Genomic DNA, 144,179 nt, shown 5'->3' with positions numbered 1-144,179 from the left:
AGTAATAAAAAGCATAAAGTCTCATTCTTGGATTAATTCATTGATGAGGTTTATATTACTGCATATCATGTTTTGACTTTTATTCCTTTTTTTAAATACTTGCTTAAAGTTATTTTTATATATTTTATATAAAATTTTATATATTACTAGCACCAAACCTTGTACTTTCATATGAGGAAACTATAAGTTGTAGACATTAACAGCCAGCCGAGTTATATATGTATAACTATTACTAACATTGGTATAACTATGAATGGTGTTAGCATTGGTTATTATTAGGTATAGATATTACCATTAAATAAAATGTACATAATGAAGGTTATGTTTGCAATCAATGGTTTGCTTAATTGATAGTCTACAGAGCACTATACTGTAAGTTTCAGGAAATTCAATTCAATTGAATAGGTGTTTAAGTCAAAATGAAGTCTACTTTTGTTACTGGAGGCTCAAATCTGTGGGAATTTCACTAACTGAGTGATCAATGTGAGTGGGTGGGGAAAGACCAGCCTCAGATATGTATACTAGTTCACCATAATTCTGCTATGTCCATTAGTCCCCCATATTTGTACCTTTACCTAAGACAAAACCATTCACAAAAGGCTTGGCTAAATACTGTAAATAGGTTTTCAGTCTAGACTTAAACACTAAAACTGTGTCTGAGTTCCTAACATTAATTAAAAGGCTATTTCATCACCCTTGTTTTAGATTTTATAATAGGTGGTACTGACAAGCAGCCTGCATCTTTTGATGAAGTATAAGTGTGGTAGATCATAAAACACTAGCAGTTCACTCATATAGGTCAACAGTAATATTTTAAAATCAATATGAAAATGGGAGTCAGTGGGAGTCAATGTAGCGTGGATACGATAGGAGCAATGTGCTCATATCTTCTGGTTCTAGTGAGGACTCTGGCTGCTACATCTTGGACTAACAGTAGTTTGTTAATGCACCTAGACGAATATCGACAGTAAGACAATAATCCAACCTAGAGATGAAAAGAGCATGAGCTAGTTATTCCTTATCTTGGCAATATTAATAAGATGAAAGAATGCTATCTTTAGCTTAGTCCAAGTACCAGTACTTCTGTCTTGTCAGAATTAAGCAAAAGGAAGTTAATAAGCATTTAGTGTCTAATGTCCTTCCCATTCCTCAACTTTATTAAGCTGTCATATAACTATTTGTAATGAGCATAATGGTGAAAACTGATTACATGCTTACAAATTATGCTTACAAGGAAGCATGTAGAGAGAAAATAGCAATAGGCCTAAAACAGAACCCTAGGGAACAACAAACTTCACTTTAGTACACATTGAATAATCACAATTTACAAATTTACAAACTGATAGCGATCAGTTTTAGAAGAGGGTCGTTCCCTTAACTCCTACAAGATTTTCTAATCTATCAAGGAGAGTAGTATGATCAATGATGTCAAAAGCTAGACAAAGGTCAAGTTACACAAGCAAGGAGAAACAATCCTGATAGGAGGCCAGTAGGAGGTCATTTAAAAGTAGATCGCTTATACAAATACAAAAATACAATACAATACAATACAATACAATACAATACAAATGCAAAAATATATATACAAACCTTTGTGTGTGTGTGTGTGTGTGTGTGTGTGTGTATACAGTATGTATGTGTATGTCATGGTACAGAAGTTTTAGTCACTTATGTCTCACTGAAGAATTACTTAATCAGGATCATGGTGGAACTGGAGCTTGTGAGGTTGTGAGCTTGTGAGTAAATTAGAAATATGGTATAACAGGCCAACAATCGATTGTCATCACCAATCCACCAATCTTGGGAGGAAACCGGAAAACCTGGGGGAATCCCATTAGAATACAAAAAAAAAACATGTACAAAGGCAAGACTGAAGATAGGGCATCTGGAGCTGTAAACTGACAACTCAGTTAACTTTTAAAGCATATACGTATTATTTGTTTATGCACTTCGGCTTAGGACATGGATTATGTTATTATGAAATAATTAATTAAATATTAATATATGTTTTTGTTTTAACATTATAGTAACATTTTCTTTTACTTTTAAAATTTCTTATGAAGTGTTGGGTTTACAATAAAACTTTAACCTTTCTGACATTTTTATATGTACAGCACATAAAAAAAATAACAGAGTGATTATAAATAGAGATTATGATTGTTAGTGCTAGTGTGCCTATTTATGACTGCATAAGGCTTGTTGTCAAGTACCTTCTTTTGTTCAGCTGATTTGAGCACTTTTTATTCCTTCTTTCTCTTAAGGCAATGCTCAGATCTGATTGATGTTAGTCTCATTGTTATAGATGAGGATTGCAATCTGAATAATAGTCTTTGATGAACAGAACATCACATAAGAGGAAATTTAGTGTGCTCCCAGGGATGTAATATTACACGGTACTGGATCAAAATGTATCGTCTACAATAAATTTTTGAAAAATCATAATAAGCCATTTAACTGCACTGCTATGTGTGAAAGCTCCATTTTGATTTTTATCACAAACCCTTACATCAGATTACCTGGGAATCTCTGTGCAAGCTCATAGCCATGGCAGTCATTGTTGTAGAAAATCTTTGGTAGCTGTGAAGATGCGCTATTACTGAGCTACATCATTATGTCATTATAAGCACTCTGTTTGAGTTACAGAAAGCCCTCTCTCTCCCTCTCTCTCCCTCTCTCTCTCCCTCTCTCTCTCTCTCTCTCTCTTTCCCCCTTCTGCCGAGTAAAACAGCTGTGCTGTCCTTACAATGCATTAAGTCTCCCGTTCCTTTTAGAGGGTTAAATTGTGCATGAAATGTCGTTGGTGCAGGCTGCTCTGAAGCTGCTCTGATTAGGCAACATCTGTTACATTGGGGAGAAATCCGTGTCTGCCCTAATTAGCTGTCAGGCAGGGATACGGTGTGCCTGATGGCGCCAGGGAGCTGCCACAGGTTCCTGTGCCCAAGCCGTCACCTGCCTGGCACGATCATGACCCCCCTCCCGACCTACACCCGCCTCCACAAAGATCCCTACCACCCAGTACCCCCACCTCACCCACTCATCAGCTGTAATTATGGAGAGCACTGACACAAAAGAGCAGGCTGTAGGGGAGTGAGGCATGCCCATCTGTACACGTACACACACACACACACACACACACACACATACACACACACACACACACACACATACATACACAAGAAGTTTTTCTGTTCTCTATATTATTTCTTAAATTTTTTTCTTTACCTTTACATTCTTTAGTATTCTAAGCTGAATGAATTGAAATGTTACCAGTAATCAGTTTCTGGAGGTTTTTCTAGTCTTTGATTATATTATGTCATGTCACGTCCCTCAGCACATGACTTAATTTCAGAAATCATTACTCTAAATATACCACCCACTTTGTTAATGCCCCCTGACTTTAGGTGTAAATCTATCTACTTCTACTAAGTTGGAGATAACCTTCTCTAGTTTGGAGATAACCATTACTGGGGAAAGCAACGAAATGAATTGCTAGTCTAAATCCAAAAGGCTTTTGATTTGTCATTTCATTTGTTGTTTTAATGAAATGCTTGTAAAACTGCTTTTCCATAATTGTAGCATAGCCTAAACTTTTTTTTTAACTTACTTTACCATAAATTAACTACGCGTCTTCTGCATAAACCATCAGACTCATTTACAACCTGTTGAAGCATAACTGTTGCTGTATGTAGAGCTGAGGAATTGCTGTGTGATCGAAGCTGAATATTTCTGGGCAAGTATGCATATGACAAATAAACAGATACATAACTAGATCGTACAGGGGCATAGCAGGTAGCATTGCAACCTCACACCTTTAGTCAGTCCTGAGTTTGGGTTACTAGCTGTTTGGAATTTTCCAATGTTCCAATTTTCCAATGTTCCAATTTTCCAATGTTCCATGTTCCACTTTAAAGTTTTGTTCCAGAAAATGACCTTGCTATGATAACTTGACCCGAAGTATAAATAAGTGTGTAAATGTGTGTGCGTGGAGCCATGGACTAGACTGGCACCCCATGAAAGATTTATTCCAACCACACCACTAGCGTTCCTGAGATTGGCCCTGAATCAATCACTGACCAGAACAAAGCACTTAATGAAGAAAAATTAAGTTCATTTCATGACTAGAAAAGCAAACACTTGACAACAATATCTATGATCTGTCTTGCCTATTTGCAATATTAATTTTTTAAAATCTAAAATGCTATGTTCATGAGACATCTTTCTCCATTCTCTTTCTTTCTGCAGTTGTGCTTGTGTTGCATGATTCACTGGAAGTTTTAACAGAATTTCCTAACTTTATTTTTTTTCCAGTTTATAGACAATCCAATTAAATTGATTAGGCAACAAAATCTGAAAAAGTCCACTAAGTTTCCCAAATTCAAACTTGCAGCAAACAAAAGTAATGGCTGTGGCAGCAATGGTGCTTGTGGGTGGAGTGTTGAGTGGAAGATGAGGTGGAAAAAAAAACAGTGGTGAAGACTGACAGGCAACAAGGAGAATGTCACAGCAATTGCAGGGCCATCAGAGCTGCGGCATGATGGCTGATTGCCTCATGTTTCTCTCAGAGAGTCCGTTGGCGAGGACGTGTTGCACTTTCGCCCATCTCAGGCTACAAACCTCCGCGACTGCCTCCACCGCTGACATTTAAAGTGTTGATTCCTGAGCACTTATGTTAATTGTTGTAATTTTCCTGATGAAGCGGTGGCCTGGTACCTAGATGCGACCAATATAGTTTTACATTTTCTCTGCGCGTGTCACTCGGCCATTCGGTCCATGCAATGTCAGCGTGGAGTGCTACTGAAAGCCGACAAAATTGCAAGCAAATTGCATCAGATTGCCAACATTGTGAAAAGGTAAATTGCTTGCAAATCTATTTAAACCACTGGCCTATTTTCATCAGCCACAGTACTTGGTATTCATGATTGCTTAATTGGCGACCTTTTCTATTGTGTAGTGCTTTATGGTGTAATGGAAAGCGATCTTTACCAAACCAATTACGGCTTTTTTTCTCGCTCCACGCCAGTACATTATGTGGTGATTGCGATGGCTAGTTCTTTGTAAATGAACTTTCTGATTCCAATTATTTCTTTATGTAACAGACGGAGGACAAAGAGTCATTTGTTTGCTATGATGTTGAATTTGAAAGCTCTTTGTGCCTAAGACTGTCAAAGCAAATGGAGGCTCAAAGTCATGCCCTGCTTTTGACTGACCTCTTATCTAATGCTGCTTTTTCATGGCAGGGACCAATTAAAGCCTCAACCAGTAAAATATTGTGTCAGGTATGTGAAAACACGTATATTAGCTCACCATTAAAACTGATATTTTAGCACAATGGTAAAATGTAGTGTGTGCTTGTAATGTTGCACCGTGCAAATGTATCCACTACGCATGCACAGTTCCTTATGTATCTGTGATGTTTTAAAAATTATAAGGCAAAAATCGAAAAATCTCCATAATGTTTTTTTTTAGTTGTGTCAATGATAATAATGTAATATAAATAATCAATAAACATAAAATACATATTATGGAATATACAATTAAAATGAAGGCCATTAAATGAACTTGTTAATACATTTTTATAGCAAGGAAAAGATTTTAACATTTTTAATAGATCTTGAAATCTTGAATATTGTAACAAAAATAAATAAATAAATAAATAAATAAATAAAAAATTCAGGCACCACAAAAGGTAGAAATTATGCATAAGACATTTCTGTTTTGTGTTCTAAAGCTGATCAGGTATTTAAGCTGTGTGAGTTACTTACTGTATACTTGATTTACAACAACAACAACTACTACTACTACTACTACTACAATAATAATTCTTGTATTTTTAATGTCTTGAGGACCAGTTCTCTTGAGGTATGTAGTCTTGAGGAAAAGTCTTGAGGAAAAGTCTGGACTTTTTGGCTTTTTGTTAAGCCACACAGTGACCTATGAATCATTAAATCATTAAAAAAACATCTAAAAAGCATGAACCAGTGAGAAACGGTGATGCTGAATGCTGCTTGGTTAGGGTTAGGGTTAGAACAGACAAGAGGGGAAATGAGGTTGCTGCTGAGGTTGTTACAAAAAGAACACATTTTAAAATTGCATTTTAGCCACTTTGCAGCCTGTCAAAGTAAAAAAACAAAAATGGATCCCATATCTTTAATTTTATTTACAGGATTTTATTTCTTTTAATATGGAGAAATGGGCGGTGGCTCTAGACCTTTGCACAGTACTGTACATATTTAAAATATCTATAAAAGTGCATTGCATTCAGATGAGCTTAAACAAAATATACTTATAAATGTGTATTTAATGAGAGGCATGAACCCCAACAATGGTTAAATTTTTTTTACAAATGGCCAGCCATTGGTTTGTTTACATTAATAATTAAAAAGATCACACACAAGATGTATATTCACTCTCTTTCACTTACTCATTCTCTATAACGCTTATCTTGTTCAAGGTCACAGGGGGGCTTGAGCCGATCCCAGGAGACTCAGCGCACAAGGCAGCAAACAACCAGTCCGTTTGCAGGGCACACACTCACACACTACAGGCAATTTGGAAATGACAGTTTGCCTATTCTCCATGTTTTTTAACTCTGGAAGAAAACTGGAGTACTTAGCAGTAACCAACAAAGCACGGAGAGAATAAACAAACTCCACGCACACAGCTCTGAGGTGAGACTCGAACCTCCAAGCCAGGCCACAGAGCTAACCACCACACCACCGTGCCACCTTATGGATATTCAGGTTCTTAATATTGTTGCATATTTCAGCTGTACTTCAAAGGATACATGTACTAGAGAAGGACAAGGGGCAAGAATGAGTTTGACCATTATAAAGTATAAATTAGCCTATTTTAACTTGTGGTCAGGCAGCACGTGTGCGTGAATGTGGCAGGGCAGGAGTCTGAGATTCAAGTGTCAAACTGTAAATTTGTTTGTGTCAGGCCAAAAGTTGATTGATCTTTCAGGGTAAGATCGATAAGCAGACGCTGTCATTTCTATAATGGATGAACTGGCTTGCGGAGATAAATTAAGACTCCACAGATCAAGTCGGCAGTGGCTGAGCATCATCCTCATCAATCCAGGCCAGCTGGCTTCAGCTAGCACTGTGTCTACAATGCGCCGATTTCAATCTCACAACCACTGTGTTAGTCTGGGCACTATACAGTTTACTTTTTTTTTTCAATGATATCTGTAGTAAGATAAAAAAGAAATTGTCCCTCTTTGTCGTCCCCATTTACACATTCCACAATTTCACTCCAATTCCAATTAATAGCATTTAACATTTACTGAATTCCATTAAACCGTTATTATGTTATTTATGTCACAAAAAATGGCAGCACATTGTCTTTCTCACACATCCTTTATCAGAACTAATGTACACACTGGGATCATTTGTCACTCTGTGTTGCAAGGCATAATGTCGACAAGAGTCTTCAGCATGAGTGAGATTAGAGGTACATTAATACAGTGGTATTTGTCTCCTGCTTGTTCTGCTCTCTCTTTGGCTTGTTGCCGGTTATATCTTTGTTGCTGAGACGTGCTGTTTTCACTCACAGGATTCGTTTAACCTTCATCTACTCATCTGTTACAGTATTGCTCATGCTGGGAGGCTGAATGTACTGTAGTCATCACAGCTTCATTGAATTGATGGTAGGAAAAAAACATTGCATAATCCGACAATGTCATGCACATTTTTCAACTTAATATAAAATAAAAAATTGAAAGAAAGAGAGAGAAAAAAAGTTTCTGTGTTTAGGTCCACGTAAAATTACTCAGGGTTCAGGGTCCTTAAGTTTGGTTAACACCTCTGGTTAAGGTGGATTAGTTACACAAAATTGCCCCTAGTCCAATTCAGGTATATTAATATGATCCAGAAAGGATAAAGCATTTACTGAAAATTAATTCATTATCTTATGATCAACATGGAATTATTTTCTAACTAATATAAAAAATACATCTTCAAACGTTTCCTTCTTCTATGTCTCCAGAATTCTCTCCCAGAAAACATCAATATCATAGACTCTCAAACCACATTTAAATATCTTAAAGCCAATTATATTGAAGCCTATTCTTTGAAAGTTGAATTTACTGTTTGCTATTTGTAATTTATTTCTTGTTATGCCTATATAAATTTGTGTTTTAAAAGTGTTATAAAATGTATGAGAAAAAAAGTGTTATTATTATTATTATTATTATTATTATTATTATTATTAAATTCTAATTAAAATTTTATTTGTCATATACACAGTCATACACAGTACGATATGTTTTTAAGTGACCCTAAAAAATAAAAGTTTTTTAATTTAAATATGAATAAAAAAGGAAATATAATAGAAAATACAATTTAGCTGGGTAAAATAAAAAATATATATTTTTGTACAAATAAAAAAATTATTATTATTATTATTATTATTATTATTACTTACTACTACTATTACTACGTACTGCAACAGTTGTATTAGTAGTAGTAGTAGTAGCTTATCCTGCACAAGGATGCAGGAAGCCTGGAGCTTATCCCTGGAGACTTCTGGTACACCCTGGATGGGGGGCCAAGCCACTGCAGGACACACATGCGCGCGCACTCATTCACAAAGTAAAGGCAATTTGAGAAGGCCAATTAGCCTACTCTGCATGTGTTCGGACTTTGGGAAGAACCCAGAGTACCTGGAGAAAACCCACCAATTACAGGGAGAATAAGCAAACTACATGTACTCAGACACAAATTGGGAATTGAACCATGGATCCTGGAGGTGCAAGGAAATAATGCTAATTAGTATTATCTTGATGAGTTTAATTTTTATTTAGACATTTTTCTTAGCATTTAATTAATTATTAGATATATGAATACTGCAGTAAATTTTATTATTATGGACTGCATATATCACTAAAAAGCTCTTCTGGGGTTCACAACAAGAATTCAGCTGGAGCACTTTCTTGCTGTTACTTAAATGTTTGTTTCTTTAAACTACATTTTAGCAAACTTCAGCTAAATTAATTAATATGCATCAACTCTCTTGAGAATATCAGCTAGTATCATACTATTTTTGCTATATTACCCTTAATTTAATTCTAACAACCCCCCCCCCCCCCCTGCCATGATGTCTCAGCATTCCTGGTGTTGACCATGACCATCATTGTGAGTAAATATCATTAACAGATTAAACCACAATAATGTTCCTGAATGGGTGAATGTGCATGTGTTTGGGTTATTGAGCGAGACGGATAGTGAGCTGTAATGTCCATTTAATTCCCACCATGTACACTACTTATTAAATTAAAGTTTTGGAGGCTCTGTCAGATTTGACATCCATGCCTTTAGGCTGGACAGAATGTGTAAAATTGGTCAACAAGAGATTTGAAGTGGTGGCTCTGGTGGGAGGGGGGATTGGCAGGTCAGCCATGAGCACCTCTTCCCCTTCCCTCACCGGGGTCAGCTGTCCCAGAGCGGCTGCTGTAAAGACTGGCACAGAGAGACTGGGGCGCACTACATCACCTCCAGCTGGGAGCCTTATTACTCTCACCCCTCCTTCACCTGGCCCAACCATTCATAACATCAGCACCTTATTAAATATACATGAGGTGGAGGGCAAGAGGGAGGGGGATTGGCTGGTGGGGTGAGGATGGGGGGATGAAAAGGGGGGTAGATAGTGCAGGTGGCTGTCAGGACTGTAATTGGTCGCTGCTTGCCTTCACAGCGTAAAATTGTTTTCATTATGTGCACACACACACACACACACACACACACACACACGACCCCCAGTGAAAGCTCCCCCACTCCTCTGAAGAGCTGAAAAGAGAAGGAGTGTGTGAGAGAGAAAAGGAAAGAGAGAGAGAGAGAGAGAGAGGTGATCTAGAATACAGTACTCCACCTCAACGAGTTTTTAGCATGGCAGGGCAGGAGTAGGGGGCAGCCAAGAAGGATAGAAGTAGCAAGAAAGTTCATCATTAACCAACTGCGCGTGGACGATAGTGTAGGACACAAGTCGTGCTAAGAGAGAGAAAGCGAGGACGGGAAAGCTAAAGGACAACTGAGTAAGATTAATTTAAATATCTTGCTTAGCAGAAGGAGGGGGATTTGTGGCTTTAGCCACCCTTGTGGTCCTTGAAAACCCCTCTGGTCAGAGAGGAAGCAGAGAGGGAGTGTGGAGAGCGAAAGAGAGAAAGCGCAAGGGAGAATGAAGGAGTAGTTTCCACCTGACTGGAGTTCCCATGGTTTTCCATGCAGGAGCGTAAGCTGGTTTCAGCAATAAACTCAGCTCATTGTCGTTCCCAGAAAGGCCAGTTAGGTCCCCCCATTTGGATTCAAGGGTGTCTCTTTCTCTGCTTCCTACACTGAACTAATCACCACAGTACTTTGTTTAATTGCAGCCAAAGGGAGAGATGTGTTCAAGAAGTCATCATGATCCCACCCACCCCTTCAAGCCCCTAGCATCTCTCTCTCTCTCTCTTTTGCTTTCTCTCTCTCTCCCTCTTATTTTAATGAATTGCACAACGAAGCAGGACCACAAACAGGGTTGTTGGACGAATGCTGCTCTGGATGAGAGGGCGGAAATATATATGCACGGTTGTGTGTTTGGATGCTTCTGCTGCTTTCTGGTGTGCAAACAGGACTTGTGAGATTGCAACACTTCAGACTGTGCTGAGCAAGCTGCTGAATATGTATCAGTGTTAATATGTTAAACTGACCCAGGGCAGAAAAATAAATATCTGCTAGAAACCCTGCTGAGACATAATAACTCTGGCTTTACTGAAATGCCTAAATGACCGTAATGATTCCAAATTTTACCCTGATCTTTTTAAACCAGGCTTTCAGAAAAAGAAGGTACAGGGCTGTGTGTGGGATGACTCAGGGGTCACTTGTTTAGCGGTTAGTATGTGTGCGTGGGACAGTGCAGGATTTATGGACCAACATCCCCCCCCCCCCCCCACACACACACACAGGCACACACAGGCACACACACCAATATCCTTACACTAAGAATCCCAGCCTATGATAGACAAACCCATAACTTTTTCCTTATTCATTGAATCATTCCACAAGCTTCAATTTCCCTCTTTAACTTTTTGTTTTGTAAGAAGATTCTTAAAGGAAGTGAACAATTTTTAACAATAAAAACAGCTAAGCATCTCTAGAGTAAATATAACGGTATTCAAAGCATTGATTTTGCTTTAACAGGCTCTTAGACAAACTGTAAGAAATGCTGTGCCAACAGAGATTTGGTTAAAGCTATGTATTATGTTTTATTATAGATGCACAAAATTGTTAGAATTATTTTGACATAATTATAAAAAAAAGGTTTTCAGGTTTGTGTGCATCATCAACTTATCGCTACTTCTTCTTTTTTTTAAAAAACATGGTAAGAACAAAAAATGTGAGAAATTTAATTTAATTGACTGTTAAACCAAGATGTCAAATGGGCAGAAAAAGAGGTGAGCTTCCAAAGGTTAGCTGGGATTATTTTTCTTGAGTAGTGCACTGATGCAATAATATCCATAATCAGTGATGCAGGAATTTTCAGTTTTATAACAGGTGTTTAAAAATGTAGAATTCTGGATCTTTGGCGGCTCCTCAGAGGAAGAAATCACTTCATCATTAACTTACTTTACCTAAGTTTACAGAGACTTCTCATGTGACCTGGGACACTCACTTAACCCCAAACCCTGTTTGTTGCCCTACTCTTTCGGGGTCCCATCTGGACTTTATCATTTACTCCCAATGAGTAAAAAGATTTTATTCTCTGTGACTGTTGCACAGAGCTTTTGTGATATTTTGATGTAGCAAACACATTACTTGGACTTTATGTGGTAATGTATAACATACTTTGAAAAAAAAAACTGCATTTTTTATTTCACTGGTTGAACTTAGCCACCATTAATATAGTTAGGGAAAATATTTGGCCATTCAAAGCACCCTTTTGGACACCCTCAATAAAAATATATGGAAATCGTTGGACTTTTAATCTCAGCATATGAATCACTTCCTTGATTTTTGGAGAGTCTCAAAAACAAGGGATTAATGTAATACAATTGCTATTCATGAAGCTCTCGCTCTCTGAAGAGCAGGGGGATTTAGTATTGTGTGGCCAATTGCACTGTCCCTCCCTCTCTCTACTCTTGACTTCTGGGAGGGCAGAGCAGAGGCAGAAACTGGCCAATGAGGGCACTCTGTGGCTCGTGAAACGCTGAATTTTAGCCTCATAACTCTCCCTCCCTCGTTGTCTGAAAGACTGTTTAAATGGTTTTGGTTTATTATTGCCCACCAAGGGCCAAATGAATCTTCTGTGAGGCTTCTGGATGGGATGGGGGGTGAGCAGGACCTGGCTTTTTTTGGCCAGACAGCTGTTCGGGACTTGACTGACTTTTCATATGGATATGTATGGTAATGGCAGGCAATAGAGTGGGTATGAAGAGCAGGCAGCGTTTGGGTCCTCGCTCTGTCGGCCGTGCCTGCAAAGGCCTCACAAAAGGAGCAGTAAAAGGGGGCAGCGCCGGTGAAGCTCCCACTTTTTGTGGGCCTGAATTAGTTGTGCAAAAGCAGTGAAAGTGATCTTTAGCAGTGCAAAAAGGGGAAGACTGCCCATGGGAGCTGGCAAGCTCATTAGCACAAACCGTGTAAGCACCGACAGATAATCAGCTGGGCCAGATTCGACCATCATGCTCGTGAAGACTGTCACAACAGTAACACCCCCTCCTTTTCCTCATGGAAATGATACAGACTCATCCCATTGCTTTCATAATACCTATTTCTTTTTCTTTATCTGAGGATTTTCTTTCTCACATTGGCTTATCACATCAGACTATAAGCAAATTTGCGTTGACATAAACATGTTGTGTCATAAGCCTGTCATAAGTTCCGACATATGACAAGAAGGTTTTATTAACAGGAACAAATGCTGATTTGTAAGAAATGAAAATATGCACATGGGAATGGTGAGTGGCAATGACTGAGTAGGACGCATGCTCAGACCCAGCAGGACCTTGTGTCTGCACCGAGTGTAATGGCTGCCTAACTACCCAAAGAGTAAATGGCCTGGAAAATGCCATTTTTATTTTCATGTTAATTGAAATGGACTAATTGTTAATATATTCCCGAGGCAAAAATGCCCCAACAAAAGACAACCTAGAGTAGTTTAGACATAATTCATGCTTATTTATTTGATCCTCAATAGTAAAACCATAATCTGTTCATGAAAAAGGCTGGGGGAAAATCTAATGAATTATACTTTTAGAATTTGTTTTTTATAATTTGTATTTGCAATTTGTTCCAGTTTACGTATATTACCTGGACACTATCCCTCCCTCATAGAGTAAATGCTTTTGTGGTGGTAAAAAAGAGAAAGATTCAAAATGACATTTTGGGATTTGGCTATTTGTTACAGCCTTTTAACAAAATTAAATTAAAATAACTTAAAAAATAAAAACAGCTTTTAATACATTTAGTATAATCCAATTTCCAAATTTCCCTAAAAAGGAATTACGAGATACGGACAGTGGGGGGTGAATCTGTGACCAACAATTGCCATTTTCTTAAAAAAGGAAGAAAGAAAAAAATTGTCAAGCAGCTAAGCAGGCCTATTCTCTGCAGTAGTCCCTTCCTTCACGGGCAACTATAGAAATTAGCCCTTGCCTTCTCTGTGCTCTCACACTTGGCTACACACAGTTGCATGGACAGAGGAGGAAAAAAAAACTCTTTTCTTTCTGTCAGCATTCCTGGCCAACAATGGCTAGATTAGGCAACGAGAGGGCCCCCTTTGGTGGGGGTACAGGGGGTGGTGATGGTTGGTGTATTGAGTGGGCCAATGGCCTCAGCTAGAACAGCTGGTGGGGGTTAATGGTGACTGAACCCCACGGTCGGGACCCTTTCTCTATTGTGTGGGCCACTCATGGGAAGGGAAGGGGACCAATGACAGACAGGTTTTGGGGTGTGAGGGACCCTCTGTGGAGCATGCGGGGGTCGCAAGCAAGTGCTGTGTGTCTGTGCACGTGTGTGTGTGTGGGTGTTGTTGCTAGTTGATAGAAAGTAAACTGAGGCCCAAAAGCTGATCTCACAGAGCCATTATTGTGAGTTTATTCAGCATGAGAAAAGAGAAGAGAGGTAAGACAGGCAGAATGATACATATTCCGGGGGGTAAAGATGACCCCAGAGAAAAAAAAAAAAAAAAAGGATGGAGCATCCTTTGAAAATGGAAGAGAACAAGAAAAATGAGAGAAGGCTTGTAGGGTGGTGAGCCTTTTTCTTTCTCTATCTATTTATCTATCTCTACCTCTCTCTAACTTTCATTTAACAAACAACAGGTCACCTTAGGAGTGTGCTTGATGAGACTTTAAATTGCTTTCACTGCATGCCTGGTGTGCTTCATCACGATACAGATATTCCCACAAATCGATCAAACCACTTTACCACATCCAGAACTCATATAGGAGCCAATCACTTGACTCTGTGATCACTTGGAGAGTGAGCACCACTATTTTTCACTGTCTGTATGGAAATGCACATAGTGCGCTGCATTCAGGAGATGAAAGAGAGCGCCCAGGATGCCAAACCTGTAGTTAAAGCTCTTTTTATCTAAATGCCACCTTGCTGTGTTTGTGACCCTGGTTGGGTAATGATGCTCCGTGTTCATGTTTGTGTGTGTGTGTGTGCGCGCGCGTTTGTACGTGTGTGTGATCAGGCAGCTCTGTGATCAGAACTCAGGCTCAGATTTAAAGAGCTGTGTTTGCTTAATGGCTACACACATTAATAGTCAGAACATGTGAGACACAGGAGAATAATGCGCTCTGTGATCTTAACTACAACACACTTGGTTGTGTGTATGTGGTACATGATGACTGAATGTTGATCTTTGTTCTGTGCAAAGCCTACTACACAAATCCTCTATTCCAGCAATACCACTCCCCAGTGTTTCCTCTCTCTCTCTCTCTCTCTCTCTCTCTCTCTCTCTCATTAGAATCCTGATTATGATAGTGCGCCACTGTAACAGTTAATAGGGGATGACACCTGATTCGTCCTGCAACAAATCCTCCCTAACCATGCAAATTGAGAGCTTGAGAGAACGAGTGAAAAGAAGTGTGTGTGTGTGTGTGTGTGTGTGTCAGAGAGTGTTTGATATAGTGTGTCAGTCTCTGAAATGAAAGATTAGTGTGGAGATGAGACGATAGCGCCGTGTGGCCTCTGCACTCTGTGCCGTGATTACAAGAAGGCTGACAAAATCCCCTGTGTCTCTGATCAGCAGCAGGACCAACTGAAATTAATAGCATTTAGCGTTTGGCCTCCAGGGTGTTCATTTTAAGCGTAAATTAGGGGTGTAACACAATAACACTACCTGTATCTGTATCTTTGGCTGTATCATGCCACAAGTATCCTTAATTGCATTTGTATCAGGAAACACACAAGTCAAAGTGTGGGTTTGTTTATCTAAATCCCAATTATGAATTAATTATTTGTATCTGCACCCTTCCATGATATTTCCCTAACAAAAAAATATAAAACTAGGAGCCTAATTTAAACCACTCTAACCATGACTCAACCAGTTACTACAGCTGAATGAATAAACCCATCATGCATCATGCAGATACTCATGTTCATGTTAATGAATCTGATCTTTTGTTGTCGCACAAACATTATATATTAAAGTAAGTACCTCCACCTTCAACCAAAATCTTTACATAAACCTTTTTTGTCAAGCTTTCTAAATAAAGGAGCACGTGGTCTGTTTATTGTAAATAATACATCAGTATTCAGTTACATTCCTACTGTAAATATTTCATCTCTATTTTCTGGCTTGTTCAGTTATTATATTTTTTTGTAAATGCCATGCTCAGCTATTTGGTTGCTAAATGTTACAGATACGTCCAAGTCGGTTTCTTTGCTAAACATGGAAATGAAGTCAATATGATGTTGCTTCTCTGACATTGTTTTCTTCCTCTACACTCCAGTTCCTGTCACACATCTTTCCTCAAACTATTCCCTGTGCTGGCTCGTTTAATCTACTGTCCCCCTATTTCAGCAGGCAGAGGAAGTTGTCCCTTCACATCCTCAAACACACACACATGTACGCACACAGTAAGAGTCAGGCTGTGTGTCGTCTTAACACCCCCTCCAGCCCCCTGTCAGCAAACATTTCATTTCCTCAAGCTGTCAGTGGAAGCTTTGTCCTGTGCTTGTTGGCAGGGCCTTAATCTGAAACACAAACTCACTCACTTAGATTAGCCACTTCATCTTCCCCCTGATCGCATTCGGCCGATTGTTCTCTCCACACGGCCTCCAGATCCCATCGAGTGATGCTGTCTGTCTTGTATACCCTGTTGCCTTATAATAGCTTAAAACAGTCATCTCACATCAGTCTCTCTTTTTGTTCTGTTTTGAAGTTGAACTGCAGACAAAGACCTCATATCATTATGTTACTGAAAAGCCCGAAGTTTTAATACACTGTGTTTAACAAGAACATGGATTAAACAAAACAAACATGCAGTCCTAAATGAAGCCAGTACTCCAGGATACAGTTATATACATACTGGTAGAGGGGGAGACCATCACACAAAGACATAGACACAGGATTTGCATAATAAATGTAGTTGATTCTGCTAATTATTACTTGCAGATGCCCGGGGCCATGCTCTGAATTTCATTGCGATTTTGTTGATTTCATCATAAATCTGGTCATTTCTTTAGAAAAAGGATTAATTGTTGGGGACATCAATATTTGTTTCAAGAATCAGTTTCAAGAATCAGTAGGGAAAAAAATTTTACATAATAGAGCCCACTTATAATTCTGGTCACACTCACTTAATGTAATACTAATGTAAAATGTATGTAATGTACCTTGCTCTGTGTCTGCTATTGCACAAACAAGTTTTATCAATAATAAAACTATGACTGAATCACCAACTGACCCCACAGGACTCGAACAGGCAACCAAATGCTTAGAGAACATAAATAAAAAGAAAAACAATTAAAGAGGAAAAAAGCCCCCTAGTTATAATAATCACACATGCATCTTAAAACAGACCACTTAAAAAGAAAATGATGTCAAACTAAATTGGTTGTATTTCAAACAGCCTGAAGGAGAGTGTCCTGAACTATAGAAAATCTCTTAGTTTTGGATTCGTATTTAATAATGTAGAAAAAGTAACTAAGAATGAGAATGCCACAGAAACATGCATATCAATACCATGTAGTGGTTTTGACTTCATGAGTTTTTTCACTGACAACACTTGAAATATGAGATGAAAAAAAATCAGACTTTAAATTTGATTTTTTTTACATTTGATTTACAGTTAATCAAAATAATGATGTAGGTGATAATCTAACTATATCAGATCAGCATTTACAAAGAGATCGACCTAATTTTACTTTTACCTTTAAAAAGTCAATAACTTACTAATTCCATACCCTCATGTACCCCCTAAATCAGCTGCCCAAATATAGACTCATGTCCAACATCCTCTGTATCTCCAAGGACCTAGAAAAGTTGTAGAACTGCAGTTATGATCATACCTACACAGGAATAACATTCATAAAATGTATCTGTCAAGATGTAAGTCTCATCATAGCACACAGTGACAGTGCTGGTCAAAGTGACCTACTATTGGCTTCTGATTAGAGCTGTGTCCATTTGCTTGTCTTGCATGATCTTAATTCAGTTTTTGACGCCATAGATTATGTTATTATTCTTGATAGATTGGAAAATGTTAAAGGAATGACCCTCTTCTGACTTAGGTCTTACTGATCTAACTGATGGTTATCAGTTTGTACAGTTGGGTAAAAAAGTATTTAGTCAGCCACCAATTGTACAAGTTCTCCTACTTAAAATGATGAGAGAGGCCTGTAATTTTTTTATCATAGGTATACCTCAACTATGAGATACAAAATAAAAATAAAAAATCCAGAAAATTACATTGTAGGATTTTTGAAGAATTTATTTGCAAAATATTGTGGAAAAAAAGTATTTGGTCATAACAAAATTTTATCTCAATACTTTGTTATATACTTTGTTGTCAATGACAGAGGTCAAACGTTTTCTGTAAGTCTTCACAAGGTTTTCACACACTGTTGCTGGTATTTTGGTCCATTCCTCCATGCAGATCTCCTCTGGAGCAGTGATGATTTGGGACTGTCGCTGGGCAACATGGACTTTCAACTTCCTTCAAAGATTTTCTATGTGGTTGAGATCTGGAGACAGGCTAGGCCACTCCAGGACCTTGAAATACAATACTTCTTACGAAGCCACTTTTTTCGTTGCCCAGGCGGTGTGTTTGGGATCATTGTCATGCTGAAAGATTCAGCCACATTTCATCTTCAATGCCCTTGCTGATGGAAGGAGGTTTTCACTCAAACTCTTACAATACATGGCCCTATTTATGCTTTCCTTTACATGGATCAGTCGTCCTGGTTCTTTTCTGGTTCAGAAATAGCCCCAAAGCATGATGTTTCCACCCCCATGCTTCACAGTAGGTATGGTGTTCTTTGGATGCAACTCAGCATTCTTTCTTCTCCAAACATGAAGTTCTATTTTGGTTTCATCTGACCATATGACATTCTCCCAATCCTCTTCTGGATTATCCAAACGGTCTCTAGCAAACTTCAGACGGGCCTGGACATTTACTGGCTTAAGCAAGGGGACACGTCTGGCACTGCAGGCGGCGCAGTGTGTTACTGATCATAGCCTTTGTTACTTTGGTCCCAGCTCTCTGCAGGTCATTCACTAGGTCCCCCCGTGTGGTTCTTATGGTCTTGTATGTTTTCCATTTTTTTAATAATTGCTCCCACAATTAATTTCTTCACACCAAGCTGCTTATCTATTGCAGATTCAGTCTTCCCAGCCTGCAGGTCTACAATTTAGTTTCTGGTGTCGTTTGACAGCTCTTTGGTCTTGGCCATAGAGGAGTTTGAAGTGTGACTGTTTGAGGCTGTATACAGGTGTATTTTATACTGATAACAAATGCCATTAATACTGGTAAGGAGTGGAGAACAGAGGAGCCACTTAAAGAAGACGTTACATGTCTGTGAGAGACAGAAATCTTGCTTGTTTGTAGGTGACCAAATACTTATTTTCCACCATAATTTGCAAATAAATTCTTAAAAAATCCTACAATGTGTTTTTCTGGATTTTTTTCCTTCTTATTCTGTCTCTCATAGTTGAGGTATACCTATGATGAAAATTACAGGCCTCTCTCATCTTTTTAAATGGGAGAACTTGCACAATTGGTGGCTGACTAAATACTTTTTTGCCCCACTTTATATGTAAATAGTGACTTTTCTATATATAATAATTTAAAATATGGTCTTTTGTTTAAGGTCCATTACTATTTTCTTTATTTCTGCTTTGTCTGGGTAATATCATTCATTTTGCTCTAGATTGGCCCATTGTAATGGCTTACTGTCTGTAAGTTCCACTTGGTGCAGCATATCCAGAATGCAACAGCAAGACTATTTCCTAGAACCAGACAATATGAGCACATCATATTCACATGATATCTACACTGCATTGGCTCCTGATGAAATTGTGCATGAATTAAAAAATACTACCCCTGACCTCTAAGACACTGAATTGTCTTTTATTTATTCCACAATTGAGTGAAATGTTGGTATTTTATGAACCACCATGCCTATGTAATTAAAAAGGTAAAGGCTATTTGTTGGTATCTCATATAATAAAAACTACAGCAGGGGCTCAGTGCTGCTCCATAACTGGAGTGGCCTTCTAACTGATGTTTGAAACTCACAGTCTAAGCAATTAAATCTAGGCTAAAAACCTATTTGTTTACCCAAGTAATTTGTAAATAATTTTCATTAAGTAGAGGAGCGAATCGAGGGACCTCATTGGATTGTTTACAGTAAAGTGGCTGGTTACCTGGACTTACTTCCCAGGGAGCCCTCATGTCAGTGTTTTCTTCTGGTTCTCTCTTTGAGTTATGCAGTCCCAGAGTCTCGGCATGCTCTCTGCACAAAATATGCATTGACCTTATCCATTATGTGACTGTGAGAATACCTAACTGCTCTCTCTCTCGCTCTCTCTCTCTCTCTTTCTCTCGAAGTGTGAGATTCTTTTTATCTTATGTTTTACCTGTATTTTATCTCTTTATGTGCTAATTTTATATACCATGTGTATTGCTGTACCTATTCATACCTTTTAAACATTGCTTTAATACACCAGTTTAAGTGTACATACTCGACTATTTTTAGACCCAACCTTTTCATTGATCATTTTTATTTTGAATTTTACCTCAAAGTCCCACTGCTAAGCATTTTTTCCCATAATTTGCTACTTGAATGTATTTTTTCCTAATTTTTCTTACTTTTTTTATTTACTAAACCTCGTCTTATTTTTTTATATGAAATATTTTTGTCTTTTTAAAAAATGAACCTTTTGTAAAAAAAAAAAAAAAAGTAACATTAAAAGTGTCTTTCTCTCTCTCTGTCTCATTGTCTCTCTCTTGCTTTTTCATAGACCCCTGTAAGTGAGTTGTTTTTGCACATTAATACACGTTTGTACAAATGCGTTAATACAAACCTGTGATTAAACTTATAGTCAAGAAGAACTTGGTGCGCTGATTCTTTACAGGGTCTATGTTGAACTGTCTAGACAAAGTTGTGCCCCTTACATGGTCAAGTTATAGTGCAGAAGAATGTGACATGACATTTATATATAAAACACAGAATATTATTAATCGGTATGTTTACTGATCACAAACAGTTTTTCTCAAATATCAAACTTCTTCTCATATTTGTGTCAAATCTCTGACTTGTTCCATTAAAGAATCCTTGTGAGAACTATAACTGTAACTGTTTTCCCAAAGTGTTGGAAATATTGTAAAGTTATGGATTAAATGTCATGTTTGTCAGCCGGTTATAGATGGCAGAAGAATGTGGACATAGGTGGTGACTTGGATGTAAAAGAGCGGGATTTATAGCCTGGAATCTCTTGAACAATTTTATCAAAGGCCCATTCCGGCATGGCATTTTTCTTTGGCCCATAAATCAGTGCTGCCGGGGCTGTGTGCCTGGACAGTAAGAGGAGATAGATGAGCCAGGGGAGAGGTCAGTGGCGATTTTTCACCCCAGAGTCCTGTCACAGCCTCTGGTGCCTGCTGCCCCTTTATGAATTGCTCTATTACTGACTTGTTGTGTTTTTAATTTCTTTTACCCTGTTTGGGTCAAAAAAAATAAATAAATAGGGACATTAGGATCCCACTCGATCCTGTCCAGATAGAGATAATGTATTGATTGTTAAATCACTTGTTTACTGTGTCTGGAAACTTTTTAAAAATGAGATTAGGATTTGTTCATGTCTGAATTACGACAAGTCTTTAGTCCATGCCTTGACATTTGAGGACTGCCTTTTATATATCGCATCTCAGGTATGTGAAAATAAATAGTACTGTGTAGTGTAATGTGTTGCCTCATATTTTTACATGCATCCTTGCATCATGTGCATCTATAGCAAAATGCATTCCATATCATTAAAAACATGCATTCCAAACTTTTGCATAATAGTGTATATATTTTTTTTCCAGAAAATTTCTCAGATTGTATATAATTCTATATTAATGTACAGTATAAGGCGAGTGTTGTGTCTGTGTGTATGACAGGGGAATGAGACGGAGTTCTCTCACTCTGAATCTCATCTCTGATTTATTCATGCATTTGTCATGGAGGCTTGTTGCTGGTCAGGTAGATGCTTTCATCCACTCCCCTCTGATTGAAAGGCCTTCATTTCCTATGCGTCCATGTAAAGTGGACGTCTCTCATCACCATGGCGACCTTGGATTTCCAGTCACTTTCATTTAAATCGGAGTCTCAGCATGATGTTCTGTCAGCAGTGTGTGCACAAATGGCTTTGGGGACTAATAAAGCCTGTGGCACCATCTGATTATTCACAACAAGGCTGAATCAAGACATACCAAGATCACAAGGAGTTGAGAAATGAGTTAATGGTGTAATACTTTCAAACGACAAATGCTAAGAGTGCTAAGATTCGGCAATGCAGTCCCTCTTTCCTGATCACATGTTCAAACATGTCATCAGAAACCGTGTGTATATGTGCACAAAAGTGTGTGCACACATTAACAGACACATACACATGCACATGGGGAGTTATCTTCATAAGACGGCTTCTGCAGAGAAGTTGGGTAGCATTGCAAGCATTCCAGTGTGGAAGGCCTGAGAGAGTGAACATCGCTTGAGGGATATGAGGGGTTGTCTCTAGCCTGCTTGATTTACTAAGGCGGTGTGATTGAAGCTTGGGTCAGAGGTCATAGGTGCACTGGCGGCCCCTGTGATCATTTTCATTAGACTACAACAAATAGGCAGAGAGACTTAGTTAAAGAGGCAGCACCTGTAGGAAGTGAGTGTTTGGAAATGGCTTAGAAGTAAGATCCTCCCTCTTTTCTTCGTCTTTGTGTGTGCGTGTGCGTGTGTGTATTTTAAGTAACTTCTGGGCATTATAATAAACGATGGAATGACATGTCAGTTGTTTTAACCTTTAATTCGGTTCATATAGAATGAGTGTGTCTTAGATAAAAGCATGAGATCTATCAAACCTCACTGCAGTTCGTTTACACTATATACTGAATGCTTTATCTAACAGAGGTCCAGTCCATATTTTGAAAAATGCCAGAAAGCAGTAACAATCGTAAGAGAAACGTGTTTCATTTAGGAATTTCCTTCAAAATACTCACTGACCTCTGTCATGCATACCACAAGCATGAGATAAAATATAAACGATCTGTCTTCGTCAAAAGCTTAGTACGTTTACTACACACCTCACACAAGCCCCAACATGTTCAACCATTTCTTTCTCTTTCTTTTATCAGCTGTAATTTTTCAGACCTGCTACCTAGCACTTAGAGCTCAATAAATTTCCTCTAGGAGAGGTTCACTGACTGAAAATAATGCTTTAGCAACTGTCTAAAAACACACAGACAAACTCCTCATCCATCACACAGTGGAGGATTCCCACACGTGAAGGCTCAGAAGATATGAATGTGGACAAATACTGTATAATATCATAGTGTTGTTGTTTTTTTTTGTTACAAGATGCATTTATTATGACACATGGTCTACTACTGCAGAAGTACTGCCACTGCCGGCACAATAACATTGATGTTTCCAAGATTAGCGCAAAGCAAAATGTGTAAAGCAGGTACAATGATAGTTATCAGTTGCACCGTTTTTCTAGGCCATCTCCGCTTTTTCTGAACGGTGTAATGTATTCTACAGCCAATCAAATCAATCAATACCACAATAGACCTTGTCTGATAGTCTGAAGGCTGTACAGACTTGATTAGAGTTAATCAACAACGACCAAGCATGATCTTTGCTCTATTTGACTCCTAACAATCTCCATACATCTCTCCAAGCTTGATGTAGCGACCAACTGAATGTTTAAAAGGGGGGAAAGGAAATGGGTGATGCTGTGATTATAGGCGATGTCTCTAGCCACTGCTCAGACTTCATCTTCTGTCATCAGACATATGATGGTGATAAATAACAAGTGCAATCATAAAACTGCTCTAAATCTGCAGAAAATAATCGCAATTGCATTTTGTTGGATTTGATTACAGATGCTCATGATTGTTCTTGCTGGCATTTAGGAAACTTTGATCTGCTGAAGTTTATATTAGTTAGCTATACGTGTAAGAATACATAAAAATTAAAGCTAGTCTTATTTTTCTTTACTTAATGATGAAGAAATGAACAAAGAGTGATGCATTGATCTAAATATCAAATAAAAAGACATGGGTTTAATCATGCAGTGATACAAACATTCTTTTAGTTCCTAGGTACACATGAATAACTTGCTATAAGAGACACAATTTGAGGCTGATTGTAGAAGAGTCTTTTTGAAAAGCCATTGCAGGTTGTGATTTTTAGTGAACCCACAATGCACTAAATTATAGACATCCTACATCCCATGCATTGGACCTTTTGATGGTTGCTGGGCAACAACTAATTAAGGTTGTGTGATACATTTCTTTTGTGTGTGTGTGTGTGTGTGTGTGTGTGTGCTTGTGTAGCTTATAATATTATGAAAGATCTCAGGGTGGGAATTGATTAAGACAGTTTTCTGTGTTATAACTTAAAGTGATATCAGACAGTCTGAAACCTAAACTTAAATCCTAAAATATGACTTGTCCAATAAAAGCATGTCATGTGAGAGAACATATTATTCTGCTTAGTAACAAGGAGAATGTTATCTTGACTGCAATGCACAAATTGCAACGCATTGGCATGAAATTGACTTTACAGACTAAATAAAAAACACATTAGGAATGAAAGCCTTAATAAAATTCCTTAAAACATTGAATCTTAAGCTGCTATGTGCTTTCTACATACTCATTAAGGTGAGAGATCTAAGCATTTGCTCTACACTCAATAAAAGAGAAAAAACGCTGTACAAGGTGGCTTAAAATGAAAATGTTCTCACCCAGCAGAGCTCGAGAGAGTGGCATTAATGCCAGTACTCTATTGAAATCTAAATGCACTGGAATCATTAGAGGCCTGGCCCTCCTTCTTCCTCTCTTGTCATTCATTGGGCAGGAAACCAGATGACTGCTGGGAAATAAACAGCACATCAGTGACTCTGCATTAATGTAAGACAGATAAGAGACTTTCAAGCGTTTTAGAACTATATAATTAGCCATTGCTTTCTTAGCATTTGAATGGGCACTTAAACTTTGAAAGCTCTCATTGTCTTGGGTTACTGCCCTATACTCTTAGCATCAGTTAAGCCTCCCATTCAAGAGGAAATCAAAGGTCCCAGCATTAAAATTAAGGAAAAGAGACCATGTCTTTGTAAATCAAAGACAATTGGATCTCAGCTTTTTTGGTTTTGTTTTGTTTTTACATCGCTTTATTGTTATTTTAATGGATTATCTTCAAAAGGAGCAAAGAGCAGGAACCTTGCATTGCAAGAAACACCTCACATAATGAAGTTCTGTCGTTGCGATCACAAAGTAGTATCAGAATTTCATTAATAAATTAATAAATAAGATAACTAATTCAGTGACTCTGTAAAAGTCTGAAAAGTGACATAAAACAAGAATTTGCCAAAGACTTAATTATGTGTTCACCATAAAATCGGCATGGTCAGTATAAAATATATAAATCACTATATTGCGCAGGAATGTGCTTGGTGTATTTTCTTGGGAGATATAAACACATTATACACAAACAGTTGTAATAGCAGAGCACTGTACACTATATCACACTTTCTGGCCAGCATACATGAGCAGGTGGTCATGAATGATGAGCAACAGGAGTAACATCCACACTCAGACTCTTGTCAGAGCTTCCCTTACAGTGAAAAGAACTGGCTGTGCCATCTGCATGCCTGGATCTTCAGCCTGGTGCATCAGCAGTGCCCACTAGGCACTAATGACAGAGGATGACTTGTCACCATGCTGCACAAACGACTCCAGCCACTATTTATCATAACCTCCCATTTTCCTGCTTGTTCCTGAGAATGACCGCTTGTTGAGAGTTTTTTTTTTTTCCTTTGCAGCGCGACTCATGTGGACATGGGCTGGGTGGATCTCAGCTGTGCCTGTGGCTGTTTAGGAGGGCAGCCTGATTAGGGCCTAATGAGGGGGTCAGCTACAGGACAAAATCTGCCTCTGCTGCACTCTTGGCCCTGTTGCTGATGGCAGGGCTAATCATGTGTGAAAAGCCGCCATGTTGTGGTGACATTGCTGTGATACCACATCGCTTTAGGGTCTGCAGAAATGAGGAGCACTAATGGTTCCTTCAGAGGTGGAACAGAGCATGAGCAAATAATGACAGTTCATGTCGTAAGGCTTGTTATGGGAAAAGAGAATCAGATTGACTGCCTGATAGGACTGTGATATACAAAAATGGAAAACACAATATCACAATCCTCTAACTGCCCATCAGCCCCGATTTGCACTACCATGGACAAGTGTCAGCATTACAGCATGTACATGTAGACCAAGTTGCACTTGATGCAAAATAGATAGCAAGTAAACTCTGTATATAGACAGGTGACAAAAAGGAAACAAACAACATAAAGTGACTTAGTCAGGTGTCGTGCCACCATGAGGTGCCAAAACAGCTTCAATGCACCTGCACAAATTGTACAAGTCTCTGGATCTTGTCACCTTTCTGCATGTGTATATATTAACCTGAAAATATTTTTTGAGTTTTTAAAGTTTCAATAAGGGTTTTAGTGACCTTTTCTCGGGAGTTCCGATTCAAGTAACATCATGTTTCTGTTTATAAAGGGCTGCGGTATTAAATAAAAGGAAGATTTCAGTACATCAACACATATGGAAACATTTTCACCCCTCAAGAAAAAAAGGAAAGGAAAGAAAAGAAAAGAAATCCCATCACCCTCTTGACAAGCATAGCTGTTTGCTAACATGGCACTCAGTGAATGCTCTAATTTGAGCAGTACTTAGAGTCACACTGAGCATGAGATTATAGCACATTGACAAACAGGCAGGGAAGATGCCTGAGAAGTGCTGCGGGCTTTCAACTGAATTACATGCACATTTCCACCTCTCAATAGGAGTCCATCAGGAATTAAAAGCAAGTGATTGATGACAATCCTTCTTCAAATCGGTGATGCAAAAAAAATAAATAAAAGAAATGCACCTCTGTTGTAATATTTGGACACTTATAACATGTGTGTCATATGATTATTCTTTTATTCTTATATATTTCATATAAATAGACTATTTTAGACATCATAAAATAACTTTTGTTCTGTGAGATTGTGAGTAACATTTAAACTAATAGCAAAGATCAGCTAGATGGTCACCTTTTTTACAAACACTCAGGCTTTAGTTGTTATGACCTGAGTAAAACTTTGACCTTGTTGAAAGGAAAAGCCGTCAAAGCACGCTTTTATGTACTTTCAGAGCAATGGTAATAACTGTCTAATGGCTTGTGAACTGACCAAATGACACAAGCTCTCATTCCCCTGTCTTAAAGTACTTAAAGTAACCTTTAAATAGAGAAAACCATTGCTCCATTTTACACTTTTAAATAATAAACCCTACATGTAAACCCAGCAAGTGAACTAATTTAATAGTAAGCCAGAGTATAGCATTTAAGTTCTGAAACTCTGTCTTGATCTTACGTGACCTTTAATGGTCATATATATGAAGAGAAAAGACATGGACCTTGTGAAAGAACCTTAATCAATTTCAAAGAGGCCAAAAGGCTCTGCTTTTGTTTCTTATGACAAAAGGAGCACAAACTTTTTTTTTCCCTTATTAATTCTGGATTTCTTGATCTCTACTCACTGTAAGTTTGAACAATCTTTACATAAGATTAAAAACTACAGATTTTGCTAAAAAAAAAAACACTCATAGAGATATGATTGTTGAAATAACCTGCAAGTTCTCTGCAATCAGAGTCTTGAAATAACTATAAAATCCTATTTTATTTGACTCTAATCCTAGTGGCCAAAGAAGACCAGTAGTGACCTAGGGAGTGAAATAATTTGCCCTTTTTAGCTGCCTGAAAATCACCTCCTGCCAGTGTCCAAGTTTTGTTCCTGAGGCCAATTAGTGAGCCCTACCTTAGCCTGCAGCTAAAAGGCTACTAATGGGACCATGGAGGGGGTATCCACCTGAGAGGTGTGGAGAGTTCCCCACAGAGCGTTCATTCGAGAGGAGGGAGGAGGTGGGGACAGGCAGGACGGAGGACTTCTGAAGCTTTTACCATCACACTAAAGCTTCATTGTGACTGCTGGCTGTTTGATCTTAAAATAATTTACTTAATGATCTCACGGCGGGAGCAATTGGTGCTGCTCGATTACTCTGCCAAGTCTAATGGACAGACGAGAAAGGGGAAAAGAGAGAGAAGGAGAAGAGGGACAGAGAGGGGGAAGGAAAGTGACAGAAAGAGGGGAGGACAGACAGGAAACGGTGAGGATTAAACACTTCAGGCTGGTTACCGGGGAGATCGAAATTTCCCAGGCTTATACAGCAGGGTGAGTTTAGGGTTTAAAATCCACATCAAAATCTACACCTCCTCCTCCCGCCCATGCAATCAGGAGACCAAAGCTGATACAAAAAAAAAAAAAGATAAAATATTTGGGTTGTCAACTGACAAAAAAGAGAAATTTTCTAAACCTAATAAAGTAAACTGTTGTCAACACCTTGAAGGTTCTTAACAACAGTGTTTTTATAGCTTCATTGTTGGAAGGTGCTGATGTGCTAAAGTCAGCTTCAATAAGACTGACTGACAGGAAAGTGGAGAAGATATTTAGTTGGTTGAGGCATTTTTTCTGCTCTGGCCTCAACAGTTTGTCAGATCCAAGCCGATTGATTTTGTGCTGCAACAAAAAACTAATCACCGTAACGACAGGGCATAACGTGGACACTGGCACCCCTTCATTTAATTCTGCAGCACAGATTCATAACCGCAAGCCCCTCTTCATAATTCACCGATTTGATTCCAGTGAATGAACCGCAATTACATTTAATGGGAGAGTTAAGAACTCATTTTGATTTCATGAGGTAAAAATCGAATTAAAAGCAGAACATAATTATTTGTCTCTTAGGGAGTGGGTTGTAACACCAATATGTAGAATATTGTCATGTTTGTAACAAATGTATTGTAGTTTACTTGTTTCCGCTGACCCACTATTTGCTTAAGGCCAGCAACATAAAACTTTGAAAAAGAAACCTGATTACTGGCTGAGTGTACTTTATAAACTTGTAGAGATGCAATAGTGTAGAATCGAAATCCAGATCAATTCAGCCAATACTAAAGAGGAAATAATAGCTTGGACAGGAAGTGACCTGAGGAACAGATGTGGTCTTCTAGGTCAAAGAATCTAAAAATGTATAGTTGTTTTTATTTCTGTTCAGCCTTCAGATGTGCAACTTATGACAGGCATCGATGGTGTCAATATGGAGGTACACCACAATACAACAGAATCTCACAGTCAGTAAGAAGCCAGATTAACAAACACTGTGGTAAATGCAGGTCCGTCTGCCTAAAGATGTCTAAAGCCTTAGTAGCTAAGCATGGTTTTTTAGAGTTTGGATCAAGACCTTATTTATTGACTTAAGATTTATAAGACTAATAATACTTATTTATAATTCTATATCTCCTAATCAGGACAGTGTCTCTGATGCATCTGAAACATCACCCATTTATTCACTCACATATCGTCTATATCACTTTATCCTGTATTCAGGGTTGCAGGGGTCTAGATTCTGTCCCAGTACACTTAGGGCAGAAGGCAGGGTACACTCTGAAGAATGGGGGGCAATCCATTGCAGGACACACACACACACGCACACGCACACGAACACACACACACACACACACACACACACACACACACACTCATTTACACACAATTGGCAATTTGGAAATGCCAATCAGCCTAATCTGTTTTTGGACTGTGGGCGAAAAACAAAATACCCAGAGAAAACTCACCAAGCCTGGGGAGAAAATGCAAGTTCCATTCACACAGATCTAAGCCAGGAATTGAACCCGGAACCTGGAGGTCCAAGACAACAGTGCTAACCAATAAGCCACCTTATAAGCCCACATTTACAACATCATATTGAAAACATAGATGATCTCTTGCTTACACACTCTTTAAAGATGACAAAAATGTTTGAAAAATGTTTGAATTACATGAAATTTAAAGAAGAGAGAATTAATTAGTGAACATTTCTCCAATGATGTTATCATGAGCAGCCATCGGTTGAGTGAAGATGAGATTCTTGTTTGGATCCCAAAAAGTGACTTATACCTCAGAATAAATTCACTTTCTATTATAAGTTTAGACTTTTAAAAAATGTTAGTAACATTCTTATGTTAGTAAATCAGGTTATAAATATAAAGCTAGCAAGGCAGACTAAATATTTTAAAACTTTTCCCCTGGATAAGATACACACTGTAGGCAAAAATACTGTACTTCGGTTAGGGAAACGTTCAGTTTGGTAAATTGTTTTTGTCAGTTTTTTGGGAGTTTTCCATTTGGCAAAATTCAACCTCAGATACACCCGACAATCATTCCCAGGCCGCCAATCTTATATAAATAAATTATTTAGTAATTACATGTTTTAAGATCCATATTTATGCATTGTGCTAACATGTTTTTTCTTACTTTGCTGCATTCCACCAATCCTGTGCCAAAAAAACCTCTAAAGGTTTTATGCTGAACAGCGATAGTTTATCAACAAGTGATTTATGGTATGTGTTTTCACAAGGTAACACGTCTCTGAAAGAATGTAGTCATAGCTGCCAAAGTGTCTGGAACAGTTTTATTCACAAGCTTGCTAGTAAAAGTCTTGTAACACTCTGCTACACAGACCCCCCCCCCCCAAATGCACACACACACACACACACACACACACACACACAATGACATCTTCTCTCCGCCATCCAAAGGCAGAAGTCAAAGTGCCAGGCTTTTAGGCTGACAATAGATGCACACTTGAAAATTCAGCTCGCTCTTGGAGCAAAGAGGAAAACAAACACTCAAACAGGATTGAGTCTCTATTCAGAAAGCCATAAGTATATACCCATGCTATAAGATTTCTACAGACCAACGGGAAATCATACTAAACAGATTTCATAACTTTCATAACTCTGTAAACAGCAGTGTGAAAGAAAGGGAGAAGTTATAATCAGTGAATATAACATAAGGAAATACTTGAGGTCACTTGATTTTTTGGAGATATATTGATAAATATTGTAAAATGACAGTTAATCAGTGACTCTGCACTCCCCTTTAACGAGAAACAATTTAAAAAATGTAATAATAATTGTACTTTGTATAAAAAATTTATAAACATGTAACTGCAAGAGAGAAACAATAATTGCTTGTTTTAATTGATCACTTGGCTCGTGGTTTATTATATAAATTACATTTTGTTCAGACAAAAATCATAAGAATCGCGAAAAAAAAAACATTTAAAACATTGTACATCTTCATACAGTACATGTCTCATCAACTCCTGGTCAAATCACCCAGCATTGTTTGTTGATACTTCATGCAATAGAAAGTTTAGACCACAATTGGTGTACTGATGAATTTTAAACATTTATTGACCCATTCTCTCTGAGCAGTTGTGTTGGATGAGACCATGGAGGGTGCATATTAAAACTTTTCCACTGAGGCTCAGTAGCACCTCTGATCTCCCTGCACCAAGCTAGGGAGCATTGGCTCATAATTCACACTGTGAGCTGTGAGCGGAATAGCTCATCAGTCCAGGATTAGGAGCTTGAAAGGCCACGTGTTCTCTGAGTAATGCCAAACAGAGCTTGGAGGAGGACACGAAAACCCAGAACCGGTGTCAGGGAGCTCTCGGCCCACACTCTGTCATCTCTAATAGGGGAGCAACATCAGTGGCATCTTTAACACCAACATAGCAGAAATGAAAGTTGCAAAGCATATATGCGTATGAGTAAATGCATGCATGTGTATTGTGCTAAAAGCTTATTATTGAAAAGCGTAAACAGTACTTTTACAATAGTAGGTGTTCTTATGGGAATTAGTTTCTTGTATTAAACACTAATACTCGCTGGTGTCAGGATGCAGTAATACTGTGGGAGCTTATTAAAAGGGATAAAGCTGCCTTTTGTGGGTTAAAGCATCCTCAGGGAGTTCTTAGCACAAGCAATTATGCATGCATGCATGCATGCACACACACACACACACACATTTGTCTTACTATCCTTGTGATGACCTTACCAGTGACATAATTATTAAAGCAGCTAAATGATGATATGCCTACTTAATCTTAACTTCAGGAACTAAATGTGGGGACATGTGGTTTCCAGAGATTTAAGACATGCCCAACCATACACACACACACACACACACACACACACAATTATGTTTACAAATAAAATAAATCAGATTTAATAAGACCATGGCCTGGTAACAATTAATTGTTTTTTGTAGCCGTTTTTTGTTGTTCTTGTTAACTGTGCCTTTGTGCACAACAACGTGGCTATTGCGCAATACACTCGTCTTCTGTGTACAGTATATAAAAATAGCAGGCAGGATATGGCAGGTCTCGAAAAAAGAATTGTGATGTTCTAACTTGTCCTATCGCATGTGTTAAGGAGGCTTTCATTAGCCTATCTAAGAGGAAGCGTTTAAATCTGTCATATCTTGAACCAAGTAGAGCAGGAGGCGTTGAATCAGCTTCCTCCCGGGAGGGCGCATCCATCAGCGCGAGCTCGAGGCTGCAGCGCCGCCACTAATTTGTCCTTTTTTTCTCTCGGGCTTGCCTACACGGCGGGGCGCGCGCGCACACTGCCGGGGGCCCGGATGTATCTGCGGCGCTCTGTCCGCTTCCAGTGTGTGTGTGTGTGTGTGTGTGTGCGGGCGCATCAAACATTTGTAAAAGTAATTTTTAACCCAGCCCTGTAAACCAAATGCTTTTAATCAGAGACCCCTTTAAAAAAGAAAAGTACAAAAAAGAAAGAAATTCAAGAATTAAAGATCTATTTCATGAGCTTAACACAATAATAACTGGCTATTTAATTGTGTCCAGTACATTTAGTCGGGATTTAAAAAAAAAATAAAAAAAAAAAAAAATATATATATATATATATATATATATATATAGTATTACTTAACTAATTTCTCCACAGATCCCGGTTTCAAATTCAATTTATTTATTAGTTTATAGATTATTAGTCATAGATTATTTCTAAACCGACTTGTTTTTTGAGGTACTGTAGGCTAGTTTGGATTGCTCCCTTTCAAATTAAAATGTCTGATCAACAGGCTAACAAAAACTCAAGAATAGGTACTGTTAATTGTTATTTCTACTACTATAAGTAGATAAAAAAGAATATAGTGGACCTAACCAAAGTTTTAATTAACCATCTGCATATTTTTATTTCCCACATAAAGTTGTTATTAGAATAAGTAATTTATTATAGTTTTATAACTCCCTAAAATTAAGATATAAGACTTTAGATAAAGGATAGATTTAACTTTATTGGACAACTATGATTTCACGTACAAGCAATGTGACCTATCAAAGTTTTATTATAATGCCAAAATCAGTGACTATACATAAGTGTGCAAATTAGAAATGCTTCCAAGTTTGCCAGCTATCACCTATATAAACTAGTTAACTACAGAAGCTAGCTGCCAGAATACTAGCCTGCATTTTCTCCAAAGGGTAACATCTAAGTCAAGAAATAGTTGATTAATTTTTTTACACTGCTAGAGTAAGGTAGCAGTAATAGGATAATTCATAGTGATTATTAAATAATACGCTTTAGGCAGGGGCTCCCCACCTCTGGTTTATGTGAATAATAACACATTAATTGAATGGTACTGTTTCCACAGTTGGCACTCATGAATGTAAAAAGACTTACCCTCCTCCCAAATACCATATTGTGGCTTTTAAGATTAATAACTGACCAATAAGCTAAACTTATATCTTAACAGCAGGTAAATCTGCAAAAATATGTAAAAACCTGTATAAATATAGCCTACATATTTTATACTATACTTATAAAATACTTACTGATTTCAATATCCATCAGACACAGTGTTTTACTAATATTTAGCAAGTGGTTTACTAATAATATCTAGATTTGCTGTCTAGTTACGCAGATTATAGTTCCTGGGTAGCAGCCAGTTCATCATCTGATCTTGGATGTGTCTAAATCTGAGGAGTTTTTTAAATAATGTGACAAACAAACTGTTTATATGCTACACACTGCTTTACAGAAGTATTGAGGAAGTCTCTCTTCTAAATGGAAAATGGAAATTGGCTATGTACATGTCTATAGATAATTTAGACCCCTGAAATTTTACTGAGTTAGTTTAATTATACCCTTACACTAAAATTTAATTTCTTTGTCATAAATCTTATTTTTCACTAGAACATCACATATTTCAAAAGGAAACTTGTGTATGTACCAGTTAAAATGTGAAATGCCATTACAAGGCATTGAGCACTGTAACACTGAAAACTGCAACTGGAAACTGCAACTGTAAATACTGGTATGTAGATTGGACATGAGTACAGATGGCACATCTTTGCCTTATCTCCACAGCTATTGTCAGGGTGACAACAATTCATGAGATTCAAAGAATGATCTGAAGAGAATTCATTCAATCAGATTTAAAGTAAGGCTATAACAAACTCAGTAAGAAGGTCCACACATTTTAAAATGGACTGAATATAATTGGAATTAGGTGTCTACAGAAATGTTTTAAATGGCCGATTTTTAACGATTTGGGAAATAATGAAGACAGAAAAACCAATTTGTCATGTCTGGGGTACCTCTGTTGCTCCAAGTATTAGTATAATTTACTTAAGCTGTTGGTCTTATTTATTATTATTATTATTATTATTATTATTATTATTATCATTATTAATAATAATAATAATAATAATAATAACAATTCACCACTTTTGGTAGTCAGTTTTATTCTCATAATAAATTATACATACCCCATATACATAAAACCTGTATACCACTGTACAATGTATACAATATATGCAACATATTTTATTTACCCTACTATGAAATTAAGTTTGTTAAAGATTGATTTCCTTTCTGCAGTGCTATGCAGTGAAACGCAGGAGGAAGGACTGCCCTCATGAGGACACTGCAGATACTTAGGGATTGTTGTAGATTAATAAATTGGGTATTTTTAAGCGCAGATAATGTACAACACAACTTTAATTTATTTATTTAACCTAATTCATAGCTAAAGATGAGAACTCTGTTCATCATTATCATCCAAAAAAAAATAAGAAAAAAAAAAAGATCCTAACTTGCACCTTGATTTGTTTCAGGATTCAGCGTTCATCCTACGACTCCTAAACAATTTGTAAAGCTTTTCAATCTGGCAACCTGGATATGTTTGGTTTAATTGTAAATTAGGCCCCTAGAGGGCAACAGCGGTGCATTCACTGTCCCAAGACAGCCTTTAACCTGCTCGTTACTTCCATTTGCCTCCGAACAACATGTGAACAAGTAAAACAAGCAATCTCGCAAAGTATAAAACGACTGCACAAATCGTTCATTAATCAGGAACCTAATATCATAGTAGGCTGTTAAGTTCCTTGTTAAGGAACGACTTAAAACAAGCCGTCTCGCAAACTATTAAACAAGTTTTAATATTATAGCAGGCCATGATAAAAAAACAAAAAAAAAATCAGTCGTATACTTCATGAGTGGAAGAAAAACAGGGCCCTTTCTCCACCTATACAGTTAAACCACAGTGGGTTAAAACTATAAAGCCAGCTCCCGCTTTTTCTATTGGCCAAGCCCAGTGTGTTTGAGCTCAAACTGGCTCCATTTCCAAGGCAACGGAACGCTCTCCCGCCCCTCACGGCGTCTGCTTTAGCTTTTCTTTCCCCCCAGTTTGCGCGAGGAGCAAATAATTCGTTTTTTCTTCATCAACAATCTACTGAAGTTATTTTCATTACTTTTCGCCAAGTGTGAAACTGTCCAGGGACAAGATGTTTGATGAAGATGATGATGAAGAAGAAGAAGTCAGCCCACTATTTTCTGATGACGAACGGGTGCAGTTTATGGGCGAGAAAGTTTGCCAGATGTTAAAAAGTAAAACAGAGTCGTGGAACAAGCTCGTGACTTTGGAGGAATCCCAAAACCTTATTACTGGCTTCTTTGAGGCGCGAGTAAAGTTTTTGTTTTTCACTTCAGGTGCGTCTTCAGTCCTCACCGTCTCCTCTGAGGTGAGTGAATGTGAGAAAACATGCCTCCCGTAGTGCTGCTCTGCACCCTGGGTGGCCCACTGTTGGATTTAAGAGTCATTTTCTTCCAAACTTGTAAAATACTGTATATTGACATAAAACAGATTTACATTGTGCACTTTTATTAATATCCAGTCCAACTCAAATGATGTTTAAGGGTCTTGCTCAAGGATATGACCATGGCATTTAAGTAATGCTGGGATTTGAACACATCACCCCCTGACCTGTAACCCAAAACCTCAACTACTGCACCACAACAACTTCCACGACCACCATGCCTTGATCATGTGCAATCTTTGAGTGGAAGTTGTATGTGGTTGAATAAATGGCCATTAGTGAATGAAGCTGTTGTGGTTAAAGCTTTGAGCTATAAATCAACAGATTTTATTCAAATGCCAGAGTCATCAACTCTTTACTGTAAAAATGTTTTTGTATTTTGTATTTATACTCTTACCTCTTACCGCTGTCCAAAGTGATGTTCTCATGTATATTGTTTGTATACCAGGTTTCTTCTCTCTCTGATTGCAAGAGATTTTACGTTCTCAAGAAGGAAAATGTTCCCATCCTTCCTGAAAACTGCAGAAACATTCTACTCTTTGGCATGCTGTCACCTTCCCTGATTCTACAGCTGTCAGCCAGTGTCGACAAGGTAAAGGAAATCCTCCTACTGTTAAATGCCACTGTGTGTGAATAGATCTAGGATGTACTCCCGCCTCTTGGCCAAGGTCCCACAACGGACCCAACATTAGCCTGGCCAGGATAAAGTGGTTAGTAAAGAGAGAAACGGGTCTTATAGGTTATCAGCATTGATGGCAAATTGGGGCAAATGTTATCTCTAGCTTATTTTAAGGTTCAAATGCTTTCAGACAGTAGAATAGCATTTAAATAAATGTCCGAGTCACCTCTGAGTATCAGACAGATCTTTCCATGCATAATATGTCAATGCTTTATTTCAAGGTCTGCCTGCCACTTTTGTCAAACAAGGATAATCATCATCTGTGGCCAAATGTGATATCCCAGGATGTAACACGACACGTAGCGAATTTATCAAACAAGGTCTCTGTGATTAAGGGACGAGTCTATGGGAAAACTGTGCTTCCTGTGCTGGTTGTGACAGAGGGGATTGAAGACTATTCAGATGGATCCATCAATCTGTATGATACTTAAATACATTATGATTTTTATATATAAGCAACAAACTGTGTACAGCCTTCTTTCAGTTAACAATAACAGTTTTCTTTAATTTTACAGATTCAGTCGGGGCTTTCATGACATGAGAGCAGTAATGCATTCAGTCGAGTCTATGGTTATTACCTGGGCACATCTGATACAAAAAGTCTTGAAAGAAGATCCGGCTGAACTCATCTTGAACGGGCTGAACCCAGGACCAAGCACTGAACTGGACTTCTGGAGGTCAAGAAAAAACAACATAGAAAATATCTGTGAACAGGTTTGTATGTGTGTGTATATGCTTTTGAAATTCATCAGTAATTATGTCATTTATTTATGTAGGTACTGTATATGTGGTCTATTTTCAGCTTCAGAGTCCAGCTATTCAGAAGATGGTGAGAATCCTGGAACTGGCAGACAGCAGCTATTACCCATCTTTCAGAGTGCTTACAGAGGAGGTCTATGATGGTAATTAATTTCAATCTTACATGATCTTTTTTATCAACACATGATACGTGAGGATATCGCATCTGTTACAACAAGCCGGTGTAGCTAGTGCAGCGAGATAAGTAATCTTGAGTATATCAATTTTTGGCAGATGACACCGTTGCCTACCACTACACAGCTATAGCTCTTGATCTTATGTAACTGTTTGTAAAGGTTCTCCCACATGTCTATGTGGATTTCTGTAAGTGTTGTCTTCCCACTATAATAAAACAGATCAGTAGGTGGAGATATATATAACACACATATGTGTGTGTGTGTGTGTGTGTGTGTGTGTGTGTGTGTGTGTGTGTGTGTGTGGTGCCCTAGAATGAATTGGCATCCCATTCAGAATATATTCCCTATTCAACCCAAATGTTTCCAGAGTGGGCACTAGCAACCCTGCAGCCTTGGCCAGGAAAAACCACTTACTGCAAATAAGTGAATGAATATCTTTGTTTGTATGTGTAACACTTGACTGAGTTAATATGATCTATGTTTACAGGATTACATGAAGCGAGAGATGTGGATCTTTACCTGCAGCAGCTTCGGCCAGTCTTGTCTTATTTTGAAAAAGGAGATTTCTTATCCATCCACCCATTCATATCTCCACTCTTTCATGTAATCTTTCTGGTTTGGACTCATTGCTCTTTCTACCGCCACCCTGCTCGCATTGTAGTGCTTTTGCAGGAGCTCTGCAACCTCCTCATTCAGCAGGTAATTATGAGATTAAGGTTAGATTAGGATTGCACTGCATGTTGACTTTACCATTAAATGATCCACCATAGTGATATTTTACAACAGAGCATCTGTTATCTCAACATCTAAGTTGGGTTTTTGTTTAGCATCAATGGCACTAGATACAGAGTTTAAATTGATATCAACATTCTCTCCTTTCCATCAACCAGGCTGTCTCATACCTGTGTAGAGAGGAGCTGCTACGAGGAGAGACAGAGGAAACTCTTGAGAAGCTTCAGGCTGTAAAGAAGATAATGAGATGTTTTAAAGAGACCTTCCATACCTACAGAGAGAAGGTGGCAACCTGGGCCAGCTCCACAGGCATACGCAAGTGCTGGGACTTTCCATCTAATTTGGTCTTTACTCGCTTTGACTGTTTCACAGCTCGAGTGCTACAGTTAGAAGTAGGACTCATTGATGATTCTGTGATTAGATAAATAATAGATTGGCTTTATTATATATATTTTATTATTATTTTAGAACGTATATTTCTTAATTAATCACAATATAATATAACTGTGTGCATTACAGGATTTTTTCTCTACCATGGTTAAGTTACAAAAATTGGAGAAGGTTGTTTTTGGTGGAATCAAAGGAAGAATGTACACGGAACAGGTTTTTCTGCTGCACTCTGAGTTTCAGCGGCTCTGTAAAGGAATCACGGGCAGTGAATATGATCCTTTAGATCTGACTTCCAAGGTACACTTTTAAAACCAATAAACTTTTTGTTGAAATTGTCATAAAATATAGTGGTTTTATGTTAGTATTAGAGTTGGATGAGATCCTTTAGAAAAGGGCAGATATTCAGGCAGCCTCGCTTGATAAGATTATGGTGTATAGTTTGCAACATGTGAGAATCTATTCCACAGTGATAGGCTGGTTTATTATAGTAACAACCTGATGACAGTTCTGTTTTGTTTTCCTAATAAAGGCGTCCTGTTGTGATGTGCTAATCCCTGGAGATGCCTTCATTAACCTATAATATTCCATAATATTATACTGAAAAACTATTTTATTAATGTCATGTCATAATATTACAAAATTGGGACTTTATATAATCCCAGAAAAGTTGCCACAGAGATGTAATCCGTTTTCTCTGCGTTTTTATGTGCAGGATTTTGAAGCAGATTATACACATTTCAAAGAAAAGGTTGCAGACTATGATAGACAGCTTGGCAACATCCTTTGTCTGGCCTATAAAGACTGTTCAGGATTGGAATCTATTTTTAAAGTAAGTTTTCTATTCACTGGTCACTTACAAAAACAAAAATTGTGTAAAGACTGACATTTTTTTTTGTTCATAGCTGCTAGCTTTATTTCGACCTTTCCTGGACAGAGGCATTATTAGGGAAACTTTCAACCCAAATTTCACCAAACTGAGGCATCTTTTTTGGGTTGAGCTTGAAATGTGTAAAGACCTCTTTGACTCTCAACAAGAGCAGGTATCACTTAATCATCATTGCCATAGCTCATGTACCATATATATAAAGGGTTTCACTGCAAAAAGAGAGAAATGCACTATAGTAGTTTTAAAATTAAAAAAGAAATAATTGTTAAAAAGTATAACAAATGAATAGAGAATATTTTGTGCATGTTTTCTTTGTGGCCACGGGTATTAAAGGCACACATGTCAAATGGTTTTGGTCATATCAGTGTCATGTTTGTATAATTCTGCAAAAATCCACCAGCCCCTTTTTTTGGGTAAAGCAGCCTACAATTATTTTTGTGGCAGTTTAAACATACAGAGTTTTAATTATAAAATGATAGCACACAAAACTTTAAATTGAAATGAAAATTATGAAAACAGTTAAATACAATGCCCCCTGAAAAGTTAAGCTTACAATGCATCATGAGCATTGTCATCATTAGTGCATTTTTGTCACTGGCACCACATCGACAGTGCCTTATTATTAAAGTCCATAAGTGCTGCAGTATCTGAATTAGCATTCTTTTTCTTCACTTCAGAATTCTCTAAAAGTCTATCAATTGCATTTACTTCATTCAAGGCAGCCATTATTTCGCCCAGCCAGTAGTTTAGCTTTACTTATCAAGTGACAGAAAGAAGTGATGCAATTTCCTTTTTTTTTGGCTGGATCACATATTGCTGTGAAATGTGGCTATTTAATGTTGGGTTTAAAAAAAGCACATACACCTCAAATTAAAAAAGGCTTTATTTATAGACAGCTTTGTGTCCCTGAGAAAAACAAATTGCTAGATGGAGAAAAGGGGATGTTTATTGCATTTTGCAGTGAAACCCATATACTAAGAATGTGTTTTAATTATGTTTATGAGAGCTGTTATTGTTTGCTGCTTATCTCCAGAGAAAGGTTTGTAGAGCTATAGTGAGTAAAAACATGCCTGCCATGTCCGGTGCTTTAAAATGGGCCAAAATGCTGAAAAACAGAATCCAGACCATTTGGGAGAATTTCCGATTTGTGCTTGACATGTAAGTCTGTCTGACACCTAAATGCTATTTACATCATTTATTGAAAAAAACTAAACAAGTTTTTAGTTTTAAGTTATTGTATAATTTAAATGATGATTAATGAACAAATTAACAATGCATCACTGACCTAGGACTTTGGAAGAAGCAGGCATGCAGTCATTATGTCACAAATACATGGAGATGTCCTCACTGCTAGATGAGTATGAAAAAGAGGTGTACTCAGATTGGTGCAGTAATGTTAAACAGGTCTGCCAGCTGAACCTTGACCAACCCCTAATCAGGAGAGATTTAATTTCTGGTTTCCTATCAGTGAACTTCAATCAAGAGGTACAACACATTATTATAATAACTCAGAGTATTAACATATTTTATTAACTTGGGGTATGCTTATTAATTCATTAATCTTGTAACCTAAGCTGTTAGCTGTCCTGAGGGATGTCAGACATCTTCAGATGTTACACCAGACCAACATCCCTTGTGCTGCTTTAGAGGTCTATGAGAAGAGAGACATGTTTCTTACGGTTTGTGATGATTTATCTTCCGTGAAAGCGATTCATTGTAGATACTGTCTTTTCAGTCTCATACAGTTTATAGGTCATTTTTTAAAGGGTATAACCAGTCAGTACCTAATGAGACTTTTCCTTCGTTTTCTCCATTTTCTGTATAGTGCATGAGTAGTTTGCAGTTTTTAGTTCAGCTGTACAACAGGGTACGGCACATGGCTGTGGACGCAGAGGTGTCTCTTATGAAAGTGGAGCTAGAGGCCATAGACAAGCAGCTGTATTGGGCTGAGACTGATCTGACATGGCAAGACCAAGGCTGCTTGACCTATATTGGACAATTAAAAGACATGGTGTACAAAATGGAGCGCAAGCTTCAAAAATCTAGAGACAATGTTGAGATTATTAAGAAGCTCATGAAGGGATGGAGCAAGCAGCCAATGTTCTGCAGGAAGGACAATAAGAAAGACACACTGCTCATGCTAGAGGACAGAGCAGCAAGAGTGGCAAAGAAGTACAGTAGCATCAGGAAAGATGGAGAAACCATACACCATCTGTTACAGGTAGGAGTTCATTCACAGGTGGCACCTTTATAGATTCCTATCCCATAAAATATGTTTATGTTACCTTAACCTTGCCATTTATGCATGGAACATTTATTTTATTTGCTATAGGAGAACAGAAACCTCTACGCAGCAGATGAAGATTCAGAAGCATGGAAGGAGTATGTGGAATATGTGGATGAAATGATAGTAGAAGGCTTTTTCAGTGCCATCACTTATTCTTTAGAGTTCTTTGTTTACAATATGGAGGGCTCAGTGAGACAGGCTCCGCTGATAGAGGCTCAAATGGTGCTTAGTGGGTCTGAAATCGCTTTCAGACCCTCTCTGGACATAGGTGCAGGTGACGGTCTTTATCAGTTAGTAAAGGGACTGTTGCAGGACATGTTCCAAATGTCTACTCAAATCAAAAGGGTGGCATCTCATCTGGATGTGAAAGACTATCAGGTGAATATTGTTTCTTAAATGAATAATACAATTAAATAATATTTTATTGTTCATGTTCATGCATAATATAGCTGGGATTTAACACCATTGCAATCGAAATCCTTAAATGAATGAATGTCTAATATTTGTTCGTAGGGTGATTTGGATGATATGCTGGATCTCTTAGACCTACGACAGGAAGTGATGGAGCGGGTGAAAGATGTGATCGTAAAAGTTTCCCAGTATCAGAGCTCATTTGAGAAGTACACACACCTATGGCTGGATGATCGGAGTGAGTTTCTCAAGCAGTTTCTCCTGTATGGTCAGGCACTGACAACGGAATATGTGGAAGCATATGGGGAGGCTATAGATTTACCAGAGAATCCACCCACAATTGACAAGTTCAAAGAGCAGGTACGACTTGGATAGTTTTTTAAATTTCCCATTAAGGCTGGTTTATTTTGCTTTTATTAACAGATTAAAAAGTTAGAATCTATAAAATCTAATTATATTATTTTCCTATACAGATTAACAATTTTGAAGAATTGTATGCACAAGTGGGCAAGCTCGAGGACTGGAGAGTATTTGATGGCTGGTTTAGAGTGGATATCCGCTCTTTTAAGATGAGTCTTTTGAACACAATTAAAAAATGGAGCTGGATGTTTAAGGAGCACCTCATATTATACGTCACAGAAAAGTAAGAAGGAACTTTTTTGTGTTTCCATTGAAAGCAAATACATAAGAATAGATGTAAAGTATATATCAACTATATTACACACACACCCTCGATTCTTAATATTAAATGGTAAATATACTAAATAAACCAAATAAATGTCACATTTAATTGATTTAATTAAAGAAATTGGAACAAATGTTCAATTGTGACAGTCTGCAACATCCCTAAATTGTTTGTTTATGTAACAACCTCAGCAGCAACCTCATTTCCCCTCTCTTCTGTTCCAACCACTCAGCATTCTCACCAGTCTGAGCATCTGTCATCATCAGTACTAGTTCCACATTGGTTCATGCCTTAACAAATGTTCCTCTGAAACTGGTCAGGGACTAGACTCAACATGAGAGCCAAAAACAAAAATTAAACAAAAATAAGAGGCAAAAAGTCTTTCAGGAAAGCCTGGAGAGCTAGTCCTCAAGAATACATTAAAAAAAAAAGTTTGGTTTGACTTTTATTTTAAAATTATTATTATTATTATTAGTAGTAGTAGTTGTAGTAGTTGTAGTAGTTGTAATAGTAGTAGTAGTAGTAGTAATCATTTATTATTATTATTTTTTAAACTTAATAGAGGTGCAATACAAATCTCTTTGCTCAATAGAGGTGCATCAGAAGTTTTATTGTATTTTTGTAATAAAAGTATTTTCAGACATTATTGTAGGGTTTAATTTTAATGGTCCACTCGACTGATAAACAAAATAACCTTAAAATTAGCCCCCCACACTTTTCTAACATGCTTCTCTTTTTTCCCTGGTTGGCAATTTCTCTGCAGTGTTACAGACCTTAAGGAGTTTATTCTCAGAGTTGACTCAGGGCTAAGAGAGAGAGTGGAGTGTGGAGATTACCAGGCCCTGGTCCAGGTGATGGGTTGCCTGCTGGATGTCAGATCCAGACAGCCTGGTACAGATGAGATGTTTGATCCACTCACAGCTGTCGTCAGCCTACTGCAGCAGTATGGAGAAACACTCCCTGATCATATCTACACTCAGCTAGAGGTTTGCTGTCTTCATATGACTGTGGTAATAAAATATTATGATGGTTTTAGGGTTAGCACCAGAGCCAGATTAGATCACTTTTCTTATGTTATCTAACAAACATGAGAGCAGTGGCATCCTCGAGTATTTGGTCCACATTGCCGAGATAATTCAGATCTAATCTGAATGTTGTAGTTATTGATATATTTGTCTTAAATATTGTTTTATTTGTAAAGGACTTACCCGAGAAATGGAATGGTATTAAGAAGCTGGCCTGGGCTGTAAAACACGAGGTTGCTCCTCTGCAGAACGCAGAAGTAGCAGTAATACGTAAGAAGTATGCAGCCTTTGAGGTATGTAAGGATGTTTCGTTTTAAATCTTTATTATGATTAGAGTGAAACAAACAGAACATTGTTTAAACGTACAGTAGACCATATTAATTTTATCATTTACATCTTCTGTGCAGATGATTAACAGACTTTTTTCATTCTCTCTTTTTGCTGATTTATATTACTCCTGGCAGAAAAAGCTACATCAGTTTGAAGAGAGGTTTAAAATGGAAGCTCCACTTTACAGCCACTCAAGCAGCCCTTACACACAACTAGATAATGTACTGCATTTCCTGTTTTTGGTTTACTTAAATAATATTTCATTCATATGTATTTAACAAAACATCTTCCTTTGCACAATGACTTTGATTTGTGGTTTCTTAGTGGCACAGTGAGGTGGTAAGACTACAGCAGGAAGCGGTGACGCTTCAAGAGTCCTGCAAGCTGTTTGAAGTGAGCAGCCCAGATTTCAGGCAGCTCAAGCTTTGTCAGAGACAGATCTTTGTCTTAAAGCAGCTCTGGGACCTGCTGCTGTGTGCTCAGGTTATTTACACACATTTATTTGAGTGATATCATTGATTATATTCCATAACTATATCTATATTCTTTGGTTGTATACAAAAATTTGATTATAAACTACAGCATATCTTTTTCTGTGCAGAGTATTATAGAAGTCTGGAAGCAGACACAATGGAGAGAAATTAATGTGGATCAGATGGATGCAGAACTGAAGAGGTTTACAAAAGTGAGAGATTCTGCTTTAACATTTTAACATTTGCATTCTTAATCAGCAGTAATCTGTATTTTAATAGTAGCTGAAGCAGAAAATTTGATAAAATGTGGTAGATTTGTATATGGTGCAGCATACAATAGAGTTAAACAGTATAAATGGAAACAACAAAACAAAAAAATATCTAAAATGAATATTTTTTTAAATTAATTTTAAATGAATGCTTGCTGATATTAATTAAAGAAATACATTTTCTTCCCTTATGATTAAACATTTCCACCTCCAGTATGTCTTCATCCACAGGTGACAAGGTTTTAACTTGTGTTGATCAGTATAAAAATTCTGTATGGCCACCAGGTCTCATCCCTCTGTGATTTAGTTGTCATCCTCTTCCACCATTATCAAAACACCAAATGAGAAAATGTCTTTTGAAAGAATGCTGTTAATTTGTGCCACTACAATTCCATATAATTTATGCTAAGTCTCATTAAAGCTGTTTTGATGACTTGTGATGGCTCAAAACCTGCCTAAAATTTTTTATGTTGCTTTTGGTTTTTATTTACTTTATCCATGTGTTCATATGGGGCAGCATGGTGGTGTAGTTGTTAGCACTGTCACCTTCTATCTCCAGGGACCGGGTTCAATCCCTGCCCAGGTTCGATTCCCGACTTGCAAAAGAGTTTGCATGTTCCCCCGGTGCTTGGTGGGTTTCCTTTGGGTACACTGGTTTCCTCCCACAGTCCAAAGACCTGCAGATTAGGCTAATTGGCATTTTCAAATTGCCCATAGTGTGTGTGCCCTGTGATGGATTGGCACCCTGTCCAGGATGTACCCCGTCTCATGCCCTAAGTCTCCTTGGATAGGCTCCAGGCCCTCTGTGACCCTGAATACAGGATAAAGAGTGAGTGAGTCTTCATATGGGCTACTCTGAAAATGTTAACTTTGGAAGAAATTTGTTTGGGCAATATCTTAAACTGTTTCTTAGTCTTGGTTCTGGGATGTGCCAGCTTTGCACATTAAAACCCAGATCAGCAGAAAATCTGAACCTGTTGTAGGATGTAAGAAGGTAAAACACTCTCCTGCAGGTTCTTTGTGATTAGGGACATTCTTCCACTTTATAACCTGTGTTATTTGCTAACCTGCATGAATGCACCTTTGCAATCCAGGAAATGCAGAATCTTGATAAAGATGCTCGAGGTTGGGATGTGTATGCTGGGTTGGACCATGCACTGAAAGATTTGCTGACCGCACTACGGGCTGTGACTCAGCTACAGAACTCTGCGATGCGAGAGCGACACTGGGCACAGCTGGCTATGGCCATGAAAGTGAGAAACAGCCGTATCAAAATCGTATTAGCGTAAAATATACTGCACATTTAGTAGTTGTGGTTCACAAGACTGTAATGTGTAATCTGTTAATATCTGTTAATTGTAGTTACTGTGTTTTCAACGATTACTAAAAAAAAATCTAGATTGTCAGTATAGTGTTTTTTTTTTCAGGTCGACTTTACCGTGACTGAAAAAACAACCCTCGCAGACCTACTAACTCTGCAGCTACACATGTATGAAGAAAAGGTTCATGACACAGTGACCAAAGCAGTAAAAGAGTTGGCTATTGAAAAGGTTTCAATTCTTCAATTCTTTCTGGTTATTGCATGCCAACTACATGTCTGCTTCAATAAAAGAGATGTTCAGCAGAATTATTTAATGATTTTTTTTCATCAGACATTAAGTGAAATCAGTCAGACATGGTCCATGATGGAGTTTACTTATGAAGAGCACTTCCGTACCTCAACACCTGTGCTGAAGTGTGATGATGAACTCATTGAGATGCTAGAAGATCATCAGGTATAAAAGTCTACACAGGCTATTAATATATGCAGTAGTTGGTAAAAAAAAACAAAACTATAATCTTATGTAAGGAATACCTAGAGTGTACAATATTCATCTGGCTGCAGCACAGTATAAGCTCTGTGTTTAGACGTTAAGCTGAAATGAAATGATAGATAGTTAAATATGCCAAGCCATAACATAAATTATCTTATCTGAAGAGCTTTCAAGCGGTTGCTGGGAAATGAGTATTGTGCTCAGGGCTTATCGGCTGCACTGAGGCGAGGGTGGACAGATCTCCTATTGTCAGCCACCTTCATTCAAACGTCTGATTTATGGTGTACAGACCATGCATTAGTGTCTTTATTTCACAAGCTGCATACATAGGGGCCAGATCCAGCCAAACACAATGCTGTTCCGAATGAGTCAGCTCTATCTCACTGCTCCTCACTCCTACGCAGCCTAAAAAAATACAACAGGCCAAAGTTACAACTCAGCTCCAGGTTGTCAGCAAATTGTCAAACCAAAAAGAGGCTAGCATATTGGATTGGTGCTTGGTTGTGGATCTGTGGAGTGTTTATATTTAATGAGGATATTCACATTTAAAGAAAATGTACCCTAATCCAGGGTGTACCCTGCCTTGTGCCCTAAGCCTCCTGGGATAGGCTCCAGGTCCCCGTCACCCTGAATACAGGATAAAGCGGTATAGAAGATGAGTGAATGAGTGAGTGAGTGAGTGAGTGAGTAATGTTGATTGAAATAATATTTGGTTTCAGTGACGCTTGCTTAAGTTGTTTGTGTCATCTTGTTGCCTCTCAGGTACAGTTGCAGTCCATGCTGCAGACTAAGCAGGTGGAGTTCTTCCACAGACAGGTGCTGGTTCTGCAGGGCCAGCTCACACAGGCTGACACTGTGTTACTCGTCTGGTTGGAGGTGCAGAGGACGTGGTCTTACCTGGAGAGCATCTTTATGGGCTCAGACGACATTCATCTCCAGCTGCCTGAGGAGACACAGAGATTTCATAAGATTGACACTGACTTTAAGGTGAATTCATGTGCTTTGTATTTTACAGAGATGCATTCTAAAGATGAATGGATTGCAATGATCAATTCTAACTTCCAAAACTGCACATTATGAGGTCATGTAAGTTCCAAGTAGTGGTGGAAAGGTACTGAGAAATTATGCTGAAGTAAAATTAAGTAGACACTAGATAAAGCATCACAATTTATATAGGTGCAAAATACCTGAAAGTGTTAGATTAGTTACTGTGTTTGAAAGAAACTGTTGTGAAAGAACAAAACTTTGCTACTTTGAAATGTATTTAAAGATTTAAAGGTAAAAAGTGAATGTTTTTATCTGATTAGTAAGATATGTAAAAGTTACATTTTATATATTTATATAACTAAAACTGATAGAAGCACTGTTCTGCCTGTAAACAACACCCGTCTGAAAGTTTGTCATATGTATGGCTAATGCTACATACGGTAGTTTGCTAATGAATTAAACAGAAAAAAAGCGTTTATCATTAGCTAGGATCCAGTCTTGTTTGTTCAGTCTAGTCTACTCTGGCACTAGCAAAGAAAAATACATGCAAACTTTAGTAAATCTAGCCAGTTAGCAAGGGAAGATCAGCAAAACTGAGTTTATTAAATAATCTGAAATCCATGTCTCTTAGGTCGACAAAGTACAGCAGACATCTTATTTTTAATTTTACTTTGTTTCCTTCATCATATTGAAACATTTTACAGACATGGGGCCAGAAGTGCTCATTCTTTACTGTAACATTGTAGTGTGGATGTTTATATATCTCTCAACGCACAGATAACTGTAGCAAACAGCACATTATGTGGCTTTGGGATGTTACTAGTCAAATATTTGGTTTATGCGATTGTATGAATTTAACCTGAAATATCTGGATTCGGAGGAAGGACACCTTTAAGATTTGGGAGGATGCTTTAAAAATCTAAATAAAAATGTAAGATCATAAATAAAAACCTACAATGTTTTTTATTTCTTGCTGTATGTAAATGTAATTAAATATTCAACTTTTCAAAGTTACTTAAATAATTTTCACCCTTGTATGTAAAGATAAAAAAAAATTGTTCTGTTTCGGTATAATTTGTCTTTTAAAAATGTGTGCATAACAAAACTGTCAGTATTCAGCAAGTAATTGCACAAATGAATATCAGGATTTAATTATATGTTCTTAGGACCTAATGTTTAAAAGTGCTGAAACAAAGAATGTGATTGCTGCCACCAACAAGCCCCAGCTTTTGGAAAGACTTGAGGATTTGCAAATAAGGTTTGCCTATCAGATGTAAAAATGTATAGATATTTGTTTATCATTTTAAAACACAATATGGAGTTAAGACATTAGTTGATGTGTCACTTTATTCCCCCAGACTTGCTGTGTGTGAAAAAGCGCTCGCCAAATACTTGGAAAAAAAGAGAACAGCTTTTCCTCGTTTCTACTTCATCTCTTCTGCTGACTTACTGGATATTCTCTCCAAAGGCAACCAACCCAAAGAGGTACAGCAAGCTACTTCTAGTAGAACAAACAGAGTACACAGTTATTATAATAACACATCCAGGACATCATTACAAATCATTCTTCTGTTATTATGAAGATTTACCATATGACAGCTTTAACATACAGTAAAAAGGGTCCTGCAATTAATTTTGTCAGTGTCTAGCTATTGCTTTGATTCACTTGTAAAGATCATAATTCAATTTAAAAACAGTATGAATAGTTCTCTTTCTTTAAGTGACCTTTATCTGTTTTGTTTAAACTTTTTTTATTCATCACACTAATAATTAGAAAGAAATTATTTCTTACCAGAATATGATTATGGTCAAAGAAAGACATTTTTTACACTTGGTTTGACTCTTCCTGGGCAGATCCTCCCACATACCTGCTAGCGTTTAGTTTCAGGCATTCAACCACATCAGGGTCAGAGTGCCTTGTCTTGCTCGCATTGTGCGTTGATTATAATTAGAAGTACCAGTACATCTGTAATTCAGTCATTATGCATGCATCATTGTATCCTTCCTTTGTCTACTTTTGCTCTTACACTACATGTATTACTATAAGCAGTTTTTTTTTTGATTTGTTAAAAATGAATCAGTGCACTTTATTATTTTGCTCAGGTCACCCATCATCTGGCTAAGCTCTTTGACAGTATTGCTGACCTGCACTTCTGTCAGGACGTGCATGGGATGAAAGCCATGTCGGCTGTAGGGATGTTCAGCAGAGAGAGAGAATATGTGCCTTTCCATTCACAGTGTGACTGTGTGGGTCCGGTAAGTCCTGTGCCACCATGGAGATTTAAAGGGGTTCTGATTTAAAGTGTGGGCTAGAGATGTTTTTACTCTTCGTAAAGACAAGGGTTAATTATGCCTCATTGTGTTTTTGTGCTGTTTCATTTTTAAAACCAATGGTATTAATCAAAATGCGAAGGCCATAAGAAGGTACTCTTGTAATGTGATTTGGCAGGTCGAGCTGTGGCTGACCAACCTCGAAGAAGCAATGAAAGAAGCAGTGAGGAGGCAAATAGCTGAAGCAGTGGCTCAGTATGAGGAGCGACTGTGGGAGCAGTGGGTTCTGGAGCATCCAGCTCAGGTCGCTCTCACTGCCTTTCAGATCTGGTGGTCCACTGACGTAGGCCTCGCTTTTCAGCGTCTGGTGGAGGGATTTGACACGGCACTGAGGGATTACAGCAAGAAACAGGTAATCGGATCAGGCTTAGGTTTTTTTTTTTTAATGGAATATATTTGTGAAGCAGTATGGACAATGTTGCTTACAGAAATGTGTGTTGAAAAATTATTCAGTGTGAGTTTACTGTAAATAGGAGTCCTGGTATGAGCACAGGACAGTATTTTTATGTAGACGTTTTTAGAGACAGTTTTCAGATTAATATAATCTGACTAAATCAAGAAGGAATCTTGGACCAGAACAGTTTTTCTTTGGAGGGGGGGGAGTGCAACTGTTTAGGATATCTGTATAATCACAAGTGCAGAAATCTTCAAGCAAAAGAATACAACCTTTAATGTCTAAAAGATATAGTTAATTTATTCATTTTGCTTAATTTGGATTAATCCTATATGACTTATTTTTTCTCGTCGCTCGTATCTTTTGTGTCAGTGCCAGATGCAACTTAAGGTATAGAGTTGTTGCAAGTAGAGTGAATTGATATAGATTCTACAAGCAGCAAAATACTTTCTCATCCTCTCTCTGATGAAGTATGTAATGCTAAGCTGCGTGTGTCTCTGCAGCATCAGGAGCTGTCTGTCTGCCTGTCCATAGGAGTATGTAAGGTTAGCATGTCCTTGCACAGCAAGGCTTGCATAATCTAACTCTTTTCCTTCAGGCCCTTGATTGGAGGCACTGTCAGACATCACAGTGATAAATGCAGCCCAAGCTGAACTGCTTTTACATCTAATAGACAGGGTCTGGGGGTTGGAGATTACATCGCATTTGCCTGTAACAGACATAACCACACACACACATTTATGTGTCTAAACATCTCTCTACACACACTCAGATAAATTCCTCCACAAGCATGCACAAACACATATACACAGTAACCCCATGTTGATAAATGAGCTCCCTGCTCATTTGGCCTCCTGACTGAAATATATGACCTTGCTCCATAAATGTGGAGGGATTTTTCTGATGAGTATGTGACCCTGAGTGCCTGTCGCTGCTGTTATTACTATCCACTTCTCTCTGGCATGTAAATTGATATAATTACTGTAAGCACAGGCCACAAAGCTCACTGTATGCTCATAGAGCCCATTACTGTGCCCTCATATTCTCTGAAATATCTGCCCCACTTCTTCAGATTGCTCAACTAAATTCCCTGATAAACATGTTGTTGGGAGAGCTGAGTCCAGGGGACAGACAGAAGATCATGACTCTCTGCACCATTGAAGTCCATGCCAGAGACGTAGTATTCAAACTCATCACGCAGAAGGTTTGGTCATGTTCATAACAGGTCATTTGTGATGTTTAATCAGACACTATTTTTTAAGTAATATATTTAGGTTGGGGTTGGATTATGGTATATTGTATAAAAACAGCCCCAAAAAAGTATTAGCTTCCATGTGCAAGATAGGGCGGGCATGTTATTTTTTATGTGATTATAATTAATTATTATTAATATGACAAAACACTAACCTTTACTTGAAGAAAATGTATTCTAAGATAATTCATTTAAAATAATTAATTGGGGAAAAACAAATTCTTGGTCACTTTTACATCCTAATGCGATTCTAAATTAGTTTTTGTTTAATAAAGACATTTTACTTACGTGATCTGGTGTTAACATCCCGGACCTTCAGAGGTTTAGTAAAGTCGTGTTTTAAGGGGTCAGAGCTGTACTGGTAGCACAAGTAATGAGAATTTCTTTTTAATAATAAGGATTTTATGTTACAGCTGTTTGGTGTATGTATGTGTACAATGATGGACAAAATATTATGATATATAAACTATATTATCAGGAGAATTCATGAAAAAAGTCTGTAGACAACACATCACATCCCTATGTGGGCCTTCCTCAATCTGGAGTGGAATTTTAAAAAATGTAATGGTCAGGTGTCCACATAGTTTTGTCCATTAAATTTGTTTTTACATGGAGAACTTGTATGAGCATTTTTTACAAGCTCCATGATCAGGTTTCTGGCTTCCATTTTTGTTCAGGTTACCAGCGCCAATTCATTTGCCTGGATTTCTCAGCTGCGCCACTACTGGGATGAAGAACAGAAGCACTGCTTTGCTAACATCTGTGATGCTCAGTTCCTTTACTCTTATGAGTACCTGGGCAATACTCCACGCCTGGTCATTACCCCTCTCACAGACAGGTACTGCTGCTTGTAGACATCCCTTAGCCCTTAGCTACATGACTAATAATGCTTAATGTGAATCGCCCAAATTAGTCACAAGCATTGTGCATTTCACTAAGTGGATGTGCTGTGTTGGAACACAGGTGCTATGTGACCTTAACCCAGTCTCTGCACCTGATGATGAGTGGCGCTCCAGCTGGCCCTGCTGGCACAGGCAAGACTGAAACCACTAAAGACCTGGGCAGGGCCCTTGGTGTGATGGTGTATGTGTTTAACTGCTCTGAACAGATGGACTACAAGGTAATGGCACTGTTAGTTCTTGTATAAATAAATGCCCTTTTGGCCTTATGTTGTATACTGTCTGTTGTTTCCCAGTGAAATACACTGCTGATCTGACAAATGTTTCAGTCAATAGGAAATATCTTCAAAGGACTGTCTCAAACTGGCACATGGGGCTGCTTTGATGAATTTAACCGCATTGCTGTGGAAGTGTTATCAGTGGTGGCAGTGCAAGTGAAGACTATACAAGATGCCATTCATCACAAGAGAAAGAGGTAACACGCTAGAGACAGCTGTTCAGTCATTTACATATTTAGATAAAGTAGAAAAATATTAGATATTGTTTTGCAGGTTGTTCTTTTTAGATGAGGAGATGAGCTTAAAGCCCACGGTTGGGATTTTTATTACCATGAACCCAGACTATGCTGGACGAACTGAGTTACCTGAGAACCTCAAAGCTCTTTTCAGGTACAACAGAATTCTCAGACACTATAAACACAATAAGAAGTGCAAACAAATATTCACATCAGTGCAACTATAATTAATAAATTATGAACAATTATAAACTATGGTGCATGGTCAAACATTTGGAACGAAAAAAAAAAACAAAGAAACTGTCGCAGTTGTATTTATTGAAATTTAAGGATTTTGTAAATTTTGCATTTAACAGGTTTATACACAAAAGAAATGAAATATATAAAATGTTGCCTAATTTAGCAGAATGATTTGAAAATGATTTATTTCACCAATATTTTCTCCATATTTTTTATATTATAAATATAAAAGATGAATGTGTTAATAGCCGAAATACATTTACATTTACATTTAGGCATTTGGCAGACGCTCTTATCCAGAGCGACTTACATATTTATTTATTTTTTTTAATTGCTATTCACAAATTTCTTTGAGTTTGTTTTACAAATCAGTTTGTTTGTTTGTTTGCTCTAAATGGGCTTGCAGGCCATGTGCAATGGTGGTGCCAGATTTGGAACTGATCTGTGAGATAATGCTGATGGCTGAGGGCTTTCTGAATGCGAAGCTTCTGGGCAGAAAGTTCATCACTCTATATAACCTCTGCAAGGAGCTACTCTCTAAACAGGTACAACGAAATGCATGCAATCTTGTTAGTGAATGGCAATAAGTATGTATGGTATGTAAATTCGAAATGTTGAGATTCGTAAGACTTATTTTGTCACCAAGTTACTATGATTTTAATGCAATTACACAGAACCATTATGACTGGGGCTTGCGGGCCATTAAGTCTGTCCTGGTGGTCGCTGGTGCTCTTAAAAGAGAGGCTAAGACCAAACCAGAGGATCAGGTAATACTCCTCTCGATAGATATAATACTTTTATTCATTAAAAAAGAAAAATAATTGTAAAAGTTTCTGGTTTGGTTGTAATTGGTAAGCTCTTACATGAACAGGTACTAATGCGTGCGCTGCGTGATTTCAACATGCCTAAAATCGTCACTGAGGATATCCCAGTGTTCTTGGGTCTAGTTAGAGACCTGTTTCCTGGGGTTGAAGTGCAGAGGCGAACTGATTGTGATTTTGAGCAACTGGTTCGACAGAGTGCCATTGAGCTGAAACTCCAACCAGAGGATCCCTTCATCCTAAAGGTTAAACTTGTATACAGCTATTCTGTTAAATATTTTAAATAGGTCATCCAATTGTAATGAAGTCAGCACTATAATGGCAATTAGATATTGGACAAGCTGTGTTTAAATTACTAGATATTCATTGTATTCATACAGGTAATTCAGCTTGAAGAGCTCATGAGTGTTCGTCATTCTATATTTGTGGTGGGAAATGCTGGCACTGGAAAGAGCCAGGTAAGTGTTTTGAGATAAGACAAAACTATTTTTCCCCTTGACCTAAAGACTATTCATCAATGCTGTTTAATTAAAGAAAAATCCTTATTCCTATTCTCTGACAGATCTTAAAAACCCTCTATAAAACATACATCAACATGAAAAGAAAACCTGTGTGGAATGATCTGAACCCCAAGGCAATAAGTAGAGATGAACTTTTCGGTTTCATCCATCCTGGAACTCGGGAATGGAAAGATGGTACACAGATTATTTGAGTTATAAGCTTTTCATTTTTAGTTTGTATTTTATTGTGTAGATTGTGTACATTTATGCTCTAAAGTTGTGATTGATGCTGAACTGTTTCATATGGCAGGCTTATTGTCAAGCTTAATGCGGGAACAGGCCAAGAACTCTCATCCTGGCCCTAAGTGGATTATTCTGGATGGAGATGTAGACCCCATGTGGATCGAGTCTCTCAACACTGTCATGGATGACAATAAGGTCTCGATTTATTTTTTTAATGTTTTTTTAATAAATTCACCAAGCTATTTGTGCTTAACTACAGTATAAGGGTTAAGTACTGATTTCTATTTTAAACAAATTATATTTCATATGTCTGCTTTCTCTTCCATCCAGGTGCTGACTTTGGCCAGTAACGAGAGGATCCCACTGACCTCCTCAATGAGACTGGTCTTTGAGATCAGCCACCTGAGGAATGCAACACCTGCCACTGTATCTCGAGCTGGCATCCTCTATGTCAACCCACAAGATCTCAGCTGGAACCTGTGAGCCATTTAAAAGCTTGATAGCAATACTTAATTTTTCTAACAGTTATCTCTATTATCATAATTAGTATATTACATTTGATTATTAGAGCATGATGATGACCACTATTTCTATAAACTATTTGTAGGTATGTAGCCAGTTGGATTGACAGAAGGAAATACCAGACTGAGAAAGCTCACCTCACCATCCTATTTGATAAATATGTCTCCCGTTGCATAGAGCAATTGAGAAGCTCATTTAAGACCATCATCCCAATCCCAGAAAACAGCATGGTGCAGGTGGAAAACACTATCATTTTCACTCACTGTCCACTTAATTAGGGACTCCTATACACCTGATCTTTTTGTGCAGTCATCCACACAGCTTGTTAGTGGTCAGCAGTGCAAAACATAAAGTAATGGTGATAAACTGGGGACTGGCTTCTCAAAACCGGATGACAAATAAAGCTTGGATAAAGGTCACTAGTGTCTCAGATTCCTGTTTTTGTGAGTCAGAAAAAAAATCTAATGTGTCTTCTGCTCTTGTAGCCCATCCTCCTCAAGATTTGATGTGTTGCATTCTGAGATGCTTTTCTGGTCAACACAGTTATAAAGAGTGGCTGTTAGATTTACCATAGAGTTCCTGTAAGTTCAACACAATCTGTGTAGAGCTTTCTAATCAGCATGACATTTTCATCTGCAAAATGGCTGCTTACTGGATGTTTGATTATCACATTATTCATTGTATTCTGTAGCAGCTGTTGTGCATGAACTTCCAAGGAAATCAGCTGTTTTAGTTTGCATGACACCCAAAATCACAAGATCACATTCTGATGTTTGGTGTGAATATTATCTGAAGCCCTTGGCCTTTGTCTGCTTGTGTTAAAAAAACTGTGTTGCTGGCACATGATTAGCAGACTATAAACAGTAATTAGAGTAGACAATGAGTTAATACTCATACTCATATATCAGTCATTTAAATGCAGTTTATATATTTTGTGGTTTTTGTTCTCTTGTCTAGACATTGTGCATGTTGCTGGATTGTTTGCTCACCTCTGAGAATGTTCCAACCGACTCTCCTCGAGAAGTATATGAGACATACTTTGTGTTTGCCTGCATCTGGGCTTTTGGCGGTGCTACATATCAAGATCAAGTATGGCTTTTACAGTTTCTATGAAATTATACAAAGGGTGTTGGGGTCAAACTTGGACTTCTGATTGTGCAATAACTGAACACAGCTTTGAGAATAAAAACCTTTATTTCTCTGTGTAATCCCCTGCTACACTTATACCCTTATTCAAGCATTTCACTAATGCATGGATACTATCAGGCTAGACAGTTTTCTCAGTACACCGGAGTCATGATCACACAAAGCTGAATGTTCACAGGAACAACTGCAGTGGGCTCCGAGCGCCCTTGGCCTTGATGGTCATTCACAAATGTATGGCCTTCTTTAAAATGTTTGCACCATTTAAAGGTTTTGCCGCAGCTAAGAGTCACATCACTGTACTGTGCTTTAAGTCTTTTGTAAATGTCAATCATTTTTACACCTTCAATCATGAGAAACTTCATCTCAAGTTTGACTTGAACGCCCCTTGTATTATTCTGTCTGTTATGTGTTGTGATTGATCTGAGCAAAATTTGTTGATCCAGTTAAAGAAAGCATAAATGGTTTTGCCAATGGTTTAGTGTCTATCACATGCACTGCCTGGCCAAAAAACTCACAAATTCTAAAAGGGTCAAAGTATTGGGCTGCGTCAAGCAAAGAACTGAAGATATCTGAAGTATACGGGAACTGGACTGGAAAACATTATGAAAGCCTGGAAGGATATTGCTGAACCATCAACATTGGACAAAAAAAAAAAAAAATCATAAATGAAGATCACCTGGTAAAGTAGTCTTTGATAAAAAAAAAAAATAAAAAAAAAACAGCTATTTTTAAAAGTAAAAGTAAGAGCATTTCTGAACTCACACTATGTAATGTGAAATAAGTATTTCACTGCTTATCATACTGGGTATGGTTGTGACAAATAAAATTTGGCACTCAAATTGTACAAGAATGGTTCTGGGAGCAAGAAGAATAATTTTAACACATGAACTGGCCACTATGTTGTGTGCTGTAAAAAAGCTAAAGGTGACTAAATTAAATGTTAGAGTGTGCAACCTTTTTGGTCAGGCAGTGTATACCAAGTATGTAAGGAAGTTCTTAACTTGAAAACACTTAAATTTGAAAAATGGACATGTCCTATTTCTTTGCAGCTGCATGACTACAGAGCTGAGTTCAGTCAGTGGTGGACTAAAGAGATGAGAAGCATTAAATTACCAGGACATGGCTCTGTGTTTGACTACTACCTGGACCCTGAGACCAGACGCTTCTTTCCGTGGACTGACAAAATACCATCTTTTCACATGGAACCAGACAGACTGTTGCAGGTCATTGGAGTGGGCATCATATGGCATGAAAAGTTTTTGGAGTTCAAGAAAAGTTTTGTTTTTCTTTCTGAAATGCTTTTTTTTTCTTTACTGAACAGCATGCTTTGAATAGTTTTCTTTGTCAACCAGCTTGACTTTTTGCTGATAAAATTTACACCCCCGCAGCAAGCAGTTTTAATTTCACACAATAACAGGCTAATTTAGAGTACTTAGCACATTAGAAAGGGTCAGTGAGCAAAGTGAAAGACAACAGCAGTTCCAGCCGTGAGGTTAGTCGGCTGTTAAAAAAAACTCAGTACTGGGTCTGTTTACCAAACCATGTCAGATCTCTCTCTCTCTCTCTCTCTCTCTCTCTCTCAGTACGTGTGTTTATTTCTGACTAGCTCACTGTAGAAATCTATTTATTCTGGGTTGATCATGATAAAATAATTGATTAGACAAACTTTGTTGTATGTTTTAAATGCCTACAGTATGTTTGATGAGTAGCATAATGGTGCTAGCTGTATAACAAAATTTACTTTAAAATGGTATCTTCAGTTACTCCAACAACTGATTAACAATTAGTCAAACTATACTGGTTGATATTTGCAATAATATACCGTATAATTACTGTGTTAGTTAATATATGCCATGTTTGTATGTTCAGGAGGTGCTAGTGCCTACAGCAGATACAGCACGGTTACAGTACTTTATGCGCTTGTTACTGGAAAGCGCTCAGCCCCTGATGCTGGTTGGGGGAGTGGGCACAGGAAAAACTGCTATGGTGAAAGACTTGTTGGCCACGCTACCAGAAACCTTCGTGTCTGCCAATGTGCCTCTCCATCACTACAGCACGTCCTCTATGCTGCAGAGTGAGTTCTCTCTTTCCCAACTAAACCATTTTAATCCTTCTTTAAACAGGTACAGTGGCGTTCAAAATAATAGCAGTGTGTTGAAGTGAGTAAAGCTCCATTTCCATATAATAACTTTTAATTTAAATCACATAAATGCATTGGACACCCTGCACATTCTATTCTGAATCACAACATGAAGAAAAATGTGCTAAATGTATTATTAGTTTAATGTGAGTGAAAAAAAAAAACAGATATTAGCCTGTTAAAAAAAAAAATGCAGTGTCATCACTCATCTTTATTACTGATGAATTTACCGTTTAAACAAAAATGCTTGAAGTTTAATCTTTCTTGTGCATCTCTGAACTAATATTTAGTTGTATACATATGTGACAATTGTACTACACTCCACAATTCCTCTGCATTTTTTGGTTTTGCCTCAGAAACAGCATTTATTAATGTCTGCCCACAAGTTTTCTATTGGATTAGGGTCTGGGGATTGGGCTGGCCACTCCATAATGTTAATCTTGTTGGTCTGAAACCAAGATACTGCTCGCTTACTGGTGTGTCTGAAGTCGTTGTCTTGTTGAAACACCCATTTCAAGATCATTTCACAGCTTTTTCACATTTTAATCAGTATTTAAAAATTTGTATTTCGTATTTTCTCAGGTTATCTTTGTGTAAAATTAAATATTGGTTCAGACTATACAAGTAATGATAGCTATCTATCAAAAAATATTTTTAAAAATCATTTTGTGCAACCTGTACATTTAGCATGCTAATTATGGCCAAGCTCCCTTCCAAGAGTTCCACTTCTATGAGTTCCATGAGGTTCACTGAGTTCACATGACATGAGATATATATATAATTATAATTTTCTTCAAAACAACTGTCATGGTGGACACAAAACCCACGCAAGTTTTTCACAGAACTTGCCAAAAAAGAAAAAATCCTCACTTGTTTGGATTTCCGCCATCTTGTTTGTCTTGACACCTTGTCATATGACACTTTTATTTGCATACTCATTAATATTCATTAGTGTTTGACAAAGATGGGCGTGTACACAGGATCAGCTTTTCTGTGTTCAATTATTTTAATGTTTATACAACACATTGTATTTTGCTATAGTGACTTTTTTTTATTTTTAACCTACACATGTAATATAAATTTTGAGAACTGATCGAACTGACATTTGTGATGAAATTGCCTTTGTCAATTCTGTCAATTTTGTCGACAGAATCTGAGCAAATATGCAAAAAAATACAAATAAAAAACAAAGAAAAGGGCAAATACTTTTTTTACAGCACTGTATGTTTTAATGCTTTCGATAAAGGCACTTCAATTTTCTACATGATCATCATGGTTGATGATCAAATGAGGGATTGTGGGAAGGTCAAATAAATCATCATGTGTAAAACTTACTTATAATGTGCTATTTCTGAGGCATATATTTTTAAACTAACCACATGGGCTATGCTGAAGATAATCTCAACCACCTCAACCATGAAAATATGCACACAAGATGGCTAAATGAATAAATTAGCCAATTGCTGTTAAGGTTTCAGTGACTTGCAAGTTTAATTCATACATGTTTCTAACTACATACTACATTAGCTACATTGGTTATTTAGCAAAGCCATTATAAATAATCTTAAGCATTACTTATAAGCTACTGTGACACCTGAAGTTTTATACAGAGATGTCTTACTGCAAATACCCAAAGTTTGGCTAGCTAGTCTAGCTCGGTCAGCTAGCTAACAGTTTACCTATTTAGCTAGCGTCATGTGTTAGGTGTTGAGCTGTGAAATGGCAATATCTTAATGTGTTTTTGGCTCACATAAAATTATGATCATTATCATGCTGTTTTCCGTGAAGCATTTACAACTTAAGATACCTGATTGTAATTGAGCCAGAAATGCTAATCTATTTTTACTGTCTTAAACATTATTGCTGCTGACTAAGCCTTTGGCACCTGAAGACTTTTGGCATGAAGCGGCTTTATTTAGATTAAAATAAATGAATTAAACTTTGCTCACACTGTCTTTTAATTTGCATAAACTCATCAGAGATTTTTTTATTTTATTTATTTTTTGCTTTGAAGCATTTATCAAAAGAAAAGTTCAAAACTTTTTTGTAACTACACTTTTTAAAAAACTTACCATTACAGGAAATAATCTAAAAACTGGTGTAAAAAGAGTCCAGCAGTTTCTTACTTTCGCTGCATATTATGGCATCCCTGCTAATTAGTAGCATCCAGGAAATACAATGTGTTAAAAAAATAATTATTTTATTTTCTTTATTTTCAGAGATGCTGGAGAGGCCATTGGAAAAGAAAGCAGGCAAGAAGTATGCTCCTTCCGGAAATAAGAGACTCATCTACTTTGTTGATGACATGAACATGACAGCTACAGATAGTTATGGCACAGTTCAGCCTCACACTCTCATACGCCAGCATTTGGACTATAAACACTGGTTGGGAAAAAATGTTCTATTCATATATAACTGATTGATTGATTTAAAATATAGATTTGTTTTCATGCTGTGTCGTTATTTTTCTAGGTATGACCTTCAAAAGTTGTCTCTGAAAGAGATACACAACACCCAGTATATAGCCTGTTTAAATCCACAAGCAGGCAGTTACACAATCAATCCCAGACTACAGGTACACTGTCTGAACTTGTGCATTGCTTTTGTTTAAAAATCTTCTTTTTAGACATGGATACTAGTTCTGGCTTCAATCAATAAGTAAACGGCATAAGCACAATTACATTAAACAACATTAAATGTAATTTGTAATATGTCTGATGATTGATATCACCTTATTTAAATATCGCGCAGAGGCATTTCTCAGTTTTGGCAGTGAACAACCCCACACATGAGACTTTGAGCTCCATCTACAGCTCCATTCTCAGTCTGCACATACAAAGTCTGCCATTCAGCACAGCTGTGGCCAGGAGTGTACCCTCTGTGGTACAAGCAGCCATTGCTCTACATGACAGAATGATTCACCATTTCCTCCCCTCTGCTAACAAGTTTCACCACCTCTTCAGCCTCTGGGACCTCTCCAAGCTCATCCAGGTGAGAAGAGTAGAGAATGTGCTTTTTGTAAATAATTTGTTTGTACACAGAGAGCAATTTATTAGGAACACCTGTACACTTACTCATTCATGCAATTACCTAATCAGCCAATTGTGTGGCATCAGTGCAGTGCATAAAACCATATACAGTATTTTGCAAAAGTCTTAGGCACCATATTATATGCTGTAGCAATTTTGTCATATATGCTGTACCATTTTTGTCATATATGTTTATCATGTCTGCATAATTATGTACTCATATTCTCCAGAGCTTACTGGAGAATATGTGTTCTTCTGGTAACTTTTTCATACTCGCTCCTTTCTATTTTTATGCAAATCCCAGGAGCGTACATTAGGTTTTTTGTTCTCATCTGAAAACTGGTCTGTCTTGTACTATTTTTTTTCTTCACAGCCATGCCTATATTCTCCTATAATGTTATTTATTCACTAATTTTTAATTAATAAATGGAAATACTGAATACATAATTATGCAGGCATGATAAACATATAACAAAATTGGTATCCTGGGTTTTGTTTCTTGGTCGCATATGAGCTGGCTGGAGTATTTTAATAACTGCTAAACTAATAGGATTTTCACTAAAAACATTTTTTAGAGTGTATTTAGAAGTGTGCTGCAAAGATAAAATACCCAGTTAGTGTCAGTTCTGAGAAAAGAAACAACTTGTTAATCAGAACTGTAAACAGAAAATAGCCAGACAGGTTCAATAGACAGAGGGGGTTTGGTTACTCAGATTACCATTCTGTATCTCTCAATACGTAGCTTATCAAACCTTCAGGCAGATGGGCTACACCAGCTGAAGATCAGGATGGATTCAATTTCTCTTAGCCAAGAACAGAAAGCTGAGACTGCAGCGGTCACAAGCTCACCAAAACTAGAAAAATATAGCCTGGTCACACAGATGGTAGGTTCAGAATTTAATGCCAACATCATGAATACATGGACCCAGCCTGCCTTGTTTCAACAGACCAGGCTGGTAGAGGTGGTGTAATAGTGTTAGGAATGTTTACTTGGCACAGTTTGGGCCCGTTAATACCAATCAATCATTGTTTGAATGCCACAGCCTATTTGAGTATTGTTCCTGACCACGTGCATCCCTTCATGGCCACAATTTACCATCTTCTATTGGCTGAAAAGCAAAAGCTGTTCCAAACTGATTTCATGAACATGAAAGTGCAATCAGTAGAACATCTTTCGGGTGTGATAAAATGAGAGATTTACAGCATGAAAATATATTTGAAAAATCGGCAGGAATTGCATGATGCTATCATGTCTTGCTGTCATAATCTCAAAAGAATGTTTTCAAATTTTTTTTATATAGAAAATAATTTTTCCATATTATTGCATCCAGAAAATGAAAAACATAGGCTATTTTGCTATACAGCCTCTTAACAACATAAACACACCTATTTTTCTGATAGCCTGTATATGTGTGATTCCAGGGTCTATTGCTATCCAGACCTGAGTGTGTAAATTGTAGCTCTGACCTGGTCCAGCTGTGGATGCATGAGTCCAGGAGAGTATATTCTGACCGCATGGCTGACGCTGCTGACCTCCAGCTTTTCCACACATGCCAAAAAGAAGTTGTTCAGCAACTGTTTGAGGTAAGTAAAAAGAGTACATACTTACAAATGTATAAACATATATGATTTCATATAGTATGCCTATGCATTTTTAAACAGGACCCTTTAATAAAAGAGCACATACTGTAATACATTTTGTAAATTGTTGTTAGAAGCAGCTTGTGCTGCAAGAACCACTGATATACCTGCACAGCAGCAAGGGGGCCATGCAGCCTCGCTATGGTCCTGTTGAGGGTTGGGAGCAGTTGAAGGGCACTCTGACAGCTGCCCTGGACGCCTACAATCAGCTTCATTCCACAATGAATCTAGTGTTGTTCCAAGAAGCCATGCAACATGTGTAAGTGCTTTGACATCACCCTTGTCTAATGTCTATACCCTGAAGTATGCTAATGCAAATTTTTATCCCTGCTGAATTTTTAACTCTAATTTTAGATCTGGTTCACTGACACTGTGATTATAGCATAAGTAATTTCCATCCTCCCACTGCGCAAAGCATACATATGGGTGTATTGTTTAGCTCAAATTAGGCATTGTAAGTTTGTGTAAATAGTGCCCTGTAGTGGACTGTCATCCCATCCATGGTAAGTTATTCCATCTTATGGCCAGTTGTTTTAAGGATAGACTTCAGATTCACTGCAACATTTATAAGTATAATTATAATGTACTTTCCAAAATAAATTCATGTATTAATTAACTAACTGTTGATGATAAAACTACACTGCCTGGTCACCCGCTAAGATTTTGTTTAACCGTCTTTAGCTTTGATTATGGTGCACAGTGTGTGTGTGGACAGATCATGTGTGAAAATGATTCTTCATTATTTCAGAAACACTCATTTATAGTTTGAGTCACATAATATGCAGATGCAATTTTTTATTGTCACATAATGTTGCTGAGTCGAGACCTAACAAACTGACGCAATTCCAGATCAAAACACTGCCCCTAGAGGCTTGTACAGTGGGTACTGTGCATAATGGGTGCATCACTTTATGCACATCTCTTCTTACTCTGACACATCCATTGCCAAGAGAATAGGGTCCATCTGGATTCATCAGACCACATGACATTTTTTTTGTTTATATTTCTTCCATAAAGTTGACAGTTCAGCACTATCCCTCCAGGTTTTAATAATACTTTGTACAGTTTTAACCCAATTATTGTAATTTCCGCAAACTCCTTAGGTGTTTTCTTTGCTTGATACAATCCAATAATTTGACCCTTTAGAAGCTGCTACTTTTTGGCCAGGCAGTATATGACATAATACTGCAATGCTTTTGCATCATAAGAAAAATTTAAGCCTGAGAAGTAAAAAAGTAAATAAAAAATTGTGAGATCAGTTTTTTTATATTCCATGTTTGTCTGTGCGCATATGTGATTAAACCATTCAGCTGTCGGATCAGCCGAATCCTGATGTGCCAGCACGGCCATGCTTTGCTGGTGGGTGTGGGTGGCAGTGGCAAGCAAAGCCTCACTCGTCTGGCTGCCTACTTTTCTGATATGAACACCTTTCAGCCTGTCTTGCACAAGGGATACAGCATCCAGGACCTGAAGGTAGCCAGCTCAACTTATGTGTACCTACTAATCTGTTTGAACGAGCTGTGGCCATTATGGCCCAAAAATAATACCTCTGTATATGACGATACTTGATATATATCTTAGTATTTTCAGTTGTGCTCAGTTGTAAGTCAAAGCCATTGTGAAATGTCACAATCACATTTATTATAACAGACTGTGATAAAAATATAATGTAAAAACACATAATTTAATTCCTTCTTTAAACCATTTCAACACATGGAAATGAAAAAACTGTTTTATTAAATACAAATGTTAATTGTTATCGTTGAATACAACAATAAAAAATGTAAATGTAAAAAATAATACAATATACTCAGGCCTACTTCATATGACAAAATAGCTGGGTTTTATGTGAAATAAACTGCAGTGACCCCAGAGTTGTCATAGAGAGAAATAAGTACATATGGAGGGCATGTTTACCTTATTTAGTGCTCGAAATGCTGCTCTTGTCACAGAAGCTACAGTTACAATATCTTGTTGTATCAAATGTATCAAACATGAGGATTTAAGAGATGTTGACAAGGCCCAAATTGTGGTGACAGCAACTCCAAAACTGCAGCTCTGATGGGATGTTCCTAAACACTGGTGGTCATGACATACCAAAAGTGGTCCAAGGAAGGTAAACCGGTGAGGATCATGGAAGGCTAAGACTTATTGATGCATATGGGGAAACCGTGTACTTACCAGTGTAATTATGGAAAACCAACTGCTCTTTGGTCTCGCCTGTCCATAGATCATTGTTTTGTCATTTGTTTAGATGCAGTTTTGCCAACCTCGGTAGTGCTTTCGTGTTCTTTTTCCATGTCAACATATGGACTTAAGTGTATGAGTCAAGGCATTGTTATTAGACAGAGCAGCTTTAACATTAAGTAGATCTTGGCATCTCATTCATATGACTTAACCAAAATGTGGGAATAAATTGAAGTTTTTTGTGATCTTTGTATTTACATCAATACATGACCTCAATATGTATTATTTTTCACTCTGTGACTTCATGGCCACAATCTTCAGCTGCACTGTAGAATATTTTACACATCATATTTTTATCAAGACTTTTTGACTTTTAAACATCAGTTCACCCTAGTACACTAGTATATATTTCAACAAGGAAGTACAAATCATAAACCCCAGATTTACACCCATGCAGAGGGAGAGTCAGGGCAGGGCTGTGTGAAGAATATGAGAGAGGAGAGATGCAACCACTAACACAGCTTCATGGAATAAACAGGCCATGATACATAACATCAAACTACTGTATAACAATATAAACAGCAACTTTTTAGAAATAGTGATACACCTTAAATAGTCGATCCCTAATTTGAACTAGCAAGTCAAAGTACATTAAAAGTTATACTGGGAATATCAGATATGTCTAGGAGAGAACAAATCAATGCTGCAATAATATTGTGCTCTGTTTTTACTAGCGGAGATGACACTGTCCATCAGTTTGTGGATAAATGTAAAATGGCAGTGATTCATTAACAAAGATCATGTTTTCTTTTAGACAACATTTCCTCTAATCAATATCCACTCCTGCTCTGTGCATACCATTGATCTCATTTAGTCCTGCCTGTACTCGACAACGAAGGATTGTCAGATACTATTAAAGAGTCTGGGCAAATATTTCAATGCCCTATTGATGAGGCTGCTGCTATCGTTTAATTCATCATGGTGTGTGAATCTCGAGCCATTTAGGCCTGCTGCATTGATCAACACACTTAACACTCTGGAGACAGCATATGCAATGCCCTTTATACATTGTACCAAAATACCCTTTGTCATCTGATGTTTTTTTATTGAACTTTATGACAATAGAGAACAGAAAAAGGGAGGTGGCTGCATGTAAAATGCTCAGTTTGTTCTAGAAAATATAGATTTTAATCATGTAGTACAGGTTTGCCTCATTTAATAATACTATATAATCTTGTTGTGCTCACTGGTGGATCTAGGTGGATCTAGCAGGTCTCTGTGTAAACACTGGGGTGAAAAACCTTCCTACGGTGCTCCTGCTTGCAGATGCTCAGATCCCTGATGAGCGCTTTCTTGTTATCATCAGCATCCTGCTCTCATCAGGTCAGATTTCTTTGGTCTTTCTCACACACCCACACACACAAATATATACACGTGCAGATGCATTGCATCCTTAGCAACTAAAATTAAAGCCTCTTTTCTAACTGCCCCTGGGACGCCCATTCCTCACACACTAATACACAATCTCATGCCACAGGGGGCCTGATTGTGTGCTTGTCTGATGAATGGAAAACACATGTAAATGTGGCGGTGGAAGTGAAGTAGATTAACGGTGACTGGGACAGGCTGTTGTGGCATTGGATCAAGCCCTTGAACACACAGATGGTGCTGCTCATCTGTCACTGATGTCAGACCCAGGGGTCAAAGACCTGCTCCCAGTGTGTGAATTAAAGTAAAGGACATGATTATTTAAGGTTTTCAGTTCTAAAAGCATGTGTGGACCTACAGTGGAAAAATACCTGCTTGTTTTAGTGACAATTTAGTGAAGAGAACTGTAAGAATATGAAGTTATGTTAAAACATATTTTACACCTTAGTATTACCTTTGGGTTATTTATTCATATTTAAGGATTAAAGATAGTAGAGTGGCTTTCCACTCATTCAGTCTTGTACCAAGACAAAAAAGGTATTTGAATTCTTATGTACTCTTACCAGCCACTTTATTATGAGTAGTACCCGCTGTTCTCTGAAGAGTCTTAATCCTTTATACTCTGGATTCCACAAAGTGTTAAAATACTTCTTTGTGGACTGGCATGATTAATTTAAATGATTTGTCAGCTGCACCCTCATGCTGTAATCTTGTATTCTATCATATCCAAAGATGTTCCTTTTTGGAGTCAGATGTGTTCTCTGAACAGGCCATTAAAGTACAGCAATATTCAAGGTCCCGGTTTAAGTTGACTTGTGTCTGGTGGCATGGTGCTGGAGGACATTTTCTGCTGGATAAATAGCGGTCATAAACTGATGCAGATTAATCAACAGATCTGTTACCCAAAAGGATACTAAAGAGGCTCGATGTGTGTTAAGGCACTTAGTGTATAGCAAGAAAACACAATTATAGCCTCATCACCAGCCTGAAGTTTTGCTACCATTCAGGTTGAATCCATGAATTCATGCTGTTGAAGCCAATCCTATCAAACCATCTTTATGCTGCAGCAGGTAATTGATTCCTAAGACCAGACAATGTTTTTCCAATGTTCTTAACAGTCTTTTTTCTACCTCTAGGGTCAGCATGATGGGTCTTCTATGATGCTTTTCTGCTCACCATGGTTGTGAAGAGTTACTGTAGACTTTTCCAATCATAACTAAGTCATTTTACCCATAGAACTGCTGCTTGTTGAATGCTTTATTTGTTTGTCCTTTGTCTTAACTAAAGTTTCTTTAGTTAAAGCTGAATATAAAGTAACGCAGTATAAAGTGTTACTGCGATTCTATGCGCTGTTGCAGGTGAGATCCGAGAGCTGCTGTCCGATGAGGAGGTGGACACTGTAGTCAAGGCAGTGAGGAGGGAAGTACGTGAATCCGGTTTGTTGGACACCACAGAGAATTGCTGGAGGTTCTTCAAAAACCGTGTCCACCAGAATCTTAAGGTTTTACATCTTTCTAAAGATCTTTGCTCCATGTTCTCTAAAAATAAATGATGAGACTGAATATTGTCTAGTTTAAAATGAAGTGCTTATAAAGTATGTGTGTGTTTTTGTATTATGTGTTTATGTGTGTAGGTGGTGTTGTGCATGTCTCCTGTGGGCAACACCCTGCGTGTCCGTGCGCGCCGTTTCCCAGCCCTGCTCAGCTGCACTACAGTGAATTGGTTCCACGAGTGGCCCCAGGAGGCACTCCAATCTGTCAGCCTGCAGTTTATAAAAGAGCTTCGTGGCATTGAAGTGAGACATACCAAAAAACGTTCTACAAATATTGCACATACAGTAGGATTGTTGTGTTGGGCAATATGAACAATTGTGTTTGTACTGATATTAGACTGGGTCCTTGCGTTCGATTGATGTTTCAAGTTTCGATTTCAGTTTAAATGTCCTTTCTTCACACTATTTAGCTTGTACAAGATCCCTCATCATTAGTTTCACTCTAAAGTGAAGACAAATGGGTGATCACATGCACCATGAGCATTATGACAGACACAGTTTCTCTTTCATTCTCCCACCCGCTCAGTCTCTCTGTCTGTAATGTTGTTTTCCTTGCTCCAGTGGAACAATCACTAAGCAGGATCATTTATGCTAATGAAGCAACAGTGATTAATACACACAGACTGGCCCTCTAAGGAGCCACAGCTGTTTCAGGCATTGCCAGACTGTGTGTGTATATATATGTGTGTGTCTGTCAGATTACTCAAGGCCAGCTGTTAGCATGCAGGTTCCCACAATTATGGCTGGGTCTATTTAGATTATTTTGCTCATGAACCAATATTGTATTGCTAAAATTCACTGGAAATGAAAGTGTCAGAAATCCTTGTAATATTTTGTGTAACAGAAAAGTTGATTTATTTATTAAAATTAATTAGATGAGGAAATTTGTCTGACTAACGGTACTACAGTATCATAAAATTCTATCGAAATGTGAATTTATTTTAGATCATGCATTGATAAACACCGGCTTAATGAACACTAGACCAGCAGCCACCCTTGAAGAAAGTCTGAGACCATGAGCCACATTCACCTTATTCTATATTCTGTGTTTCACCAGCTATAAGCCATTATTTTCCCAGCCTAATCGCTCGCTCTCACTCACAGCACCTAAATTTCAAATTGAGTAAGTCCAGTATCTACAAACTTGGAGATGAATTCAGGATTTATGAAGATGATATTTCAGGGCCCGTCACAGGCAAGGATGTTAAAGAGTGCTTAATCCAGCCAGCTACCACTCATGCACTCTCGCTCTCTCTCTCTCCTCTTCTCCTTCTTTACAGCCAGCCATTCAGGAACCCATCAGTCTTTTCATGGCCCACGCTCATGCCAGTGTCAAGAAGGCGAGCGAGTGCTATCGGCAGAAGGAGAGGAGGCACAACTACAGCACACCCAAGAGCTTTTTGGAACTGCTCAGACTGTTTGCTGCTCTTTTAGAGAAGAGAGACATGCAGCTACAGCAGAAGCTTACCAGACTAAACTCAGGCCTGCATAAACTGAAGACCACTGCCTCACAGGTAATCTTACCTGAACACCCCAAATGCTGTAGTCACCTCAGAGCCAGAGGTGTGGATTAGCTTGTTTCTTTGAAGTCTTTAGAATTTAATATACATTTATTCTATACATTTTTCTGTATGTTGAGTTTTGCCCCCTTGGTGAACTGTGCAGTTGCAAAGAAATAATTGATTTGCTTAATTGCTTACCTCCTGTATATGCTTTTGAGTCCTTCTTCTATGACAGGTGTAAAAGGAAGGAAGAAAGAAAGAAAGTATATAAAGTATATATATATATATACACACACACACTTGTAAACAAAACTTTGGTCCAGTACACGGTGCAAGGTAGGGCTGTAAAACTTAGGGGAGGATTTTACATGTAGGTTTTGTAAATAAAAAAAAAAACTGCTTTAACAGAATTATATTATATGGTTATAAATTATAGAATTATATTATATAGTTATAAAAATAATAAAAGAGAATAGGTAATAAGAGAATAAGTAATGGAATATACACTGATACTTATATTTGCTGACATCTTTAATCGGAATTCATAAAATAAATTTATTTATCCTCATTGAAGTCTATAAGGCATTATAAAAGTGTTATTATAGCATTGTGCCTTGACTTACCTATCTGGATTGGTGAGGTTTATATTTGATGAGGAGAACATTTTGCCTAATAAATTAAATTAAGTTTTATTCATAAACTGCTTTTATGTCTTTTTAATCTCATTTTATGTGTTGGTGTGAGCAGGTACAGAATATTTTTACAAATGTTAACATTATGGTAATAAATAAATATGTATACTAGGTGGGAGAGCTTATGGTGAAACTGAACTCTCAGGAAGTAGACCTGAATATTAAAAACCAGGCAGCCGAGGCTCTGATCACCAAGATTGGACAACAGACAGAAAGAGTGAGCCAAAAAAAAAAGGATTCGGATCTAGAAGAGCGGAACGTAAGCATGACCCTTTGCTTATTGTATCTGAATCCTGTTGGAACAGATACTACAGTTGTGGCTGTGTTTGTTCAGGTGGCAGCCATAAAGGCAGAAGTGACACAGAGACAGAGGGACTGTGAGGATGACCTGATTAAAGCCGAACCAGCTTTAGAGGCCGCCACTGCAGCTTTAGATACTCTTAATAAGGTGATTAGTACATGTCAAATAGGGGAAAAAATGTCCCCTTTAAAAACTAGATGAGTATTGTGTCTGATTACTGTAAAGAAAATTAAGATATTACTTTTCTCTTTTTCTTTTTTTACTTTTTCTTTCTTTCACCAAAAACATCCGTGACAGCAGGCCATGTTTTAGCCAGCGATTTTTGCATGATGTAATATTTTCAGCTGATTAAAAAACGTTTCTGCACAGGTGAATCTGACAGAGTTAAAGACATTTCCCAATCCTCCAGAGGCTGTAACAAATGTGATGGCAGCAGTGATGGTCCTGTTGGCCCCGCGTGGACGTGTTCCTAAAGATCGCAGCTGGAAGGCTGCCAGAGCCTTTATGGGAAAGGTGAACCTTCTATAGGAAATCCTGATTTATGTTATTCTAATGCATATGCAGGATTTGAACTTGGATCTAACAGTGAAGTGAAGCTATAACTGTATTCGGCATTAGATATAGTCTAGTATTAGGTATGAAAAAGAACCTGTTCATCTATTGGGTCTGTAAGAAAGGACCGATTTGGCACTTTTGATGTGTACAGCACTCAGGGCTGAGATGAAATAGAATACACAGTTGGGTTCATAAGTATTTGGACGATGACCCTTTTTTTTTTCATTTCATTTCTTTTCCTTTTTTTTTTTGTATTTTGCCCTGTAACACTGGATTTGAAGTGAAGCAGTCAAGATGTGATTGAAGTGTAATTTTTCATCTTCAATTATAAGGGGATTAACAAACAAAATAGTGCATGAACTGTTTAGAAATTACAGAAATTTTTTTACATAATTATAAATATGTAGCATGAAATCATTCTACATATGAACAGTGAATCACAAAAAATTGCATTAGCTTAGTTGCATTAGTTATTAGTTTTCATAGACTTGTACATATAATCATATTTCTAAAACTTGGATGCCAATCATTTTTCATCTTTTATCACCTAAAGTCTGGAACTCATGGATAAAACGAAATTTCCTCATTTGAGATGCTTTGCCTGGCCTTTACTTCAGCTGCCTTCAGTTGCTGCTTCTTTGTGGGTCTTTTTGTCTTCAGCTTTGTCTTTAGTAAGTTAAAAGCATGCTCCATTAGGTAGCGATCATATGACTGACTCTGTCTTTTAAGGGCATTGCATTTATTTGCCTTTTGAGGCTTTTGGGTTGTTTTCATGGTATTTTGTTGTTGTTGTTAGTTGCGAAGTTGCGTTCGATCCATCGCGACCCCCTGGACCATGTTCCTCCAGGCCTTCCTTTTCATGGTATATTTGAGTCATTATTCATCCGTACTGTTAAAGGCCATCCAAACTGAACCAGTTCCATTGGCGGCCATACATCCTCATGCTATAACACTTCTCCAGCATTTGTGACAAATGATGTAGCATGCTTCAAATCAAGACCCTTGCCGTTCCTTCTCTAAAATCTTCTAATCACATCATACTGATACAAGTTATTCTTGGTTTTTACCTTTCCAAAGAATCCTGATGAACAGAAGTCATCAGGTTGCTTTTCATGCTTTCTACTTAAGTCTAATCTGGTCTTCCTGTTCCTGAGTGTTGCCAGTCGTTTGCAGCTTGACGGGGATTTGCATTCATTAAGGCATCTCTAGATTTTAGGCTTTGACAATGATACGCCTACCTCCTCCTGATTTAGAGTGTTCTTGACTTGGCTAAATGTTGTGAAGGGGTTTTTCTTCAACAAGAAATAAATTCTGAGATTATCCGCTTCAGTTGCCTTTTGTAGTCATACAGTCATTTTGGTGTTGCCGAGCTTGCCAATGCATTTCTTCTTTTTAGGAATAACTAAGAAGCAGGCCACAATTGGAGATGTACAGTAACCGCTTAATAGTCAGTAGTCTGACTGCCCCTAAGCTTATGAAAAATGAGTAAGAAATACCTGTAATTCCTAAATGGTCAATGCAAAACATTTGTTAAACCCCTTTAACAGAAGCTGAAAGTCTTCACTGTCCAAATACTTATGTAACTGACTGTATGGTTCTTTGCTTTAAGGATGATTTTAAAACAGGTTTTAACTGTATTATCTCAAATAATCATAAGGTTTATATAAATTAGTCTATAAAAAAAACACTTCTTATTAGTTGTTGCATTAATTGTTGAGTGACCCAGACTTCTTTCTGTAGCTGGATGACTTTCTGCAGGCCTTGGTGTATTATGATAAAGAGCACATACCTGAGCAATGTTTGAGTACAGTGAAGCAGGAATACCTCAGCAATCCAGAGTTTCACCCTGACCATGTTCGTACCAAGTCCTATGCTGCTTCTGGTCTCTGTGCCTGGACCATCAATATTGTGCGCTACTATGAGGTAAGAAAAGAAAAATGGTGTTTGTGAAAATGTTCAGTGAGATTATTTGAATGTATATCACTTTCGGCTTTATTGATCAAACAGTAAATCACGGTTGATTAGTCAGTGTACATTGGTTTGTGGTTTCAAAACCACATAAAATCCACTTTTACTACATGCTTTTTTCTTTGGTTAAGATATGCAATTTGTTGTTATAAAAATATATATATATATATATTTGTAATAAAATGTTTTCACAATTCCATTTTTAATAGCCCATGTGTTGGACTTCTTCACTGTGACCTTCTTGCATTTTTTAAAAGATCTTAATGATACAGTACATATTTGCAGTTCATTAGACACTAATCTTAAATGTACCCCCTAAAAGGCTACTTGCCACCTGGTACATGCTGATTCACATCCAGGTCATTAATTACTTTAATGAATCAGAAATGATGAAAAACAAGCCAAAAGAGAAAACTGTTTTCTATGTAATAAATGTTTATAACGGTTTACAATTTGAAATAAAAAGAATGCACCTACTCATTTAAGCAATTATCTAATCAGCCTATCATGTAGTAAACGAAATCATGTAGACCCATCTCAGATGTAGCATCTCGGGATGCACACCATGTTGAACTTTGATGTTGATGGGCTACAACAGCAGAGGACCATGTCATGAACCATTTCTGTCAGTCAAGAACAGAAAGCTGAGGCTGCAGTGGGCACAGGCTCACCAAAACTGGACAGCTGAAGACTGGCACACAGATGGTAGGGTCAGAATTTGGCACCAAAAGCATGAATTCATGCACCCAACCTGCCCTGTGTCAACAGTCCAGGCTGGTGGAGGTGGTGTAACGGTGTGGGGAATGTATTCTTGGCACATTTTGTGGGTGTTAATATCAATCAATCATCAGTTGAATGCCATGGTCTATGTGAATATTGTTGCTGGCCATCTTCTAATGGCTACTTCAGGCATGATAATGCCCTGTGTCACAAAGCAATGGTCTTCTTAAATTGGATTCATGAATATGACAATTAGTTTTTACAGTAAGTGGCTTTTCCTTTAGGATGTGGACGAACAGGAGATCTTAAAACAATGTTTCTCATATATTTTGGAATCCATGCCATAAAAAATTGAGCTGGTTTTGAGAATAATGGAAGGCCCTACCTTGTGTTAGTATAGCGTTCCTAATAAAGTGCTCAGTGAGTGTATATAGACCCTGGTATGATGTAAGGTAATTTCTGTAATAATCTGTTTTTTAGGTGTACTGTCAGATTGTGCCAAAGCGACTGGCTCTTTCTCAGGCCAACACTGATCTGGAGAATGCTACAGCTAAACTGCTCACCATTAGAAGGAAACTGGATGTAAGTTTTCTGGTTCATTTCTGTTTAACCTTAATTTGGGGCTAAAGTTTACATTTGTTTAAGGGTGAAAAAGCATTTATTGTACCAGAAGACTGGTTAAGCATGCTTAAAATTGTAGTGCTTACTGTATGTTGTGTAATAAGACAAGTCGTTTCTTCTGTTGGTGTGTGTTTTATATTCAGGATCTAGACAAACACTTGCAGAGCCTCACAGCTCAGTTTGAGAGAGCAGCAGCTGAGAAACTGCTTTGCCAGGAGGAAGTGACCCGCACCAGACAGACCATCGAGCTGGCCAGTCGGCTGGTGGGAGGCTTGCAGGTACTACATGAGCAAGTAGGCCTAGGGTCAGCATCTGGCTCCATTACATGCTTTTGGGGTTCTGATACGCATTATAGTTTTGGCTTGAAACAGAGATGCTGAGTTAGGAAGGAAGGGATGCCCCGGGATAAAACAGCCACTGAACTGGCCAAGAGATCAGTGGACACTGGCCAAATATAGGGCGAGGGAGAGGGAGACTTGAAAGCCTACTGGCATTTTCTTTACTTTGCCAGAATAGTAAATTATGTATATGGTTTGGTTTATACTTAATACAACCAGAACATTACAAGATGATTAGATACTGTAGCACATTCTGTTGAATATATAGTAGACTGTAGAAAGTCTCCTAAAATAAAAATGAAAGTAAATGGAAATAATACACTTTATTTTCAATGTTATTACAAATCAGTTGTTAAAATGTAAAAATTTTGTATTTGTGTCAAAAAGTATTATAAATATCAAAAATATGTTAACATTTTTCCTATAGCATTTATCATTAAGATTATCCAAAATCGTTACCCCTGTTGATGCGAAATGAAACTAATGTAATATTTCTTTAAGTGATTTCTTGTTTTGTTTTGGGGTTTTTTTTTTCTCTCAAAACCTTCTACTTCCTTATTCAGAGAAATGAATAGGACTAGAATGGGACAGCTTGGCCTTTATGCATATCAAGACAGATGATTTGTCTTTATGCCATTGACCTGGAAGCAATAGTGTTTAGACTAATAAATCAGCCCATCTATATTTAATCATTAACTCACCGCAAAGCCTCAACAGCTGTTGGAAATTAAAAACACTTCAGCCAGGACTGAGTGATATTCCAAGCAATCCATAATACATTAGGCAAAAAATGATAGTGATTTTTAACTGTCTGACAATTTATTATGTGACATGTTCTGCATGCTCGACCCTGCATAGTCGATGTTAGTCAAGATTTATCGCTGCGGTAGCATCTTAGCCATATTATTGAAGTTGTAAATGAGGACTAAATTGATGCGGAGTGAAAACGTAACTACATTTTCAAAGCCAGTTTAGGTGAATTACAATTGTATACTTTATTGCTTATGTTCTTTAAGTGTGGATGATCAATGGGGAGGGAACATAATCACCATATGGGCCATATGGTCATCTTTCTCCACCTCTGACAATTGATGCCGTAAAGTTGCCTGCATGGATTTAACCATATATGACTCAGATGAACTAAAATAACACTTATATGGTGGGAAAAAGTTTGAACTGTAACTACAAAGTAGCTTTTTACTTCTGCAGAGGTCTGAGAAAGCTGATTTTTCTTTTTTTTTTTTTCATTTTTCTCTGTGCAGTCGGAGAAAGTGCGGTGGTCAGAAGCAGCGCTGGAACTGGAGTCTCAGCGTAAGACGCTGTGTGGGGATATGTTACTGGCTGCAGCCTTTGTCTCTTATGCTGGATATTTTACACAGCCTTATAGGCAGCAGCTTCTAGAATGCACATGGAAGCCTTTCCTCAAAGAACTGAAAGTGAGTACGGTATTTGGCTTATTTTAATTGAGTGATTGTGTACTGTAAAATTCTGGGTTTTATTTTATTTTATTTTACATTCATTAATACTTTCTGTTTTGTGCATAATGAAATCAGTGACGCGTTGATCTGAATAGCTTCACTGTGTGTTTTCCTCTCCTCACACCTTGTGTTCCAGCCCCTCATCCCGCTGACAGAAGGCCTGGATCCTATCCTGCTGCTGGTTGAGCCAGCCAGCATTGCCGCCTGGCACAACCAGGGCTTGCCGCCCGATAGGCTGTCTGTGGAGAACGCTGTGATCCTGAATTGCAGCCAGCGCTGGCCACTCCTTGTAGACCCCCAGCAACAGGCCAGCAAGTGGCTCCTCAACCTCTATGGACCTGGGCTCAGAGTGCTGCAGCATGGAGAGAAAGGGTGAACATGAATATCCTCCTGTATCACCTTCATTTATCGTGTTGATGTTTATCGACTGCACAGTGATATACTGCATATGTTCAAGACTATGTAGTATCACCATACATATTTTTTTTCTATTTTGCCCTTTTTTTATTTTCCTATCTAGATATCTGGATGTGATTGAACAGGCATTGGTCTGTGGTGACGTTGTGTTGATTGAGAATGTAGAGGAGAAACTGGACACAATTCTGGAGCCTCTGCTAGCCAGAAATACGACCAACAATGGAAGGCAAGAGATGCACTGATTTTATTTAAATTCAGATCACATAAAAAGAAAAAAACACTGAAACTGCATGTTTACAGGAAAGCATGTCTAGCCATACATATAAAAAAAATTTTCCTTAGATTTTTTTTTCACCAATTATATTTTGCATGTCATCTTTAGGAGAAGGCAGTTTTATGTGGATTTTCTGTTAGCGCTGAAAAAGCCGGTAGTCAGATATGACTTAGTACAATATGATAGCTTACTGTTTAAATTGTAGATGAATTAGTGTTGCGTGAGTTGAATTGAGGTGAGGGCAGCTGTATTGATCTTGCTTTCAGGGTGGGTGATAGATGTGCATTTGTTTGCTCATATTCTTTGTGTGACTTGAATATGGAGCAGCTCTCTTGAAGTGACTGATCAGCTTCGAGGCACTAGAGAGACCTGGACAGCAAGTGGACTTTTATCCACTGACAGCTCCCACAGAGTGCTGGTGGTGACAGCAAATCTTCATAAAAATTCATCGAATATTCCAGATGTGATTGAAGGTGTTACATTAACAATTAAGAATCAAGAAGAACAAAGGCTGCCCTAGAAGCACCGAGCTTCAGTATTTTTTGTGTTTTACCTTAGATGTGTCACAGATGTGATCTAATCAAAAAAAAAAAAAAAAAAAAGCAGTATAATGTGTTAAATATTCCTAGCACCTCTTTTTCAGCATTTAGTTATCAGGGTTACATTCTCCGAAGTACGTAAAGTACTCGCACACCTGTGTCTGGTGACCCGTGCCAGAAGCCCCGTGTTTAATCTGACTATAAGTTTATTCCTGCGGGTGACCCACACTCCACTCTCCACCCATGATCAATTCAGTCCGGCCGCAGCAGCCGTGATGAATCTGGTGCGGTTCCACAGCTGAAGTTCATTAATAATTGGAATGTTGCAGAGTGCAAAGTAATGAATACTAATTATTCCTTTCATGTCTGACAGAGGAGCATGAGCCAATCCATCAGCTGGGACTTTAATTTGGTAGAGTAATGGTTCTATCAATAGTACATTAATTCCGTCTTGTGAAGATATAGAGTTGAAGCAGACCCGGGCTTTGGTGGAAGCTCTGGCGTAAAAACCAGGGCTGTTGGCTGACTAGTAAGGGGTAATTAGAGAAAAATTAAAAGCCACCAGGTCTGGGCAGCCAGGCTTGATTTAATTGAAATACAGATTGGGATAAATATTGGCTGCTGGGAATATAATCTTCCAGGTTTTATTTAATATCATTTGCCTGTGGTGGCTAGCAGTTACATTTGTCATCTTTTTCTGTTTGGCTCCAATTAGAGAGCTGAAAAAGTGACGCTAAAACGACATTTTATTATAGATTGTTAATTTTTTTCACAGGGTAATTTATGTGGCCCTGGTTTTCAGAAACATTTAACCCTTCTTTAAACTGATTTTTCACCTTCAGTCATGGAAAAACGATCATTTACAATAAACAGAATCATTTTTTTAAGATATGTTTGGTCACATGATACTGTGTATTCCGCTTCATGTAATTTATGCTGTACATGTATTCGTCTACAGGTTAATCAGGCTGGGTGATAGATATTGTGAGTATAACAGCAGGTTCTGGCTTCTTCTGCACACAAAGCTGTCCAACCCTGACTTCCCTCCTGAGCTGCAAGCCCAGACCACCCTCATTAACTTCACAGTGACGCAGGCTGGCCTGGAGGAGCAGCTCCTGGGACAGGTGGTCAGACATGAGAGGCCTGACCTGGAGACCATGAAGGTTAGACAGACAACACCGCACCACCAAACTGCACACACACTGACTAAAGGGAAAATTATTCATAATATGCACAAGTACACATCTGACTTTTGATTTGTATCGAATTGAATGATTACAGTTCTTTTATAAAGTCTGATCTTTTCTAATGCAGTTGGAGCTGAGCACCCAGCAGAACCTGTGTCAGATAGAGCTGAAGAAGTTGGAGGATGAGCTGCTGAGCAGGTTGTCTACTGCAGAGGGAAGCTTCCTCCGAGACGCAGCATTAGTGGAGCAGCTAGAGAACACAAAAACCACTGCTGCACGCATCCAAAACAAGGTGGGAGAATCATATAGAGAATTTTGTGGTGTTATAATAATACAGTAAAAGAATAAAACTACAGTCTTCAAACTGTTGCATAATAATGTGATGAGCATAGAGTTTTAAACTGTCCTAATAAATGTCATAATAATTTCAAATAATAATAGTTCATAATAATTAGCAAACAGGAGAACTTAACATTTCTTTTGAGCAATATGTGGTATACGTGGATATAGAAATATTACTGTTTCTGTGTCTCGTCCAGGTCCTAGAGGCGAGAGAGAATGAAATGAAAATCAATGAGACCCGTGAGCTCTACCGTCCTGTAGCACAGAGAGCTACTCTTCTTTACTTTATCATTAAAGAGCTACACAACATCAATCCCATGTACCAGTATTCATTTAAGGTAAAACTTCACTATATTGATATTCCATTTTGTATCATTATCTTTTTTTAAATACGAGATGAGAGAATTCAGCCCATATAAAGGGTTTTTCGATTCCTCTGAACTTGTTTTAAAAGTCGTAAACAAATATATTGCATTGCGGAGATGCATTGATCTCCTTCACGTTTGTAGGCTTTTAGCTCAATATTCCACAAAGCAATCGAGCAAACTCCACCGGATGAAGATGTGGCGCTGCGTGTTCACTCCCTCACTGAGGGCGTCACTTACTCTGTCTTCATGTTCACCAGTCAGGGCCTCTTCCAAAAGGACAGACTCACATTTTTGACCCACACTGCCTTTCAGGTAAGGAGAATGGCACATCTACCCACCCCACCTCTCTGCCTCCCTCACTTATCCAGTGCTCTGTCATCTACATCAATCACTGCACTTTTCTGCCCTTACATTAACTTCAATTAGGCCTTGTCAGAGGAGCATGCCCCGTTACTATTGATTAACCCTCAGAGTCGAGGCAGGCTTCTCCCTCAGGCTGTCAGCACTGACAAAGCTCTGACAGAAGGGAATGAGCAGGATGCAAATCCCTGTGAGTGCAGCAGCTGTTTTGCCTCCTGTTGTCTGTGTACATGTACTGTCCCCATCAAACGGAGTTAACCTGGGGCCAGGGTTTATTTTTCAGTGTCACATAATTAAATATGAAAAATCTAATAATGACATGACATGGTCTTTAATTCGATAGATAAAATAGATTACCTTTTTAGCAGGACTGCGTGACCACTACACCACTACAGTGGTGTAGTGGTTAGCACTGTTGCCTTGCACCTCCAGGGTCTGGGTTTGAGTCCCGGTCAGACTCGATTCCTGTCTCTGTTTGCATGGAGTTTGCATGTTCTCCCTGTGCTTGGTGGGTTTCCTCCGGATACTCTGGTTTCCTCTCACAGTCCAAACACATGCAGGTTAGGCTAATTGGCATTCCCAAATTGCCCGTAGTGTGTGAATGAGCATATGTGTATGTGTGTGTGCCCTGCGATGGATTGGCACCCTGTCCAGGGTGTACCCCGCCTCGTGCCCTAAGTCTCCTGGGATAGGCTCCAGGTCCCTGTGACCCTGGATCCAGGATAAAGTGGTATAGAAGATGAGTGAGTGAGTGAGTGTCTGGCCCCAAATGACTGTCATGACCTCCTAACCAAGCTGGTACCTTGCTGTAAAGAAATTCTAAGAATACTTCATATGGACTAGGTAATTTTGCATTGTCAATTCATGTTTTATTATTATATTTGAGCAATTGAGTGGCTACAGATAGCAATTCCTTTTCAGAAGATGCTTCTCAATTATTATTATTTTTGCACAATGTGCTTACTGCATATTGCAACAATTCTGATAACAGCTTTGAATTCATGTTAACAATCCAGCAGATTCAAGTCACTAATCCCTGTATAAAGTATGGGGTCATAGTTGTTCGATGCCAAACAAAGATATGACATAGGTCATACCAAGGCACTGTGTTTTAATCATAATTATCTGGTTTCATTAGATTCTCCTGATGAAAGGGTCCATTGAGTCAGAGGAGCTGGATCTTCTTTTGCATTTCCCAGTGGAGTTCAGCAGTGCAAGTCCTGTCAGCTTCCTGTCTGCTCAGGCCTGGGGAGCCATCAGGGTAAACACTGTCTGAGAACATAAAACTCTTTTAACATGGTTCTGGAATTTTATTCAAATCAATTTTAAATCTGGATTTATAAAGAGTACTGAAATTTGGATGTGTTTAAAATGTTTTTAGAGGTGTTTTTTTTTTTTTTTTAATTATATTGCCTTAGAATTTAGAGTTGAAATCATGATACAGTGGCAGATGATGTTTGAAAAGAAATTTCAAATGAATTAAGGAATTGTAAAGAAAATTTAATTAAGTGGCTCCAAATTTGTCCTGGGTTCTCCACTCACAACTTTATTACATAACTATATTAAGTTACCATTCATTTTACATTTATGACTTTTGGTATATGCCATAAATGTAAAAAATGGTATATTATCCAGAGTAACTTACATTTCTCTCATTATATGTCTGAGCAGCTGAGAGTTAAGAGGCTTGCTCAAGGCCACAAGAGTGGCACCTTGGTCGTACTAGGGTTTGAACCTTTGACCTGCTGATTAGTTCGATGCTTTCAACATCTTAACCTGAAAAAAAACCTGGTGATGATACATGATTATAATTTCATTTTTTATTACACTTTTACTAATGTGTATAATTTTTTTATACCTTTTCTTTTAGAATTTCAGATGACATTCCTATGACAGCATGTTACCACATGCTGAATGCCACTCACATGTTGAGCTATCATAAACATAAGACTTGAGAAATCCAAAGACACCATATTTAGTATACAGAACTAATATCCATAATCTCAACCTTCACACCAGGCTCTGTCAGCAGTCGAGGCATTCCGTGGTCTGGACCGGGACATCGAAGGCTCACCTAAACGCTGGAGGAAAATAGTGGAGTCTGAGTGTCCAGAGAGAGAGCACCTCCCTCTGGACTGGAAGAAGAAAAATCCTCTGCAGAGACTCATTATCCTCAGAGCGATGCGGCCTGACAGGATGAGCTATGCGCTCAGGTGTGAATGCCACTTCAATGTCTTTACAATGTACAGGTCTTAGACAATACCTGTGAGAAATGATGGAAATATTATTTGTAAATGACTGACATGTTTGCAAGTGAATGACACGTTAGCTTATACAGTACACTGTATATAGTTTGCCAAATGCTATCTGATACACCTACTGTATATCAGATTTTTTGTTTTATTTTTGTGTTCATGCTAGGAACTTTGTGGAGGAGAGTTTGGGCTGCAGATATGTGGAAACCACCAGGACAGAGTTTGAGAAATCTTATGAGGAGAGCAGTCCTTCAACCCCAGTCTTCTTTATCCTGTCTCCTGGCGTCAACCCACTGAAAGATGTAGAAACACTTGGTATGTGTTATAAGGAATGTATTATTTTTACAATCCCTAACATTTACAAATATTTGACATTGAGCCAACCTGATGGTAATATATTTTTTAATTGTTTAATACCGGCGTATAGGTTATATAGTATATCCAGCTTCATTTTATGAGTATGTGTACATTTTTCTGGCCTGAAAAGTGATGGAATTAGCCAGAATTAAAAAATCTGCACTATTGCCATAAAAACAAATTTGTCGCATATATAATTTTAAAAATCTCTCTGAATGTCATAGGGGCTTGTTATCCTTTTCACTGCAAAAATGACAAACTGCTTTATTTGCTGTGGGTGAATCTGCTGTGTAGGCCTGAAGCTGGGCTTCTCCATAGACAGAGGGAACCTTCACAACATCTCACTGGGACAGGGACAGGAGAATGTGGCTGAGAAGGCTTTAGAAATGGCAGCCACAAAAGGCCACTGGGTCATTCTGCAGGTAGTAAACCACTCTTCTGTAACTCTTTTATGGCAGTTCCCATTATTCCATTAGACTGGATAAGCCAGTTTGTTTTAAATTAAAAAAAAAAAAAAAGATTAGTTTTTACCACACAGACATTTTCGAAGACTATGATTTTTATTTTATTTTTTGATCAGAATGTGCATTTAGTGGAGCGTTGGCTGGGACAACTGGATGGTCTTTTGGAGAGTACAGGTCGAAACGCTCACCCAGAGTACAGAGTGTTTATGAGCGGACAACCTGCTCCGAGCCCTGAGGAGCACATCATTCCCAGAGGAATACTGGAAAGTGCGCTTAAACTGACCAATGAGCCACCTACAGGAATGAATGCCAGTCTGCATTCTGCATTATGCAACTTCAACCAGGTTTGAGATCACGAGACAGAGATCAAAAGATCAAAAGGCTGATATTGTTGGTCATTTGGGAAAACTTATCAAATTTTATTTACTAATTAAAAATTTTAATTGCAAAGTTAAAATTAAATTAATGGCTCTGTAATCACCTACTCATTGCTAATAATAAATGAATGAATGAATGAATGAATAATAAAATTAACAAACACAGGAATTACCATTTTCCAGCAATTAGTGCTGCGTTGGCTTTTCCATGGGATCGAACAGGACGGACAGAGATGCCTGTGATTCAGTCACCGGTCTACTGAAATTTTATTGATAATCAGTGTTAAAGTTATGTGGTGTTAATGCTATGGCTGATCATTGTACTGTATTTTATGACTCATGGCATGGTAAAGTGTGTAAGTTTAATGAGTTAGGAATCAGTCTCTTTAAATGTCTACAACATTCATGCACAGTAACACACTGCGCACACATGATAGAAGAAAAATAATTTAAATATAAAAGTGACTTCAATACAAACATAAAATTTGGCAGGCATGTTTTTCCATATTTTTATGGATTAAATCAGAGAAATAAAATTTGAGGTAGGCAGGCGGGTATTACAGTGGGATAGTAGAGAAACCAGTTTTGTGTTAAATACTGTTACATTTAAGTTATGAAAAGAGAAAAATATTTAAGTCATTATCAGGACTTTGTAGTCTAATATGACAGACATTTGGCCACATGTAAGATTTTCCCCGGATGCTATTAAGAATGAAAAATATATTTTAAAAGATTTTTGTTTGGACATTGGACCTAAAATTTATTTTTAATTAAATAATAAATAATGGAGAATTTTATATACATGATTATGCATTCCAGTGTATTTCATCATAGTTTATTTCTGTCTGTTTGTCGTTAGGAAACTTTGGAGATGTGTTCTCATGAGCAGGAGTTTAAAGCCCTCCTGTTCTCTCTCTGCTATTTCCACGCCTGTGTCAGTGAGAGGAGGAAGTTTGGGCCTCAGGGTTGGAATCGCTGCTACCCATTTAACATTGGAGACCTCACCATCTCCATTAATGTGCTGTATAACTACCTGGAGGTCAATTCAAAAGTAAGTAGAGCATAGACACCTAACACTGACAAGATTTGTTCTCGCTATACATCTTTTAAGTAATTTATTGGAAAAAATAATTGTTGCTTGGTGATTTCAGTGAGATTGGTGGATCAGGGCTTGAAAAAAGACATCTCACTGTTTCTGTGAGATCTCATAACATGTTTTTCTCTTCTCTGCATCATGCTGGTCACAATTATCTTGCCAGCACAATCCCCCCCTTCCATCAAAAAAAAAACAAAAAAAAACAAGAAACGAATGTCCTTCATTATGTTAACCAAACACTAACCTGTACGTGCGTATACAGGGGATTCATTAGGCGGCCAATGAAGCGTCACGCTAAACGTAATTACACACACTGCGCGTGACATCTCGCACCACTCCATAAGTGATCACTGCAATTAGGCCTGATGAAGGAAGCAATTTGCAAAACAATACAGATACAAATGACTGTGAACTTCCAGCTTCTGTCATCAGCTCTGAGGTTCGCACTCACACCCTGTTCTCTTCTCCAGACGCCCACATCACTGTAGTTTTCTTTTTGTCACACAATCACGATATGATCTTACATGACTAGCTGTCAGATCACAACTCACTGTGAAAGTACATGGACATAATAGTATAGGACATAATAAGCATATATACAATATAAATATAGTACATATATACAATATATATACATGTGTACATATACAATATAGACAGTAGATAGATATAGATGAATAAAATAAATTTTGTGCAGAAAGCTAATGATAATTGTGTTTATTTTTGTCTGGTTGAGGTGCCATGGGAGGACTTGTGGTATCTGGTAGGGGAGATCATGTATGGAGGACACATCACTGATGACTGGGATAGAAGACTCTGCCGCACATATATACAGGAGCTTCTCAATCCAAAGATGGTACATGGTTATTCTATTTGGAAATATGGCCTGTCCCCTGTATCTCTGTCACATTTTTCCATTTGCTAATTTGACAGATACAATGAAGTTTGAAGTTGAGTCATTTGGTTGTTCCTTAAGTACAACTAAATAAAGAATACTTGAGAATAGATTTTATGTGTGTATATACTGTATAGTACAGTTCAAAAGTTAAAAATCCAAGTTTGGATTTTTTTCTAGAACAATACTATAGAATAGTGGCAGGAAAATATGTACTGTCATTTGCACTGGGTAATTAAGTAATAGCAGCCATCAGTTGTTATCAGCTGTTTAGAAATAGTTCTTGCAAGATCAGTATTGTCAAGTGCATTTGCAAAATCCATCAAGCACCATGATGAAACTGGCTCTCATGAAGACCATCCCAGGAAAGCAAGACCAAAACTTATCTCTGCTGCAGAGGAGAAGTTCATTTAGAGAAAATCAAGGCAATTATGTATTAATAATTTATTCATCATCATGGCAAAGATTACAGAACCCACAAACAAAGTAAGAAAAAACTGTGTTGAAATTTATAGACCAGAATTGCCTAAAAGAAATACTGTAGCTACTGTACATGCTTAAACATGATTAAGTATAATTGAGGGTGTGTGTGTGCATCTGTGTCCCATGATGGTTTGGCACCCTGTGCAGGGTGTCCCCCGTCTTGTGCCCAAAATTCCCAAGGACAGGCTTTAAGCTCCAGGTTCGCCCAAACCCCACACAGGATAAGTGGTATAAAAAAATAAATGAACGAACAAACATGAGTCAGTTTTGATAAAGTAAATTTTAAAAACGGTGGTTGGAGCTGAAGATAAACATGTACAACAGAACACGTGAGACTCTGGACAATCTAAAAAAAGTTTCTGCATTCAGCAGTGTTTTCAGACTTTTCTCCCTATAACCCTTTTGGCCTGTACCAACTTCTGATAAGAAGAGCATCAGGTATATTATTACAGCTATTTAAGTACAATCGATTAGAATATAACTAGAGAAATAGAGAACCTTCTACTCATTAAGACATGTTTGTAACAAAGTATCGTTAGCCCACTCACCTTCAGTACAAGATCTGCAGCAGCAGGTGTCCTCACTCTACATTCAGCTAAAATATATGAAAAGCTGGAATATTTCATTTCTCTGAACTATTGTAGTTGTTACTTGCAAAATCATTTCTAAACCTTCTTTCTAAAACCTTCTCCATGTGCTCTACAGTCCAATCACAATTCTTCCAGCGTGCAGGCTCGCGGTCCAATCAGAACTAGTCATGCTAAAAGGAAGCCCACCCAATGCGTGTAGTCCTTTTAATATGCTACAGAACTTTTATAAATATATCTACCAATAAATACCTCGGTATAATCCATCTATACATTTTTCAATAAATCAGTAAAATAATAATAAAAATAAAAAGCACACAGAGGTGTGTGTTTGTGTTTTTGTGTGCATGTACATGCAAATAATTAATTCAGGCTTTCATTAATTTTTTAATTATAAAGTAATATATATTTGTTGATTAATAATCATTTAAAAAAAAACACCATACCTTTAAATTGAGTATGGGTTAATAATGTTCAAGAAAGTTTGAGGAAATTTGTATGCTTTGAAAGAAACTGATAGATACCTTGTTTGATTGCCTGGTGGCACCTAGTGGTGTCTTAGTGTAGTGCTTAAAAATAACTTTTCTTCACTGTCTACAGTAAAAGTGATTGTGTATCACAAATGTATTGGACTGATCAAGTAACTTAACTTTAAGTACCCTATTTCATGTTTTTGTAGTTTAAGTGTGCACACTGCCGTACATCATCCTTTCATTCCACAGCAACAGTTATCTTAAAAAGTCTTAAAAGATTGCTCCAGCTGCATATAAAACACAGATTTGATGTGCTGAAGTTATTATTAGTAATGGGGAAAAAAGTATTAGCACTTTTTATGCAGTTCACACCGTAATTTAATTATGCAAATTGATCCTTCGTGAAGGGCTAAAATGTGCAATGTAGAAGTCCAATAGATATGAATATAATTGTCGTACTGGCTGCTTATGCATTTATTTATTTTATGACATTTCAGTTTGAAGGAGAGCTCTTTCTCTGCCCTGGATTCTCAGTTCCTCCTGATCTGGACTACGCTGGTTATCACAGTTATGTGGACGAGAGGTTGCCAGAGGAAAATCCAAGTCTCTACGGCTTGCATCCCAATGCAGAGATCGAATTTATGACTGCCACGTCCAATGCTTTGTTTAAAACTCTGTTAGAACTGCAGTGTCGAGACTCAGCGGGAGAGGAAACAGCACCGAGTGTGGAGGAGAAGGTCTAAATGACTTGTTTCCTGTTCTTACATCATTGCTCTTAATATCTATTTGAAATGAATTTAGTGTCTTAATAATCCAGATTATTGTCACATTGCTAACTACACTTATTCTGACCTCAGGTGAAAAGTGTGCTTGATGACATTCTGGAGAAACTGCCAGAGAAGTACAGCATGTCGGAATTGCTTGGCAAGACGTTAGAGCGCAGTCCTTTGGTTCTCCTCTGTTTACAGGAGTGTGAGCGCATGAACTTGCTGCTTTCTGAGATCCACGGCTCTCTTACACAGCTGGACCTGGCCCTCAAGGTAACCTAAATTACCTTCAATAACTAAGTGATTTCTGAAGGGATTCCACTTAGAATCTGTTCTGAAAAAAAAAAGCCTCTGTAGGTATATAGCACGGTTGCAGTTTTCCTCCAGTGGGATTAACTTAATCCTTAAAGCTGCTAAATGTTTCCTGTTATCTGGGATTTTTGACAGTGTATTTGCCATTTCTGGTCTAATGTGTACATTGTATTTTCTTTCTCTCAGGGTGAGTTAAGCATCTCTCCAGACATGGAGTCTCTGCAGACAGCTCTTTACTTCAACCGAGTTCCTGAAAGCTGGAGCCGACTGACTTACCCCTCCACAAACACACTGGCGCAGTGGTATACACACTTCATCAATCTATTTAACTTGTTAAATTTACATAGGGCAGAATGGTAGGAGAAGATGCTTCAGTTACACTATTGTGTGTTTTATAACATTACTATACACTATGCCAGGTTTAGTGATGTCCTCAATCAGTGTCGAGAGCTGGACACCTGGACTCAAGACTTTGTGCTTCCAGCTGTGGTGTGGATCTCAGGACTGTTCAGCCCACAGTCTTTCCTAACTGGTAAACAATTGGCACACACACACACTTTTCTTTTACCATTCTTGCAAGGGCCTCCCATTAACATAATTATTAATGCAGGTAAATAATGCTATTCCTTTATTTAAAAAAATGCAGTTTGCTTATGATGACCTCATAATGTCAAAACGGTCAGCTATTTATAATTATTATGACCTTGTTGGTTATAACCTTGTAATGATATTTGATGCCCAATAAGTTATAACCCCTTCTCCCCCACCCCACATGTGTATTAATGTAGTGACATAATTCTAAGCCGTATACTGTACATACACATTTAACCATGACCTTTATTTAATTAATTTATAATAAAATGTTTGTGGTTTTTTTTTAACTAAAAAGTGAATGTTTTCGAAGTTTATGTATTTATAAGTTGCCATTAATTAATTGTTTTTCTGTAAGTAGCTCAGGTTATTATTGTATCAGTAAAAAGGTTTTTTTTTTTTTTACTGAAATCAGAATCTTTACATGTAGTTTTCTCCAGTTACACATTTGAAACAAACCAGATTATTAAATGCTTAAACTTTTGGTTGTGATTTGTGCAAATAACCAACTTGTAAGCCACTTGTTTTTAAAACAATATATTGCAGAATATGTCAAAATGTGACTCTGTAATAGGTATTAAAACATATTCCTATTATAAGCCCCATTCAGACAGTGTAGGAATATTCGCTGGCGTTGCACCTCAGCATTCTGTATGAAGGGAACAGAGATGGAATCAGGGGTTGTTGTGGTTGTCGCCAAGAGCAGGGGACTGATAAGGCGAGGCAAGATCTGTGTGAAAAGGAAAACCCCATTGCATAACATGGAATTGACACTGTGTCTAATAAATGCAACAAGCCTTGAGAAAGTTTAAACAGTGATAAACAGTTTGCATGTAACACAGTGAGACTGTATGATATCTTATAGAGTAGATCAGACGTACTTAATGAGTGTCATAGCTGCAGTGCATTAACCGTACTCAACTGAAAGACCAGCTGAGATTAGGACTGTCAACTACACTTAAATATTCTCAAGGTGATCTAAAAATAAAAGCTTGTCCGGTCTCATTCTGGGCTCATTCTACCGTTAATGACGAAAACTGGTTACAATAAATCAGCTTCATTTATTATTGGTTGGGTCGCTAGAGCTCTGTAACAGAAGCCAGTCCTGGAGCTTGACAATAAGATTTAAAGTATTTTTTTTAGTAAATACTGGCAGTGACTTGGAAAGACTGTAAGCTCAGAACAGACGGCTGCGTTTGGTGTGCGATGTAAATGTGCATGGACGACACCTTAACACTTATTTCGCCCGTCCTTCAAGTTTTAAAAGCACTACTATGTATGGTATTTCTGACACATGTGGTGTAAGTGACACCAGATGTTGAGACTATTGTGTTACATCTCATACCTCTGATAGCGGAATGTCATGCACTGTTTGGAAACACTTGTGGTTTCTGTGTGAATTGCCAAAGGGAAAGCGCAATATTGAGGGGGTCATATGTCATTTATTTTTGTTAAAAATGTGCCTACATACATACAATCACACATCAAGTACCAGCCATGCTTGAGATGATCTTTTGTGTTCCAGCGATTATGCAGAGTATAGCTCGGAAGAACAAGTGGCCACTTGACAAGATGGCTTTGTCTGTGGATGTGACTAAGAAGACAAAGGATGATTATGGCCACCCACCTCGAGAGGGTGCTTATGTTCATGGGATCTATATGGAGGGTAAGTGAGTGAGGTGGTAAGGTCAAGCTACCAAATAAACCCTGATTTTTGCATTTTTTTATTTTGGAAACAGATGTTGAATGGTCTGCTGTGTGTTCAGTTTGCTTCTCTGTACTTCTCCCCCAGGTGCTCGCTGGGACATGTCAGCAGGGGTGCTGTCAGAGGCTGTGTTAAAAGACTTAACCCCGGCCATGCCAGTGCTGTATATTCGTGCAGTACCTGCTGACAAGCTGGAGCTCAGTAACACCTATGAATGCCCAGTGTACCGGACTAAACTCCGGGGTCCCACTTTTATCTGGAGCTTCCACCTCAAGACACGGCACCCACCTGCCAAGTGGGTACTAGCAGGAGTGGCCCTGTTGCTGTCTGTGTAAGAGGATTTTTTTTAGGATTTTCTTATTTTTTAAGTTTGATTTGCAACATTTTTTAGGATTAGATTAAATGCCCTATATTTTTTATTTAAGCAGTTTACCTTGCAGTATTTTTCTGCCACACTGTATGTGATATATTTTAATATTATATAATAAATTTCATGTCATCTATACATATAATAAAGCATTATACAGTATATGTAAAGTTGGCGTCTGTACAATTAAGGTATTTTTGCCAAATAATAATTTTGGGGGACATAAGATGAGTAATAGAAGACATCAAGGTAAAAGCTACTAAATGAGTTTTAATAGGGTTTTTGGTGTATTTGGTTGAGCTTAAGGTAAAATATAAGCTTTGTTTCATCGCAATTAACCCACGATATGCTAATATAAACTTTAAATAGAAAAAAATCATTAGTTCATCTCAAAACTCAACAGATGCCGCCGTAATTTTTTTTATTACACGCTTATGAGTGTGCAATTCTACTTAATGAACGCAATCTTACACCTTCATTCTGTGCATATCATGGTAACATGTAAAAATTTTAGTTCAGTCCAAAATTTAACAGATGCCGTACATTTGTAAAAATGCGCTTATGAGTGTGCAATTAAATTCTACACATCTAGTCTTCCTTCATTCTAGACAAAGGGTTTACTTCCTATGACATGATGTAATTAATGATTCTAAATGTCTGTTGTTTGACATTCATTAAATGAGTACAGTGTGCCTCAATTAATAAATTAGAATAACATTGAAAAGCTTTTTTTTTTGTAATTTAGTTTTAAAAGTGACTCTCAGAGTATAGATTCATTACACACAAAGTGAAATATTTCAAGATTTTGTTATAATTTTGATTATAAGATTACAGCTTAAAAAATTATCTAAAAATATTAGAATATTTCCAAAGATTAATTAAAAAAAAAAGTATTTACAATACAGAAATGTCCAAGTTGCGAAAATTATGCATTCATGCACTCAATACTTTGTTGGGGCTCCTTTAGTGTGAATTATTTCACCAATGCAGCATGACATGGAGGTGATCAGCCTGAAGCACTGCTGAGGCGTTAATGAAGACCAGGTTGCTTTCAGCTAGCCTTCACGTATTCTGTGTTGTTGGTTCGGGTGTTTCTCATTTCCCTCTTGAAATTACCTCATAGATTCTCTATGGGGTTCAGGTCAGACAAGCTGGCTCGCCAATCAAGCACAGTAATATCATGGTCAGCACACCAGTTAGTGGTAGTTTTGTCACTATGGGCAGGTGCTAAGTCCTGCTGGAAAATGGAAATCAGAATCTCCATCAAGCTTGTAAACAGATGGAAGAATGAAGTGCTCTAAAATCTCTTGGTAGAAGACTGTCTCAACTTTGTACTTGATAAAACACAGTGGACCAACACCAGCAGATGACATGGCACCTCCAGGCTGTGGAAATGTCACCCTGGACTTCAATCAACTTGTGCCTCTCTATTCCTGACCTTAATTCTCAATTTTTGGAGCACTGAGCAACAATCCAGTCCTTATTTTTTCTTAGCCCAGGTAAGACACTTCTGACTTTGGAATGCAACAATTATAGCCCATTTCCTGAAGATGTCAGTGTGTGTAGTGGTTCTTGATGCACTGACTCCTGCTTCACTCTGCTCCTTGTGAAGCTATCTCAAGGTTGTCTTGAGAAAATGGCTTCGCTTGACATTCTTCTTAAGGCTGTGGTCATCCTTGTTGCTTTTGCACTTTTCCTACCACACATTTCCTTCCACAAGTATCCTTCAAGTACATAGCACCTCCTGGGTTACCATTCTCCTGGAGGTTGTCGATTATCATTCTCTGGACAACTGTCAAGTCAGCAATCTTTCCTGTGCATGTACTAAACTAGACAGAGATACATTGTATGTTTGCTGTACGAATATTTATTTCCTCAAACTGGAAATTAAAAATTCTAATATTTTAAGGTACAAAATTTTTTATGTTCTTGAGCTGTAAAATATACAGTTATCATTGAAAATTAAACAAAAAAGGCTTGAAATATTTTACATTTAATGACTATAGATTATATGAGAGATTCAACTTCAGAAAAAAATTAAAAACTTTTCCAAAATATTTAGTTATTAAGATGCACTGTCCAACATTACGTTCTACAGCTAATATAAAATAATAGGTTAATTAACTTATGTGTACGTGTGTGAGAGAGAGAGAGAGAGAGAGATGTGGATTGTTTGTGCAATCTTCCCACAGTCACTGAGCATGTCAAGGCTCTGTTGAAAGGACAGGGAAATGATAGATCAGCAGAGCAGGGAGGAAATGATAGGTTTGAGTAGGCTGTACCGCAGCGCCTCTTCTCTCAGTGAGCTGCAGCGCACTCACAGCAGGCAGTAATGGCACAGCGGGAGGCTCTGTCACAGCATCTGGTCGGCCATTTAGGCTCCTGCTCCAGCAGAGACAAACAGTAAGCAAGCTGACTGTTACAATATGTATGGAATGTGCTTTTTTTTCTTGTGTGGCCTCCTACAAGCCCCGATGTGTCACTCACGTAGGGACATTTTTTTCTTCTTGAGATTTCACTACCCATTATAAGTGTTTCATTTCAAGTGAGAGCTATAATAGACTTCTGTAATCCACTCAGGAAGTGAACATGTGTGCTTAGAAAGTACGTTTGAAGCCCGAAACCAGTGCCAAAACAAGGAAAATTAAGACATTTATAAGCAGTGATGTAACAGTCCTAATTTTAATGTTTCTCTTTGCCCATAGCTTTAAAATTAACTGTTTAAAAAAATTATAATGCAAATGATGTTTCACGAAGGCATGAACACAAATGTATTGCTTTGCTGTTTGTAGAAAAAAAAATATTTAATGTATTTACATTGTTTACACATTTATTTACCATGCACATTTAGTACTGGTCACTCAGCGGCACTGCCAAATCATACAGACCAGTATGTAGTTTCAAACACATCTAACACACTTCATTTCTGAAGTGAAGACTTTCCTCCTTCTGCCCTTCCTCTTCCTGCTCAATATACCAATTAACACTGAACTAATCAGTGCTCCTGCTATGTCAAAGATGTAAATGCACATCTCAGTTGCAAGAAGTCTATAAATAAATGTGCTTCATGTAATTTTTCCTCTGCTCTCACAGTGTAACCCTGATGCGTGATGACTCAAACCATTATGCTAAATTTTTTTAATGTATCTCATTACATACAAACAATCAAAATGTCTACTGAATGTTCTTGTTTTGTTTTTGCCTGGATGTCACTACCAGGCAACTCCTGGAGCTGAACTACAGTACATTCAAACTGGGTACTTCTGCGGCTACTATTGCTGAATCCTAAAAATAATCTGGATGCAGCAAAGATTATTGTCTTTTAATTTTTTTTTCTGATTGTCTCAGGCTGGAAATAGTTAATTGTTGTCACTGCAAAGCATCATGCATTTCTGCACAACCATTATGTTAGCGCAGGTCAACATTTCTACCTATGATTTGAGTTCAGGTTTGTTAATAAGACACTACTTTTCTCCATCATACAGCATCATCTGGTTTGTAATACCCTTTTGTCTCAGGCTAGGTTAATCCTATAGTAGATTCGTCAGTTTGGACAGTTCGACATGTCGTCAGTTCGACATGTATGCATTTGTAAAAAGTCAAAAGGTTCTTGACTCCTCGTGATTCTCTCTCGTGAGGCTCAGTCTCTTCGTGGCTGTCCATGTTGTGGACTCCTTTTTAGTGTCTGGATGATGTCAGAGGGTTGATGGCATCAGCTGTTGTCTCGTTAGTCACTGAACCAGATTAATTAACACACACACACACATACACACACCCTAGACCTTTGTCTCCAGTCTGTGTGAAAGCTCAAACAGAGTCTGTTGATTGTCGATGATGTGCAGATAGTTGATGTAGGCTTTGACATCGGGACTCTCTTTCTGGGTTAGCATGTTCCCTTAAAGACGGCAAAAACATTTCAAGTCAGTTGAATCTCACTTTCGTTTTTTTATTTACAGTACATTCAAATCAATTGCCCATTTAATACTCATAATTCCAATTCATTAAACTTAAAGTACCACCTTGTTCGGGCCCAGTTACTACTTGATGCATTTGTAGCATATCATGCAATTTTATACAAGGGGCGTTCAAGTCAAACCGGGACTTATGGTGAACTTTCTTGTGAATGAAGGGGTAAGTAAAAACAACTGATATTTACAGGAGACTACAGGTCCAGTACAGTGATGAGAATCTCAGCCACAGTAAAACATTAAGTCTGTGAAGGATGATCCTGGCCACCAACTAGCAAAAAAAACCCACATCTGTCTGTGGGAAGTGTACTTCACTGTCACTGACACCAATTGCACATTATCGGCACCCCCCTGTACAGTTCTGACTTCGTTTCAAGCCATTTCCTACATGTTTGGACTTATAGGAGTTCCAGACATGATGTAGGCAAGGAGAATTTAGAGCATCCAGTCAACATACATCAATTTAGGAGGTAATCTGGAGGAAACTCATGTAAACACAGGGAGAGTGTTAAACCCTACATGGGCAATAACATGATGATAGCAGTTAAGGTATTGTGACTGTGCCACCCTGCTTTCTTCTTCTCTTCTGCTTTCTTCTTACTACTATTAGTAGTAGCAGTAGAAGTAATTTATACTACTACTTTTAGGATAAGTACTGTGACATTTCAATATAGAAGTGATTAATACCACAATGATGCCTTTAAGTGCTATAGGCTCTGGGTGAAACAGTAATTTCTAACCTCATTGCTAAAATTCACTTAATCCTGGTCAGAAATTCAGGAACAGTCAGCACTGACACTTACCCACGTGATCCGTCTGACAATGCCTTATGACCCGCGCCAGGTCTGCCATCATGTGCTGGAAAGTGAAGTTTAAAGGAGGTTAGTTTTAGATCAGTATTTTACACATTCTGCAGATGTCTGAGTAAATAAATGTAGGATTAAAGGTTAGACATTAACGTACCAGTTTATCGAAGTTAACCATGTTATCAAGAAAGGTCTTGTTTCCTTCGTGAATGAATGTTATGTCTAGCAGGAAGGAAACAGGTTTGTTTAGGGCTCTGAACTTTACACCAGAGAGCAAGATCTTTATGATAAAGTTGTTAACAACATTGGTGGCCAAAGGTATTAAGACAAATGTGAAATTCAATGAATTTGTAAATTTTTAAATAATGACAAGATATAAAGATAATAAGAATAATATACAACAATCAATATTTAGAATGAAGTCTTTTATTCTTTACCTCCTTGCTTGTTCCAGCCGGTATACGGTATTAATGGGTCGTTCATGAACGATTCATAATTTTTGAACGAGTCTTTAACGTGACTAAGAAGAATGAGTAGTCTCAGAGAGTAATCTGTTCATTTTCTACTGGGCGCACATGCGCAAAGCAACGCAAAACCTCAGTGTACAGGAAACAGAAATGAAAGTAGTTACCTTTAAGTCTTTTGGTCCGAATCATTCGTTCTTTTGTCACGTGACTCCCATAGACGCTATGCAGTGCAATAGATTCAAAAGAACGAATGATTTGGACTAGAAGATACGAGAGGTGAGCTGCTCATTCTGTTTCTCACACAGTATGTCCTTAGCTGCATTGAAATATTTTCATTATTTTAGTATACAGTGCATCCAGAAAGTATTCACAGGCCTGTATGGTAGAGTGGCTAGAGAGTCTCATCAGACCTGAGAATTTTGTTTTTTGCTTCAGGTGCCTTTTGGGAAAAAAGCCAGGCGGGCTGCCAAAGGCCTTTTACTAAGGAGTGGCTTCCGTCTGGCCACTTTACCATATAGGCCTGATTGGTGGATTGCTGCAGAGATGATTGTCCTTCTGGAAGTTTATCCTCTTTTCACAGAGGACCTCTGGAGCTCTGACAGAGTGACCATCGGATTCTTGGTCACCTCCCTGACTAAGGCCCTTCTCCCCTGATCGCTCTAGGAAGAGTCCTGGTGGTTTAGAACTTCTTCCACTTATGGATGATGAAGGCCACTGTGCTCATTAGGACCTTCAAAGCAGCTAAACTTTTTCTGTAAAACAATCCTGTCTCAGAGGTCTACAGACAATTCCTTTGACTTCATTCTTGGTTTATGCTCTGACATAAACTGTCAACTGTGGGACCTTATATAGACAGGTGTGTGCCTTTCCAAGTCATGTCCAATCAACTGAATTTACCACAGATGAGCTCCAATTAAGCTGCAGAAACATCTCAAGGATGATCAGGGGAAACAGGATGCGCCTAAGCTCAATTTTAAATACTTTGAATATTAAAAACAATATATTTGTGAATACTTATGTACATGTGCTTTCTCAATTTTTCATTTTATAGATGTGTTGGGACCGTGATCTCTGTCAGGTCTCTTTCATAGACCTGTTTATTGAAAATATAACATTTTATTTTATTTCTGATCAAAAGAACGAAATAAACTAAATGACTCAAAAAAGATTCATTCATTTTGATAAACGAGATTTAAAGATAAGGGTCACTAAAATGATTTAAACTTCCAATTACTAGTATACAGACAAAAAATGTCTGCAGTACTCTGGTGTCACTTGTTTGATTCTTGGCCTGCTTAATTGCTTCCTGAAGATCATGTACAGAAGATAGTTTCTTGACTGCTACTACCTTCATCACCTCAGTCTAACTGTTTTCTATTGGGTTACGGTCTGGAGATGACCCAGGCCATGGCTCCAGAAGCTGAATACCATCATCACATATCCTGTTTTTTATTAAATCAGCACAATTCTCCAGCTAATTATTAAAAATACTTGTTTTGTGCACAGGGAGAACAAAACCAAACCATGGCATATGTTGTCTTAATACTTCTATCCACCACTGTAGTGAGTGTGCTGAATGTTAGGGAAGCACCTTTCAGTAGTAGAGGTAGGAACGGGATTTTGGGAGATTTCATCTTCTTGAAGACCTCCCTGTAGGCTTTGTGGTTAAAGGATGGGTCCTGAAAATACACAGCATGATTTTTGTGATAATCTATGTTTAGACTTGACTGTGTGTGTGTCTCTCTACTTATTCATGTAATTCAGAAATGGGTGGTACAGTATATGTATGGGATGTACAATGGAATCTTGGATTGCGGGCAAAATTTGTTCCGGAAGCGCATCCGTGTATCAAAACACTCGTTAATATCCCCAGAATTTTCTCCCCAGAATTTCCCTACAAGAAACAATGAAAACTCAGATTATTCGTTCCACAACCCGAAAAAAAAAAAAAAAAAATTAATACAAAATATAAAGTAAAAATAAAACAAATTAACCTGCACTGAGACGATTACCCACAATTCCGCAGCGCGAGAGAGGAAAAAAATACATTGGCTCGGATGTGATCACGTGACACTTGACGTCAAAACAAGAAGCGCATGCATGCTACATGATACTCGGTACTCGTAAAAGACTTGCTCGTTTTTTAAATTAAAATAATTAAAAAATTTTGCTCGTCTTGTGAAACACCCGCAAACCGCGTTACTCGCAATCCGAGGTTTCACTGTATACAGCTTCAAGATATGGCTTCACTCTGTGGCACTGTCTAGCGACTGCAAAGGCCCTAATATTATCATGTTAAGCTAGTGAACCCTTTACACAAATACTTACTGTCAAGCTCTCAAGCTCGGAGAACAACTTTTTGAATTTCCCAGGAACTTTCTAAAATGAGAAGATTTTCAAATGAATGAAATTCTGCTATGAAAGAGCACAAACATATGCACTGATTGTGAGAAGTGCCTTCTTACCTCCCATGTTTGAGTCAATCGGCTGACGGCTGGAGTGTTCAAACCCATTATAATAGCAAAAAATGAGTTCAGGTTCCTCTGTGCTTTACAGCTTGAAGTGTGAAACATGCCAAAATGAGTCTCTTTAAAAATGTATCAAGCTCGAAAATATTCTTGTAAAAGTCTTATATAATTATAAAATAATACTATATAACAATACTTCAGCTTCTTTCAGTACGTCACCATCTACTCAGAAAAATAAGTAATCTTCTTTACTTAAAGCTTACTTATAACTCCATAAGGCAGTTGTTTGGGCATCATTAAACATTTATGTAGAATATATTTTTGCAGAACGCTTGAATGAACTCTCAGTTAAAGCGATTTGTAAACTAAGCACTAAAGGTTTATAGGTTACAGATGTGGTAGACTTAGATAGGAATGAATAACATTAGAGTTGGATGTTAAAGGTTTACTGACTGAGCTGCGATCTTGATGAACTTCTTAAATAGCTGCACACGTTTGCAGAGCATTGGGCACAGCAGTACTTCGGTCATCACCCACTGTTGCACCTCGTTGCAGCGCTGCAGCAGCAGCTCCAGCGCCACTGTGTGGCCGGAGCAAGAATCGCGGCTCAGGGTGAAATAAACCAGTTCTTTCTGTACAAAAGACAAGAGAATGTAAATGGTTATTTATCTGACATTTAAGGAATAAAACATGATGATGGAAAATCTTTATTTTTTAAAGAATAACTTTCTTTTGTTCATTTTTTGTTATATAAAACGTTACGAAACATGTTAGTTTCTGCTTCCTTGCTCTTGTGCTGTAGTAAGAAGAACCTACAGTAAAGAAAATGCATAACCCTCTTTAACACTTTTCTATGTCTTAAACCATAAAGCTAAAGCTTTGCTTTACCTCTAATTGCTACAGCAAGTAGTACTGGCACCTCATAGAGTTCACCTCATAGAAAACTGCACCATATAAACAACAAAATCAGGTTTTAATTCAACATTAAAACAAGCACTTAGTGTAGTTGCCATTAATAGTGATGAATGCTCCAGTTTTCCCCTAAAGAAAGCTTTAGCATTAACAACATACTTTTATCAACATCATAATTTTAAAACAACATAATTTTAAAACAAAAATTAGCTGAACCTTTATACTGTATATCTTTGACCTGTGGGAGGAAAACAGATCACCTGGAGGAAACCCAACTCACCCAGAGGAGAACATGCAAACTCAATGCAGAGAATTGAACCCCGGTACAGAGCTAACCACTAAGCTGCTGTGCCGCCTTTGTGTACACTTAGGAACCCTTGTTCATTTTAAATGGTAAAAAAGTTCTAGGTCACCAGTAACCACTGACTTTGGCCTCATCACCTTGACTTTAAAAAATACCACTTGAAATAAATTTTTGTAATAGGCATATTGTAATTTTGACATTAAAATGGCCACGGAGATGTTACTCGCTTAACCCTTATACTGAGCGTTAAACACAGTAAGAGAAAATTCAGAAAATTTGTGATAGTTATTCAGATGAGTTCAAGTATGCCATTACTTTAATCTTGGTGTAAATGCATTTTGTGTAAACGTAGTTCCAGAATAGTAAAAAGCCGGAGGTGTCTACTATCAACTAATCATTGATATCATCATCACAGCCTCAATATTTCAACCTCAGAATAATACAGTGATCAGTGTAGATACAAGCAAAATCTTGAAACGTTGTCATGTCAATCTGTCTTGTCTCAGCTACAGTAGGCAGCTAATTAGGTTTCTTAGTTAGCTGTTAATTTATGTTTTTAATTTATGTTGTATGTAGCACATTGTTCCTGGAAGAACTGTGTATATGTTTACTTGTATATGGTTGAAGTGACAATAAAAGCCTATTTGACTTGACTTTAACCTACACAATATCATCATTTGAAATGATTAAAATTTCATTTGTCACTTGCACATACTATAATATGTAGTGATATGCTCATATGACTCAAAAATCGAAAAAAATTTCACTACAATTAAATAAAAATATTGAACTAGAGAGTTTTACAATTAAATTGGAGATGAAACTTGCAATAAAAAATAAATATTTAAGCTGGAAAGTAAGTAAAAGTAAGCAAAATAGAATTAAACATAGAAATATATAAATTACATAAAGGAACAGAATGTACAAAATGGATGGTTAAACTGTTTAAAAATATAAAAGTATAGAAGTGTTCAAATATGGTGTATGGGTATGACAGCAGTAGCATCATTTAAACATGGAGTATAAAATGATATGCGTGCCAGAAGCAGTGCAACAGTCCAATAAGTGTAAGTTAGTGCTTTTTTATTTTATGTGCAAATGAGCATTGTGAAAACAAGAAATTTGCATGAAATGTGCTACATTTACATTTACATTTAGGCATTTGGCAGACGCTCTTATCCAAAGTGACTTACAAAAAGTGCTTTAATGTTTACATAAAATGCTACAATGCTACATCATGATTCTAATGTGTTACCAGGAATGTGTGTGTGTGTGTGTGTGTGTGTGTGTGTGTGTGTGTGTGTGAGAGAGAGAGAGAGAGAGAGAGAGAGAGAGAGAGAGAGAGATCTGTGATATAGTTTGATAATCAGGCACAGTACTGCGCTTTATTTGACAGCATTCCAACTAAAGCATACCTCCTCCAGATTTCTGAAGAGACTCCAGTCACAGTTGGTGAGAGCCATGGCTATGTCCCACGTGTTCATGCTCAGCATCCTGACTGTTGGCTGTTGCATCTGTCCGTTATCTGTGACGAGGCTCTGGTGAGATGTCATGTGGGAGATGTAGCACACGGTCACTGATCAGGCTGGCATGAGCTGTGTACTTTAGAGTGGAACACAAAGCGAGTGTCTCTTACTGTGATCTCCGTCAGGTCTCTCCTGAACACGCACAACCTGCTGACGGCACCGAGGGAGTCCGAGTACACACACTGCTGTGGCTGGAGCAGCACCTTCCCTTAAGTCAGACACACGCATACTTGATTTTCCCCAGAAGAGGGCAGTCGAGTATAATATTTCTTAATGCTGACACAAACTACCTTCCTATTTTGGATAACGTTTTAATACTGTGGATTTGTACCTCTGGTGTAGGTGACGGCCAGCAGCACCATGTCATCGTCCGCACACTCTAATCTCTCAGCTACTGCAGCCAGCAGCTCCTGTGCCGTTACCTCACTGTGTGTCCTCACACTCACATACGAGTCCATGGTCACATACACATGACACAGAACTAAAACACAATCAATTATAAAGTTAGTATTTGAGGTTCAGTTAGAACCCTAGGGGTATCACAGAATCCAACAGATTTACAGTTTTGTTCAAAAGTTTATACCAACATTTTTTTGTGTAAAAACATAAGAAAAATCATCTGATTATAGTGGGTGCGTCTTAATATTAGGCAAATACAGTACGATCTCAATGAACGAAAAAATTATGTTTTCTTCACTGTGCCATTATTTATTTAACAAAAATGAAGCCAACAAGAAAAAAAAAAAAGAAACGTGGGCAATACAAAGTACCCCTTACTGATTCCACAGGATTTAAGAGGATAAGTTGCTGCCAGGTGCTGCTAATCATCAAATCTGGAGCATTCATCATGTCTGGAGCATAACACAATGGCAAGAAGTAAAGACATAAGCAATGGTCTTAGGGAAGCAATTGTTGGGATTGGGAAATAAAATAATCATGCGGGTACTTAGTGTTGCCCACATATTTTTTTTCTTCTTTTTGGCTTTATTTTTGTTGAATAAAAAAATGGAATGGTGAAAATAAGTTATTGAAAATAAGTTATAACAATCTAACGTTGTATTTGCCTGATAACTGATAGCTGCTACAATCAGATTTTATATTATGTTTTTACAGAAAAAAAGCCCATAGACATAAAAGAGGGCGTACTAACTTTTGAACATTTAAATGCATAATGCCTGTATATAAAGGTACACTGATTGACCCTGTTGGACTCTTGACAGAATGACAGAATGAGCCAAAAAAAAAAATAATAAGAGGGAATATTTTATAAGCCTACCTTCCTTACTCTGGCTCTGGGCCATTCGCGTTGGCTGCCAGCTCTCTTTCAGGCTCAGCTGGTGGAAAAGCGCTTTATTCTGACAAAGGGGAAAAAGCAGCATTGTGGATAATGATTGTGAGAAAAACATCAGCGTTGCGAGATTTAGTTCAAAGTAAGCCTCGGAGACAGAGAGCTGCAGGTCTGCATTAATAAACTTGGGTAGCGATTTAAAATGTAACGTACATTAAAGTGGCATAAAAATAAATGAAAGAAGATCGTTTTTCATAAGTGCGTTTTAAGTATTAATTTACAAAGTAGTTTTACGGGAATAAATCTTTGACAGTTTAAAGCTGTTTATTGTGTAATAATCCATAATCCATTCCATAATCGGAGAGCATGTGTGTACAAGCCATGTCACATTTGTAAACATTTTAAACACAGTTAATGTTTTCTTTAGAACAACTGTTGCGCTTCAGATTTTCACTGGTTTCACTGCTCTTCCAAGTGCACCATTTTAGTGTCTATGTACAGTAAAGGAACTACTGTTGAGCCACACCCTGCCAGAGAACAGCAGATCTTCTTATATGATATCACGTTAGGGAGAAGTCTAATTGGCTTGTTTAAGCTATGGCCATATTTTATATAATTTAATAATATTAAAAAGTAATATTTTTTGTTTTGTTTGTTTACACATGAGACAAATCTAAATATCTAAAAGGAAAAAATCGACTAAAAGCTATTTTTGTGCTGAAATCTATCCACTTTAAACCACTACTGTACTGTACAGTATATGACATTTACAACATGTTAGAAAACAGATCTTTTGCCTGCTTACTATAAATAAACAAATAAATGAATACACTTGAAGTATAATCATTAAAATACATGTAAATTATAGAATAAATACATATATGTAACATTCAATGCTTGAAACATCATCTTCCAACCATCTTTAAGAGTTAATATCAATGAAATTGTACACTGTATGTCCAGCAACATTTACTCATGTGCCCTGTCAGGTAGTCTTAAATTTCCTGAAGATCATTTCAAGAAAAGCAAGCGATGTGAAATAAAATAAGTGTTATTAGTATCATTGGGATATCTTTATTACCCTAATGTCAGTATCCTGAATGCTTGGTAATCACATTTTTTGCTTATCCTATGCTAACCCTGTTACTTTTAGTTCTGCTGTTTATTTAAGTGCAAGATAAAGCCATGAAAATAAATTGCATTTCAGTAAATGAGAAAAATGGGTCATATAGGCAAAGAAATAGCACAGATAAACAGGAATGTGTTTTTTATTGTTGTTTTCGGTTGTTTCTATGACCAAACAATAAAAATAATAATTATCATTTTTACGATATTGTCTTCTAATTTTACAATTTTTGTCCGGGTAAATGCCTATTGACACGGTGGTGTAGTGGTTAGCATTGTCGCCTTGCACCTCCAGGGTCCGGGTTCGAATTCCGTCTCTATGTGCATGGAGTTTGCAAGTTCTCCCTTTGCTCGGTGGGTTTCCTCCGGGTACTCCGGTTTCCTCCCACAGTCCAAAGACATGTAGATTAGGTTAATAGGCGTTCCCAAAATGCCCGTAGTGTGTAAATGAGTGTGGGTATGTGTGTGTACCCTGCCTTGCGCCAGGCCCCCGTGACCCTGAATACAGGATAAAGTGGTATAAAAGATAAGTGAGTGAATGCCTATTTTTTATAGACCCAGAGTTAAAAAAGTTTTATAAAATGTGGAACTTTAAAGATCTTCCTCAGTTTCTTACAGTAACTGAGCAGAAAACAACAGAATGCCATATACAGAAAGTTTTTATATCATTTTAATGTTGTGAATTATTATGACTGCTACCTAGGCCAGGTCTCCATTGTAAGAGAGATTCATGATCTCAGTGAGACTTCCTGGTAAAATAAAGGTGAAATAAATCAACTGTGTAGGTTAACTCACCTTCCTCTGTGGAGAATACTCATCCACCGTGCTAAGGCAGAAGGGGGAAAAACGAAATAAAACATCAGGTTACATAACAAATAATTACATAGAAACATGCTCAACTTTCATAATAGATAAACACCAACAAGGTTTTCTTTCAGTAGTTCATTAATATTGTTGTATAAATAATATTATAACTTCAGTAGAAGTGCATTGGGCACACAAAAAGAAAATCTTTATGTTAAGTGTTAAAAGAGGCGTTTAAGTAGCACTGATTAAAGCATAAAAGGGGATGCTGTTAGACATACAAAACTAAAAACAAAGAGCCAGTGGAATACAGACAACATAATGTCCTTTAAAGAAAAGCATCATACTGCATTTACAAGTTAAAAAAAAATATTGATGTTAATTTTTTGGTTTGATTAATGCCATATTGTTTGGGTTGATACCGAACTGCTATTCAGCTAACTTTGCACAACTAGCTGGTGTATGGTTACATAACTAATTTTTTTTAGGCAAAGCAGCCCAGGTAATGTTAGCGTGTCATCCTCAGTGGGTATTGCCATTACATTACACACTAATGTCAGAGAGCCCACAACACTGCAACTTACAACCAGCCCCCTGAAGTTTAGAGCCATCCACAGATCAGAAATGAATATACCACGTGCAGCCTTATTTATGTGTTCCATACCACATGTTAATTTAAAAAGAAGATTCAAACCTCTGTAGTTTGCCATAATCAAACTTATTTTCTTGAAGACAACCTTAGGACCTCTTAAGGAGTTGTAAGTTTTAAAGACAACCCTGCATGCCCACTGGGACATTTTCCCTCTCTACAGTTATTGTTCTGGACATCCACAAAAGTTCATTCCAACTTTTTTTTTTTTTTACGTCACTTGAAGCTAATAGGAGAAATAAAATGTGTCGTTTCTAAAAAGCGATAAAAAACAGTCAACTTTACTTCTGACTGTTATAAAGCACTGGATCTCCTTCCACGAATGTTAAATCAATGACGTGTCTACATTAAGGGCCAGTAGGGCCAGGCTCCACCAGATGTTGCTGTTGGGCCGTGCACGACATGATCAGTCATTCAGTCTAATTGAGGAACCAACTAACTAGTCTTTACACACACACACCCACGTGTGTATATATATATATATATATATATATAAAATATATATATATTTTTTTATAATGCCACTTGTACCTCTGTCTCCACCTCCGCTTACTTCTGCCTCATGTTTCATTAATGCATAGTTGTGATTTAATTGATAAGGTGCACTTTAATTCACTTACTGTAGCAATTACTTTGCATGTTAGTGTTTATTGTGCCACACTAGGCTTTCTGGGCCAAAGAGCCACGGCAATAAATAATTCGAAGAATGCTTCATACTTGTCAATAAATGAAAATTATTTCTATATAAACAATAATGTATTAGAATGAGTACACTGACATAAACCTTGGGTTTTTTTATTTCCAAATCATGCATTTAGCATCTCTGTGGTATAATTAAATACATTCACAGACATATGGTCATATCGTCCTCAATCAAGCAGCATACAAGAGTATAAGAGTATGAACATGTGCACATTTCCTATTTAATCATTACCACAGACCCACAGACGTGCAGTGTGTATTTTAGTTAAGGTCCTTATCAACACCCTTCTGAAAACTGACACATAGCCTGACTAGTCACAGGGGGAAAAACGGGCGTAGTAGGGCTGTCTCTGACAGGTTTCAAATAAACACAAAGCCTCTGTGGAGCTGCTGAAGGCCTGTTAGCTGAGAGAGATTGGATCAGCTGACACACCAGAGATTTCGTAGAAAGGGGCAGAGCGAAATTAAAAGACATGTAGAATGTTAAATCCATCGGAGGTCACTTTCAGTGCATAGTAAAAATGAATCCTTTTTTTTTTTTTTTTTTAAAGCATACATTTTTAGTAATTTTAGTAATTAAATCACATACTGTTGGCTCAGTTAGAATAAGCAGGCACGGTTTGGTCCTGCTGCTCTACACTTGTGCTTATTTTAAAGAAATGTCTAAAAAGACAAACCCATAATTATAATTAAGCTTAAAAAACTCCCATGCTGAGTATAAATGCACAGGGGTTACATGAGGACAGTCTGCCCTGTCCATGCGCTGGATAAAAAAAGAGAATAAATAGGTTTTTTTTCCCCTCTTCGTGCTATTTCTGAACTTCTGCTTTCTCTCATTGTGTCTCCCAGACTACAGAGAAACTTCTGGAAATATTAACATCCTAGACTGATCCATTCAGAGATTCTGTTCTTAAAAACAAAAGGGTCATTTTTGTCCTTTTTGAGATATGAAAAGTCTGACATTATTCTACTTCCAGTGCCCTGCCCTGCTGGTTATTACTGTATGTAACACATAGAAACACATCTGTTCTGCTGTGTCATGAATATAGGTGGACAGAAGGCATCTTTTCTATTTAGTGGATTGGAGAGCACGTACTGTCTGCGTTGCATGCGGAGAAGTTTCTGGAGTTCATTCACATCTTTCTCCAGAGTTGGGTATTCATAAAGGTCATCCAGAACGTAGCGATACAGCATCTGTAACAGTGAGACAAACCCCGGCCCCCTTTTAAGTGTGATTGCAAATGTTTGTTTAGCACTGTAACTCTCACATGGCAAGTAATATGAGACCGAAACCACAAGCTACATTTACATTCCTGCGACACCTCGCCTCATTAGCCAAACATCCCGCGTCTCCGGCACGTCATCTGGCATTACCGATTCCAAACCCTGGGAGCTATGACATTTCTGCATTGTCTGATTAACCACATTTATGGATCCTACCTTCAGAAATAGTTTGGTGTTTTCTCCCTCCTGCAGGGTGTTACGACAGAGCACAATCCACTGGGAAAGCAGGTGCAGGACTTTGCGCTTCCTCAAAAGAGTCTCCTTCCCTTCTTCCTTCATCCTGCCTCGTTTCAAACAATAGGTGGGCAACAGAGCAGTTAAGGCATCAAAGCAGAACGTCGTCATTTAACTAGTGCTTTCATTTCAGACAAACACTGTGAACTAAAATTTGAAAACAAAGGAAAAATACAATGCGTCATTAGAAATGCACACAGCGTCTCGCACAGAAACCCTATGCACTCGAATTAGATATGCAAATAGCGTTTAAAGAAGACTGCTCTTATTAAAATACTCAAAACCTACAGCAAAAGAGATAAAGGCAGCTTCAGAGATTGTTAGCGTATTAGGAGAAGGAAAGGATATTGTCCTAGAAGTGCTTGGCAAAGGTCGCTGGTAGACATGAACACTGGATAAGTCAGCAAAAAGTCATCAAGGAGACTGTCTGCAAATAAAACAAACATACACAGAATTAAGCAAAAACAAACATTTGTGAAACATACATACTGAATGTTAAAAGCCGGAATCGTGTTGACACATCGTCTATAAGATTCTTTCATTAGGTGCATTTCCATGGACATTACGTAATATTCCACTAATAATGGGAATAATAAACAGATTAGGAATAAAAATTACATCATGCAAATAGCTCAACCGGGACAGATGAGACTGGAATAAAAGTATATCATGGAAACCGAATAAATTTTAACAGTCTGGTCTGATCTGAATATATTTTTATATGTTAAATGTTTTGATAATCCATTTAATAAGCCATGTAATCACTTTATATGATTATTTCTCTCCTGTCGGAATTATAATTTTTTTTATTTAACATTTAAGATTAGGTTACATGATTAGTTTCCTGATTAATAAACTCAGGTCTTTTCCACCAGTTGTTACTTTTATCCACTGGGTATCTGGGTGAGGGTGGGTCACTGCTGAAGAAGGGCTCATCCATTCAGGCACAAAGCAGCCACACATTCAGGCGATGTTCTTGAATGGCCGAGACTTTGATTAATGTGCTGTAACAGAACAGCAAAGAAAAGAGAGATGGCATTGAAATAATGCACTAGTCTTCCTCTGCTTTTTACAAAAAAAAAATCTTACTTACACAGTCATTCGGCTGATTAAAATATAAACATGCTATGTTTGCATGGGCCATATTTCTTCAGTAGGATTGAAATCATTCTGATTAGAGATTTCATCCTAACTGTTTCCATTGTCGCTGATGGTATAAGATTTTCTCGGTCTAAGCTTTTATTTAAAATATAACTTTGATTTAAGTGCACAAAGTTGTTCTGCCCATTGTAAAGCAATTATTCTTCTGGAAATATAACAGAATAAGTATTTTTCTACAAATTTAAGGGAAGTTAAGGCCTCTTATCTTTTCCGATAAATCCCGCCTTCTGCATAATGATTGGTTACAAAACTTAGTCTCATCCTTGATTGGTTAAATGCTTTACTACGTCTGATCTGGTGAGCAAATCAGTGCTGATGTTTATCTTTTAACAAGACGAATGACCATGAGTAATTTAAGACTGAAGATTTTTTCTTTGTAAGAAGCTGAGGAAGACTAGAGCATTATTTCATTGCCATCTCTCTTTCTTTGCTGTTCTGTTTTACCACATTAATCAAAGTCTGATCCATAGGAGAACAAGAACATAGCCACTTTAAATGTGTGGCTGCTTTGTGCCTAAAAAGATAAGCCCTTCTTCAGCATTGACCTTGAGTCAGGCTTTATTTAGTCTTTTGAAGCCAGAAATGATCTTTATCTGGAATACATGCATGGGGATGCTAATGAGAACGTTTGGCTTAAGGGTTGAAAAGAAGTCCTTTTTTTATTCTGAAGCCAATAAAATGCCTTATGAAGGCAGAATATAAAGTGAGAGCAGCAATCAGAAAGTTGTCAGCAATGTTGGATGCATGATGGCTAAAAAGTATTTAAATAAGAGCCAGTTAAATAGGTAACGACAGATAACAGCTCAGATATGTTAAAAATTACTAATGCTTTTTTTTTCATTCTTGCTCCAGACACAGAAACACAGCAATTATAATGGCTTTTAATTGTAGAGGCTGTATGTACAGTAGGGCAGTATATGTGTTTGCTCTCCTGATGTATATTTTTGGTAGATTTCATATCCAGCCCTGCAAGACTGAAGCTTCTTTAATCTTAAAAGTTATCTTTTTTTTAAAGCAATGCTTTACAGGCTACAGTGAATTGCAGGAAAGCTGCAAAAACATGAATGTACATTCAATACATAAAATCCCGACAAAATCCTGACAAATGAACCACGAACACATACTGTACCAGATAAAAGATCTGATAAAACAGTCAGTCAGTCAGTCATATCTGCTAATTTGTTACACAAATAAAAAGCATCATATTGACAATAATAAATATAAAGGTTTTTAAGTGTTTTAAAAAATAATATTATACAGTATAAGATATATTTTAAAAAGCATTGCATAATGCCAAGCAAACCTCATGTACAAATCAGATCCATTTGTTGGTATAAATTGGACTTCACCTTTACATGACAGATTTTTAATATGGCTGACCTGTGCAGTAATCTCTTTCTAACACCAGATGATCAGTCTACCTCTCTTGGGTAATACCTACGCGCTAACTTGCTCAGCTTTAATTTGCTCCTCTGAACTAGCATGCTCCCACACACCCATCCATCCATCTGCCCATCAATACCCCTCACTATACAGATCCATTAGGATGAGAAAACACGTGCTTCCAAATCATTTAGTGGGTGTTCAGTTCCCTTCCCCAAGAAACCTGCAAGGAACTCAATAACTGAAAGGCTGCAGGATAAATGTGCTGACACAAACATGTTACGCATATTGCACAGAGCTTACGCTGTGTATTGCCTCAGATAAGAAGTTCTGCGCAATTATTGATAAATATATAAGCATGAAGCGGCCTGACCATGCCGCATGTGTCCCTGTGTTATTTTCTCATAAATCAATGATGTGTAAACCAACAAATATTATTCAAAACCCTCTGGCTGCAGAAATGAATTTGCATTTCTACTGTAACAATTTTGTAAAATCTTCCATTTATTGGCATCTACATGGGGAGTTCAAGTCAAACCGGGCACAGAACTACAGAACACTTATGAGAGTGAAGCTTTATTTCTCTATATAATCTCCCGCCACACAAATGCACTTATCCCAAGATTTCAGTAAGGCGTGGATGCCATCAAGGTAAAAGGCGACTGCCAAGATCGGACTGCCTGCAGGCCCCCCAGGAACTCCTTAAAATGGCCCGGTCAGGCCTGTACGGGGGGATGAGGCAGCAACTCCCAGCTGATTTTCTGTAATGTGCAAGTGATGTTTAGTGAATGATTGTGTGTACAGTTTCCACAGACAGATGCATTTCTTCAGGATGCTGTCAGCCAATTTTCAAGGATCAGACATTTTACTCACTGATCTTTCATGGGAACTACTTCAGTTGGCTCTGAGCCACATCAGACGAGATTTGTCAATCATAGACGTACAGTACGACCTTCTTTAAAACATCTTCACCATTTAAATGTTTTACTGCAGCTGAGAGTCTAATCACCGTACTGTGCTTGAAGTCTTCTGTAAATGTTAATTGGTTGTATGCCTTCATTCATGAGAAAATGTTTCGGTCCCTGTTTGACTTAAACATCCTTATACAGTACAGGCCAAAAGTTTGGACATGCCTTTTCATTTAATGCGCTTTCTTTATTTTCATGACCATTTACAGTACATTGGTAGATTCTTACTGAAGGCATCAAAACTGTGAATGAACACATGTGGAGTTATGTACACAACAAAAAAAAGGTGAAATAACTGAAAACATGTTTTATATTCTAGTTTCTTCAAAATAGCCACCCTTTGCTCGGAGAGGGCGTGTCCAAACTTTTGGCCTGTATTGTACATTAAATTCATATACAGCAAAAGTTATATTTAATCTTATAGTAAATGCTGTTAAATGCATATTTTGCAAGCTGATAAAATTTCTTAATATCCCACAATATTTAACCAAATATATAATCTCTAGCAATTAAATTGTGTTGTCTATCATTTAATGTAGTACTAGTTATCATTTTAAATAATTAAATATTGGATTAAAGAATAAGATCTAAGGGACCCTGTCATTTACTATATTACTTAAATTAAACTTCAGCTGATGATGTGAGCTATTATAAGAGACTTAAAATTAAAATTAGGCTGATTGGGCAGGTCATTATAACAGGGAAGGTGAAATTGAAGGGAATAAAGAGAGAGGGAGAGAGAGAGAGAGAGAGAAAATATTTAAACATGCAAGATTCTACAGCGAAGGTGACAGAAAGCATTGCTTCCTTAAGCTGCAAATCCTATTAGGAACACTCTGCTCGTTGGCTGGTGCGTGTCTATGGCATGTCGGTGGTGTTGTAAATTCCGCTTTAATTTCACACCCACTTCCAGGGCTTTGTGTTTACATTCAGCTCCAGTGAATCCCTCACACAATTATGATAATCAGCAGAGCAAAGCTGTCTACGCTGTCTGGAGTCTGTGGCGCTGCCTTACAGTGGCACATATTATAACTACAATCACACACAGTGCATGCACACACACACACACACACACACACACAAGTAATAAAAATTGCTAAGCCTATATGCTCAAGATATATAATATCTTTGTTTTTCCCTTTTATCACAGGCTCTTCTGATGCATGTAGATCACTGTGTGCTTCTCTGGCTTCATTCAGCTCTCTCTCTTGCTCTGCCTCATTACTCCATAGTGTGCTCATTTCTGTGGAATTATAATGAATTTTTAATAATCGACAAAACTAAGAGGGTCTCTGGGGGAAAAAGCTAAACCTTTCAGGGCTCTTACAAAAGCGGCAAAATAGTAAAAGTATTGCATTAAGGGCTACGTTTACAGGGCTTTCCAACAGATATCTGAATGGTGACACTAGGTACTTTTACATGGACTCTAATATTCCACTAAGAATAGGAATAAATGCCAATAAACACCATCTTAATAGTCTGACCCGATCCGCTCAAAATTGAATTTTCAATCTGAATAAGAGGGGCAACATGTAAACATTTGATAATCTGTTCAATAGGGACTGAAAACATTAACCATGTAAACACCTGATCCTATCCTTTTGTGCATGTCTGCCTCACATGAGAGTGCGACTTGATGCTCCCATTCCTGGCCAATAAACTCAATGAAAACAGTTCTATCTCCTACCATTCTTTACTTTGATTTACTGATTGGCTCACCATTTAACATGTACAAAAGCATCTAACTATAAAAGACAAGCCTGAATTTCTATAATCAATTATAGAACAGAAGGCAGGTTTATCGAAAAAGATTTGAAGCCAAACCTAAAATTGATATTTGGAGAAAGAATTTCTTCTTCTTCTGTTATATTTCCAGCAGATTAAACAGTTCACAGTTTGCTTTACACATCTCAATGTTTTGAACATGTAGCCACACAGCTTTGGATCGGTGTCCATGTGAACAGTTTAGCCAAAATCTCTAATCGGTCTCGCTCACTATATCATTAATTCTGTACAGGGTCACGGGAAGCCTGAAGCTCATCCCAGGGGACTCGTGGCACAAGGAGGGGTACACCCTGGACGAGGGTCCAGAGGCCAATTGTACGGCACACAAGCACACCCAAACACTACGGGGAATTTGGAAACACCAATTGGTCTACTTCCAACTGTAATACTTTCTATGTCAACATACAGTAAAGAATCAAAAAGTAAAAACAAATATTCTGCATGTGCACTGCCCCTCAGTCATGCATCATGTACTGTATGTAAATGAACTGTTAAGGAATGACCCATGATATTTCATTAACATATGTACTGTAACTTTATGCAACATATGCAAGTTCAGTTCCTGCTGGGTGTGAGCAAGGTATGACAATGACACGCATGTGGTGTGAATTGGACAGAAGGTCATTTCAGTATGCTCACAGGTGTCATGTTCTGTGTACGTTCTAGGTACAATTTAATTAGTAGATACAGGAAGAAGGTCCTGTGTTCTGGACTACTGCATTTTTCTGCAATATTTGGGAGACAATTTCACATAGGAGGTTAACCTATGCCAATTGGTTGGTTGCCCTCATGATTGTTTATTATATCGGTTTTTACCACTCAAATCATACAGTTTGCAGATCACCTAGTTTAAAGATCACTCACTTACTCATCGTCTATACTGTACCACTTAATCCTGTATTCATGGGGGGCCTGGAGCCTATTCCAGGAGATGTAGAGCACAAGGCAGGGTACACCCTGGACAGGGTGCCAATCCATCGCAGGGCACGCTCACATACACACACACACACTCATTCACACACTAGGACTACCGAACCACTCTGGAGGACCATGTGCACCCAATGGTTCAAAAATTGTATCCTGAAGGCAGTGCCCTACATCAGGATGTTAATGCACCAATACACAGAGCAAGACTGGTGACAGAGTGGTTTAATGAACATCAGAATCAGAAATCAGGAAGAGTTTTATTGCCAAGTACGCTTACACGTAAAAGGAATTTGTTTTAGTGACAGAGCTTCCAGAACAGAAAACAAATGACAAGACAAAAACAGCACGACAAAAAAAAACAAACAAAAAAAAAAACGTTTGACATCAAATGGAGTAGGGTGTGTTATATAAATATCTGAAATCTGTGGTATTATACAGTATATTGCACTGTGATACTGTACACAATATTGCACATATATTTATTGACAGTTGATGTTTAACTGTTCATGAGGGAGATTACCTGGGGAAAAAAACTGTTTTTGTGCCTGACTGTCCTAGTGTTAGGTGCTCTATAGCGTCGACCCGACAGGAAAAAGTTCAAATAAAAGGTGGCCTGGGTGTGAGGTGATATTCCGAGCCCTTTTCCTCACTCTGGATGTATACAGTTCTTGTGGCGTGGGCAGAGCAGTGCCAATAATTCTTTCAGCAGTCCGAACCGTCCTTTGTAGTCTTCTGATGTCTGTTTTCGTAGCTGAGCCAAACCAGACAGTTATTGAAGTGCACAGGACGGATTCAATGACGGCTGAGTAGAACTGTGTGAGCAGCTCCTGTGGCAGGTTGAATTTCTTTAGCTGGCGAAGGAAATACAACCTCTGGTGGGCCTTTTTAACAATGGAGTCAATGTGAATGTCCCACTTCAGGTCCTGAGAGATGGTCGTGCCCAGGAACCGGAATGTCTCCATTGCTGTCACAGTGCTGTTCATGATGGTGAGTGGGGGAAGTGCAGGTGGGTTCCTCCTGAAGTCCACAATCATCTCCACTGTTTTGAGCGTGTTCAGCTCCAGGTTGTTGAGACTGCACCAGACAGCCAGCTGCTTAACCTCACTTCTGTAAGCAGACTCGTCACCGTCCTGAATGAGGCCGATGATTGTGGTGTCATCTGCAAATTTCAGGAGCTTGACAGTGGGGTCTGTAGAGGTGCAGTCATTAGTGTAGAGGGAGAAGAGCAGTGGGGAGAGAACGCATCCCTGAGGGGCTCCAGTATTGGTGGTGTGGCTGTTGGACATGAATTCCCCCAGTCTCACTAGCTGCTGCCTGTCTGTCAGAAAGCTGGTGATCCAGTGACAGATAGAGCTAGGAACAGAGAGCTGGTTTAGTTTGGTCTGAAGCAGTGCTGGGATGACCGTATTAAAAGCTGATGAAAAGTCTATAAACAAGACCCTTGCATAAGCCCCTGGTTTGTCCAGATGTTGGAGGATGAAGTGCAGTCCCATGTTGACTGCATCATCAACAGACCTGTTTGCTCTATAGGCAAACTGCAGGGGGTCCAGTGAGGGTCCTGTGATGTTCCTCAGATAGGCCAACACCAGTCTTTCAAATGACTTCATGACCACAGATGTTAGGGCGACTGGTCTGTAGTCATTAAGTCCTGTGATTTTAGGTTTGAAAGTGGCCTTCACAGTCACCAGATCTAAATACTATTTAGCCACTTTGGGGTGTTTTGGGGGAGCAATTCAGGAAACATTTTCCTCCACCAACATCATGTAGTGACCTGGGCTCTATTCTGCAAGAAGAATGGCTCACAATCCCTCTGGCCACTGTGCAGGACTTGTAGCTGTCATTCCCAAGCTAAACTGATGCTGTATTGGCCACAAAAGGAGGCCCTGCACCATACTAATGAATTATTGTGGTCTAAAACCAGGTGTTTCAGTTTCATTGTCCAACCCCTGTAGAGTGAAACCTCGGATTGCTAGTAACGCGTTTTGTGAGTGTTCCACAAAACGAGCAAAGATTTTTAATAAATTCTGACTTGGAAAACGGACAAGTCTTGGTTTACAAGTACCGAGTATCATGCATCACACATTCGCTTCTTGTTTTCATGATAACAACTAAGCCATCGGTTTTCCTCTCTCTTGCGCTGCGGAATTGTGGTTAAATCGGCTCCCCTGCTGGGTCTTAGTGTGTCTCTTACTGGTATTATCAACATCCCGTGCATGCGTCTACTGTTTACTATAATACTGTGACCACGTGTGTGCGTAAAACATATTTTATTTTGTGTCTGTATGCGTGTGTGCATGTAAAGCAAAAGCAAGTCTCATTAAAAAAGTTAAAAATCCATTTTCTCTCTCTGCTCAAGGCTCAGAATGCTCTGTGTCTATACGCGGCCGGATGCTTGGATACCGTGCCACACACACACACACACACACACACACACACACACACATACATACACACATACACACACACTCCTCCTACTTTCGCCTTCACAGACACACACACATTCTTTCTCTCTCCTCTACACAAAAACACTGCTCTGTCACTATTGTTTTCAATGGTAAGGTTTTATTTTTTTGTGTTAATTTTTTGTATGTATTTATTTTTTTGGGCTGTGGAACGAATAATTTGTGTTTCCATTATTTCTTACGGGATCATTCGATTTCCCCTAACCAGTCTCTCTCTCTCTCTCTCTCTCTTTCTCGTACATCCAACATATTACATTATAATAATCTAATAAATATACAGTAGGGCTGGACAATTAATTGAACATTAAATGAAATTTATATTGTATGTCTTTTTTTCTTTTTTCTTTTTTTTATGAAAAATTAATTTTTAAAAAATTAGGACATAAGAAGCTCTGGGGAGGCACAGTGTGATAGGGAAAAAGGGGGAAAAAACTTTTGTTGTATGCAGAACAAGCAACACCTCTAGTTTTGTTTTTTAATTTTCCCTGCAGATAATGTGCTTTTATATGTGTGAGTGTGTGTGCATGTGTGCGTGTGCATGTGTGCATGATAATCAGTGACTCTGGTCCGACCGAAGCATTTCATTCCGTTACGCTGTCAGTCATATGGACCTGTATTGCTGCTGTTCATTGACTGCTGCTCACCAATTATCTTAGCAGGCCTCGTCATAGCAAAGCCTTGAGCAGCAGCCATCCAACCTGAACTCTGCTGCTATGGAGACTGAATTCATTACAGGAGAATAAAGGATATGTTGTAGCTGCTTCTCGGCTAACAATAAAGCTAATTTTACTTTACCTTCAGATCTCCAGTCCAAGGCTCTACCAAAAACACTTTTGAAATGGTTTGGGGATAATTAACTTTAAATTTACACATTGTTAAACTGTGCTTGTGGAATCAGAGCTTGTGTCCTTCACTATAAATAATGCATTTAACACCATAGCACAGCTTGTCAATACTCATCAGGGCTTAGACAGCAAATTAAGGAGTGACAGCTTTTTTGGAGCAGTGGTGGCTCAGTCGATTAAGGCTGTGGGTTACTGGGTTTCTGATCGGAAGGTCGGGGGTTTGAGCCCCAGCATCGCCAGGTTTAGCCCTTGAGCAAGGCCCTTAACCCTATCTGCTCCAGGGGTTCTGTAAGCTGGCTGACCCTGCGCTCTGACCCCAGTTTCCTAATTGGGATATGCGAAGAAGACATTTCACTGTGTTGTAAAGTTCATGTGACAAATAATTGAATATTCTTTTTTAAGGTTTTAAGGTTCTCATTAATGTGCACGGATTGACTCAGCAAGATTACTCTCAAACATCAGGCTGAAGATAGTTCTGCAGGAGCAGTAAACTGCAACAAGATTTATTCTTATCTACTAATCTCACAAATATAAGAAATACCTAACAACCAAGAGACTTGTGGCTAAAGTTTCTATAAAAGTCTTTACTATATATGAAAATATTTTAGTAAAGGATACTCAGCAATATAAACAATACATCCAGTGTATATCTACTATAATAGGAACACCACTTCACCTGCTCATTTATGCAGTTATCCAATTATCATCACAATGCAGAGTCATACAGTACAGATACAGGGCAAAAGCATGCATGACATTGGCTGGTATTGTTCAGTACTTTGGCAGTATGTAGTACCGGAAAGAGGGATACTTGCCAAAATCCACATTTAAAACCAGTCATGGAAGCACTTTCAGGGGAAAAAAAACCCACACACATACACATCTGCTAATGTTATTTCACCCTAAACAACACTTTCTAGTAACTGCTTCTAAGTTGGTCCGAATTGCCTCTGAACCCTCCATGTTGGCGCTTGATCTTACCACCTGGCTATAAAGTCCCAGTAAGAATTTAAAACTACTTTCACCTCGGGTAAAAAGCTTCAGGTAACAGGCTTGCCAAAACTGGACAATAGTGAACTGGGACAAAAAAGTCCCAGTTGAGATCTCTTTTCCCTACTTTACAACTCTCCAGTTGAGCTTGTGCCCATGATAGCCACAGATTCCTGTCTCTGGACGACAGAATTGAGCCTAATGTTGGTTATACTGCATCTACACTACTTCAGTACTTTTGGTGTTTTGTGCATTCTGAGATGCTTTTCTGCTCATATGAGTTACTGTATCCTTCAGCTTGACCATTTCACAGCCACACAACTGTCGCGATGTTGAAATTATAACAAGATATTGACCACCAGCAAAGGGAGTGTTTACTGTACATATTTCTGTGCTGCTCTTAGTTTATGAGTATTTTAAGCTTTTATGTTATAATGCTAACCCTGACGAAACATGACCACGATGATGGCACGATGCGCTTTGTCTCGAGGAACCAATACAGCATCACTTCACCACAAGCCAATCAATGCGTGCAAACTCGGCCTACAGTACATACCTTTACCCAACACATACTCTGGTTCGCCTGTAAGAACATAAAAAGGGACTGCAATGTGAGCTGAATGATTCTTAAAGCACTTCCTCAGCTGTGTGAAATCAATACTCCTGTGCAAGCACACCAAAAATGACAATCACAAAAACAATATAATGGCAATCCCCTCAACCCTCAAACCCCAACTGCTAATATGGAACAATCCTGTCTCTCTACACCCTTAATATCAGAATTCATTTTGAACAAAGAAATCCCTGTCCAATATAACATTGTTCCAATATAATCCAAAACGCCATAGAGGGTGTGTGTGTGTGTGTTTTCCCGAAACCACAATTTCTAAATTGCATGTATAAAACCCTGCCAGAAGTGAAACTAGAGCTCATTAGACACTTAAAAGTGAAATCAATTCTTCTGAATATTCATAAATCAGTCTGTCTCCCATACCCACGCACACAGCCTAGCAACACCGAGTCTGGGTTATAAATAAATAAATAAAAATAAAATGCTAATCATGAGGTTGCACAGACTAATCTAATACACACATACATCATTATATCATGCGAACAGTACACCCAAGAATCCATGCATTACTGCATACCATATATAGTTTGGATACTCTGATCATTCTGTTATTTTAATTAAAAGTGTAACCAAGGAAGAATGTGAGACAGTTCCTGAAAGACCAGACAATCATCAACAGCCATAAAGCATTTAAACAGAAAGAGCAGCCACAGCGACTCAATTTGAGAGAGAGAGAGAAAGAGAGAGAGAGAGAGAGAACAACAGCGATTAGCCATTAAATTAGGTTAGCACTCACTCAGCTGACCTAATGCTGAGGCTAGCACAGCCATACAAGCTAAAGTGAGCTCAGTCTTTCCACATGGAACAAGACAGGACCAATGATAAATATCCTGCTGTATGATCATGCACAATAATATAATAAATAAGAAATGAAGCACTTAGAGTCATGCTGTTATAGGAAAAATAATTAACATGAAGACAATGTGATGTGTGGACACCCTGAAGCTGATTATTTACCATTGACACCACATTCTGATACCTTTCATTCCTGTCACACTAACACAATGTACCTATGATTTATTATGGATTTTAAAAAAGCCTGTCATATTTATATCCATTTATAGTCATCTTCAATGTTGTGGAACATCTGTGATAGTTCCTGTTATCATACATTACAACAGCTATAAACACCCCGTAGTCATCCCATAACCAGTCTCTCTCTCTCTCTCTCTCTCTCTCTCTCTCTCGCAGTTTACAAGACAATAAAACAGCTTGGTAGAAAATGTAGTCACAGCTTTACTGTTTACCAAGTGCCAACACTTGAGACTCCACCCAAACCTTCGCTTCTTTTAGCCTGTAAATGCCGTATCAATATCCACTATACAATACAAGTCTTTTTGTAAGCTGCTGCTATAGAAATTGTAAAATACTAGAAAGAACACATTATATCAATCTGTAATTTGTCTCAAAGCAGACACTACTGGTATAGCTTCTGACCAATCATCTGAGAAGTCAATAGTGTTCACCTCTAACAGGGACTCCCAGGAGCTCCTTTAATGGCCCAAACATGTGGAAATTGCTCGGTGTGAGGTCAGGACTCTACTGGGGATGTGACAATAACTCAAGGCCAAGTTCCTGTAATATGCAAGTGGTGCTGTGGGCATCATGAGGTCGTGAATTGTCCTGCTCCTTTGTTACTGTTACTTGTTACAAGGCCATTTTTTCCATTAAAGGAAAGGGCCATAAAAGGAGTTCCTGGGAGGCCAGCATTTCAGACATTAGTAGGCAGTCTAATCAGGGCATACTGAGAAAACTTTGAAGGAATCGTAGCATTAGCGAAATGCTGGAATAAGTGCATTTGAGTAACGGGATTACATAAAGAATTAAAGGTATTTGCTCAGTGGTAGGTTTTGCACCTGCCATGTGGATGGCCTGGGTTCAATTCCCACCTAATGCCTAAACCCCAGGCTATGGATGCTGTGCTGGTCCCAAACCCAGATAAAAAATTGGGAAGGTCACGTCAGGAAGGGCATCAGGCATAAGACCGGCTATTCAACAAAATCAAAAAACAGTTCTGGTTTGACTGGAACTCCCCTCATATTTGTTTAATTTCATGCTTCTGTTTGTCGGTATGTGAAACAATATGCGTAATAACAACTAACATTAAATTGTTTTATTCAGTTATACTGTGTCTATGTCTACAGAGTGTAAACTACACAGTAAACTGTGCATTTCTAGAGAGAGTCAGGATCAATACTGTTAAATTGAACATCACCACAGGGGAAACAGGGGAACAGCGGGACCGACACAAGGCCTCTTTAAACTCTTCTTTCTGCTGTGACATTTTTTCATTACTTAAACCAATGTTATGCGTACATCCATTGTATTTTTTATGCTGTAATACCCAATGAATGGTTATTGTATAGTTATTGTTATTTTAACAAAATAAGGTTTTCAGTTCTTCAGAAAACTGATTTTATAATCTAAAAATCCTCCGCCCTCCGACCCAATGACACACCCAGCCCGTGGCACTCTACAGTATATACCTCCAGTCCTGTCAGGCCCTGGGGACAGGATCTCTCAGCTGAAGCAAGGAAAAAAAAAACATATCACAGACAGAAAACACACAGACACACAGACACACACACACACACACTCTCTCTCTCTCTCTCTCTCGGAACAACCAAGGTACTGACCTTAATTAACAATACTAGCTTATTAAAAATAAACAGAGGGTCTTGCAGGGAAGTGCTTCATTCACACCAGCATCACACATCATAATGAGTATAATTTGTATCTTTAAAAAAGAATAAAAAAAACATAAATTAATTTCCCAGGCATTTCCATGTTCTATAATACTTTTTGCCAACTGTATATTTTGCTGCATCTAATGCATATTTGCTCTAAAACAGTTAAACTAATTATAACCATTACTGTATCATAATTTAAAACCCCTATTAATATGCATGTCATTATTTTTATTATTATTATTATTATTATTATTATTATTTGGATTTTAACCATGATTTGATGAAAAAAAATCTTTATCATGTCATTTTAGTTTATCATGGTACATCTTCACCTTCATTCATCCATCTATAATCACTGCATTTAGTGTATATGACTACTCCTCTGGGTACATTTGCAAATTCTTTAGCATGGTATACAATACCTTTCTTCATTGCACCCACCTATTATATCATTTGCATCTTATGTATAGAACTTCTTCACTGTGTAATGGTTACATATGCAATTTATTTTGCACTGCGACAAAAGTGCACGGCACTTCTGGTTAGATTTCGTTGCCTTGTACAATACATGTGCAGTGACAATAAAGTTAATCTAATATAATTTGAATCATAATATGGACCTGCACAATTATTTAATTACAAAAGGCTGCAGTTTATTACAGGTAATATATGCATAGTCTCGAATATATGTAGAGATTGTTAATTATTTCAGGTTTTTTTACATAATTCTTAGACGATATAAACATTTTGCCACACAACCTCTGAATAAGATAATTATAGATTATATAAATAATTATTTGCGGTTGGATGTCAAAATAATCACAGTGTGTTTTTAGTTTTTTTAACATGAGTGGATTCCCAGGGTCTCCATTAAATTCATTTCAAGGACAAACTCGCATGAGGTGGCAAGGTTGGACTTTATCATCAAAGGAACATACTCTGCCTGATGAAAATGGATATTTTTAAACATGGATTTCCATTATCAGTAGTGCTAACAAAAATAACAGGAGAAAAAAGAAGCAATATTATTCAAAATATTATTCATTAATCCTCGTTTATAACCACGCTTCTCATACTTTTCTTGAGAAGACATAAAACAAAATGGTACTATAGTGTTTATATTATATACAGTATATACACTGTACACACATACTGTATACACATGTATATAGTACACACATGTATATAGTATCTAGTGTAAAATATCTAAATCCTAGTGTGTCATCAGACAGACAATGTGAATAATATGCCCTAATTAGGAGGAGAGCATAATAATCAGTGAGGATAATCAGACCATTAGTAGCTGATGTATTGATGTCAGCTTTCTCATCATGCATCCACCGATTCTCATTAGAATAAACTAATTCACTCGTTATGTAGCGTGCCTTTTACATTTCAAATCTGTGTTTCTGAAACAATCAGTCAGCATGCGATTTGTGTACGACTTGAAAACCTTAGATAAAAGAAAGCTATGCACGTCTATCATTTACAAGTCTCAGTGTTTTATATAAATAAATAAATAAATAAATAAATAATATTAGAAAATATTATATATAGTTATATACAATAAAATGTTAACATGCTTAACATACTTTTTATAATATTATACTCTAATTCACAAAGTGCTGAGACATGTATCAAAAGGTGACTTTTTAATATTACTTAAATCTAAAAGTCGTACGTAGGTGGTTCATTTACATTGCAGGGGGACCAGGAAACAAAACCCGTTCGTAATCCAAAGACAAACATCAGTGGAATCCATCTTCACACAGCGGCGTTAAATAGATGATTCTGACAGGGAGTGACCCCCACCCTCCTTTAAGAAAGACATCCAGTCATAACAGACATTGATTTCTAATTGATAATGCAATGTTCTGTTTTACCCTTTAACTTGGAGAAGCTACAGTAGATGCAGGACCTTTATTTGCACACTGTCTGTCCTTGGAATTACACCACCGCTATAGCATGCACGATACATGTATAACCAGGATACATGTATAATCGTGTCTGTACACTGGAGTCACTATTCATATTCTGCATAGAGATACGCTTTGGAATCATCAAACAAATGCAAACCTTGCTCTGTTGACATTTTCCATGCACACACTCCTCATTTGTAAACTGAGCAAAAGTAAACTGAGTGCAGTTGGAACTGAGCGTCTGGCTAAATACAGCACTCTCTTGGGTGAAGTGTGAGATGAGAGCCCACCTGTCTCTCTTGCTTGAGGGCTCCCGCTGTCCTCGTCCAACGTCAGGTGGCTCAGCAGGTGTTCCAGAACCTTCTCGGGGCCGGCGGGGACGCTGGCGTACCTGTGAGACAGAGATGAGTCACTGGAGTCTTCCTCCTCGATAGAGGACAGTGAGCGGCTGCTGCTGCACCACTCCTCGTCCTCCGTGCCCTCCTCGTCGATGTATCGGAAGTACGGTACGTCGAAGGTGGGGATCGTCACCCGGACGCCGCCGCCACCGCTGCTGTCCGAGCCACCGTCCTCATCTTCGTCTTCCTCCTGCTCTACCAACGCCGCCAGCATCACCCTGCCCTCCAGCGGGCACTTACTGCCCATGCTAGCACCGGCTCCTATCTATCACATTGACTCAGGAGCTCTGGAGCGCCCACTGAGCCCTGAGCCCTGAGCTCTGCGCTGCTTACCAACTTCAGCGTAAAGAGCTCGGTTTGACGGAGCCAGTGGAAATGCAGTGCATACTCAGTGAATGGGTGTTTGTATTATATGAGAGAGAGAGACAGAGAGAGAGAGAGAGAGAGAGAGAGAGAGAATGAACTGTCTGTACGCACCCATGTGTGTATGTACGTGTGTGTGTGTTCATGCAGCTCACCTCCTGGCAAGGGAGGAGTGGGGAGAGGAGGAGGGTGCTTGCTCTGACGTAGTTCTCTGAAGCAGCAGCATCTCTCGGCTTCTTTCTCTCACACACACACGGACTGCTGCGTCACCGAGGGGCTGAGGAGAGAGAGAGAGAGAGAGAGAGAGAGGGAGGGAGGGAAGGAGGAAGAGTGTATCACCAAGGAGATTCCCTTTTCCTCCTGATTTCCATCAATATACACCCCCCCCCGCCCTCAAATCCACAAATTACACCAGCCACATCAAACAGCTTTTTTTATTTTATCATCCGCCAACACAATGCATTAAATTAATATTCCTGCAGGTCTTTATGTCTATTTTAATAATGACTTCATTAGCAAAGGTGTTGGTTAATTACTGTAGTATGGCTTTAGCTTGTAGTGTCACGCACTGTGCAGTTTTCTGTGCTGTTCGTGTTCGTGTGTGTGTGTCTGTGTGTGTGTGCGCGCATTTATTCGAGGCGGTGCCTTTGGAACAAAGGAATCAGGAGCTGTACGGGTCATGCTATAACTCTGCCACCTCATCGCTTGGGTGTTATCAATCTTACACGCTTGTATAAATCTATCCCACACACACCCATATACACACACATGTGCGTATCTGTGTCAATTGCTTACTAGATCTTCAATTCTCTCTAGAAATGAACAGACACCCAGGCACTGGATTGTTGTTGTTGAACAACAAAACAACAAAATTTGCATTGCCAGATTTCTTTATGGTAATTTTTCTCTGCTGTGCTCTAAGCTGAGAAAAAAAAAATTGCCAGGAAGTGGTTTTGTGTGTGTGTGTGTGTGTGTATGTGTGTGTGTGTGTGTACTGTGCCTTGGGCGATGTCTAATCTATTCTGCTTCTAGCCGAGCCCTGTGTGGTTTAGCATGTTATACAGCAGGGAGAGGACCGTTTCTAATAAAAAAAAATAAAAAAAACCCTTTACCAGTTAGGTCTATCTCTTGAGAATTACTGCTTTGTACAGCACATAAACTGGTTTGTTATACTGGTGCACTGGAAACCTCATTTGTCTGGGTGTGGAAATGTGGGTGTGCTGCTGTTGCTGCTGGGGACAAAGGGAAATTTATTCCTTACCTAATTGCATCATCAGGCCCAGTATTTGATGCACCAGTGTGTGTGTGTGTGTGTGTGTGTGTGTGTGTGTGTGTGTGTGTGTGTGTGTGCTTCTGCGTTTGGGGAGTGTTTAACATTTTAATATGCTTTTGTTGTATGCATCCTGCTCATGAACCATAATGTGCTTTTCAGTTAACTTTAGTGTGAGCGCGTGTGAGTGAATGTGTGTGTTTATCTGTGTGTGTGTGTGTGTGTGTGTGTGTGGGGTGGGGGGGGGGGGGTGCAAGGGGGATCACATGTAATTGAGCAGGCAGGCAGACTAGAAGAGTTTGCACTTTTTTGCCCTAATTGCCAATCGCACTGAAGACCTTAATCACACCTGTCCTCTTTCTTTCTCGCTCACACACACACACACACACACACACACACACACACACACACAATGTATCGACAAGACACACTTGCATCCATCAATCAACATCAAATACTGCAAACTACAACTAACCCAGTAAAGTGGCTGTTATTGGAGCAATCAGTTTCTCCACTCCAAACACACTCCATTACAGCTGTCACAGACACACACTGATGACTACAGGCACTGTCTAGCTTTTACTCAAAAAAAGCACTATCAAAGAACACAGTCTAGGACAACTCTATGACTCCACACGCATTTCTATATTACAATACAAAAATATGTTTAACAGTAGACAACCAGAACTATAGCGAAGAGCATACACTCGAGAACACAGCAGGGACCTTTTTCTGTAGCCAAGGAATTGTTTTCTTGAACTCTTTGAATGCTAACATGTGTTTCCTCCAAGTAATGCATTCACCTTCCTCCTTTTTTTTTTTTTTTTTAAAAAGTAGTATTCTGATACATCACACATATTTTGTTTGTATGCATGTGTGTACAGCACACACACACTTTCTTTCTGCTCTACACAGAAACACTGCTCTGTTGGTAAAGTGAAGTTTTAATTTGTTTTATTTTTACTTTACTTTAGTGTGTCGCTCAATCAAGTGTCATTAGACAGATTTCTTGTTTATTTTTTTGATAAAACAGTGTTTCCGTTGTGTGTGCGCATGTGTGTAAAAAGAGAAGAGGAAGGGTAACAGTGTACGACGAGAAGGGGGGGCTCCCGCTTCTGGAACGAATTATGCTCGTAATCCAAGGTTTCACTGTGTGTGTTTACACCATGCCTCGAGCCACATAACATTTATAACTATTGCAGGATTGTCTCATGTGGCCTTCTGTTTGCAGAAAGCTGCAGAAAAGACTTAGGGTACGAAACTGTGCTTTATCACATGGATAAGTTGAAATAAGTGAAACTCTATATCTGCACAGCAAAGGTGTAAAGAGTAATCCGGACAAGCACATCATTTCACATGCATTAATTAGAAGGTTTGCTCTACTTAAAATAGGCCACTTAACAATTGTTACTGATCTCTCTTTGGAATCTAAGCCTAACATGCTTACTTATTAAGTTTGACATCATGTTTATAACCGCAATAGCATTTCTGGTGTCTTCAAAAAGCAATAAAAGTATTCACTGCGGCCAAAATATAGACGCCTGTTATTGTTGGCAAAGGTGCTGTGTAAGCGTTTTTGTGCTCACTGGGAATGCAACAATCTCAGCTGTATGTCAAACCTATTTGACTCACTTTTGTTGTCATGGTCCATGTAGTGTCTACTTGGATATATAAGGAAATTTTCCCAAGCTATTCCAGCATTCTTTATTTTTTTAGATGGTATGAAATCCTTTTGAGAAAAGCAACTATGATGATCATTCAAATGTAAAGATTTTTTTTTTTTTTGCATTGTTTTTAATGCTTTTAAGGGTATCATTTGACCCTCATACACAGTCCACTCCCATGATATTGGGGAAAAATAGAAGTTTTTCGACTGGCCAAGTTAATCACCACACCTTAACCCAGCTGCATTTCACCTTTTAAAGAGGAGACTTGGGGGAGAGGGTCGATTACTAAATCAATAAATCTGGCCTCGTCATTCCATTCCAGTGAGCCCACAGTCAGAGGATCTCATTAAATGCAGTGACCAAGCATCATAAGATTGGTATGTTTAAAAAAAAGGTGATATTTAAAACATAAAAAGCATATGGGATTGGGATTAGTGAGCAGTGCTTTGCTGTGCTTGTTAAGATGATTTAATAGCACCATGAATTATTTCAGCAAAGAACATGGCTGCCTCTAAAAAACGTTTCAGAATTGCCTAGACGTAGAGCTTTGATTAAGATGATTAACCAAAACAAAATATCCAAGTATATACAAGTGCCTGAAAATGTTTTAGACGTTTTTGTCATGGGAAGGAGGGACAGTCTGTGGCACTGCTTATAATCTTGAGATTGAAATTAAAACTATGCAATGTTATGCATTGTACTGTATGTTTGAGTTGCACTTGTATTATGCATGCCAATGATTCTGGAAGGCATTAGAACTGATCCTTCTTAAAACATGTTGTCAGTATAAAGTATCAGGGCCATCAGAAATATCCAGAAGATCAATTCAGAGAAAGATCGATAGAAATGACCACACAAGTCATTCCTGTGCTGTGCCTCTGGGGAAGCACTTACCTCTCTGTTGGACTTTGTGCTTTATCAATACACACCAACACTGCATCATTAAAGCTGTCATTTGAATAAGAGGTCACGCAAGCCCTGACTAAATGACCGTCCATGCAGGAGATTAACAGCTTATTGCATAACTATGAGTACTGTAGGTTGATGTCTAGTTCATGTTTCTAGTTACTTTGGACTAATACACAATGTCTGTTTTCTGTTCACTTAAAAGACAGAGATGTTATGTAGAAACTGAGCATGATCCCACAGTTGTCACTAGTAAAGACATTGTAACGTACTCTACCTGATGACAGCGACCTTAAGAACATCCTAAACCTAATAGCACTATTATATTTAGTTTTTTGCGATATTAAAAATACTTTTTTTTTTATGCAAATTAAAACAAGATGTCACTTTAAGATGTCATCCAAATAGAATTATATAACTGTTTGGAAATCCTTCAGAACACAAGCTGCTGGAAACCAAGTGGTGAAATACTGTTCTGTGTTATTCATCATCTCTTTTCATTGACCTTAAATTCCTGTAGGCTTGTTGCCATCAATACAGGCGTTATAATATTTGCTAAATAATATTTTACATAAATCACCACTAAAGGATATACTGTTTCTATATAAAAAGATATATATATAACTATATGCTTGGATAAAATGAGAACTTTAAAACGTTCAAAGGCCATGCTTTGTACGGGCGAGAATAAACTGCGACATTTATTTAATTCCAGAGTTTACAGCCATGTTAGCTGTAACTGTATGAGACAAAGCAGAGATATCCTAGGACATCACTCAATATGAATGGTATGTACTTTTAAAGTGGGAGTCTAAATCAAAAGAGCAGACTGCATCCAAATGTCTGTGTACTTGGATATAGGCATCAACAAACACCAGAGGACTGTCATGTTCTAACAACTAAATTGAACAATAGAAGATATTCTGTATTTAACTCAATATGATTAAATGTCTTAAATGATAACTGATGCTTTTTTTTGTAAACCACATGGAAGAATTATGTATCTCAAGTATCCTGTTTTGGATTACACACAGTGTGAGTTGAGGTCAGCCAGTCAGTTTATATAATCACATCACAAACTGTGTAAACGAGCTGATTTACACTGTTTGTACGAAAATCATTTCTGAACAAAATGAATAATCTGCTTGCTATGAATCATATACAAAATGTTCATGTTTAGGTCAACAACCTGCATCAAGTAGAACTTTTTTTACATTATAGCACTGAACAGGATCATGACCCCTGAAAATGAGGAATAGATTCCAAAAAACATATTATAGCTCTTAATATCAAAGGATTGTCAATTCTATAGAATATTTCTATGGGTTCTTCAGTTACTTATTGTCTAGGTTTAATGTGCTTTAGTGTGTTATAGTCTAGCTTCAGCAATTAGTCATAGTTGATTGTTTCACTGCTGTTATTTCAAAATGCCCAAATTCAAAAATTAAAATATTTTAAACAATATACAAAACAGATCATTTGTAGGGCAATCTGAAATGCTTTTCTGCTCATTTGTAAAGTACATTTATCTGCATTACTGAAGCCTTCTCATGCCATTTCCAACTTACTGTAAGAACTGCCACTCTAAAGACTGCAATGCATGATAAGTCCAGGAGATCAGCAGTTTATGAAATATTTAAAACCAGCCCATCTAGCACCAATACACATTCCAAAGTCAAGGTCATTATGGCTACATTTATACTGTCAGGTAAATGTGACCCAATTCCGATTTTTTGCTCATATGTGATGCATATCCGATATGTTCTATTTCCGTGTAAACAGGAAAAAAACGCATGCATTCTGATATTTTGAGATCGGTTTCAGGCCTCCTTCATATGTGGAAATAAATCAGATATAGATCAGATATGTGCTGCTAATGTGATTGTCGTGTAAACAGACAGATCGGATTTCCTCATTTGAGTCATTGCGTTCTGTACGTCATTAAAACTGCGGTTTGATGACGTAATGTTATTCTCCGGTGGATGCGCGTGTGGAATTATAACATCGCAGGTGACATGAAAAAGGGTAAAGCACCCAGCCCCCCTCCCCCTTTTAATGCTTATTACCGCTAAATAAAATTAAGAAATCAGTATTTGGTGAATGAAGCATATGTGCAGGCTGCAATTATGCCGTTTTTTTCTCCTCATTTTGCAAACTTTGCATATATCGCATAGCATCAAGCATACTTCACCTCCGTCTATCTTGGCTAGTGTTTAGCGCAAGAACCTCCCTTTAAGTATGCGCGATGTTATAGATGGCATGGCAAGTGTATCGGATATGAGTCATACAGTAGTTGAAAGAACGTGTAAACAGACGGTCAAAAAATCAGGTACTGTATAGGCAACTAATCAGAATTGGGCATCGAGACCTGCAGTGTAAACGTAGCCTAAGATCACACCCTTTCCAAATGTTTAATTTTCCCACTGCACTACCTGAAGCTTGTGCCGTGTACAGTATTTATCCGATGTTGTGCTTTGTGCAGCTGCAGCGATTGGCTGATTGCATGAATTGGAAAATATATGCACAAAGTGTGTAGAGGTGTTTCTAATAAAAGGACCAAAAATTGTATTTATAGTTATAGTGGACATCACATTTATTTAATATTAAGAATTTTTGAATTGTGGGTAAGTACACACAGAGTTGGATAGAAAGTTTTGTGGTTTTAGTTTTAGTTTGTCTTTTGTCAGCAAAGTGTTTGTATAAAGAGAAAAATTGAAAATTGGTGAATGGATGCATTATTATAGTAAGTAGGCTGGACAGATCTAGTTTTTTTGGGAAGACTTTCCTGTAACTAGCAAGTGACAAGAAATTTAGAAGTGGGAGTGCAATGTAATTAAACTATCATAAAGTGGCATGTGATAATTAACAGCTACCTATTTAAGCCCAGAAACCCAGCTTCTTCCAACTCTAATGTTGGACTATATATATATATATATATATATATATATATATATATATATATATATATATATATATATATATATATAAATAATACTTTTACAACCACAATATAATTCAAGATTACAACCTGCATTTCTATTTAATTGTGTAAACATTCAAGTAAAGTCACTAGGACACTGACTTCTTATTTTAGGCCAAAATTACAATTAAACATTGCAACCCATTCACAGTATGTGCTGAGATCAAAGTGTGTCTGTACCTGTATGTGTATATACTCTGACTCACCTCAGCTGGACGTTCGGTGGGTTTAAGCGGGCTGTGGAGGAGCCGGCATCCGTCCTTGGCTATTCGCTGGACCATCTCCATGCGACTCATGTCCTCTCTGTTGCGTAATCTGGTCCCGGGGCCCTGCTGCAGTGCAGGGGGCACAGAGAACACATATCTCAGACCACAGTCCCAAGCCATGGGTCTCCAACATGCACCCACACACACACAAGCACACAAACTGTGTGTCTATCCACAACCCAGTGCACTGCTTCCTATTTCTTTAGGTGAGACAGAAACCTCTGGCTACTTATAATCCAGTTACAGGGAGTAACAGTACACAGCTTGGAATAGGAGAATCTCTCTAGACATTTCGTGAGAGGGAACCTGCATTTCTCTTTCCTTGGGTCTCTCTCTTTCTCTCTTTTCACAAATCATGAATGGGGGTGGCCAGGAAACATCTGCCAGTGGCTCCAGTCATGAATAGGAAGTTTCGCAATGTCCTGAAAATGGAAGACTGACCAGCATTTAGCCTTAGTTTTTTATGTTACTTTGTATTTATGACATAAAACCTGCATGGGAAAGAATCATTAAAATACTCCTAAAAGATAGATTTTGAAGTCTTTTACTTTTTCGGTATCAATAATCAAAGCATCATAATTATGATATGAAGTGTCACATGCCTACACTGGGCCTTTTAGTTCAAATATTATAAACATCAATTAAAGACTGACTACAGACGTTGCATTTACTTCTCCGGATCATAAAGGTATTATGGTTATACAGTATGCAGTGATTCAGGATTGGCCCCTTAACCAGTGTTCCTCCATCAGCACATATACACCTGCACATATACCCCCCACCCACGCACACACACATGACGAATTGGCTTCCAGGATGTAATGCTTATGACCTCATCCTTTAGTGTGACAGAAACGGAAGGGAATTTGCACTTGCTACACAAAGGACTAACAGGCACTACGGCCTATTTAAAGAAGTTTAACCTCATACTGGGAAGACTCGTTCAACATAACTGGAACACTTTACATTCCAAAAGACTTTATCTTAAACCACTTTTTAATATGGACAACAATGAACAATATCGAGTGACAAAAGGGACATGCTTTAAAGTCTCACTCTCACGCTGGTGTGTGTAAAAAGATAAAAGACCTGCATTGTATTTTGAAGAATTCAATAATGGTATTTATAAGCAGACACGTATAGTACATTATTCATCCATGATGGCCAGTTTATTGGACACGTTTACTATAGAAGCACGTTGTAGGTACATTAACCAGTTATAAGCTTGGAGGGATTTTGATAAGTTTGTAAGACCAATGTACATAACAGTACAGGGCTATAATGACTAAATTCTGTCAGATATTAAGATCTGTGTCTTTTACGTACTAAATCACAAAACAAGTAGAAAAAAAATGAAGATTACTCTCAACTCATCAAATATGTATTATTTCTATAAAATAATACAAATGAGTAAAACCCTCCTATGAGCAGGCAGGTTTGAGTGTTGGCATACAAAACTACTGACAGGAGCACATTTGCAGCACATTTTACTGAGCAATGAGCACCAGGTACAGTAGCTACAAGGTAGCGAAAAAAACTCTGCCCTTCAGGGTTTCATAATATAACTTGAACATCATGCAACGATTTACTTGAGATATGAACAGACCATTTAAGGGAACTGAAAATATTATGGTTATCTATTAAATAGATTTATCATAAAATAATGATTTTAGCGATGAAATTTATATAACCCCCATAACATACAGTAATGTTCACTTGCATGTCATGAGTTCAGTACATTCACAGTATGCACAGAGACACAGTAACAGTCACACTGATGCCCAAATTTGTAGCATACCTTTTGATCACTGGAAGACAATGTGTATTGTGGGACGTCAACAGAGTGCTCCTGGTGAGCATCCTCAACCACTGTTTCGAAACAAAGAAAAGAAAAAAAAACACGTATTAGGTATTAAGTATTAACCCTACTGTACAGTATGTGCGGCAGTGTTCATGCACTCTATCCTGATAAAGAAATACATGCTGAAATCACTACTGATGAAATACATTAAAATTGTATTCTATTAAAAGTGCGGATTTTGCTAACTCCAAATTTTAACATGCAATTTAAAAAACATAGAATTTCCTTCTGCATAAAAAAGAATTAAGAGCTGGCTTACTCGATTTGCACCTTCTTTTTCGAGCCAGTGCTGCAGTCAGCTCATTCTGCACCTGTTAAAAATGGAAAACTTTAGCAGGGGAGCCTCCAGCAGCGTGTACCGCTCATGTCAGACACTGTGCACTCTGAGCAAGCATAGAGAACATGATGCAAATGACAACCAGACTGCTGAACAGTGTGAGCAGATAGGACAGAACACCGCTGAACATAATAGCATGCAGAAAATTAGCATCTGCTGCCTGGCGGGCACACAGTCAGCTCCATTAGGAGGAGAAAGTCTCTCCTCAAAGTTTTATAAGTCAGATATGGAGTCTTGCAGGGGACGGAGCTCATTGTGAGAGCATATGCTTTGCATACAAGAGGGGCGTTCAAGTCAAACGCAATATTTCCCCCAGAATATTTTCTATATTTCCTAATATTCAAATTAAATAAAAATATTTCCTTTATAGTCATCTCATAAAAACTCACTACGCTGCACCTTTTCATGTCACTGGGGCGAATAAGCTTTTATTTATTTATAAGTGTGTGTGTGTGTGTGTGTGTGTGGGTGGATGTGCGTGCGTGTGTGTATCAAAACAGAGACTAAATGTACTTTACCTTTCAGTAACAAATCATCATAAAAAAAATCATATCCAAGAAAAATAGACTCTAGGGCTGGTTTTATTAGCTGCTTTTATACAGATGATCCATCACACTATTCAGAACACATAATGTGTTTACAAAAGTAAACTCATCTTGTAACACACAATGAGGTGTGAATCCAGGTGTGTAACAGCAAGTAATGGAAGCAATTAACCATAATGTACCAACAAACCCAACTGAAGCTACAAGACAGAAACAAACAGAAACCAGCAAGCTGACTCATGGTTTCATTTTTGCTTACCCATGCTGAACGCTTTTCTTAATCGAGTACTTCAAAATGTGTTAAATGGACTATACCTTACTCAAGATGCAGTAAGATTATACACCGGAGCAAACAGAAACATTATAACTGTTGGAGCGTCATCAAACCGGTTGCCTGTTTTGTTAAGAAACCACCAAAGCTCTTAATTGCTTTGTACTGTCTTATCACTTAAAATAGCTGGCATTGTATTCCAAATGCACAAACATGACCAACCGACGTTTTCTATGTCTGTTGCCAAGGTGGTGGCCAGTATATGACCTAACCTTTAAATGCAGTTCCGCAACATTAGCTTAATTGCTGGATGTAAAGTGGGCTCGGTATTGCTTTAGTCATGTACAATCAGTGCAGGGAATAAGCTGACTCTCAGAGTGGTCAAGATGGGCCGAGTACACGTAAGCCTCATTATGGACTCACTCCAGAAGCAACAAATAAGTACTGAAATATAGTGCATACAACACATTTTATTTGAAGAATATAGCACAAATAAGTACAATTTGTACATGACATGTAAAAAAAAAAATTGCCTTGATTATAAGCACTAGATAAAAAAAATAATCATTCCAGGTGTTCTGGTTTTGCCTCACCTTTGATGTGAGCATCTCCAGAGCTCTCATTTGAACAACATCTGTTGGACTACAAGCATTTGTACTTGTTTTGGGCTCTCCCTCACATCTGCACAGATAGACATACAGTATAGACACCAATTTAACAAGACACCTTAAAATAAGATCATTAAACTTAGAACTGTAAAGCCCAACATCTACTGTACATACCTTACATTTTACATTATAATGTAACTTATTCTGTGTTTGTTTAGTGCCCTAAAAAAATATCTGCAAAAACCGGAAGTGGATGTGGTCTAGACAGAAAGAGAGACAGCACACACAGTACTATTCCCTCCTGTCTGTATAACCCATGTTTCTATATTAATGGTGCATCCAGTGTAGTCCTGTGCTTAGGAATAGAAACACGGCCGGTGAAACAAAGAAACAACATAAAAATAATACAATCCAAAAGAGACCATGTGCACTCATAATACAGTATGAAAACATATAGACACCTGCTGGTGGGTGTTGTAACTGCAAATCTGAGCGTAATTTCTAGGTGTAAATGTGTCACTGGTTTCTGTGATACTTTTACAGAAAGCTATTAGTGACACTTAGTATTCATTGACCTGTATTTACAGGTGAATCAGGAGCTGTATTTACAGGATCAGGTCACACATTGACTGTTATGAAGCAACATGATAACATATGTGACAGCACTGGTGTTAAAATAATTAAATGTTAAATAATCCAACCATCCTGTGTGCAACTCTCAGACATACTGTAAAAAGCAGCAGAGATTCACGACAATATGTTTTTTAAATGAGAGAGAATGGCATTAATAAAAAAATAAAAAAATAATCACCTAATCACCTAACTAATTTAATTAAAGACACTATTACACTTGACTCATGTTATAAGCTACCGGCACTAGCCCCCCCAAAAAAAGAAAAGCACTGAAAAAGATATATATTTTTTCTCTTCTCTCTTATCCTTTGCACAGGGAACAATGCGTTTGTGGTGCACACATATCTTTGTCTGATGTAAAGATATTCTTTAATCTAAAGTGCCCCCATTTTCTTAAAAAAAAAAAAGAACATACATTATAGACAACTTTAAATGTAAATCATATAAAATGTTCATGCAGTGAGGATAAGGGCTGAGTAATTCCTGGCCTGTTAAGGCCTCTATGAAGACCTGTCGCAGTCCTCATTTTGACCACTAGGCTATAATACCATTTAGTCTAACTGGGAGAAACCTTATCATGCAGGAAGTACAATAACTCAATCCACAATGCCAAAACAAGAAAAAAAAAAGTATACGTTTTTTTCATAACTGGCCAACTCAAAAACCTGAAAGGAACTGCAGGCCAAGCTTAGGGAATTAACAGTTCAGTGATGCATGGCACATGCAAACAAGTGTTAAACTTTATTGACTTTTAGACCATCTGTTCCAATACTTTTGCTCTCCAAAAAAGGAGGGTCTGCCACTAAACGTGCTATTTTCCAAGTTGTTTAACACACCTAGATGTAAATATGAGGAAATTCTAATCTATTGTTGCATCATCATCTTTAGATCATAAATATAAACGTCTTCTGTGTATACCAATAATAAAAAATTGCCCTTGCTGGAGGACTGTTCTTATTTCTCTGCACTGAAAGAGAACATAATTAAAAAATAATATAGAAATATAGTTGCATTAAGTAGAATTTACATAGTACTCACGGTTTTGGGGTGGCCACATGGAGCCGAGTACGAGGCGCTACACGCAAGAGAAGATTCACTCCACTTTGCCACTGGCTCTGATTTCTAAATTCACAACTTTGGGCTTCACATTCCTCAAAGGAGAACTGGTACAATGTTTCAGAGTCTTCAAACACCTTCTGCCTTTCCACTAGAACACAGTCTTGCTCAGTGTTAATATGTGTGCCAAAAACAGTTAGAAAAAAAGAATTAATATTGCTGAAAATGGACATTTAATTATAAAAGGCAAGTCCTATATCACGGGACTCTCAAATTACTAATTTGTTCATTTCAAGCTGTATAATTGGGTCAAAGCATATATTGTACGTGTCCACTGAGAAAGTGGCTAGACAGAACTGCTGGCCGAGTTTAGGTATTATACTGTATATTTCATTATGTACAGTGGGTGACACATCCAAGGGGACATATCTCTCAATGTCATGTGATGTCATTAACAACCAATGTTACTGTTTTTTTAAGACAAGGAATAAGCAAGCTATTTCCATGTGTCTCATACAGTATTACACTAAACTTCCAGCATTGAGAAAATGCTGTGGTTTGTAGACATGTGCGTGGTTCATCAGAGCACTGGTCTCCTGCGTATACCTGAAAGCAGGATGCCCAGCTCCAGCAAAACATTCCAGACTTTAGCAGCAACATTTCTGTTTTCAACAAACGAACACTGCTGTGTCAGCCACTGCACAAGTTCCTGTCCTATAAAACTCCTTCTGTAGAATAACAAGAGGGTTACAAAACAAACAGACACCACACTGTTACTTAAACCTGTGTCTCTGAAAAGTATAATCATAAAACCATCACCACAACCCTATATAATGTAGAGCACAATGCAAAAGTATTAACCACCCCAATTTTACTTTCTTGACTATGACTCCTTCAAACCACGTGACGTCACCAACCGCATCTTTTAGAACTACTCGCTCCTGCAACGATATCTGCTAACAGACACCCCTAAATAGCTGTAGTGCTGTAATGTATCACTACGTTCCTCCCATCCCACCCCGCTGAGAGAGCCGCGAGGGGTTACAGCATCACCCAGGGATCGGACCAGCGATTTCGGATGATAGGGCGAGCACTTTACCACTGCGCCACTCAGAGGCCCACTTTCTTGTATTTTTGTTCTCTGTGCTTTTGAAAGGAATTTTTTGGCTCTCATTTTTGCATTTTCAATCCAGTCTCCTATTAAGCCACACATTGATATATGAATCATTCAAGCATAAAGCATAAAAAAAAATCTAAGAGGTATTAACAGATGATGAGGGCCCTTGAGAAAGGCCCTTAACCCCTTAACTGCTCACATCTATAATGAAATACAAATGTAAGTCGCTCTGGATAAGAGCATCTGCTAAATGGCTAAATGTAAATATGAATTTAATTAAACTTAATTAAATATAAAGACCTGAGGGGTGACTTAAGACTTTTGCAATTATTAAATGTATAAAAGGCAACTTTATTGTATTATATTTAACCAAATAATCAATTGTAACATATTTTAATAAATAAAAACATTCTGGTTGAGATTTAAATCTTGTCTAAACTCACTTGATGATTCTGGCTAGTTTCACATGGGCTTTCCAGTTTTCTTGTCCATTAGACAAAAAAGCGTTCCTGACTGCATGACCAGCACAGGATACATTTTGCGCACAAACCTACAACATGGGGGGTGAATATTTATACTGAAAACATGAGTAGAACAAAAGACAACAAACATCATGTTACCTGAACATAAAGTTCTTGTGTGTGAACAGCAAAAAAATTAAAAATAATTAAAAATGAAACAAAACCACAACCCATATTACACATGCACATGCTGATATTACTTCCTCTGATGTTAAGTACATGTGAGATAAACATCTTCACTCATCTTCAAACAATTAAAGAAAATACACTGCTGATTAACATGATACACACAACAAAGACTAGTCTAAACATGCAGACGTGCATTTGCTCATAGAAAGCCAGGAAAGACAACCAGATTTTCAGGTCACACAAGGACCAAAAATAATGGCAGTGTACAAAAACGTAAAAGTGCTTTACCTTGGGCCTGGTGTCCGAGATGAGACAGCTGATGGTTTCACATGGCTGCTCTGCTGATGCAATCTTTCAAGGAGAAACAGAGGTTAAAAGCACTATAAACAATGGCTCTCTGTCTCCTTGAACAATATACACTGCAGGCTGTGTCTTATCTTAAAGCTCAGATTCATACACTAGTTTATTCATAACATTTAGTTATGATAATTTATCTTACCAAACTATCTACCCCATTCACAAACATGACAAATGATGAATTACACATGCTAAAAAGTTACACATTACTAACTGCGCTATCTCTTGTATAATGCATTGTAACACATTCTGTTTTTGTCTATCTTAATACAGCAATAGATTCCTGAACTTCACACTATAAAGCGTTAGAAATCACACCAAGCAGGTTTCCTTTTGGCTCCGTGCCAAATAAAGTTTACACACTCATATGCAGTATGTCTAATAATGAAACGGCTTGGCTTTCATTTTTAAATTGAGCAACAATTGCAGATTAACTAAAGATTACCTACTTAAATACATCAGCAAACGTTATGCAAAGCTAGATGATGAAAAATCTTCTGCTTCTTCTCGTAATTACAGTATAAATATTTATCCTTTATTATACATGCAAAGGCTTGCTCAGATGAGCTAGAGGTCAACCCGCCCATATTCACCACTTTGCCTTCTAAGCTCTCTTTAAACCTTTAACATGTTGCAGTATAAAATAAATGAGACTACCACTAATGTCTAGTGGAATACACCTCTCACCTAACATCATACTTTTCTACAGGAATAAATGTGTGAGCATTCCTTTTGAATAAACACCAAAGACAATCACACAGCTCACAAAAATACATCCATCTGTGTATGTGTATACTACTATATCCCGAGATAACTTTTACAAATATTACTGAATTTGTTAGAAAATAAATGTGTTTTTCATCTTTCCAGACTTATGACTATTTAGCTTGCATTTCCTCAGGTAATATTTAATATTTGGTAATTACTGCTTAATTCATATTAAAGTATTATTAGTTTATTACTATTCTTGCAAAAGTATTTATTACCAATTTATAGCAGCTTACTTACTAATATAGCAATTTATCCTGCACAGTCATTCAAGTCAAACCGGGACTTTTCATTGTGCAGAATAGCGGAACACAGTTATGAGGGTGAAAACTTTTATTTCTCGATACAATCCAATAAGCTTATCCCACCATTTCATTAGTGCTTGGATACCTTTAAGGAAAAAAAAGGTTTCTCAGCACACAAATGATCAGAATGCTATCTTTACGCTGGCTTCCCAGAAACTCTTATAATAGTTCAAACATGTGGAAATGGCTTGGAGCGAGGTCTGGACTGAATGGGGGATGAGGCATTAAGTCCCAGCCAAGTACTTGTAATGTCAAGTGGTGTTTCTGAATGAGTGTTTGTGTAGTTCCCACAGACAGATGTGTCTCTTCCACAGGTTTAGTTTTAAGGATCAGGCGTTCTACTTTCTAAATGTTCACAGGAGCAACTCCAGTGGGCTCCCAGACTCCTCGGCCAGGATTGCCATTATGGGCTTATGGCCTTCTGTAAAATGTTTGCACTATGTAAATGTTTTACTGTGGCTGAGTGTCTCATCTCTGTACTGTGCTTGAGGTCCTCAGTAAATATCAGTTTTATGCCTTCATTCACAAAAAGTTTTATCTCCCCCTCATAATATTTATCCTGCTTTTACTACTCACAGTGTAACCTCGTGTAAGGATGATTGATTAGGGAGGAAGTTGAAAGAGGTGAGCTGGGAAAGAGCAGCGTTAAAAATTTGCAGGAAACAACGCAGATGTGGTAACATTGCAAGAGCTGGATGGTTAATCAGGTCAAATGTGTTACTGAATAAGCCTAATTTTGATGGAGGGCTGATGTCTAATTGGAGGTGTTCTAAAGGCTTATGGAAAGTAGCATCAAGAAGGTTTGTCTTAAAACAGAAAAAAATCTACCTTGCACAAACTTACTTTTACTCTGACTAACTTTAAGTAGTTTTTTAGTTCTATTTCACCAGCAGTACGATTTAACCCTCGCTTCATCACTGTGTACAAAGAGCAACACCTTTAGTCCTTTAACTTTGGCCAGCTCTCTAATCTTCTCACATGTAAGCCTTTTAAACAGATGAAGTGCTAAAGCTTCAAATTTCAAGCTAATACTGGCACTCAACATCATCCTGTCTCTCTGTATGACCAAAAGTATGTGGACAACCGGCCATCAGACCTATATGTGTGTCTTCCCTACACTGCTGCCTCAAAGGCTGCCATTGTATGCTGTAGCATTAACATTTTGCTTCGCTGGTAGTAAGAGGCTCAAACCTGTTTCAGCAGGACAATGCTCTTGTGCACTAAACGAGGTACAGGAGGAAATGGTTTGCCAAGCCTGGAGTGGCCTAATGGTCTACACAAAGCCTGCACAACTTTGAGTTGAACAGTTTGCCAGGCTTCCTCTGCCTGACATCACAAATATGCTTGTGACTAAAAGGACATAAATCCCCGAAGCGACCCTCTAAAAATCTAGTGGCAATCCTATCCCAGAAGAATGGAGATTACTGTAACAGCAAAGAAGCAACAAATTCTGGAATAAGATGGTTAATATGAGTGTTACCATTGGGTGTCTACAAACTTTTGGAAATTTTGAAAACATCTACTTCTACACTAAATAAAAAAAACAGTCGCGATCTGTCACTTATCAGTAACTAGCGTAAGTGAAATAGAAATAGTTAAAAGGTTAAAGCTAAAAATAAGCTGATCAGCTTTAATGTATTTAGTGATATTATTATTTCAGGTTAAAGCGCACATAAATGTCTGTCTGTCTTTCTGAACAGCAGAAAGTAACATATTATTCTGTAAGTTATTAATACAAGCAAATTCTGTTAGGTTGTGTATCTTATGCTTTGCTTAGTTGTACTTCTTTTATCGTCAGCCAAATACATTCTTTGTTCAGTAACCGGTGAGTGAATCACAGATGAAAAATTGAAAAAAATTATCTAATAGCTTATTTTTAAGTAGACTCTTAAATCTGTTTATAACTTTTACTCAACATTTCGATTTCATTCATGGCGCAGATTAAATCAGGTCCTCCAATGTATAAAAACGTAAGGATATCATTGAAAGACTGAGGTCTGACCAATGTAAAGGCAAAACCTTTTATATATAAAAGATTACATTAGCAACGTCCCGCTGTGGCACACACCAGCTACTTCAACCATGAGAATAAAAAAACTTTAAACAAAACACAGAGACCAAATAAACTCAAAGCACACCACCATGATTTCAACAGAAACATGTTTAATCTGCTTCAGGGTGGATTTTTTTTTGTTGCCTTAAGTATAACTTTGCGGTTGTTATTGTTTCTGTTACTTATTATTCTTCTAACAATTACCAAGATAATTGATGTTGATATTTTACTTTCTTTTAAAAGTGTGTTGCAACACCTGGTAGGCTTATATGACGTCAAACATGAAGGTGTTTGGTTAAAAAAAAAAAAAAAACACCTTGCATGAGGATAGACGATGACTGCATGAACTCACTCACTGTCATTCACTCAACATCAGGGAAACAGATTGAAGAACTTCAGCACGTTTTATAGCCCAGGTGTTTGCATGCACCGCTGTAATGCCTGTATAAATATGTTTCAGAGTAAACTTACCACCTCCGAGCTTTTCTTCCTAATCAGCGAGCTGTGTTTGTTCAGCACAGGTGCGTCCGCTTTGCTCGGACTCAGCCGAGCTTGTTGTTCTCTCACCACCTGCCTCCAGCGCAGGTATAAATGCTCACTTTTATCCGATAGCGGACTTTTCTCCAGCATCGCCATATTCATATCGACACCAATAACCCGCAGGCGGTAACGTCTTTATCCATTCACATAACAACACCCAGGCTCGGTTTAATTACACCGCCGCTACGGTTCTCGGGTCTTATCGGATAAACTAATTTAAGTAAAGAAGGAAAGTCATTTAAATCCACCGACACAGGCGACAGAAATGCACTCGGAATTATTGCCCCTGTTTGATGCTACACCGTGACACGTAATCCACTTAGGTTTAAAATGACACACAAGTGGGCGGGATTAACCGGCGAGAAGGTAAATATAGGCGTGGCTCCGGCTTCAAAGGTGAAGTCACGTGACGCCCCGTAGTCTCCCCCACGCTTACAGAAGGATTTTTCACACTGCCCCGTTTGTCACGTACTCCCAGCATTTTAATACTGCGTATATTCTGGCAATATTGATCTGGGTCCCAATTTGTTTTTCAGTCCTGTCATTTTCCTTATCCAGGAACACCTTTCAAGCGTAACTAATAACAGGTGTACGCTTCCAGTCAAAAGTTTCGACACACTTTCTACTTCCATAGTCTTTCCTGCTTTTTATTTTTAAAGCAGTACTGAGATGCATCAAAAATATGCGTTAATATCCTTTATGTGTCTGCTACTTATGCTTTGTAAAGCCTTCATAACGCCTCTAATCTGCTGTTCTGTTGTTAATTGTTGATTTTTAAGGCTGGTAACTCTAAATGAGCTTCTCCTCTGCAGCAGAGGTAAGTTTTGGTCTTGCTTTCCTGGGAAGGTCTTCATGAGAGCCGGTTTCATCATGGTGCTTAATGGGTTTTGCAAATGCAAATGACAATACTGATCTTGCAAGAACTATTCCAGAACAGCTGACTTTCATTTCTTAAAATAACATGACTTTCAAAATATTAAGTAACCCAGTAAAAAAAAAAAAAAAAATCAGTTTAGTTTTTCTAATTAATATCTATTGGTGCAGGTGTCCTAATTGCAATCCTAATGCAGTATGTGTTATTTCAAAGTATTAAATCTCCAAATTGTACAAGAATGTAGAAAATAAATCCAAACTTGCCATAAATAATTTACAACTTGAACTGAACTAAGTATACCCTATAAACACCACTATATCACACATATACTGAATGTGGCTCTTCCCTGAATTGTTGCAACAATGTTTGAAGCAAGTAATTGTATACGATATCTTTGTATGCCACTGGAACTAAGGGCCCTAAACCTGTTCCACATGACAATGATAGTAAACAAAAGAAAGGCCCGGTTTTCCAAGGTTGGAATAGCAGAACTCGTGTGACCTGCTCAGAACCCTGATCTCAACCCCACTGAACTGGATGGCAACCCAGTAGCCCATGTCTCCTCGTCTAACATAAATATCTTACCTCAATAATGCTCCTGTGACAGAATGAGCAAATCCATACAGCCATGCTCCAAAGTCTAATGTAAAGCCTTCACAAATGGGAACTAAATCTGGTTAAGAGCGTCAAGAGAGGACTTACGATTGTTATGTACAGGTGTACACATACTTGGCCATGTGGTGTACATTATGAATACTAGTGTGGCATGGTGGTGCAGTGGGTCACAGCTCTTGGGTTTGCGTTATTGTATATTCTAGATTTTTGCACACATGTAGTCAGATTTCCTATGCTAAATTGACCTAGTTAAGAACATGTGTCAATAGTGTATACTGTGTACACTTCCAGTGTCAGCTCAAAATTGTTTTATAGGTAGAATTACATGAAACTGGTTTAATAACATCCTGCGGCAAATTTAAATTTGGCACAAAGTGTTTTTAGGTAACACAAGCAATGACCTTTTAAAATGAAACATATGGGGGTATATTTATATAGAGACAGTTGTAACACTATAAAAAGTTCAAATTTTTTAATTAATTTATTCTCAATTTATATTTGGTAATTATTAATATTGTCTTAGGCAGAATAAAGTTTAGCCCCTCACAATATTCAG

At 37.9% G+C, this 144,179-nt stretch overlaps 2 protein-coding genes across 4 annotated transcripts; one reads left to right on the top strand and one right to left on the bottom strand.

Annotated features, from left to right (window-relative positions):
• Positions 1 to 35,440: 35,440 nt before the first annotated feature.
• LOC128520142 (dynein axonemal heavy chain 11) lies at positions 35,441 to 90,942 on the top strand. 2 transcript variants are annotated; one of them, XM_053494217.1, is made up of 82 exons: positions 35,441 to 35,677; positions 36,201 to 36,344; positions 36,653 to 36,849; positions 36,953 to 37,145; positions 37,234 to 37,333; positions 37,854 to 38,065; positions 38,257 to 38,490; positions 38,618 to 38,785; positions 39,201 to 39,317; positions 39,391 to 39,528; positions 40,408 to 40,532; positions 40,664 to 40,859; positions 40,949 to 41,053; positions 41,200 to 41,595; positions 41,707 to 42,039; positions 42,175 to 42,432; positions 42,546 to 42,715; positions 43,521 to 43,743; positions 43,959 to 44,075; positions 44,247 to 44,333; positions 44,437 to 44,595; positions 44,714 to 44,797; positions 45,949 to 46,107; positions 46,282 to 46,404; positions 46,507 to 46,629; positions 47,431 to 47,655; positions 48,822 to 48,913; positions 49,014 to 49,140; positions 49,759 to 49,911; positions 50,105 to 50,338; positions 51,453 to 51,584; positions 52,310 to 52,470; positions 52,596 to 52,752; positions 52,861 to 53,006; positions 53,083 to 53,199; positions 53,692 to 53,830; positions 53,960 to 54,052; positions 54,157 to 54,351; positions 54,487 to 54,564; positions 54,669 to 54,801; positions 54,917 to 55,044; positions 55,180 to 55,328; positions 55,457 to 55,607; positions 56,329 to 56,460; positions 57,567 to 57,740; positions 58,387 to 58,591; positions 60,877 to 61,042; positions 61,130 to 61,232; positions 61,409 to 61,648; positions 63,109 to 63,270; positions 63,402 to 63,586; positions 64,638 to 64,800; positions 66,774 to 66,897; positions 68,301 to 68,443; positions 68,576 to 68,737; positions 69,775 to 70,008; positions 70,801 to 70,947; positions 71,023 to 71,136; positions 71,359 to 71,502; positions 73,285 to 73,467; positions 74,713 to 74,814; positions 74,997 to 75,131; positions 76,454 to 76,627; positions 76,806 to 77,041; positions 77,190 to 77,312; positions 78,858 to 79,062; positions 79,214 to 79,378; positions 79,626 to 79,766; positions 79,938 to 80,108; positions 81,295 to 81,417; positions 82,176 to 82,369; positions 82,578 to 82,726; positions 83,063 to 83,190; positions 83,349 to 83,576; positions 84,469 to 84,660; positions 85,442 to 85,561; positions 87,641 to 87,880; positions 88,001 to 88,183; positions 88,409 to 88,524; positions 88,642 to 88,754; positions 90,339 to 90,479; positions 90,606 to 90,942. In XM_053494217.1, exons 1-82 carry the CDS (start codon positions 35,441 to 35,443, stop codon positions 90,851 to 90,853), a joined length of 13,416 nt encoding a protein of 4,471 aa, XP_053350192.1. In that variant the 3' UTR covers positions 90,854 to 90,942. The 2 variants fall into 2 exon arrangements, with proteins under 2 accessions (XP_053350192.1, XP_053350191.1); XM_053494216.1 differs by having other exon boundaries at positions 36,947 to 37,145.
• A 2,729-nt stretch (positions 90,943 to 93,671) lies between these two features.
• rapgef5b (Rap guanine nucleotide exchange factor (GEF) 5b) lies at positions 93,672 to 142,421 on the bottom strand. Of its 2 annotated transcripts, XM_053493756.1 has the most exons (26): positions 142,066 to 142,421; positions 138,400 to 138,462; positions 137,905 to 138,011; positions 136,951 to 137,072; positions 136,327 to 136,495; positions 134,641 to 134,728; positions 133,154 to 133,205; positions 132,832 to 132,902; positions 130,974 to 131,099; positions 124,100 to 124,221; positions 123,474 to 123,574; positions 107,771 to 107,849; positions 107,345 to 107,489; positions 107,001 to 107,098; positions 104,545 to 104,575; positions 102,613 to 102,691; positions 101,668 to 101,817; positions 101,447 to 101,544; positions 101,226 to 101,348; positions 99,048 to 99,226; positions 98,592 to 98,682; positions 98,455 to 98,505; positions 97,718 to 97,805; positions 95,817 to 95,881; positions 95,657 to 95,711; positions 93,672 to 94,780 (listed from the first exon to the last, which is right to left on the bottom strand). In XM_053493756.1, exons 1-26 carry the CDS (start codon positions 142,234 to 142,236, stop codon positions 94,662 to 94,664), a joined length of 2,643 nt encoding a protein of 880 aa, XP_053349731.1. In that variant the 5' UTR covers positions 142,237 to 142,421; the 3' UTR covers positions 93,672 to 94,661. The 2 variants fall into 2 exon arrangements, with proteins under 2 accessions (XP_053349731.1, XP_053349732.1); XM_053493757.1 differs by lacking the exons at positions 132,832 to 132,902; positions 133,154 to 133,205; positions 134,641 to 134,728; ... (3 more) ...; positions 138,400 to 138,462; positions 142,066 to 142,421 and having other exon boundaries at positions 123,474 to 123,634; positions 124,148 to 124,221; positions 130,974 to 131,153.
• Between the last annotated feature and the right edge of the window lie 1,758 nt (positions 142,422 to 144,179).

Source organism: Clarias gariepinus, chromosome 4 (assembly GCF_024256425.1).
Source record: "Clarias gariepinus isolate MV-2021 ecotype Netherlands chromosome 4, CGAR_prim_01v2, whole genome shotgun sequence".
In the NCBI taxonomy this organism is placed as follows: Eukaryota; Metazoa; Chordata; class Actinopteri; order Siluriformes; family Clariidae; genus Clarias; species Clarias gariepinus.
Note: the sequence above shows the minus strand (reverse complement) of the source record. Positions and strands in the feature narration are given on the sequence as shown.

What these genes read in the sequence shown, in the direction of transcription:
- rapgef5b (XM_053493756.1), bottom strand. Translation starts at nt 142,236, where the DNA reads ATGAATATGGCGATGCTGGAGAAAAGTCCGCTATCGGATAAAAGTGAG. An exon ending in GCTGGGCATCCTGCTTTCAG is followed by an intron (nt 136,496 to 136,950) that starts GTATACGCAGGA and finishes ACTGTGTTCTAG; the next exon opens with TGGAAAGGCAGAAGGTGTTT. An exon ending in CCAGAGCCAGAGTAAGGAAG is followed by an intron (nt 101,818 to 102,612) that starts GTAGGCTTATAA and finishes ATTGTGTTTTAG; the next exon opens with TTCTGTGTCATGTGTATGTG.
- LOC128520142 (XM_053494216.1), top strand. Translation starts at nt 35,441, where the DNA reads ATGTTTGATGAAGATGATGATGAAGAAGAAGAAGTCAGCCCACTATTT. An exon ending in TTGACTCTCAACAAGAGCAG is followed by an intron (nt 39,529 to 40,407) that starts GTATCACTTAAT and finishes GCTTATCTCCAG; the next exon opens with AGAAAGGTTTGTAGAGCTAT. An exon ending in ATATCTACACTCAGCTAGAG is followed by an intron (nt 43,744 to 43,958) that starts GTTTGCTGTCTT and finishes TTATTTGTAAAG; the next exon opens with GACTTACCCGAGAAATGGAA.